Source organism: Panthera tigris, chromosome A1 (genome assembly GCF_018350195.1).
Source record: "Panthera tigris isolate Pti1 chromosome A1, P.tigris_Pti1_mat1.1, whole genome shotgun sequence".
Taxonomy (NCBI): Eukaryota; Metazoa; Chordata; class Mammalia; order Carnivora; family Felidae; genus Panthera; species Panthera tigris.
The window spans coordinates 31,473,234-31,617,412 of NC_056660.1; the positions used below are offsets into that span (position 1 = coordinate 31,473,234).

General features: G+C 34.4%; 1 long non-coding RNA gene and 1 other non-coding gene across 2 annotated transcripts; both read left to right on the plus strand.

Annotated features, from left to right (window-relative positions):
- Nucleotides 1–9,745: 9,745 nt before the first annotated feature.
- On the plus strand, nt 9,746–95,188 carry LOC122236508. Its single transcript, XR_006214564.1, has 4 exons — nt 9,746–9,867; nt 27,577–27,752; nt 61,430–61,509; nt 95,075–95,188. It is a non-coding gene; the product is annotated as an uncharacterized LOC122236508 (long non-coding RNA).
- On the plus strand, nt 33,430–33,536 carry LOC122232312. Its single transcript, XR_006209644.1, has one exon. It is a non-coding gene; the product is annotated as a U6 spliceosomal RNA (small nuclear RNA).
- Nucleotides 95,189–144,179: the final 48,991 nt, after the last annotated feature.

Here is a 144,179-nt window from a genome sequence, read left to right on the forward strand (position 1 = left end):
TTATCTCATTTATCTTCCTGAAGTAAAGCCAATTCAAGACTAGTAGGGTTAGAGATCTATCTTTTATCAATTGTTCCTAGTGATTTTTAAAAGTTCTATATGTTGGTGGGGGGGCACATGGGTGGCTCAGTCGGTTAAGCGTCTGACTCTTGATTTTGGTTGAGGTCATGATGTCACAGTTCATGGGTTTGAGCCCTGCTTCAGGCTCTGTGCTGACAATGTGGAGCTGCTTGGGATTCTCTCTCCCTCTTTCTCTGCCCCTCCCCTGCTCACACATGCTCTCTCTCTCTCTCTCTCTGAAAATAAACATTTTTTAAAGCTTTATATGTTGGAATTAAGTTATAATTATGACTCATTATAATAATACCAAGTATTAAATAGAAATTTTATGTGATATTTATCTGTTAGTTCTTAGAGTTTATTTGATTGTTTTAAGAATCAAAGCAGTTACCCTGTGCAGCAAATGTATTTTTCGCTGTTTGATTTTTAGATTTTTAAAAATTACCTATCTTTCTATCAGCATTAAATCTTTATTTATTTTCTAATAAAACAGAATTTTCTGGTGAACAAAAACTGATTTGATATAGATTGGATATAAGTGTGAATGTGGGTGTCTATGTATGTATGCACACACTCGTTATTTATTTAGCCTTTTCGTATATCTAATTTTCAAATAGATCTATTTACTTTTATTATGTGCATGAATCTTTAATAGTTGCATGTAGAATGACTATGATCGATTTTTCTAACATTAAAATTTACATAAGAATTTGTTATGCTCTTTTTGAAAATCAAATCTGACTGCCACATTTAGAGACCCAGTTGCTAGCGTATAATAAAAATACATTAAAATAAAATTCACAACCTTTAGTGGTCACAATCACTGTACACAAAATTAGAATTTTTGGCAATTTTATTTGTGCAGGAACTAAGAAAATAGTCATTTAGAGACACTTGGTCGGAATGTGTCCATAGGGGCATATTTTTGTTCAGTCTATAGATTCATGTTGCAGAATTTAATCATAAATATCTCTAACCTAATGCATATTTAATCTGTGAAGTACTTGGCATGTGGTTGTACTTTTAAAATTCTAGGAATCTCAAAGTTACAAGAATATCAAAATATCTGTGTGGGAGAGTTTCTTGGTTCTGTATCTAGGCATTGCCTCATTTAGGAGTTTTATCCTCACCAGTAAGAACAGCAGATAACAGTCTATTATGTGATATGATGAAAAGAAAATCTCCTGTCTGTCATGGCACTTATTGCATTTTCTCTATGTTGTGTCCTTTAACCTTTTACAATATTTTTTCCCCCTCAAACCTACCTTGAATTTGGAAAATGTACGTTTGTCAGGGATTATCCCATCTTGAAAACAAATGTATGCTTCCCCCAATAGTTCCTTGACCACTGTACTATTTTCTCCACCATTGTTGAAAACCCAAAATACTTTTTATTCCTTTTTGATTAGTTTATTAATACCAATTTAACATTACATGTTGAGATATATGTCATACATTTATTTTAAAAATCCATTGTATACATGCTGTGTGCCAGTTTCTAAGGCACTGGGTAGTGTATGTTAGCAAATATGTAATTCCCCTGTGGAGTTTGCAGTAAAGTTTAGAAGAGGGCAGGTAAGAAAGCAAATAGGTGAAGTACTGGAGACAAAAAGCAAGAAGAAGCAGTAGGTTATGTTATTTAGACTGGCATCACTGTCTTTGAAGAGAAGATGTTTCAATCAAAACCAGAGAGATCACAGTTATCAGCCTATGCAAAAAGCAAAAGAAATGCAGCTCCAGGCAGAAGGAATAGCATGAGTAAGAAGGTCTTGAAACAGGAAAGAATGCATTTACTATCTGCTTTTTACACTCAAATAAAATCTCAGTATGAGCAAGAACCACAAGGATTCCATGCACCACTGACCTCAGCCTAGTGCCGTTACCTATGAGGCATTCCATAAATATTTGCTGAACGAATTTTAAATAAATTATTAAATACTTTAGGGGCGCCTGGGTGGCTCAGTCGGTTAAGCATCTGACTCTTGGTTTCAGCTCAGGTCATGATCTCATGGTTTCGTGAGTTTGAGCCCCACATCAGACTCTGCTCTGACAGTGAGGAGCCTGTTTGGGATTCTCTGTCTCCTTCTCACTCTCTGCCCCTCCGCCACTTGCACTGTCTCTGTCTCTCTCAAAAGAAATAAATAAACTTAAAAAATTTTAAATGAATTATGAACTACTTAATGCTCATCAGCATAAAAACATTTGGGAAGAATAAACATTTTTAGAATTAGGAAGAAATACTTATATAAGGGCCATTGTTCTTTTTTTAAAAATTTGCACCTTGAATTGAGTAAACTATGTTCTTAACTTCATCATAATTGTCGTATTGGTCTGTAAAATAACCTCTTGCATACCTGTATATTTATGGATGTATACTTACTAATTACATTTTTTACACCATTCTTCTTATAAGCAATCATTTTAATGTGCTGTGTCTCAGTATTACTTATGTTACTGCAAATTGGGTATTATTCTTTTGAAATTAATTTTAATTTTCATGGATAGTGTGCTAATATAGGACTCATTCTGCTCTTTACCAGCTTAGTGTAGATTTTAAACAGATCATTCAAGTATTGTTGATGTATGGTACACTGCTATATATTTGAACTGTACAATTGAATAAGCATATCATTTACCTCCCAAAGTTTTTCCTTATGTGCCACTGTCATCCATTAGTCCCTATTCTGTTCTGCCATTCCTAGGCATTGATCTGCTTTCTGTCACGGAGTAGTTTGCATTTTCTAGAACTTTCTTTAAATGGAATCACACAGTATGATGATTTGTATGATTGTATGAGGCCATTTGTTTCTGACTACTTTCATTCAACAAAATTATTTTGTATACATATCATTGTATGCATCTCTAGCCCATTCCTTCCATTGCTAATAACATTCAATAGGATGGATATACTGCAATTTGTTTATTCATTCCACTATTAGTGATCACTTGAGTTATTTCCAGTTTTTGTTAATACAACTAAGTTTGTGTGTGTACAGATGCTTTTATTTTTCTTCAGTAATTTCTGAAAACAAAATCCTGTTTCTCTTAACAACCTGTAATGTCTCTCTGTCTATACAAGGCCAGCCCATACCCAGAGCAGGTGCACGGCAAGGTAGAAGAGCACTGTCATTCTCTGCTTACCTCTATACAGTTTGCTTTGCTTCTTTTTGTAATTCAGTCCATCAAGATTTCTTTGGATCTAATGTTCTTTCCTAGTTGCATAAAAAACCTATGATTTTTGTTTTGTTGTACTTTTGGTTACAACATGAAAGCAGATGTCTTACACAATTGTAAAAGCATCTGGTCTTGGAGCTTTGAATGCAGTTTTAATTTCTTTAATACCTATTGGTCTATACAAATGTTATATTGTTTCTTGTCCAAATTTTCAAATTGATTAATTTATGCAGGAAGTATCATGTTGAATGCTTCTTATATGTGCAAATTTTATTTACCAGGATTTAGTTATATAACACCAGTTCCCACAGTTCGAATTTCTGTTATGGTATATAATTGGTATATTAACTTCATGCATAAAGCATGAACTTTGCTGCTTGCTCCTCAATTTATATATCATTGCATAAGTAATATGCATAGTACTATTTGTAATCAATCATCACTTTTTCCCCCAAATCTATTAGTGATTGGTACATTTATTCATTTCTCAAACAGACAGCAAAATATGTGGTTGTGTTACCTTCTTGCCTTCCAGTGATAAACCCAAGTGACATTTTACAAAACAGACATTGAACAAAGGAGTTAATACGTATAAGTGCAGTAAAAACATGGAAAATGATAGTGCTAAAAGTGAAATTTAAATTGAATATAAATGGAATCATTCTAAAAGAAATCACTGACCTTGGGGATATTGATAGTGTCACTCTTCCAGAGATTAGAGATGCAGGCACAGGAATTTAATGAAAATTAAATTAATCTACATAAATGAGGAAAGTGATTGTGACAAAAAACATGAAGATGTCTTAGAAGTAGCACCATAGAAAACTTCATATTAGCAGAACTCTCAGAGATATTCCACAACATTGAAAATGCAAAGGATGAAATGTTAGAATCTGATCCAAACTTACAAATGAACATAACAGGGACACCTGGGTGGCTCAGTGGGTTAAGTGTCTGACTTTGACTCAGGTCATGGTCTCGCGGTTCGAGAGTTCCAGCCCATGTTGGGCTCCATGCTGACAGCTCAGAGCCTGGAGCCTGCTTCGGAATCTGTGTCTCTCTCTCTCTGTCTCCCTGCCCCTCCCCCTTTCGTGCTCTGTCTCTGTCTCTCAAAAATAAATAAACATTGAAAACAATTTTTAAAAAAATGAGCATAACAATTTGCCAAAGTAAGGAAAAAATGTTCTCCCACATTGTAAATTATTGAATGAGTATTAGAAGGTAATCAATGATCAAAGTTCCTGTCATAACTTTTTTTTCTGTCATAACTTTTTACAAATAAAATACTTTATATCTCAATGTATTTTAAATTACAGTGAACTAAAATATATTAATTTTTCTATTTAAAAAATTTTCTGCATATTAATAATTGACCATAGAGAATTTTAAATTTTTTAATGATACTTTGAAAGGTCATAGAACTATGGTTAATTTCCCCCTGATTCCTCAGCTTCCTTTGCATGGTTTCAGCTTGCAGTCATTTTTATGGTCCTGCACTGTTATGTAAAGTGAGCACTGTCCCTGTTTGTTCAACACAAAGTTATTTTTTTAAATCTCAGTTGTCTGTAGCTATTTTTTATTTTGTCTGTATTTCATTTCTTGCATCGTTTTATCCGATAATTATTTTCAGATCTCCACCTTTTTCTTTGTAAAGAATCAACTGCTAGTTTTGTTTATATTCTCTATTTTTCTTGTTTTCAATTTCCATTAGTTCGATTTTTTTATCATTTCTTTTTTTCTTTTTCCCCCTATGAGTTTTAACTGTTATCTTTCTGACAATTTTTAGAATTATTCCTATAACTCATTTGCTTTCAGTTTTTATTTTTAATAAAACACCTATCAAAATGACTCTCATCTAGTAGAAGTTTAATGAGTACTTTGTTTGCATATTAATTAAATTATTAAATATTTCCGTGCTTTTTGCCTATTCCTTCTTCTTTTTTAACTAAAGTGAGTGAAACCCCAAAGTTGGGGATCTTTATAAAGTCACAGTGAGTCTTAAGAAAAGTTAGGAAATATGTTTTATTAATGTCTGCGACACTGTGTAATATTAAGACAGTCATATCAATCTTTGGATCTTAGTTTTTTTGCAATTTAATCTAAATGACTTCGTAGTATAATCTCTCTACCTCTGAACTGACATGATTAGCTTTGGGTCAAAAACTGTGCTACATTATTTAACCACAAATAAATTTTTCATAGTTACATAGTAGTATTAATTCCTCTGAAACATACAAATGATTCCTTAGGTTTATTACTCTTTCATTCTTGATGCTAATACATATATCAGCAATCTTTAATATTCTCTTAATGCCTACATATGTTAGGAAAATGATTTAAAAATTAGAAGGACTCTCCATTTACAGGTTTGCGGTCAGGAATTAGTGAAAAAAATAGAAAGCATTTAAGGTATTTTCCATGAAAGGAATTCAATACAGGGGACTTAAAAGTATAAGGATAGACAGAGGAACCATGGTACTATTCACAAGTGAGGATGCTACTTCTGCTGCCGTATTCATAGCAGCAGCTCTGCCTCGAGATGTCCGAAGAGCCTGCAATGCTGAGTCTGGATACTTTTAAATGCTCACTTCTCATGGCCTTGTTACCAGCTGAAACAGCATCAAGATGGCTCCCGCTCCACATCTGCCTTCTGAAAGTCAAAAACGTGAATTCATTTCATTTATTTCTAGAACCTTTGCTGCAACAGAGACTAAGAAATGTAGTTTTTATCTTCTCCATCATCTCTAAATAGCAAAAACTGAAATGATGAGACTTAGTATATCTAGTACATAGTTATTTCTAACAAGGTTGTCAAACAGATGTCTTAGGTGGAGGTTTTATTTCATTATATATTGGCAATTTTTTTTAAAAATCCCAGTGGGCATCTCTTAAAACAACATCAACAACGGCAAAAAATGAAATAGGTCTGAAGGAGACTAAAAGAGGAAAAAACTGCCTCAGTGAATAGATTAACATATCAAATTTAAATATATATATTCATATATATATTCATATATATATATGAATTATACAGATCACTGTGCTTTTCAGGTGATTGACAGCCAGTGATTTTAAGCTCAAGTGTAATACTTCATAGTGTTATGCACAAAACTCTAGTGGCTGGATGCAGCTCAGAATTTAGTACTTAGAGCTTGTATCAATAGAAATGTCACTGAAAGGATTTTTACTGGATCTTACTTTAACTCATCTAATATGATTAGAATTTGAAAGAGAAGATTTGTAATTTTCTCAACTAGATCAGTTATTTATAGTAGCGTATTTTTTTTTTTTAACACACACACAAAGCTTTAAACATAATCTGAATAATCAGTGGGCATTATGTTTTGGGTTTTGGAACTGGGAGCATAGCCAATTGGGGTGGAATTTTAATAACTGCTTTGCTACTTTTACTGTTTACTTTAAGCAAATTTTTTCATAAAAAGAGCTGGATTGACAGTCTCAGAGATCAAAGTCCTCTTTTTATCAACTGAACAGATAGAGCACAGGGAGTAAAAATTTCCCATCTGCCCAAACCACTGCTCTGGAGATTTTACCTATAAAGAATGAGAGGATTTTTCAAGCTCTTTGCTTTGTCTTTCTCTTGAGAGGATTCCTCATTCAGTGGCACTTACACAGGCAAAATGTTTTTTGAATTAACAATGCTACATAGATTTCATTTGCTTTAGGCATTCTTTCCACTACTACTTAACATATTATATTTGGAAATTATTTTAGAATCTACTGTATATTTTAAACTTAATATGTTTACAAGCTTGTATTGCCATTTTACTAATTAATAAATTGAGTCAAGAAAATTAAGTTACTTCTCTAAAATCACAAGACAGATTAATAGCAGTGCTTGAGTAAATATAGATTCTGATCGTATAATGCAACAATAAGCAAGAGAATTGACCATGGATTTGTAGTACCCTTTGCTTATAAACCACATTTAATTTGATCACCTAAACCACTATAATAAGAGCCCCACTGAAGGTGAATCAGAAGAGAAACTTTCAAAAGCTCTAAGGAAACATGTTATATATTTTACATATATTATACTGTATTATTTAACAAACATGTGAAATGTCTGATGTTGTAATTTTTTAGGAAGCACATCTCTGAAATTAGAATCTATCTTACCAACTGTTCCTTTGTCACATTTATTTGTTAGCATCTATTCTTTTTTGATGATAAGTAAAGCATCCCTTGCAACAAATGGTGTTTTAGATTAGATGAAATGAACTACTATCTTTATAGATGAGGGAACTAACAACTACTATCTTTATAGATGAGGGAAATGAAGATTAGAGAAAGGGAAGTTAAGGTTTTTTTCAGCAATTTTTGCAAATTACTAAATCATGTAACCTGAATCTAAATCCAGGCTAATGTAATTCTCAGACCCACCCATTTAGAACTATGATGTTTCAACACAGAGTACTGTAAGTAATAATAAATGCAAAGTAGAACGGGAGAAGCTCCAAAGATGTGTAATTATCTCACTAACATGCTGTAGATGAAGTTGCCTGAGTCCAGGCAAACAGACCAAAATCTTAAATCTGAAATACCAGCAAAGTCTACACAATCATTAAAGGCATATGTGTTTTTGAAGAGATTTTCTCCATTGATCAATGTATACTTGAGTCAGGGGGTTACCATTTAAAACTTCGCACTGATAATTTCAGGGTAAAAGGTTAGACTATGATTTTTCAGCATTTATGATATACATAGTAATTATTATTCTGAAAAACAATTTAGGGATGATGGGTAAATGCTCTGCTAAGTCTTCTGTACTTGGCAGTGTTTCTGTATAATTTCAAAGACACCATACTGAACAAGTCCTAATCATAAAATAAGGGAGGATGGACAATAGTGAGCACAAGAGATGCAAGGCATCCTAAACTCTATACAATGAAAATACAATGAAAATCAAATTTTAAATATGGTTATTTCTACTCTAAGGAATAATACTAAAAGAGGTAATGCATTGAATACAATGATACAAAGACATGAGAAGTCTGAGACTGCACATATTTTATTGTTTGTGAAACTCAGATTCATTCTATCCCTGTCAGAAGAAGGTCGTCATCTCCATGAAGGCAAGGGTAGTGTTATTTTAATTCCCACTGTGACTCTAATTCTCGCTGTAACTCAACCCCCAGCAGAATGCCTGTCACAGTTGTTGTTACTCAGTTTAGTTATCTAATGGAGTAATTTATCTGGAAAGATAATTTTGAAACTCCAATATTATGCATATAAAGTATGCAGGTTATAAAGTAACAGGTAACAAACATTTGCAGCATCCTTTGGAACAAACCCTCTTGATGGCAGACAGTTTTAGGTGTCAGTCCCAGTGGCAATGAAAATACCTGTGGTTTATACCCATCGTTTAAATGTGAAGTTCTGTTGAGACAAAGGCATATCTAAATAAGTTCTTGTTCAACTAATATTCATTGAGCTCCTAATAGGTGACAGGCACATTGCCAGGTTTTGTTAATACAGAACATATACTCTAACGGAGCACACACATGTGCAGACCAAATATAAAATTTACAATCTAATGGAGGGATTAAACACTCTGTCTTTTTTTTTTGTTCTCTCCTGTTTGTGGATTGAATGTCAGGGGACCAAGATGGGGCTGTGCACCTGGTTTTTCTGTTTGTTTTTTTTCAGGCTGTGAGGGGGGTACCTACACTTAGAGTGGTGCAGGACGGGTTAGGCATGGAGTGCAGAGTTAAGGTGTTGGGAGGGAGCTAGGGGGCAGAAGGACATTCAAAGGGAGGGAGGCATAGGACATTGCACAGTGGTCCTGTCTAGAAGGTGATCAGGAATGCTAAGTGGCGCTGAGGCTGGCGCAGACGTGCTCACTCCCTTCCCCTCAAGTTCCCAAGAGCTTGCTCACAGTCAACCATGGTGTGGGTTGGCAATGTCCCAGAGAGGCTGACGCATTGCCACTCCTTGTCTTCCCTAACCCCTGTTGTAGGCCAAGGAGCCCGTACAGACGGGTGGAAGGGGGTGGGGTGGGGGCTATTCTTCCCTCCGTTGGGGCTTAGCCTGTGAACAGAACCTGGCTCAGACAAGGCCTGCAGCGGTGCCATAAATAGTCACATCGTGAGTTCCCAGTGCTTGGCGACTGAGGAACATGGCTGGACCCAGGGCAGCATTGTGCGCGGGGAGCGGGCACAGAGCCTCAGGCTCTGGAGGGAATGTGAGGCTGCTGAGGCCTCCCGCGGGAAGTCCTCCCTGGTCAGGCGGGAGGAAAATAGGAAGGGAGGGGACAGACAGGACCAATGGGGGTAGGCGGGCGGGGCGCCCTCTACTGGAAGCCCCTCCCTTCATCAGCTCCTCTGTTCCCCCTTCCGGCCCCCACCCTCAGCTGCCGTAAAGCTTAAAGCGAGGGGACTGGCCAGGACTTCCCCGGCGTCCCTTGCGCGGTGGCGGCAGCCACGTGACTACCCGCCAGGCCTCCTGGAGCTCCTCGCCGCTTGCTGACTCGCATGCGGCTCCTCGGGAAGACGCCAGGGGTGGGGCTCTGTCGCGCGCCTGTTGCCTCACGTTCGGCTATCAGCTGCCATAGGTCAGGAGGCACAATGAACGTGCTGGAATACGAGGAAATTAACCCTACAAGTTAACCAGGTAATGCTTTTTTGACATAAAATTTTGCCTAGTGATTTTAAAGACAGGCTTCTGTTCCTGAAGCATGCCGAGGGATATTTTCACTGGGTGTAGGATTCTGGGCTGACAATTCTCTGAGCACTTGAAAATTCTTGCGCCACTTCCTTTTGACTTCTATTTTTTCTTATGAATAATAGCCACAGTATTTCTAATGGTTTTCCCCCTATAAGCAAGGTGATGACTTTCACCAGATTTTTTTTCCTTTTCTAGTTTTCTGCCTTGTTAGGCTGTACTCTTCCTTGTTTGTTTTTTTGTTTTTTTTGTTTGTTTTTTGTTTTTGTTTCAACCTAGAGTGAGAGCAGGCCTGTGTTGCTTGTGTGTAGGTCTGTACTCGTTGTCATTTCTGGGTTGTGGCTTCTTCGGCTCCTAGTTTTGCATATGTGACACAGAAAGAAATCCCCCCAAACTCACAATCACATAGCTACTCTGTCTCAGGCTGCCTTGATGGTCTGCTTTATTCTTTCCACTTTCAAGAGTTGTTTTGTTTTGTTTTGTTTTAGTATAATCACTGTTGTTCACAGTTGTATTTAGCAAGAGGGAGTAGTAAAAAGTATATCTACTTTACCATCCTAGAAGTGGTAGGGGTTGTTGTCATTACTGATACTGTTATTGTTTTGGTTTTTATCTCTCAGTGAATGCTTTTTGAATTATTCCCTAATTGATGAACTACTAGTGATGCACTAAGCTGAAACTTTTTTCCTATTTCTTGACTGTATTTTTAACTTAGCACTTTCTTATTTACGGTTGTGTAAACTTTGATGGAATTAATGCACTTCAAAATTAAGTATCAAATGAAGAAAAAAATATCAAAGTCAAAAAGGTGGCTTTATGCCCATTTTTCTAGATTATTTTTTAGCAATTTGATAGGTCAGAATGTGTTTCTACTGTATACCTTCAAAACTTATGTATATGCTAGACAACATTTCTTTCTTTTTTCAGAGATACTTTTAAAACTTTATTTAAAATACTTTATATAACAATTTGGGGTATTAGTTTTCATGGGAATCTCTTACATTTTATTTTCTATTTGTTAATTTAGATACAATATTTATCTGCTGTGTTATATTTATAAGTAATAGAAAGCATGCTATAACAGAAGAAGCACTACCATGAAAGTTAGGAAAATGAGGTCCTGATCCAATTTTACCAGCAGTTCAATACCTGAGTATCTGTCACGAACACAGCTCTACACATTAATGGTTCTTAAGCCTCTTCACTTTTAAAACGATATGTATAAACTGGGTGATCATTAAGATTATGTTCAGATCCAAGATTCTACAGTTTTGTGAATGAATCATTCTAATTTTTTGTGCCATATTTATTTGACCTTGTAAGTATTCTCACTTTTGACAAGAAAACCTTCAGAAGCCATGGCAAAATTGACATCAAGGAAATTTGATCGAAAATGACAGCAAAATTAACAAAGTGTCATTATTTTATTTTTGATTATTATAAAAATTTTAAGTGTTTATTTATTTTGAGAGGGAGCACACAAATGCATGCAACGGGGGAGGGACAGAGAGAGAGGGAGGGAGAGAATCCCAAGCAGGCTCCACACTGTCAGCACACAGCTCAATGCTGGGGCTCTGTCTCATGAACTGTGAGATCATGACCTGAGCTGAGATCAAGAGTGAGTCGCTTAACCGACTGAACCACCCAGGTGCCCCTAAAGTAAAATTCTTTTACAAGCCTGAAAAATTCTGCATTGACTGTATTTCTGAATCATGAAGAAAAATCAGCGATCTATTAACTCCAACTGTTTTTGTAAACTATTTCTGTCTGCCTTTGTCAGGTTTGCAGGCAATTTTCATTGGGAATTTTCCTTTGACTTATATATTTTATATTCTTACTTTAAGTACTTTTATTATTCTGGAAAAGCGTCTAAGCAGTTTTTTTGAAGTGTCATTTTTATGTGACTTTTGATATACAGTGAAGAATTTTTTTCCAGCACATCTTATGTTTCCATCATTGCCAAGTGCAGTGAATTAATGTATTTGAAACCTATTTATTAGAGTACCCCACTTAGGCCTTAGCTATACACAAATGTTTTAATTCTGATTTTCCTTTTCTTCTCAAATATAGAAATACATTTCTAACAGTAGACACTTTCTTATCCAGTTACATTTACTTTGTTGTGTAGAGTATATCTGTTTATCTTTGAAGAGAATGTATCTTACTGTTTATCACAAATTTTTAAAAAAATGAAATCAGATTTAGGAAAAGCAATATGTTTGTGTGATTTCATATAATTAAATCATTAGGCCAATACTTATTGTTCCTTCCTATCTTCTTATAGTGTGCCAAAAAATGCAAAGTAATTTTTAAACTACAGAACAAAATTGATTGACTTTATTTACATATATCCTTTATCTGCAGGTTTTGCATTACTAAACCATTTTGAAATCTGATAAAGAGACTTACAGTGAAAAATTATTTCAATAATTTAACAAATATTTATTTATTATATACCATGTTCCAATCCTAGACTAGATGCCAGGGACACCGTTGATGTAGACAACATAAGTTGTCAAGAATATACAGAGAAGATGGCGTGCCTGGGTGACTCAGTCTGTTAAGTGTCTGACTTGATTTCGGAACAGGTCATGATCTTGTGGTTTGTGAGTTCCAGTCCCATGTGCGGTTCTGTGTTGATGACTCAGAACCTGGATCCTGCTTTGGATTCTGTGTGTGTGTCTCTCTCTCGGCCCTTCCCCTGCTCTCTCTCTCTCTCATAAATACATAAACTTTAAAAGAAAAGAGGAAGAAACAGAGAAGAAGACCTAAATTAGTTGGATGTTTCTGAGGGAGGTAGTGAACAGGGAGCTTTCCAGGGAGAGCCAAAATATGTTAAGACTTGAAGAGTAAATTGGAATTATTCAAATATGGAAAATAGAGTGGAAGGTGGTAAATCCATGCCTGTCACTTTCCTCTTTTGTAGCAAGATGTCATCCTCAAGATCCTGGGTATCAGAAATTTACAGGAGTGACTCTTTTTTCACTGCTTATAACCAAGCCACTGTTCCATTGCTCTTTCCTAATAATTACTCTTTCTGCAAAATAGTTAACATGGGACATGCCAATCTCTCGCCTACCTCACTGTCATTATCCACTTATCTATAAGACACTTCTTCATATGCTCTGGTACATCTAAGTACTATACAGCTGACAATTACATTCTCTATCTCTGTGCTATCATCTTTTTGGAACTTAAGGGTTAGTAAATGTTCTTGTGCTGCCCTTACTAAACTTTATTCTCAGAGTTACTACTCTCCTACTATACTCAACTGTGGCCAGAACCTTTCTCTCTTCAAAGTATAAATCTTAATTTTTTAACTGTTTTATTTATTTTTGAGAGAGAAGACAGAGGGTGAGTGAGGAGGGGTAGAGAGAGAGAGAGAGACAGAATCTGAAGTAGGCTCCAGGCCCCAAACTGTCAGCACAGAGCCCGGCATGGGGCTTGAACTCACAAACTGTGAAATCATGACCTGAGCCTAAGTTGGATGCTTAACCAACTGAGCCACCCAGGTGCCCAAAATATTAATTTTTAAAATTGACTAAATTGTCATTTGACTTCAACAACAATCACAATTATATAACTCTTTTGTAATTAGGATTTCTCTTCACTTGACTTGCTTTCATTCCTATGTTATAAATAATGAACAGTGTTATTATAGGCATCCTTAATGAAGGAATTGTCCCTGTGATAGGTCTATCAGTTCCAGGGATTTAGATCTTTGGTGCTGAAGATAATGCACATTTCTGTTGAAAATAGCAGAGAGAATGTGAAGAATCTTAAGTACAACAGGCAGATCCTTAGAAAGTATGTTTCAGGTGTATATTGAAAAAGTGAAATGTTACCATCAAGTCTAAAGGAAAGGTGCCAGGTAAAAATAAGTGCTACAGCAAGGTGTTAATGTATGAACATACAGTGAACACAGTGGAGGCTATTATCTTAAGAGACATAAGAAGAATTTCAAGCGTTCATGTGAAACCAAACTGAAGTGTCCTTGATTCATTTTTAGTTGATTTCAGTCCAAGATATATAAGAGTATTGGGAAGTCTAAAATTTTAGGTTTGGGTCAAACAGTAGGTTTTCTGAGCATTTGATTTTACCGACTCACCCTCTCAATCTCGTGGATTGATAACCAGGTTTGCTTGGTATTTCTAGAAAAATTGATGAGTGACAATTGAATCCACTCCAAACTCATGTTCTCTAGCTCATACAGTAGTTTTCTTTAAAAATAAATGATCCTAATTTTTCCACTCATTTTACTTCGAGCTTATAATTTCTCAGTCAAAAAAATCACTTACTTCTCATGTATCCAGTATATCTTACATTTTTACCCAGCATTTCTTCATCTCCTCTAACCTTTAAAGATGACATAGAAATTCTTACTTCCATTACATTTACCTCTTCTGCCAAGCCATGATATATAGATATTCCTCAGTCTCCACTTAGCTTTTCTCTTTTCTTTATAATATTCTGTAGCAAATTTATATAAACTGATGGATAGCTGTTCACTTCTAAATATATGTGTAGACTCCTATATTTTAAAATTTGATCCTATTTTGACTTTCAGATTCTCTCTTCCAATATGTTCCTGGCCATCTCCATGTGGATATCACACTATTACCTAAGGCTAAACAATGTATACTACTATTTTTTTAAGTTTTTCTTCCCCAAATTTGTTCTGTCTACTATATGTCCTATGTCAAATTAATAAAATCAGTACCTTCCCAAAAAATAGTTCAGACAATTTAAGATTATCCTCAACGCATCTCTTTTGATTAATCCAATGACTTTCAAACTTGAGTGAGCATCAGAATTATGTGAATGGTGGGCTCTACCTTTAAGAGTGCTGGGCTCCACTTTTAGAGTTTTGATTCAGTAGGTTTGTACCAATGCCCAAGAGTAGGCATTTCCAAAACGTTCCCAAGTGATGCTGATGCCACTGGTCCAGGAACCACAGTTTGAGAATCAGTGCTTTAAACTCTTTTAAGAAGTAGTCATTATGATGTTGTTAAGTTTGCTAATGACATTTTTGTAACTCTCCATTGCCTACAAAATAAAGTTGAAATTACACACACACACACACACACACACACGGTGAAGGGAGTGGATATTAAGTCCTTTGGCAATCAGATTTAATTATATTCTGTTATATTTTGTTGCTCTCAAATATCATATGATCCACCATCCAAAAAACATTTTGATCCTTGAACAGGTGATTGTTTTATACATTTGTTTTGGAGAAATTCTCTAGATCTAACTTAAAACAAACAGAAAACAAAACCATATATGTTAGTGCTTCAACTGTCTTGAATTTTAACTCTCAATTTCCATTTGTATTTTTAGACTTTTCTACCTGGTTGTCGTGTCTGCAGCTCATGCTTAGCAACTTTGCCAAAAGTATCATCTATAATTTGTTCATCCCCCTTTTTTTCCCCCCTCTTACAGTACCTCCTATCTATTTTTTTAACAAATATTTATTATTAATCTTAGGACATCAATTAATGCCTATTGAATTGAAAAAATAATAGGTACTTCTTCCATGCAGCTTTACCACTTTAGCTTTCATTGTAAGTACTGTATATTACAAGGTGTTTCCCTAGATGAATAAAATTGTTACCCTCATTTGGCTAGGGAACTGTTTTTTACCCACTGATAATCATTTAAAATCCTCTCAGAGGAGTAAATGACCCTGCAGTCTTTATAAATCTCTTTTGTAATAAACAACTAGTTAATGTTAATTTTTAATATTCATACTTAAGTAGGAAGGTACTTTCCTACACAAACAGGGGCAAAATGAACTGATACATACATTGTGCTCATTCCACAAGCATAAACTTCTCTAAAGCATGGGACCTTAGGAAACATTCTATTATCAAAGCACATGGTTACACACCAAGAAATCTAAACCATGAATACAAATCGTTTTGATGAAGGAAATCATTGATCTTACACTAATTAGCAATATGTTCTCCAGGAAGGAAATCACTCTTGAGAGGTTTAACAAATGGTAGTATGGATGAGCTATTCACAGGCTGGTTCCACAGAATGGTCCACTTCCAGATACAAACACCCTTGCTTTTTTCCCCCTCCAGCAGATTCTTCTCAAGTTCCTGATATTAAAAGTAGTTTCATCTTCAGTTTTATCCTCTAGAATGGACATGATCTTGCTTTTATTTCCCCTCTCAATTGCCTTTTATTAAACAAATAAAAATAAACATTTTGTGTGCTACTTTTCTACAGGAATGGTTCTTTTGGGTACCTTTCGTACCTCTCCAGTTTTGTTTCTGACTTCTGTTAGTTTCTCTCTAGCTTCCTTTACGTAAGCTGCCTCATATATAGGATCTTATAAATGTCAAGGACATAAACTACTTGAATGTCTTTGAACTCCCTCAGAACCTCCTTTACTATAGTTGCTCCCTGATTGTTAAGCTAACTTTTGATTGATCTGTTTTTCTCTCTCTTTTAAACTGCCTCCTCCTCTGCTAGTCACTACCCCTGTTTACCCACTCAGCTACTTACTCTCTTTTGCTTTAAACTCCTTTTTATTAGGACTCATGCAGACTCTGCCATGCCCTCATGCTGTCTTTCTGTAGCTGGCCTCTCAGAGCTTTAGATTATTGATCATTCTGCAGATGTGAAATTAAGCTGAAATTCCTCTGCTTTACTTCTGGTGTTACTCATGTTAGGTTTGAATTCAGTATTTCTGAACATGTTATACTTTTTAGAAAGTAGTAACTCCCTTAGTTGATGGATTATTTATTAGTAACTAATAAAGACCACACAATTTAAGAACTACAATGGCTCTGAGTGTATGGATGTATCATTTAAAGAGGAGGAAAACTGAGGCTCAGAAACTGTTAAGTGATTTGAAGTGGGTTTAAGTAGTATGTTAGTAAAAAGCTAGGGAGAAAAATCAGGTTTTCTAACTCTTAGAGAGTTTCTAGTTTACCGTAAATAACTTATCCATCTCTATCTATCTGTATCCCTATCTATCTATCTATCCATCTATCCATCTATCCATCTATCCATCTATCCATCTATCCATCTAAAAACCATGAGATCATGACCTGAACTGAAATCAAGAGTTGGAAACTTAACTGACTGAGCCGCCCAGGCACCCCAATAGCCAGTATTATTTGATGGCATAAATACTTAAAGCTTTTATATCTGTACTATTAAACAATCATTGTTTAAATAGAAGAAATAGAAAAATACTTTATTTACTCAGATTTTGGTATTATTTCTCCAATAGTCCTGTGAGATGTTAGGAATTGTATTTTCAATCTCAAGTAGTATCTCAAAAACAGACACTAATAATAGTAGGTTGCCAATATTTGTACAAGGTGCTCTAAATGATTTTTCTTTTAATTTTATCTTTTGGTACCTTTAATCTCTTTGTAAGCCAGAAAAGTCAACTGATAATTTCCCTGAAATAGCACAAATGTTTTGTTTCACATTTATTTTCACAATTCCCCTTCATTGCTTAGAAAAATCTTGATCTAAGCTTCTTGAAATGGAAAATTAGTTCTAGAAATTGTCTAATAGTGAAAGAATAAGTATTTTAAAAACAGATATTGCTGTATAGGGTCCAGTTGGTTTTCAGATCTTGAAGTCCCCATCTTGTAACAGTTGGATTCATTTAGCTTTTACCTTGAAGATCTAAGTCAGGCCCATTTCTAAGGCCAATACTGATTTAAGAGATAAAAAAACAAAATTGGGACTCACAAATAAGTATATTTTCTACTATAACTTTTGATTAAAGGACCATTTTTGCTATTGAGAATTTTCTTTGATTTTAAAACCAATTCCCCTTTGGTTCTCCAGGACTAATAAATGCCTCCCCGTAACTGTGTTCTTTTTTTGATTATTTGCCTTTCCACATCTCTGGGACTGAATCTCTGAATCATTCTAGCTAATTTGTTAAGGATTCAATTCACATCCTCTTGCTTCAGCTACCCCTAAGATTACAATTTTCTAGTTTGTATTTCAGATATTTCTGGGGCACCTGGGTCGCCCAATTGCTTGAGCGTCTGACTCTTGATTTCAGGTTATGATCCCAGGGTTGTGGGGTCAAGCCTTGCTGCGGGCTGAGCATAGAGCCTGCTTAAGATTCTCTCTCTCCCTCTTTCCCTCTCTTCCTCTCTCCCTCTCTCCCTCTCTCCCTCTCTCCCTCTCTCCCTCTCTCCCTCTCTTCCTCTCTTCCTCTCTCTCTCCCCCTCCCTCTCTCCCCCTCCCTCTCTCCCCCTCCCTCTCTCTCTCCCCCTCCCTCTATCTCTCCCTCCCTCTATCTCTCCCTCCATCTCTCCCTCCCTCTCTCTCTCTCCTTCTCCTCTCTCTCTCTCCTTCTCCTCTCTCTCTCTCCCTCCCCCTCTCTCCCTCTCTCCCTCTCCTTCCCTCTCCTCCCTCTGCCCCTCTACCCCACTCACGCTCTCTCTCTAAAATAAATTTTCAAATAATGTTAAAATATTTCTGTGTGAGGAATTCCAAAATCTGTACCTATTGGTGAAACTCTAAGATGGTAGTGGCACGGCTGTTGACATTTACCATGCCCAGAAACAGTGCTTTATGTTGGGATGGACTTCCTACCAGCTTATTTGATTGGAGTAACTCCTTCCAAGTTTGAAAAACTAGCCCTTTTAATTTCCCCATCTCTTTAAACTTAAATGGGATCTAGCAAGAACATATTTGTTATAAAATGTACCATGTAATTTTGAATTATGTTTTTAAATTAGTGCTATTTTTAAAGTCTATTCTGCTTTTTTATGGCCACCCTGCCATTAGATGGATTAAAAATATAATTTAAAAAATTTAGTGCTTTTTTTTTTTTTTTGAAAGTTTATTTATTTATTTTTAGAGAGAGTGAAAGTGGGAGAGGAGCAGAGAGAGAGGGAGAATTCCAAGTAGGCTCCATGTGGTTAGCGCAGGCCAGTCCCCTACACAGGGCTTGAACTCATGAAACTGTGAGATCATGACCTAAGCCCATGACGCTTAACAGACTGAGCCACCCAGGCACCCCAAAAAAGTCAGTGTTTTTAAATGTAAGATATCAAATCTAAAAGTAACTTATGTTTATATAACTACATTTGCATTTATCCATAACATTGTTAGAATATAGTGTTATTTTTATAGGTGTACATTTTCGCTTTCATCGGGTATTAAAGAATTATAGAATCATTACTAATAAATTTGAAACTCACAATTGTAATTTCAATTAAAAATTGTGGTTTGGCATCACTTATTTAATTTAAATAATTGGAAAGGAACAGAATATATTTTATTTTGTTTTAAAAATAGATTGATTTGTACAAAGATGAGAAATAAGAAGTGCCCTCATTTATATTTAACCAGTGAATGTTTGTCAAATTGTAGCCACTCTTCCAGCATAGTCAGCATCATGTAAGAACTTGTTAGAATGCAAGGACCCCAGACCTACTGAATTAGAATTTGGTCCTGGGCCCCAGAAATGTGTCTTAACAAGTCTTCCAGGTGATTATGATGCAGTGCAATTTGAGAACTACATAATAAATGAGTTTTAACAAGAAAAGTTAGCTATTCTCAAATAGTAAGAACCAATGGATAGCTCATTTTGAATGCAAAATTGAGTTTACAGAAAACAAAATAAAAACAAGAGTGAAAAAAGTGAGTTTATCATTATTTTTCATGAAAAATCCTTCAGAAACTCCAAAAATGTGTTTATTTTTTGTGAAGTTTTTAGAATGAACTAATAATTTTAATGAAATTCATGATGGTAATTTGAGTTTTGGATTTCATATGATATTCAGTGCTTACTGACTACCATGACTTCAATCATTGGGTCAGGTTACACATAATTATCAATGGCCAGTTTTACTATTCACATGTAAATGTACAAAATTTAAAAGTCATGGAAATGAGTGTTTAGCAATTGGCTTCTGAATGAAGAATTTGAAATGTGATTTATTTTCTTGGCTTTGTTAGCAATGAATATATTAGCCCTGCTCTAATAAAACTCACGTTTCCCTTCTGTGCTTACTGAATGAGCTTTTCAAAAGGCAGAGATCTAGAGTTTTGCTTAGTAAACAAGAATCAACAGACTTCTAACAGGTGTTATTGCCAGCCTGATATTCGAGTATCATAGGGGAACAATTTAGAAACACATTAGTGAAAGCAAATGAGTGGAAACTATAATTCGAATTTATTATCTTTTGTGGCTAGTTTTCAAGAAATTCATATCTTTTGAGGATAATTTTATAATTTGCCTTCAAACTTGTACATAAGCCTATTTCTCTTAGGTCTGATATTAGTAGGTTCAGTGAAATCCCAATAAAGGACAGATGTTTTTAATTCAATGCCTATCACAATAAATTGTTAAGAGCAGTTATTAGAACTGATCATGAAACTGATCAAAACCTTCATGAGCAATGGAAAAAAATTGCAATGACAGACTCCCTAGTATAGGAATCTCATTTTTACTTAGCAGATACTTATTGGCCATGTTCTAAATGCTAGAACTGTGTTTTCAGTATGCAGTTCCCATAAGGGCAGCATCAGCATCACCTGGAAACTTATTCAAACTGATAAACCCATAGGTACACAACTCTAGACCTGTTGAATGGAAAACTCTGAGGATGGGCCCAGCATTATGTGCTTGTTAAAATTGCCTCCAGATGGTTCTAAAACACATTAAGTTTCAGAACTACTGTCCCAGAGCTAAATATTATATTAGTAACTGAGTATACTTAAATAGAAAGATATGAAAGAAGGGAGGAAGGGAAGGAGGTAGAGAGGGATCAGTGAAAGATAAATGGATAGTTTAACTACTATTCCTACTTGTAATTTATTCATGGTCTAGTAGTGAAAACAGACTGGCAACACATGTAAGTTTATGGGCTTCAAGAAGGACATGTACCCCGTATTCTGAGAACACTGTGGGACTGGTTCATATGTTAGAGCCCGCAGAGAAAGCTATACTTGAATGAAAACTTGGGAAGGGGGGTTGCTAAATAGGTTTTAGGTACCGCCCTGTCTCTGACTTTTTTCACGGTGTGTCTCTCTTCTTCTCTGCCTCAGGTTTAGATTCTTTTTTCCATATTGGATTTGGAAAATAAACTATAATTACTATTTAGTACTGAAAAGAGTGTTGTGAACATTAGAATAGTAATAAATATAATCATTGGCAGTTGGTTGTGGTATTTTTATGTTTCAAAACATAGGCTCTTACATCTTTTAAAGAGAATAATTACAGTTTTGCTTTGCCAAATAAGAACGGCATGGCAAGATTGACTGGTTTCCTCTAGGTTTTAGGGCTAACAAGAGGTGGGACTTAATATCCACTCTTTCACCACGATCCCTAGGGTCTTCCCTTCATCAGTATACTTTGTTTTCTCTGCAAAACTAAAACTAAGCTCAAATTCACTCAAATTTTGACCACCAAGGGGGAGTTTTGTCTCTGTGTTAAAAGAGTTCAACACAAACAAAATATTACACACAAAAATTTTTTAAGTAAGGGTAAAGATAAAAATAAAATAACATCATTAAATATGTATGTAGAGACAAAATAATTTGTACAGCCCAGTATTTCTCTTTATCAAACAGATCAATATAAAATATGTGGAATTTTCAGTCTAATTCTTAGTTGTTGTTTTTTTTAAAGAGTTTATTTTTAAGTGGTCTCTACACACAATGTGGAGCTCGAACCTACAACCCTGAGATGAAGAGTTGAATGCTGACTGAGTCATCCAGGTACCCCTGTAGTTCTAAATAGCTAAGTGATAGGAAGATTATTTATGTCTTTTATAATGCTGAACAACAGGCGCTCCTAGTTAAATCCTGAGTTTTGACCTTATTAAGCCTTTAACCTCTTAGTCTTTGAAATGAAACCTAGCAAGTTAAAAGAAAACCAACATCTGCAAAAGCCTAACAACTGTATTTCCCCATTAGTCCAAAATCAGGCGTTCAAATAATTTTCACATAAAGTACAAAGAAAGCTTATTTTTATATTTTTACTTTAGTATGGAATGGTTACGAAATTAATGATGACAAATATTTCCATGTACTCTTTAATACACTTTGCAATAATACTGATCAATGAATTGATTGCCCTCCTCTTTTCCCAGTATGTATTACATTAGCTACTTATTTTAAACTTTAAATTAGATGGACAGAATAGACAGAATTTGAGGTTCTAACTATGCAGTTTACCTTGAAGTCGTCAACAATGCTATTTTGTCAAAATTAAAGTTTGCTTGCCAGAAAATTGAAACAAATTTTGAAAATTGAATGGTTTTCTCTAATTTCATGAACATCAACATTATGGATACTTATTTAGTATGTGTTTATTTTATAGGTATTGTATATATTGAATAAATACATGGGTTCCATTCAATTCAGCTTAGGATTTTACATTGGTAGTAGCCAATACTGTTACTACTACTACTTTTGATCAGCTACTGAGTCAAAGAAGATGTTAAAACAATAATTTTCAAAACCTCTTTATTTTGCATTATCTAACCGTTTTATTGTTGTAACTCTAAGTTACTGCTATGTTTTGCTGAAATTAAGATATTTTTTAATGACATTTTCACATCTAGAATAAAAATAGAAGTTGAAAATCAGTAAGAATTTTTGAAGAAAAATACTGTCCTCATCAATGTGCGTAAACATGTCACAGATGAATGTACAAGTGTGTGTGTGTGTGTGGGGGGGAGATTGTTATCACCTCTAACACTAGTTAGAAATTAATGAAATCTTGAACATTTTCTAGAAGTTATTGAACTCTAGGAAAACAATGTTATCTCTGACATCTGCAATACTGATATCTGAAGATAAACAATGAAAAGATTGCTGGTTTTCTATGGTAAAATTGAAAATCTTGATAATTGTGCAATTTTTTAGACTTAAAAACACATTGTGTTTTTTTTTATTTCAAGAACCAATCCTTTTAAAGCCTGGACTTGTCCTTTTCTAAATATATTTTGCTTAAGTCTTCCTTTCAAAATGACCATTTCCATGTATTAAATTTACATTATTTCCTATTACAAATGAAACAGTAAGAAACAAACAAAATTTCATAAGCTTAATTTCATTGCTTTCTTATTATAGTGAGTTGAATAATGTCCCCTCAAAATATATGTCAGTCTGGGAGCTTAGAATGTGACCTATTTGCTGTAAGCGTCTTTACAGGTATAATTAAGGTAAGGATCTTGAGAAGAAATCATCCTGAATTTGGGTGGGCCCTTAACAAAACGATGAGTGTCCTTATAAGAGATAGAAAAGGAGTAGACACAGACACACATGGGAGAAGTTCATGTGAATATGAAGGTAGCTAATGGAATGATGCATCTATGAATGGAGGAATGTCAAAGATTGACAATAGTCATCAGACAAGACTCATCAGAGGCATGAATAGATTTTCCCTCAGAGCCTCCAAAAGGATTCAACTCTATAGACACCTTGGGCAGACTTCTGTGAGAGGATATATTTCTGTTGTTTTAAGCTACTGAGTTTGTAGTAGTTTGTTACGGCAGCCCAAGGAAACTAAGCCACTTGTCATGAATGATAGATCAGTACTTCTTTTTAAAATTTCTTTGTCCATCTTCCACTGGCCACAAATACATTTCATTGAATGTAAATTGAAGTCGTGTCACTTGTACATTGGAAAAGCTTACCAGAATCTCTGTTACAAAAATATTGCTGGGGAGTCTTAACCACTACCTTTAGAATCAAGTGGTTCTTCCATTGGATCAGACAAAATTCAGTGGAAAATGGAAACCATATTAGATGTGTTAAGCAGGAAGAGATCTTAACAGGGGCTTTAGATGCTCATAAAACTGTTAGGAGGGTTGAGGCAGTAGGTTCTAGTCTCTAGAACCGCCTTGAATACCTCCTAGTGTAATTCAACAATAATCTACTCAGGGAGCTAATACTCTGAGGCAACCTCTTAGGTTATGACTAAAGCAAAAGCTTCACCATTATAACACTTCCATTTTAATATCAAGGAAGTTGGAGAACGGAGACCCATACTTTTAGTTCAAGGAGCTTATGTCAAATAGCTTCCTAGTAGCCATAGCTAAAAACCTTGGCCTGCTTCTGCCTTTTTAATCAATTATGAATACATCTAGCTGGCAAAACTAACGTCACCTCCAGAATTATAGCTTCCAGAAATTACATAAAATGCATATTTCAGCTTCCAAACCTCCTGACAGTTAGAAGGGCCCCACATTTGGTTCAATATTCTGCTGTTGCCCTCTTGAAATTCTTAATAATGATTTAATAAGGAGCCCATACTTTCATTTTTTGTTACTCCCCCCAAATTATATAGCTGGTTCTGTCAGCCCTGTACAGAGCTCTGACATTTTACCAGGTCCTGATATTACAAGGACATTTGTTAGGGTTTTGCTTTTGTGGCTTGCCTCTCTAAATCCCAATTCCCAGGATTCTATTGTTTGTTCCCTTAGCTCCTTGGTAATGACTCTTGACTGACACACAGTGTGTTGCATCTTCCCAGATTCCTTGACTTGGAGCTTTGCCAGCACCCACTTCTCCTAATATCCCACTTGCTCCCACTTGCTCCTAATATCCCAAGACTTCTACTCTTCGCTTATAGCCACATTCTCCCAATACTGAACATTTCCTGCCCATTCAGATTTTCTCTTCTCTCTTATACTCAGCTTTACTTGAAATTAATCCTGACTTGGCATATAGACAGAAATCTGGTGCATTGACTCATTAGTATGGCCTTTCTACAAGCAAGACTGTCCTGCACTGAAGCCAGCTTTTGTATACAGCTTTCCTTAAATTTATTTTATATCTTAAATAAGGATGCTGTGTGTGTTACAGCTGTGTAACAGGAAGCAGCTTGTAATTTGATATAAAGTATACTGAGTAGGGAACATGGAGACCTTGGTTCATATCCCAGTTCTGGTTAACTACTCATAAGACCTCTGGGTATTTCTTCCTGTCTCTGAACCTATAAATTGGAGGGGCTATACTAAATGGCCTATAAATACCTTTCCAAGGCAGGTTTTTTTTTGTTTTTGTTTTTGTTTTTTATAAATATGCTAATAAGCATAGCTAGCCCCATAGATTTTGTTATAAGAAAAAAAAATACTATTTTTTTCCTAATGGTATATTATAGATGCAGGGCAATGATTACTAGTAGTCAAATGTAGCATGCAGTTTCCATGCTGTATGCAATCATGCTAAGTACAAAAAATAATAATTTTAGCTAAAATGAATACTATGTGCATTTTGCATGAAAGAAAACTAGTGCTAGCTTCTCAGTATTCATGCAGGCAAACTTATATTAATACTTGATCCTGTGCCTTGCTTTGACACTCAGTTTCTTCAAAAAAGAGAGGTACAAGTTGAGGGCAAAAAGGATTAAAATAAAAAGGGGAAAAGAAAGGTAGTAGCATAAGAGTGGTTGAAGATGAGATTGACAGGATTATTCTTTAGATGGTTTACCCCATGCCACTGCAGTTTTTGGGTGTCAAGCAATATCATAAAAAATGTTGCTATAACAACACTAATTAATTATAGTGGGGCTTCACACACAGTACCTTAGACCCAATTCATGATGCTCTTAGGATGCTTCTCTGTGTGATGTCACACAACTGTGGCAAAAATGCTTCTGTTGAGGTGTCTTGAGATATGAGGTGATGTGCAAGGCAGTTCTTTGTGATTATTTTAACCTGTGCTTGGACTGTTCTGCACATAATCTTGTGGTTTTTTTGTAAACATATGGCATGGCTATCAGAGCTAATGAAGCTCGGAGTGTACATGTACCATGGACATTCTTTGAAGTCAAAGGAAAATTGTGATAAAGGACAGATTTGTGGAACCCAGGTTACCACTATTACTGATTTAGAGGGCTGAAAAAAGTCATGGATGTCAATGCACTTATGGAAATTAGTCCCAGGGATTCTAAAATGACAGCAGTAACCATCTGACAGAGAGGTGAAATCCAGTGTAAGCAGTAAAGAATCTGTGATGTATATGTAGTAGGAAGATGTCCAAAACAATAAATAAAATTAGAGTACCCAGATGTCTGAATATTACCAGTGGATGTGCAAAATGTCACTGTTAATGTTTTAGTTACTGAATTCATATTTTCTCTTTTCTCCCTCCAAATACCATGTTTTCCATAGTTTCTTTTTTTTTTTTTTTTTACAGTGGTTGCTACTGCAAAACAATACTGTACTAAAATCCAACTTATTGTTTTGGCAGGATATATTATTATGGAACATCCTACACTATTACTAATTCTAAAGAAAGGTTAAAAAGAACTATTAGCTTAAAATAATTATTAAAAATATTTAGCAGATTTATTTCTGAGAGTGTCTTAAGGTGGAGATAGCTACTGAAATGAGTTCGCAGGTCACTCAGCAATCTGGTAGGCGAGGAGAAATTTGAACTCTCAGCCATGATAGAAACAACAACAGCAGCAACCTGTCTTGTAGTGCAGATTAAAGAAAATCAGACATTTGGAAGGCAAGGTGGATGCTTCCCATTTAGCAATGTCGAACCTGATTCTCATGTCCCTGCATCCGGCTGCCAGCTGTGTAAGGGGCTGCCAGCGACTGTTATTCCCCTGCAGACATAACAGCAGCTGTAACACCACCTGTGTAAGGAGATGAGCCTGAGAGACGAGAGAATTACATTGACCTCAGGCTAGTTTTGTCTTTCTCTAATTTCTGCACCACTGTCAGATTTGAAAAAGAAAATCACCACGTTCTGATATTGTATCATCAGACCCCTCAGTGCTCTCTGTAGGGCACTGGGTAGCAATCATAAGCATATAAATGCAAAACACATCACTACAAAGGACAGGAGCTCTTTGGGTCTTTTAATCTAAATCAGATGGATAAAGGATAGACTCAAGAAAGAAATGTGATAACAAGGAGTAAAAACTAATGGTGGAGTTCATCATCTTTTAACCTTAGGGAATCTGTAGTTATTAGTCAAGAGCTCCCAGTAGAGGTCTGTTATAAGCCAAAAAAGGAAGGACTGCAAGTAATTTGTTTTCTTGATGTGAAATAGAAGATTGCTGTAGGACTATGAGGAATTAGAAAAGAATGTTCAGAAAATAAATAATGTATATACGTATGTAGGAAGGAGTAAAAATAATATTAACTTGATAAGAATAAAAGAAGTAAATGAGATAATGTGATGAAGAAGTAATAGATGGAAGCAATATTGTCATCAGTGTTTTCAAGATCAGCTAATACACTAATAAGATAAAGGAAAATGAAATGAACATAAAAAGGATTATCTTACACAGTCATCATTACAGCCCCACTGGTTTTATTTGGGGCTTTGAACAGAACAAGAAGACAGATGTTTCAGTAGCCTTCTTATAGTCACAACGTTTATTTCACTAGTAATTTTAGAAAAATCTAGAAGATAATAATTGATATATTTTTAAAAACTATGTCATACCTGTATAAAAAAAGACTTTTAAATAATTTATAAAAGGATTCTGTTTCAGAACGGCATGTTTAATAAACTTATTGCATTAGTATGTATCAGTGACTTTTATCAATTAACCAGAAATCTGGGTCTATCAGCAGAATTCATCCATCCATCTTTGCTGTGAAACTGGAAACAGATTTGTTTAAATTATTGGTCTTTTAATTTGCCTCGTTTTGTCTCCTGTCTGAGAAGCCTGTTTATTTTCAGGCAGCTGCATATGTTGGCATGATTGATGAGATCTGCTACAGTCAAGCAAGCAGCCCTGGGTGACCAGTTTACCCTTCCCCGCTAGGGTTCCAGCTGCCAGTTGCCCCCATTCTGTGACAGCTTCTCCTTCTTCTCACCTTGTCATCGAGCCAAGATTGTACACTGTAGGAGAACAGGTAAGCATCTGCCTCCATTATCATTGCCAACAGCTCTCCATTATCAACTGCCAGGGGTGCTTCAAAGCAGTGTGGAGTTCTTTCTCTTGACACTGGGACCAAGTGTGTTTATACCGGAGACAAGCTTTGTCTTTACTGACTGGGGAACCTCACGTGTAAACTGTTTTTTTCAAACGTGCATCACACATCACTACAATATTATAAAGCAGGTCAGATCACTCCCACCCCCTGCAGGTATTCTAGATGAGACTATGCAAAGACCTGTCACTTAAAGATAGGATTTTTTTTTCTGATTATTATATTCCTATATAGCAGAAAAATTAAAGAGCTCCGTCAAACATTTTCACTGCAGCATGGTGTGAATTAAATCTACCTAAAAAGGTGAATTATCTTGCAACATCTGTCCTTCTGTTTGTAGAGCAACATGTGTGTGGATCAGAACCAAAGTAGAGAGAGCATGTTTGTGTATAGCAAGATTAAAGTGAATTCTACTGTTTTGGTTTTTAAATGCATAATACTGAATATTTTAAACGATCTGTTGTGATTTAATATTTATTGAGAGTTCATGCTAACCTAGGAACTATAGGGACTATCAATACAACTTTTGCTTTTAAAAGTAGCTAAATTTCTATAGTAATATATGTTATTAATTATATTTATGCATGTGACTACTGGTATTTAGAGAACATGGTACATAATTTTGACAAATATGTGTTTGTCAGACTAACAATAATGTGCTTCAAAACAGTAAATGTTATACAGTGGTTATTAAGATCAGAGACTTTCAGAGAAATAATTTGGTTCAAATCGTGGGTTGGTACATACTAGCTCTGAGATCTTGGACAAATTATTTAACTTCACAGAACATAAGTTTTCTTATCTCCAAATGGTGATAATGAAACTTACCTTTTGTGGCTGTTCTGAGAATTGAATATGAAAATATATGTAAATAGATGCTAAGCTCTTAGTGCAATGGTTGACATACTGCTATTATTATGTTTAAAGCAGTGAATAAAAAACACAGGATTGTTTACTAATAGGTTCTGAGATAGCCATGAGCCACACTAAGAACCTTGTACCAGTTGAAGTTCGTTAATATACTTGCACATAAAAGATACAGCATATTAATATAGTGGTGGAGTAGAACTGTATTTTTCTGCAAATTCTTGTCCCAAAGTAGAGATACTTAATCAAATTTAGCAAGTCAGAGAAAGTAGTCTGATTTGTTTCTTCTATAAAGGCAGAGGATTCAAAGTCTATTAGGGCCTGTCTTTATTTGGTGGCTCACTTCGGTGAGCTTGATATTTAATTGGCCTCTTTAACTTCTTGGTTTCTTATTGACAAATTATTTAATACATCTAATTCTCACACGCTTGATAAATAACACAATAATGAGTATCAATGAAATAACTTAGAAAACACTTGGCATAGAGCTTGGTTTATTACCTATTTATAATTAATACTATTATTGTTATTATCATTATTTTTCTTATATTTAAGTTTAACTAAAATTAGAAAATTGCCTCCCAATGGTCAGATTAATATGGAAAATTACATTCTAAGTCAATTTGGATTAACACTGTTATTGGTTCCTGGATAATAAATAGGAGCTTGAGGTGAAGAACCATTTTATATTCTGGCTCATGTTTCCCCTAAACCTAAATCCCAGAATATAGGTAGAAAGATAAACTGTATTTGTATAGGTGTTACAAAATTCTCACCACAGGCTATGGTTTTCCCTCATTTATCCACATGTAGCTGTCAGGAAATACCCATTGGGATAAGCATGTGATCATAGCTAACAGCAAAAGCTCTAAGAAAACCATCCTTTTTCTTTTTTTTTTTTTTTCCTTTTCACAAATTATTGTCATGACTGTGACTACTAGTCATGTTGGTTTATAAGTAGTCCATAAGCAATATAAATAGCATAGTAGTCACAATGAATATTTATTTTAATCACATTTTAACTCATTAGGATACTCGGATGTTGGTAGAATATTTACAGAATGAAAGACACAAAAGGAACTTGGAGGGATACAAAACAGCTAGGTCACTTTGCTTGATAACGTCAAGGTGAAGAAGTCTTAGAGTACCCACAGCAGGGAATGGGCGAGTATCTCTCAGCATAACAGACGAGTGTCACGCATGAATCAAGGGCAGAATAGTCTACAGACAGAATTTGTGGGAAGTTTTTATACTACTGGGTAAGCACTGAAGCAGTCCATGTGCCAGGGGTTCTTAGGTGAATACAGAAGAACATGGATAATTTTTTGTAAGTAAAAATGGCTGAGAAGGAGTGAAACATTTGAAGCGATAAAGCATGAAAATAGCAGGTGGAACAAATGGAAGAACTGGCAAGTTTTTACCTTTTATTTTCAATTGACATAGGAAAAAATTACTGATTATTTATCTCATTTTCTCCTAACTTTGGCAAGCCTATTACCTAAAAGACATATATCTGCTTCCCCTTACACTGTGGAATATATTTTCCCTTGGACTTTGAAACAGAGATCATGTAATCTGTAACACATCATATAATATGTAATAGGGTCATGTGATGATTAGTGTCCCTTGGACTTTGAGACAGAGATCATATAATATGTAACACATCATATAACATGTAACACAGTCAGGTGATGATTAGTGTCCATTACCCTGCATGAAAAAAAAAAGGAAACCAATTCACAAAAATAGCTGTTGTCATAAAATAAGTAATACATGTTGGTCAACAATGAATCATCAGATGAAAATTTAATTCTTAACTCATTCATTAGTTTGGGGATCACTTAATTTTTGTGTTCCTCAATTTCTGCAAAAAGTAAATGGTGTTAGATGTACTATCCATCTTCACACTTTATTATGAGTATTTTAATGAGAGCGTTTATTAAATGCAAGCAAATGCCATCAATCTCCATTAAAATATATTTTACTATATTAAATTATCTCAAAGTGGGGGTGCCTGGGTGGCTCAGTTGGTTAAGCATGTGACTCTTGGTTCCAGCTCAGGTCACGATCTCGCGGTTTCATGAGTTCAAGCCCCGTGTCAGCCTCTGTGCTGGCAGCTGAGAACTTACTTGAGATTCTATCTCTCCCTCTCTCTCTGCTCCTCCCCTACTTGTGCTCTCATTGTCTCTCTCAAAATAAATAAGTAAATTAAAAAAAAATTTTAAAAAAATGTCTCCAAATGGAGGTTTTAATTTAGGCATGAAGTGATAATTGGGCTTAATGTTATTTTGTTGAGAATGATGGTATGTGTATCTCAATAGGGTTCAAGGATGGAGAATGTATTGATAAATTGTGTTTCACCAGCAGTGAGGAGTAGAGTAAAATATTGACTACTTCTGAGTCAAATAACCTACTTGTTTTCCTGGCACCATCTTATTCAAACATTTACATCTGTGGAAATTGTTTGCATTTGCTCCTTTTTCAAAAAAATCGATCCTACTCTGTGGCAGTTATCAATTAACTGCCTCTCATCTCATTTCCTGTTTTATTAAACTGGAGCTTAACCCTGTGAACAGGTTGTGCTTAGAAGAAACTGACAACTTGAACCTATAATAACTCTAAGCCTCCCTGTGCCATTTAAGTAACCTGACCACTGGTACCTGAGGAAATGAACCTTCCTTTGCTTAAAACGTCTGTTAATCTTTCTGGGGCAGACACTTTCAAGGGGATACTAATTCTTCTTGCTACTTGACCCATGAATAGAGTCACATCTCAACATGAATGTAAAGAAATGACCCCAGGGAGACAATTCTGTAAATTTCTTCAGAGTGCTACATTATATCTAGCTTCCAAAGCCTTTCTTATTCAAACATCCTCTTTACTTAGAATTAAGTAAGGATTATGGGCAAGCATGAAAATATTCATGAAGAATGTCTTCTGACAATTTATTGTAAAGAACAGCAAGGACTTACTTGGCCCACAGGGACCAAACATCTCATTAATCTTGATCTCCCAAGAAATCAAATAGATGGAGGATACTCGAGTATTGCATGACTAATATAAATACTCGAATATTGCATGACTAATATAAAAGTGAGAGAAAAAAAAAAAGCCTTCTAGATCTGGTGGCCAAAAAAAAAAAAAGACTTGAGTCAGTACAGTGCAAAATCATGGCCTTATACCCAGTGCTAGACTAAAGCCAGGTCACCGACATAGAGCACCTTGATTGAAAGGGAGGGTGGTCCCTCCTGGATATCAGATAACCATGCGGCCCAAGTTTTCCATGTCTGATCCATTTATTTATAAAAAGTTGGACATGGGTAGCAACAATCTATCATCAAGTAGAAATAATATATAAAAAATGAGTTTTGGCAAGGCTGGAATATACAAGTAAGTTGCATAAGCAAATGTCTCAGTCTTTTTTGAAACTGATTTCTTCTTCATTGCCTCCTTTCCATCAGTCCACACCCATTGCCTTGTAACAATTGCATGCAACCAGTTGACTGGAAATAAAACACTGGGGTCTAGTTTACATCTGGGTCTGCAGGATATGCTGGTATTACCTGAAAGTACAATTGCATCGTTACATCCCCACTCAGAATGACTGCTAATATTGAGTACTTACTCTTAATCACAAATAGTTCACATTAAATATCTGGGATTAACTCTACACTGGCACTGTCCAATACTGATGCTTTCTAATATGGTAACACTAACCACATACGACTGTTGAACACTTGAAATGTGGCTAATGCTACTGAGGAACTGAACTTTAAAATTTTCTTAACATTAACTGACATAAATTTAAATGTGTATAGTCATATGAGGCTAGAGGACATGTTATTAGACAGTGTAGTTTGAGACAGATTTTGTTTTATTTACTAGACACATAAAATGGACATTAATATCTGTTATCCCTTTAGTATCTTCAAATCAGCCCTCTCCTTGTTATACTGATGGTTACCTCTTTTAATTCAGTTTTTTCATCTGTATTGTTGCACCATCTTCCTGTATGTTCCCCTGTCATTGTACTCCATCCTAGAGACCCTAAGATATTTGTAAAACATAAAAAACTTAGTTTGTCACTTCTGTGTTTACACTCAGCTCCCCAAAGCCTTCAGTATTTTGGCCCCAGATTTGCTCTCTAGCCTCAGACTCCTGCCACATCATCAAAAACTCACCCGATTCAGGAGGACATATCACCCCTTCTAAAATTCTTTTAAGAAATTGTATATTTTTATGTCTTCATGATTTTGCATGTTCTAATTGCTCTTTCTGGAATGATTCTCCAGCATTTTCACTGATGTTTCTCTAATTCTTCCTTTAAGACTAAGCTCATTTGTAACCCGGTGATCTTTAACTGCTCCTAATTCCCCAGAGAAATCTATGTTAAGGATCTCTCTTCACTGTTTACATAACATACACTTTTACTATCCTGGTAATAACTACTAAATTGACAGCTGACTGTGGTCATAAATAAAAGCTTAGTAGTCCAGGACTCACAATATAAAATGTTTTCTTCAAGGTCGAGTACTCATTTAAAGAGAACCCCTGAATGATGACGAGAAAGAGTTATCTAATATGATGGTTCCGTGGTATATTTGATGGCTTAAATATATTGATAGTTTTGAAATACGTAGGTTGTCAATGAACTTTGTTCAAATAAACTAAACACTTTTCCTCACTTCTGTTCAATATTAAATAATTTTATATTGAAAAATATTTGCACCCAGTGCTCACTTTGGCAGCATGTGCACTAAGATTGGAAAGACGCATAGAAGACCAGCACGGCCCTTGTGCAAGGGTGACCTGCACATTCATGGAAATCTCCCAACCTAGATTTCAATTTGCAGTATATTGGAAAGTATGTAATTCAAGGACAAGAATATTCTTATTTTTTATGTGTTCCAGAACATCGCATGTAACTGAACATGGTGGCAGTATTTATCTTTATTTAAAAAGTTCTTGTGAGGAGGCGACATAGTAGGGGATGATCAAATTATCCAGAAAATGGTTTCTGTGAGACTTTACTTTGATATCAAGTCTTCATAACTTGTTATTTTACCTTTATTAGTAGAGACTTACTTTCACTATAAAAATTCTGATTTTCTTGGGGCGCCTGGGTGGCTTAGTTAAGCGTCCAACTCCTGATTTTAGCTCAGGTCATGATTTCACAGTTCATGAGTTCAAGCCCCAGGTCAGGCTCTGTGCTGACAACGCAGGGCCTGCTTGGGATTCTCGCTCTCCCTCTCCCTTTGCCCCTTCCCTGCTCACACTCTCTTTGTCTCTCTAAACAAACAAACAAACAAACAAACAAACTTAAAAAAAATTCCGATTTTCTTAGTTTCCTGAATAGAACTTACACATCGGATGTAAAAGAGTAATGCTCCCCCCAACCATGATATATAATGTGCCATAAGAAGCAGCTTTGTCACTTATTGTCATTAAGTACCCATTAATACAATATTTTTGTCTGTTTATATCATGAGATGATTGATTTAAAAAATTTATAAATGTATTATGTGTGCACATTTCTTCATCTGATACACTCATTGAGAATCTCATCCTTGATGAACTTTCCATGCATGCTTATTTTACATTTATTTTCCTTGTTATCTCACTGTCTTGAGTCCTAAAAGTATGCATAATGGGAATAATTACTCTTAAGCTTATGTGCCCTTTATTTCACAGTGCATTTAGAAGACCCAATCTATGAAAGAGTGACTTTCTTTTTCTCTAAAATAACTACCAATTCAAGGTGTTTATTGGTGGCAGCACGGTCCATTAACGCAATCCCCTAAGACTTGCACTCTGCTATGATGAACAGATTCTGCTACGGAAGAACATCCCAGGCAATAAAAATATAATCTCTTTTCAGAGTCATTACCCTCAGCAATTAAAGCTTTTAAAAGTAGAAAACTCATATTTTCAAGTTTTTTCACTAGGTGATCAGATTTTTTAAAAAATAGGGTGTAAATAAAGAAGTGATAGTTGGATATTTTACTCTTACAAATTAGTTCCTAAACTGATTTGCACTTTGAAGTTAGTCTAGGCTACTGAAGCAATCTTGCTCTTTTAAGAGTAACTCTGTTACAGAAGTTTTCAGTTTTAAGTACTCGTTTAGTTAAAAACTCATTAGTAACTTCTCTTGCTAATTGTTTATAAAACTAGGTATCTTGGAATAACTGTAGTTTGGAAAAACTAAACTTTGTTATATTAATTGCTGAGAAGTCACAGAAGTAAAGATCAGATAGTGTCTAAAAATGGAAATTAAAGGAGGACTCCTGGGAGAACATGAGCTTCTCCCACAATGGCTGTCTGGGGTACAGTGAACCAAGAGAAAGCCTAGGTTCTGTCCAAGATGGAATCTAACAAAAGATCCTCTTGCTCCCACAACATACATGTGCACACATGCTCAACACTGTGATCAGTTTGGGCCATACAATCAATGTAAATGTGAACAAGAAATAAACTCTCCTGAAAAAAGGGGGCAATAATGAAACCTGACTATCTTGATGTTTTAGTACTCAGGAGAGGGAGGAAATTAGTTTCCCTTATGAATATGTGACATCTAATGGACCTCTTATGATTTTTGTAGTTCAAACCACTTTGGAGCAAAAATATACAAACAAAGAAAAACTCAACAAACCAAAGAAAATTTTAAAAATAACCCATCTCTTCAAAGTGAGAATTTAAATAGTCTTCTAAGTCACTACTATTCTTGAGTAATCAACAGGTATAAAAACAAATACTCTCTGAAAGAATGTAATTTCAGCTCAGTGTCACAGTACTTCTACAAAGTTCCAAGAAAAAAATTACTTGAAATTTAAAAAGAGATATCCTAAACATGTAGAAAATAATGTACCAAAAGTGAAGGTGAGAAAAAAAGGAAGTAGGATGAGACATAACAAATTTTTAGATATTACAATAATTATATACAGAACATAAAACTCATTTTAATATATGTAATGCTAAAAATAGCGTTGGTTAATATTAGTTTTATATTTTAAGCAAGGATGAAAAAACTACACGTGGGTCAAATAATTAAGAAGAATCTGAAGAATTAAAAAAATATATGATTGTTGACTCTACAGCTGGTGGATTAGTTAAAATTAAATCATGAAATTAAATACTAAGTTAAAATAAAAAGATACAAAGGTTAGGTTATATTATACATAGTAAATTGGACAAAATGAATAGTAAACTGGTGGACCACAAGTAGGACTGGGAAAGCAGGGAAATCTGAAGATCTGACTCAATATGTCCCTCAGAGAGGGAAGAAAGAGTTGTCAATATGAATGCTAATGTGAATGATAAGATCCAACAGAAAAGTTAACAAAGTTATGTAAGTATAAAAATGAGAATAAGGAAGCCAAACTGTCTGAAGATATAATGGATAACAATTTTTATAGGATTATTCAAAGGTATCTTTTCTCAGATCAAGAATTTTAGCAAATTCCAACAGAATAAAAAATAGTTAATTGACACATAATCATTGGAAACTAAATAATATGAAGAAATATAAAAAAAATTAAAATTAGGGAAAAATAATCTACAATGAGTTTGCAATTAGAATGAGAACAGATTTTGAACAGCATGATGGAGGCCAGAGACATAAAAATAATGTGTTTGAAGTTCTGAGAGAAAATAGTCTCCAGTTTTTAATTTTATAGATGGTTAAACTATCCTACCTTTTTTTTTTTAATGTTTATTTTTGAGAGAGAGAGAGAGAGAGAGAGAGAGAGAGAGAGACAAAGTGCTAGTGGCAGAGGGGCAGAGAGAGAGGGAAATAGAATCTGAAGCAGGCTCCAGGCTCTGAGCTGTCAGCACAGAGCCTGACATGGTGCTTAAACGCACGAGCCTATGAGATGATGACTTGAACCAAAGTCGGACACTTAACTGACTGAGCTACCCAGGTGCCCCTAAACTATCCTATGTTTAATTAACAAAATTTAAGTAAATGTATTTTCAGATGAAGTAAGGAAAAACATAGAGATTCTTTCTAATATATTTTTAATACAGTAGCTTTTCTCAGATGTACTTCAGATACGAGAAAAGTGATTACAGGTGGAAATTGAGAGTTGAAGGGTTAATACTAAGTGGACACATTGCAAAATAGGTGGATAAGTGGAAATAAACCTTGACTCCATAAAAAAACATACAAATTCTAATATTTGAGGAAAACCGAGATAGAGCTAAAATGCTGGAATACAATGGACATACAATTGGAGAATAAGTTTTCAGAGTTTAAGCATTTTAAGATCCTTGTGTATTTTAGAATGAGGTAAAGATATTGAATAACTAGACAGGATTGAATCTGTGTATTTAAGTAGCTATGCTAATCACTAAAAAGAATCATTATAATGTTTTTTTTTTAATTTTTTTAACGTTTATTAATTTTTGAGACAGAGACAGAGCATGAACAGGGGAGGGGCAGAAAGAGAGGGAGACACAGAATCCGAAACAGGCTCCAGGCTCTGAGCTGTCAGCACAGAGCCCGACGCGGGGCTCGAACTCACGGACCGTGAGATCATGACCTGAGCCGAAGTCGGACGCTCAACCGACCAAGCCACCCAGGCGCCCCATAAAAAGAATCATTATAATGTTTAAAGAGGTTGAAGGGAACAAATGGAATAAGGAAAAGAAGAAAAAAACTTGTTTTAAATCAAACCCAGAATGGAAGATATAAAACATTTAAAGAGAAAGTTGAAAGAAAGCACATGAAGAACAAATTAAACTTTTTATTTGTATTCATTTATTTTAAAAATATTTATTTATTTTGAAAGAGAGTTTAGTGGGGGAGGGACAGAGAGAGAGGGAGAGAGAGAGTCCCAAGTAGGCCCTGTGCCCATCAGCGCAGAGCTTGACATGGTGACATGGGGCTTGACCCCAAGAACCGAACTGTGAGATCATGACCTGAGCTGAAATCAAGAGTCAGATTCTTAGACGACTGAGCCACCCAGGTGCCCCTTGAATTATCTTTTTTAAAATCAATGAAATGTGTAATCTCAGCAAAACACAAAATTAATTATATTCTGCTTCTAAGTCACACACATAAATTTTAAAGACTGATTTATGTTGAAATTATAAAATACAAATTAGAATTACCCTACAAATACAAGCAAATAAAAGTGATATATAATTATACAATTTCAGACAGATTTTAAAGGAAAAACATTCTGAGGTTAAAAAATGTGAGTGAGGCATATGAAAAGTTGCTCAATGTATAAGGGAGCTATAATAGCTCTAAGAATATATGTAACAATAACACTCTCTGGGGTGTGTGGGTGGCTCAGTTGAGCATTTGGCTCAGGTCATGATCTTATGGTTCATGAGTTTGAGCCCTGCATGGTTAGCACAGAACCTGTTTTGGATCCTCTGTCCCTTTCTCCTGCCCTTCCCCCACTTGTGTTCTCTCTTAAAAAAAAAAAAACAAAAAACAATACCCCCAAAGTTGTAAAGCATATTTTATAGGTCTTTTCTTTAAGAAATTGATAAATATACCAACATATAAAGAGAGACTTAAAAATACCTTCATAAGGTATTGATAGATGCTCAAAACAAAAATAGCAAAAAATGTCTGCTGTATATAACATAGAGAATATCACTTACAAACTTTATACCTGGACATATGTCCACTAAAATATATATTTTGAAGTACACATAGGACATTTAAAAAATTGACCTGTATGCTAAGCCATAAAAATGAGCTTAACAAATTTCAAATAACTGATGTTATTGTGTTCATACTCCAATTACATACCATTTACATAAATAAATAAGTAAACAACCCTTAGTCATCTATACTAAACAATATTTTTAACATTCAGCCAAAAATTACAAGTTACACAGAAAGATAAAGAAAAAATAGTCTGAAGAGACAAAGCAAATCTAAAAGTTAGACTCAGATGTGATACTGATGTTGAAAAGATCAGACAAGAAATTTGAGATAACTCTGATAAATATTTTAGAGGTTCTAATGGGAAAAGTAGACAAAATGGAAATTAACAAAAAGAATTTTAAAATGATAGAAACCAGAAAAAACAGTAAAAGAAATAAAGAATGCCTTTGATGTGCTTATCTGTACCGGGGACAGACCTGAGGAATTTTTCTGTGGTTTTGAAGATAGGTCAACAAAAAAATAAAAATTACAGTTTTTACATTTAAAACTTTGAGATAAGCTGGCATAGATCTTTGGCATTTTCGCTCTCTTTGATATCTCCAGTCATAATGTCAATAGTGATTCTAATAAGAAGTCACAAACATTTTCTTGTTGACATATTGTTTTAAATGAAATGAAGTACTATTACTTCTAGGATATGAGCTGAAGCATGTTTGAAAAAAGTAGTTTCCCTGAAGCTCAATTAAATCAGCATATTGTCGACCTTGGCAATGTACAGAGGAATATGTAGTTTAACTTTACTGGGAGTGGATTTCTTGGCTATAAATAATCATTAGGATGCATTTTCATCAAAACTTCTTTAGGGTCTTTTCATAATTATGGCTACCATTTATTACCATCCATTTCTATTATGTGGCTGGACATACAGTCAGGTAGTTTTTATATTATCTCTTATTTTAACTCTCAACAAATATGAAAAATAGATTTTATATCTTCATTTTTCAGAAGAGTACTACAGCTCAGTATCACATAGCTGCAAGTGGCTGGGCTAGGATTTGATAGTCGTCTGAGAGTTTGATAACTGTTTCCCTAACAATCCTGTAAAGCTGCAACAAGATGAAAGTGGTCTAAGTGATGAACTACATTAGGTTAGTTAATTTTATCACTGTTTTTGCCAAAGTTCTAGTCAAGGCATTTGTAACAAATGCATTGGCTGTGTGTCTGTTATGCTGAATCAGCACCATAGATTTGGTTAAAATTAGAATGTGCTAATTGTATTCTATTTCATTAGAAAAGAATATATCATCATGGGAAGGGGATGATGAGGGAAGATTTTTAAGAAATGTGAGCAACAGGCAAAAAGAAAATAAGTGGGACATCTTTAAAGAAAGTAGTTCTGATACTAGAAGGAGTCACTTTAATGATGCAGTAAAGTGTATCATTTGATCCTTTAATGTAAATTGGTAGAAAAAAATTAATTTTCTAAAATATCTAGAAATTCAAGCTAATAACACATTCGTTTATATTTTTAGTGATTCACCTACAAAAATGATGGCCTTGCATTTTGAAAAGAGCGTGGGTTTTAGAATTGAATCTGTGCTCAGTTCCCAACACTTTCATTTATTGTTTAGCTGTATGGTATTAGGCTAATTATTTAAACATTTTTAAAATGGGCATGATATCCTAAGGCAAGGAAAACAAAAGTAAAAATAAACTATTGAAACTACATCAAAATAGAAAGCTTTTGAAGAGTGAATGAAACTATCCACAAAACAAGAAGGCAATCTACTGAATGGGAGAAGATATTTGCAAATTGTAAATCTGATAAGGGATTAGTATCCAAAATACATAAACTATACAACTCAGCACCCAACAAACCAACAATCAGATTAAAATTAGGTGGAAGACCTGAATAGACATTTTCCCAAAGAAGACATACAGGTGGCCAACAGACACATGAAAAGATGTTCAACATTGCTAATTATCAGGGAACTGCAAATCAAAACCACAATGAGATATCACCTTACATCTGTAAGAATGGATAGAATCAAAAAGACAAGAAATAACAAGTGTTGGTGAGGATGTGGAGAAAGAGGAACTATCATGCACTGTTGGTGGAAAACAGTACGGAGTTTTCTCAAAAAATTGAAAATAGGAATACGCTATGATCTAATATCACTACTGGGTATTTACTCAAAGCAAAAAAAAAAAAATACCAATTCAAAAATATATATGCACCTTGTTTGTGCTTGTTGCAGCATTATTTACAATAGCCAGCATATGGAAGGAAACTGAGTGTCCGTGGATGAGTAAATGGATGGACCAGAGGGTATTATGCTAAGTGAAATTAGACTAAGAAAGACAAATATATGATTTCACTCATATGTGGAATCTAAAAACAAAGCAAAGGAATAAACAAAATGCAGAATCAGGCCTGTAAATACAGAGAACAAACCGATGATTGCCAGAGGGAAAGGGATTGGAGGGATGGGCAAGATAGGTGCAGGGGAGTGGGAGATACATGCTTGCAGTTATGGAATGAATAAGGCACGGAAATAAAGGTACAGCATAAGGAATATAGTCAATGTATTGTAACGGCGTATGATAACAGATGGTGCCTGCACTTGTGGTGAATATAGCATAACATATAGAGATGTTGAATCCCTATTTTGTATACCTTAAACTTATGTAACATTGTGTGTCACTTGTACTCAAATAAAAACTTTTTTTTTTTTTTTTTTTTTTTTTTTTTTAAAGGCATACTATCATCCCCATCCCAACCACTGTAGGTTTGCTGTCAGGTTAAATGGGATGCATGTAAATCACCTAATCCAGACTTGTTTCTTCTTAGTCAATTGTTATAACCTTATGACTTAAGAGAAATTGTATGGTGGACTCTTAAAAGTTTTTATGACCAGAGACTTTATATCTTAAATGTTTATTTATTTGTTTTTGAGAGAGAGAGAGAGAGAGAGATATCACACGAGATATAATCGAAATTATTGTCTCCAAAATATGTCATCAGACCTGTGCATACATTTTCATACATCTGACAAGGCAAATGTACTGATCACTACTAATTTATAGGACTTATTCATATAATTTAGGGAAAAAAATCTTTTTCTGTTCCAAAAGAGCAAACATATACTATTTTTCTTTAAAGCATGGGGGATAGTCTAAGAATTAAACTCATTACAAGAAGTATATATATTTTTAATTACATTTATAACATATGCATATATATATATTTTTTTTTTTTTATTTCCTGAACTCCAAGTCCATGTATAATGAAATACACCAAGTAGACTATATCATGATGTTTGAGGTGAGAGCTATCACTTTAAACATCTATTTTGAAAGTATATATCAAACGTACTTTAGGTTGACTTTTTTATAATTACTAATTATTACTCTAATTCACCTATAATTACTGTAATTACCTTATTCATAATTAGGGCACCAAAGGCCCAATTAAGGTCCCAATTAAAGGCTAAGACTGTATGGCTCCTAACATTTGAACTGAGACAGAAGAAAGTGGTTAAGAGGAGCAGTCTCAAAATGGCTGCTAAGATTGCAAGGGCTTCCTTCAGGTTACAGTAAGGAAAGATCTGAACAAATTTGACGATAATTCAAGCAGAAACACACTGCCATCATATTTACCATCTTTGTATTATTGCACAGATATTTTAAAATTAACTCTCTTCTGTTTTCCCTTTGTCCTGTTCTGTTACTTGGAAAATATTTAACCAAGTGATATTTACTGATTTTGATTGCTAATACTGTCATTTTCAGATCTACTTACTGACCTGGCCTTTATAATTCTTTTAATTTTTCTTTTCAATCATACTTTTAGTGGCTTATTGCTGTTGCTGCTATTGTATTATTGTTTTTGTCATCATCATCCATATCAAATATGATTCATTTCAAGAAGGTAGAAGTCCAAATAACAGAATCCATTTATCTCAGTTTTACTGTTTTTGTAAATTTACTCCAAGCTTTATGTATATTTTCTGTAGTGTAATAGATAACAAGGGCCACTGAATTTTTAAAAATATTAGGCCAAAAAAATATCTTTCTTTGCCTGTTTTTAGTAGTCCTCAGCAACAAAATTAAAGTGAAGAATGAACGTGGGGTGCCTGGGTGGCTCAGTCAGTTAAGCATCCAACTTTGACTCAGGTCATGATCTCATAGTCTGTGAGTTTGAGCCCCACGTTGGGCTCTGTGCTCAGAGCACAGAGCCTGGAGCTGCTTTGATTCTGTGTCTCCCTCTCTCGCTACCCCTCCCCTGCTTATGCTGCGTCTCTGTTTCTCAAAAATAAATAAATGTTTAAAAAAGTTTAAAAAAATGAAGGATAAATATAAAATAGGTATTTACTACACCACATTCTTTGCTGGAAGCTGTTGCCAGTGGCCTTATTTTCAAAAACACCTAAAACTAAGCAGCATCAAACTGTAGAAGACACATATTGCATAGCCCAGGATGTGATGATGAAGAAAGATCCATATCACCACTGATTTTTAAAAGCTGTTATCAAAACTCATTTTGTGAATAAAGAATGTCATAAAACTGAGCACAAATAGGCCACTAATCAAATACCTATATCTTTTCAAGGAATCCAAATATAATAAATTGAATCAAACTAGATTTCATTTCATCACCCTAAGTAGAAATTACACATGAGCTTCTTAACAGGATTTTACTTGGATCAAAGTATTCATCTAAAATGAAGATTGATCTGAGCAACTGTGATCTTTGTGTCTTTCTGACAGTCATGTTTCAGTTTTATAAGCCAAGAAGATCTGCATACAATATATAGAGAGAGCATACACACACACACACACACACACACACACACACACACACACACAAACATATGTGTATATATGTTTCACTGAGTTCAAGGCTAATTAAATGCAATATCAGAGCCATTAGTTGAAGAAGAAAGAGTAATACAGGCAAAAATAATGTCTTCATTATTTCAAATTGTATAATATTATTCATTGTGTATTTATTATGTTTAAGCAACTTACTCAGAAATACCTTCAAAACTTATGTGGCCAAAACTTCTTAAAGGCATCTAAGAACCTAGAGTTAATGCATATCTTTAAGATATAAGTTAATTGAAGCACAGGGACATATCCTGTTTTATGAAAACAAAATGTCATGCATTCTTACTTGGAAACCAAGTTAATTGCCCAAGGAGGACTAACATTTTAAAGGTAGTTTGTGAAAGCTACATCGTATAAGTTTGAAAGTGAGTTTTGAATACATAGTCACCTTGAACTTAAATATTAAAAATATAAGATCGATGCCCATCATTATGTTTTAGCTTGAGGATATAAAATGCATTGATTTAACCATGGATCATTTAAGACCCTTAATTCATTGTAACTAAAGGTACTCATCTTATTCAAAAAGAGAATTTTGAGTGGTATGTAAAAGAATATAACGTTTGAGATCTTGGCTACTGAATTCAGACTCCCTTGTTTTGAAGTTCGTTAAAGGTTATGGGAAATTAGAAAGCTATTTAATCACTCTGTCCTACCAACTCTGCAAATAAGAGTATAATTAGTACCCAGTTCATTCATGTCTTAGGGATTAAATGGTCTACATGTAGAAAACACAGCTGCCTTCTATGTAGTACATTAAATATCTAATTACTATTATTATTATTACTATTATAAATTACTATAATTAATGTTACATATTGATAAGTCTACTCCAGATTGATTTGAATATCTATTGCCAGGAATGTGGTAGATGGAAGAAAAGATAGTTGATCTAATAATAATAAATGGTGAAGCACACGAACACAACAAAACTTGGTATCTAATACCACACAATCACTCTATTCTAAGATTAAGACTGAGGGAGGGGTGGCACCTGGGTGGCTCAGTCAGTTGAGTATCCAACTTCGGCTCAGGTTATGATCTCGTGGTTCGTGGTTTCGAGCCTCGTGTCAGGCTCTGTGCTGACAGCTCAGAGCCTGGAGCCTGCCTCAGATTCTATGGCTCCCTCTCTCTCTGCCCCTCCTCTGCTCACACTCTCTCTGTGTCTCAAAAATAAATAAACTTAAAAAAAATTAAATAATTAGGACTAGGAGGTATGTATTTTGTGTCAGCAAAAAACTTTAAGGAAAAATGTGAGCAAAGCACACAAGTGAAAATTTCTGAGCATAACTATTACAAAGTTAGAAGTGAAACAGAGTTAGGGCGCCTGGGTGGATTAGTCAGTTGAGCATATGACTCGATTTTGGCTCAGGTCATGATCCCAGGGTCATGGGATTGAGCTCCACATTGGGCTCCCTGCTGAGTGTAGAGCCTGCTTGGGATATTCTCTCTCTCTCTCTCTCTCTCTCTCTCTCTCTCTCTGTCTTTCTCTCTGTCTCTGTCTCTCTCTGCTCTTGCTCTCTTGCTCTCTCCAAAAAAAAAAAATAAATAAAAAAAAATAAGTGAAACAGTTGAATTCTAGGCAAGTAAGAATGAGTTGTGAACAGGAATATTAATAGCACACAACTAAGAATGATTTCAGAGGGCTCAGATTGAAGGATTTAAACCAAAGAATTACATTTCCGGTCTTTACACGATCTTAGGTCAATAAAGCTAAAATTTTTTTTAAATGTCTAATAATATATTATGCTAATATATGCAGATAATATTCTGTATGAATTCCCCAGTATGTATATTGTAATGAACCTTTAACTTACGGTAAAGAAAATATGTATAAATACAGAATTCATAAATGATAATAGCCAATTTTTGTCAAGTATATATTTTTTTAGAGCTATAACAAGCATGTTATAGGAATCTTTTCATTTGTCTGCAAAATCCTGTAAAGAAGTACATTATCAGAACTATTCTTGAACTAACTTTATAGACACAATTTACATATAGTAAAATTCACTATTTTTAAGTGCACAGGTCACTGAGTTATGAAAAGTATGTATTTATGGGTAAACAACACCACTGTTAATGATACATTACTTCTACTAGAAATAAAAGATGAAATTAAAATTTAAAAATACATAACAATATCCAAAGCATGAAATATTTGGTGGTAAATACAATTAAATATGCACAAGACCTGTACACTGAAAAGTACAAAATATTGCCTGTAAAAACAAAAGTAAGACTAAATAAATAATGATATATACTATGCTCATGGATTGGTGGAATCCAAATTGTTGTACTCTTTTGCTTGAATCTGACAAAGTAATGTCACTTTGGTCATAAACAGAAATGAATATTTGAGAAGAAATTATTACTCTGTAGGTGGAATCAGTTCTTTTGCCTACATGGCCCTATTGATTGTTCAATACTTTAATGCTGTTTCAAGCAGTTTTAACATAATTCCCCTAGTACTGTGTTGTCCAGTATTTTAGCCTTCTTGAGTGACAGTGTTTTTTCAATGCCCTAGGCACTTCATGGCAAATGTCACTTTGAAGAGCTCACTTAGCCCTTCAGGCCAGTAGTGCAAGTCATTTGTATTCCTGCTGCAGGTCTGAGTGATACCACACCTCTTCAAGCGAGCCCCAAAGAGAACATATCTCACGTGGTATGCCTGCTAAACTACAAGGGCAGATGGCTGCTTTATTATTGGTTCCTGGTGAAATACGAAATTGCTGAGCAAGCTTTTAAGATTTCTTTTTTGCAGTGGTGTAAAGTGTGATTTTTTTTAATAAAGTTTTAATCTAATATTAAAATTTATTTTGTGTATAGACCTAGAACAGAACTGACAAGGTTCCTTTTATGTGCAGCAAAAATGTCTACATGTTATACTCACAGTTTTTTGTATTGTAGGAAATGCATGAAAAATTCTTAGTGGTAGGGGAACGGCCTCTAGGACCTTAGACATCAGTTTTAAAAGATAGATTGTTATACCTATAAATTTGTCTCTCCTGGAGCTGACATCCAAGGTCCCAGGATCTTTTTTCCATTCACTGAAGATTTTTTATGCAATTCCTACAGCACACTGTATTCTATTCTTTGCAAGGAATGTTCAACCATTAATATTACAGAGACAGCAAGACACCTTGCCTACTGCCAGAAATAAAAGGGAGAAATTAAAAGTGGGGGCACAATGTACCATACCTATCAACATTTTAAAGAAAAACAAAGGTTTCATTACCAAGACAGTTACTAGTTATGTTAATTACACTCAAGTACAAGAACATGCTGTGTATATTTAGAAAAGATAAAGAATGCAGTGATGTACAATGATATTTTTTGGTAAAATCATTTGAGCTAGTTTTTTTTAAATAATTAAAAAAAATAAACTGATTTTTTTCTCAATGAGTTTGTGATGAGAATCTTTGAAGTTCAAATATAAAAGAAAAAGATACAATCATAGGCCTCCATCCTAATGGAACAGAATTGATTTTTATTTTATGATAATTGTCACATTGAAAATTGGTCAGCCAATTTAACACTGGAAGTCCTATGTCCATAAGAAGAACTTGGCTAAAAGTTTAAGGAAGTTTTTGATTTGGAGGATGCAAGTAGCCTCGAATACCATATTCATTCACAGTAGTAAAATCTGCTTCATTTTTTCATTGCCCATATATCTGTGATTTCGTATAATATCTGGAATATCTTAAAATTATTTTTCTTATTTAAATATAGTAATAATGGGTTACTGCCAATAGTCACACTATATATTCTTTACTAGATATAGCCTAATTTTTTTATTATTAAAAAAAAACAAATTTCAGAACACCAACAAAGAGACTAACATCATGTGAAAAAAGTACAAACCGTATTTAGATATTACTTTGGTGGCTTTAGCCCTCTGATTATTTCAGTTTTATGCTTGTAAAGAAAATTCTTTTTCTTCTCTATGTGTTCAAGCAAAACAGGAAACCTGACATTTCAGAGTGTAGATTCAAAGAATTTGATCCAGCGAAAATTGTCTCTGATGACTTCCAATCATATTTATTGTTTCATATGAGATGGATTTGATAGGAAAGTCTTCTGTTTTCCAATAGGGTAATTAAATAGTAATAGAGATTTAAGACAGGAAACTATTACCCATTATAATTTCGAGTGTTACAGTGATGAGGAAAAAAAAAACCTTAGATACAGAGAACAGCTTGGTGGTTGCCAGAGGCAGGGACTGGTGGGTGGGCAAAGTGGTTGTGAAGGTGGTCAAAATGTACAACATTGCAGCTACAAAATAAATAAGTCATGGGGATGTAATGTGCAGTATGGTGACTATAGTTAATAATACTATAACGTGTACTTAGAAGTTTCTAAAAGAGTAAATCTTAAAAGTTCTCATTATAAGAAAGAAGTTTTTATAACTATATATGGTGATGGATCTTAGCTGGATTTATCATGATGATCATATCACAGTATATGCAAATACTGAATCATTATGTTGTACACTTCAAACTAATATGTCAGTTATACCTTATTAAAAATGAATAACAAGAAAATGAAACTCAATTTAAACAAACAGGCAAAAGATGTGCAACATCATTAGTCATATGATTAGTCTATTAGATTGCTAAAATAAAAAAGAGTGACAACTTTAAGTGCTGGAGAGGATATGGAGCAACTATAAACCTCACATGTTATTAGTTGAAATGTAAAATATGATTACAAATTTGTTTTTTGGTAGTTTCTTTAAAATATAAAACTGCTGCTACCAATTCACTCTGCTCCAGGATTCTCTCCAGGACAACGCACTACCCTTAATTGCCATTTCTCACTAGACTCCTTTGGGCCATGACCGTTTTCTGGATTTACTTTGTTTTTGAAGACTTGAGAGATTTGAAGCGTAAGGTGTTTGTAGAATATGAATTGATTGGTATTTGTGGTTTTTCTTATGATTAGACTAGGGCTATGATGTTTTGGGAGGAAGGATACAAAGGTAGAATTCCATTTTTATCACATAATGCCAAAGGTACATACTATAAATAGGACTTATCATGGTTGATGTTAACCTTGATCTGGCTAAGGTAGTGTTTGTCAGATGTCTCCACTATACAGTGGGTCTTCCCCCACTCTCCCTTGTCATAATGTATACTTCAGAGAAAATGACTTTTTTCAGCTTACACTGTATTTCTGTTACTGAATTCTAAATTTAATTTATTATGACCTGAGAACATGCTTTCTGTGATTTCCATTCAATTTGTTCAGATGTGCTTTATGCCTTGAAATTTGGTCTATTTTGGTAAATGTTTGTCAAATCTTGAATGTGTAGTCTCTTAGTAGATGGAGTATTCTATAGATATTAGATTATGTTTGTTAGTGCTGATCACACTAACCTTTTCTTTATTGATTTTTTTTTTTAATGTTCTTATTCTATCAATTACTGGCGGATAGGTGTGAAGTCTCCTACTATTAATGGTTTTGTCTATTTTTTCTTCTCAGTTCTCAGTTTTTGTCTCAGATTTTGATGGTCTGTTGTTAGGTGCATAAACATTTGAAATCGTTACCTATTCTGTGAGAACTGACTTTATCATTTTGTAATTCTCCTCTTTATCTCTAGTAGTTTTCCTTGTTTGGATATCTTCTTTGTCTTAAACTAGTGTATTTGTTTTTATTTGGCATCTTTAATGATTTCTTTTGGTGATTTCCTTATTTTTAAGGCTTTTTTTTAGAGCAGTTTTAGGTTTACAACAAAGTTAAGAGGGAGATACAGAGATTTTCTGTATACTTCTTGCCCTCACACATGCATATCCTTCACCATTATCAGCATCACTCACCTGAATGGTGAGTTTTTACCAAAATGAACCTATGTTGACATATCATAATTACCCAAAGTCCATAGTTTATCTTAGGGTTCATTTTTGGTAATCATTCTATGGATTTGGACAAATGTATAATGACATGTATCATTACAATATCATACAAAGTACTTTCATTGCCCTACAAGTCCTCTGTGCTATCTTTGTATTTCTGTCTCCAAATTTAGAGGCCATGGTTTGCCCCGTATCTTCTCCTTACTTGAGGATCTAAGAAGTGTGTTTATTTTTCAGTCTACTAAGCATTTTACTTACGTTAGTATAAAATGGCAACCTCCAAGCTTATTATGTATGGAATTTGAAACTGGAGGTTTAAAGATTTCCTCTTAATTTAGTTTCCTCCAACTTGAGTTCCATGTCTAGGTGTAATTTTTTGATATTTACCCTGCTTGGTGTTCTATGAGCTTTCTGGATCAATGGTTTGGTGTCTTGCCTTGATAAAGTTCTTAGTTACTGTTATATCAGTTATTTCTTTTGTTCTGTTCTCTCTTTCTTTACTCCTGGTATTCCAGTAAAAGTCCTACTATACTTTTTGGAATTGTGTAACATTTATTGAGTATTGTATTCCTTTTTTCTTAATTTTTAAATAAATTATTTTAATTCATCTGGAGTAAGATTTATTAAAAATATATAAATCTAATTAATATGGTTATGTAATATATTAAACATACTATATATTTTATATATGTGTTTTATACATTTACTATTATATATTACATTGTACATATGTTAAAAGTAATGGTGAAATAAAGACTTTTCTTCTGTGTAACTAACCACTAATCATTATCTGAAAATAACCTCCATATTCACTCTGGCAGGCAGACTTTAAAATGAACCCTAACAATTCCTATGTTTTGGTATTCGTTCCTTATATAGTCTCTTTCTTATGTGAGCCGAGCTGAGGACTTCCTTCTAACCAAAGAAATGTAACAAGGGTAATGGGATGTCACTACCATGATTAGACTCTGTAAGACTATGGCTTACATCATCGCAGACTCTCTCACTTACTGGATTTGACGAAGAAAACTTCATCATGTTGGAGAGGTCCGCAAGCAAGAAACTGAGAATGGCCTCTGACCAACAAGGGACTGAGGCCCACAGTCCCAACAACCTGTGAGGAACTGAAATGTGCCAGCAACCATGTGAACATGGAAGCATTTCTTTCCCCAGTGGAACCTTCAAATGAAGCCTCAGTCCTGCTTGGTTCCTTAAATTCTGACTTGTGAGAGACCCAGAAGCAGAGGACCCAGTTAAGCCATGCCGGAATTCCTGACCCATAGAAACTGAGAGAGAGTAAAGGTGTGTTGTTTGAAACCACCATATTTGTTATAATTTGTTATGTACCAATATATATTTAATAAACCTATCAAACAGAGATTGCTAAATACCAAAATACCTATCTAATGGAATACTAGTGAAAAACAAAGATAAATAAACTTGTGATACATGCAAAATCATGGTTCAGTTGCTGAGACATTATGCTGAGTTAAAGAAGCAGTACATAAATATGCACTAACTCTTGGGACCCTTTTCAAATATGGAGTCTAAAAATCACAAAAGTATATAAAGATAATTCAAAAAAGTCAGAATAAAAGGAAAGGACTGATTAGAAAGATAAATGAGGGAACTCTATAGAAATTTGTCATTTTTTTAGAGGTGTGCATTGCATGGTTGAACACACTGGTCAAAACTCGTTGAGCTTTACACTTTACATATGTGCATCTCACTGTTGGCCAAAAACAAAGTGAACAAATAAAAAAAAAAAAAAGACTAAAATTCTATAAAATGTCAGTTATTTGTTGCATAGCAATGGAAAGAACAGGGATAGTCCTTGCCTTTAATGAATTTATAGAAGAGAATCATTTAACAATAATTGAAAGCATTATATTTCTTATAAAAGGAGAATTAGAGGATGATATGACCATATAAAAACTTGTGTCTACCCTACTTTTTCTAGCTGTAGAATACCTGCATTTTTTCTGCCAGTTATTACTGTATCTTGTTAATATCTTGCTATTTAGTTATAACTACTGATCTGACTATGAATTGTCACCTGCTGGGTTTATTTTTTAGCATGAAGTAAAGTTCGATATTACCTAGCCTAACCTTTCTGTTTTACAGTTTAGAAAAACTTTTATGTCTCTAGACTTGGCTAGGATTCTAGGCTTATATTCATCCTTGGCTGCGATGTGAATAGGGGAATCAGTGATTATTTTCATTAGGTTTCATCATCTGAAAGCATAGTGACAGTCATTTCCTTGGCAATGAGAATGTTTTAATGTAAATTTATCCTTAAAAAGGAGTCACTTATTCACTAAAGAGTTGGTTGTAACAATTGCTGCAGTTACATAGTGAACAGCAAGTCTATTTTACTAGTGTATAGCTGCATTCGTGTCATTTACTAAGGAAAAACAAGACAAAACAACTACAAGAACAACTCATGGTGCTGTAGTTAACACTTTTGTTTGTACTCTGAAGTTGTCTCCATTTGAAACTTTCTGACTAATTTGTACTCTGAAGTTGTCTCCATTTGAAACTTTCTGACTAAAAGGCACATTGGTAATGAACCGATTATTGTATAGATCTCCTAGTTCCATAAATTCCCATTTACTAATTCATTGCCTAATGTGCAGTTATATCAGGTGACGAAGTTTTGGTTTGTAAACTTTGTTTCTTTTTTTCCTTGTTAACATAAAAAAATAGAACCTCTTCCATTTACTAATATATTTCCTTCTCTTAAAGCATTCTTTTTTCCTTCTTCATATTATGGTTACTTGAGATCTTATATTAAGTCCCTCTGCTTCATCCACTGCTTATTGTGCCAGTTTAATTTGATCTTAAAGGGTTTGAGGTAGGCCAGAGGTTAAAACTCTACACTTTTCCTCATTTCCGTTTTACTTACTTTAGAAGTGCCTGTCATCACTTACTCTTTAAAACGTTTTTTTGTTTAATTCATTCATGATCATATGTTCGTATTATTCTTACTAAATCAGTTAAACTACTTCCTTTCTGGACAAAATGGATTCTCCAGTGCAGGAAAGCTATAGTCTCTTAAAAAGTATTAGCAGACACTTTGACACAATATTCTCAAAGGATGTGCCATGCTCTCTTTGATACCATTATATGCATCAATATCTGCATCACAAATTATTTAAGTTCTTTGACGTTTAATTTCTTTTTAATGTTTATTTATTTTTGAAAGAGAGAGTGAGAGCGACAGAGCATGAGTGGGGTAGGGAGAGAGAGACACACACACAGAAATCCAAAACAGGCTCCAGGCTCTGAGCTGTCAGTCAGCACAGAGCCTGATGCAGGGCTTGAACTCATGAGCCATGAGGTCACAACCTGAGCCAAAGTTGGACGCTTAACCGACTGAACCACCCAGGCACCCCTAAGTTCTTTGACTTTTAAATACAGCTCCTTTCATTGTATTATAACTGGTAGTTTGATAATTATGATACTGCAAATTTTTTATTGTTGAATCTAGTGAATATGTATTACCAATACTTTGTCTTTCCACTCATATGTGGTCAGTTTATTCCCTACCTCCATTCCCATTCTCACTCACTCTGATCAAATGAAATTTATTTGAAGTTCCTCTCTTGTTTCATTTGTTTGGTAAGATCATCACAACGGGGATGAGGCACATTGAGCATTTGGCACAGCGACAATCAACAATTTTTCATCTTTAAGCATTTTACCAACGTTGACTTTGGAAGTGTGTCTTACTAAGGTTATTTATTCATAGATACCTGAATATAAAACATAGTAAGTGACATAGTCTCTGTTGGAAAATTGCTAAAGAGACTACTCACTAGGTTTAAAAAGCTGTAACGGTTAGTTTCACACAGTGGAGAACAGAAAAAATATAAAGAGACATTGAGCATTTTTGAAACATTCATTTTGTAGTGTCTAAAATTATAGGAACTTTATCAAATTGGGGTGTACCTATTATAATTTAAATGCATACCAACTCATGCTAATCAAGAGGAAAAGAATCCTGAGTAAAATAAAAGGACGTATAAATCTGTAATATTTTAGCTTGTTTTGGCTATTGGGAATAGTTCTCCTTGGATCTCTTTGATTTATGCCTGACACTGTTAATTTTGTTCTGGACTATTTTCCCCAGGATGTTTGTATAGCAAACAGCCTCAGATGATAGAGTTAGAATCTCTTTCCGGGGAAGATAGCAAATTTATTTTCTAAAGAAGAAACCAATGGTAATGTTTGCCACTGATGCAAAGTTTGCCATCAACCTCTCCCTTGTAAGATTGGGTTTTCCTAAGCTTCTGGTTCCTCTGCTATGACACACATCACTGTGTGTGCAGAATTATTTAGACCTCTATGTATCAGGTCTTGGACAATAAGGAGAACTGATGTGATCTTGAAGCTCATGTCGCCTGCTGTGCCAGGAGTAATACGTTCCTTTGCCTCTGACGCAGGAATCTTGTAGCTTCTATTAATATCTGTGAAACAGCGGCAGGCTAAATTGTTAGCTTGAGTGTAGGGTAAAATCTCAGACCCTTCACAGTTCCTGACAACTATAAACAGATGTATTCCCAGGATCTCCTCTACTACACCAAAATATATGTCTTCTCATGACTTCTTTTTCTAGAAGTAAAACTAAGTTTTGAATAGAAATATGCTAGATTTTTTTTTTTTTTTGCTAAAAGAACAAAGAAAAGAAAAGAAAAAAAGAGGAAAGAGAGAATAGAAAAAAACTAAAAAATGACTTTTCATTTGTTATTTAATCATTCAAATCCAAAAAGTGTCTCCTTCATACTATGGACTCTTCAAGAAAATAGAGAACAGAGTGGGCATGGTACCACATTTATGGAGTGACTTTCTAGTTATACATTAAAAAAATTACAGGTGAGCATCTGGGTGGCTCAGTCGGTTAAGCGTCCGACTCTTGATTTTGGATCAGGTCATGATCTCGTGGTTTGTGAGATCGACCCCCTTTTGGGATCTGTGCTGACAGTGCAGAGTCTGCTTGGGATTTTCTCTCTCTTCTCTCTCTGTCCCTCCCCCTCCCTCTTGCAAAATAAACAAACTTAAAAAAAAAAATTACAGGTGATGATATGTACCATGAAGGAAATGAAGATGATTGGAGAGAATGTGATTAAAAGAGGGCTCCCTTAGTGATTTAAAAAAAAAATCTCTTCTTAACTCTTAGAGACTTAATCTGGGAGCATGGTTTATAAAAGAAAGCCCTGGATTCTGGAAATGGAGCTGATATTTATTAAATGTGAGATCTCTGCAAGGACATAAACACTGTCATGTTGACTGATAGCTTCTCTAATTATAGTACTGACATACTGTAAACATATTTTTAAAACTGTAGAGGACACAAAAAATGTTTGATATTATTAGTAATACTTAAACTACCAGAATTCTGTTCACTTCTATTTTTCAACTAAACTTAGGAGTTGATATGACCATCCTTTGTTTTTGCCTTTATGACTTGGGAATTGTTTACAAGTATTAGTAAGCTTTCCTCCATCATAGAGTATTGTGGTCAAAGTCGAGCTGTCTTTAATAAATAAGCTCGTAATGTACCTCTGGATCATTGTACTTTATACATACTATCTTAGAGTCATTTTGCAGATATGAGTGTAGGAGTTGGCTTTGAATGAACACTGTCTCGAACAAATTAAGGAAGCCTAATAGCCTTACCTCTTTTAGCTTACGCATTGTTTTCTTTGATGTTTCTATCACCCTTGTAAAAAAAAAAAAAAAAAAAAAAAAGCAGAGGGTGGGGGTATATAACTGCATTTCACTAAGCGGAATCTGGGCAATTCAGAAACAGTGTCTGTACTATATGATTTACAACTTTTGAAGTAAGTATTTTTAATTAATAATTCAAAGAATTTCTCTTATCATCACTTTGAATCTCCTCAGATCACAAGACCATGAATGCATAAACCTTATGGTCTCAATGTTGAAATCCAGAGACCTATTTTTTTATAAATTAGATACAATTTGAATTATCAATCTTTGTCATATAGAGGATGATGAGAGAAAAAAGGTATGCTTAATTTTGGATTTAATAAATGATGTGATATTATACATTGATTAAAATTGTGATGTTATAGACATTAAAATTCAGAGTTTTAAATTTAAATTCAATTTAAATTCAGATTTACTTTCATATTTAAATTCAGTTTTAATTTAAATTCAATTTAATTCAATTTACTTTCATATTACAGGTAAAGAGAATATAGTAAGAATAAATCAATAAAGGTTTTTCTCATCAATAATCAAAAAAGGATCTGTCATGATCACAAGAGTAGTGAAGTTAAAGTAAGATCTGTAAGTTGGGCTTTCTCTTTCCTTGTCAAGGGCCCTTCTAACTATTCCATATTTCACATATGTGATACTTGCATGATATACATCAGAGTCATCTCTGGTACTTGTTGAAAATTCAGATTTCTAGGCCCCCAAAGAAACATGCTGACTCTGAATTTGGGCAATGAAGCTTATAAACACGCATTATGATAAGCTTTTTTCAGGACTTAATGTGTGCTTAGAATGTATACAACCAGCAAATTAATTAACACATGAAAACAAAATGACTGGTCTACTGGAGTTATTGAGCACTTCAATTAGTATAAGTGAAAAAAGTACATAAACAATCGTATTTTCTTTAGAATTCTTTGATAAACTTAATTTTATCTTTCAATGAAATTTCGTTTTTAATAATTTAAAAATATGTACAAAATTCCCCAAATGTATATACATACACACACACACACACACACACACACACACACACACACGTATCCTTAAAGAACTCAGATGATATGATTCTATGTAATAATATATGAAAAGTTATAAATGATAAATCATTATATAAAGGGAAGTAATTGAGAATCATTTATTTTAAAAGTATACTCCTGCTTATCAATTATTATATTTTATTTTATTAGCTTAATTTAATCAGTTTCTTAAACTTCTTTTGGAACTCAAAACCATAAGTTTGAGTCTTGGTTCTTTTCTAGTTTCTTTTTATGCTCTTCTCTAGGGTAATGTCCCTCAGCTTGTTCTTTTTAACTGACCTTTAATTTCTATGTAGTGAATTGCAAAAAAAAAAAAAACAAAAAAACAAAAAAAAACCGTACATTTATAGTTGGATAAACTAGTTTCAATGGTAAAAATGCAGCTAAAGTTATTGAGAAGGAAAATATATTAGATAATATTTTAAAACAATATCCTGGCTCACAAGGAACACGCATGGCTCTGTGCAGTTAAATGATTACATTCCTGATAGGTTTAATTGTAAAGTCGGAGAAAAAGGAAAGATATTGTCATGATGTGAAGCTGAACACAGAAAACAAAAGAACAATGCAAGAGTAGTCGACATAGGGAACTGGATAACAACAACAGCTACAAAGACTAGTTTTGAATAGGCAGCTAAGAGAAGAGTTTTCTGCATCTTAGGCTGTTTAATCTAAGTTAATTGTAGTCCTTCAAATTGGGGTAATTTCATAATATTCAAATGTTAATTAAGCATATGTATTCGATACTATCCTATGTGATAAGTATATACTAAAGGAAAAAATGATGGATATAAAATCTTTAGAAATCCCTGGCATATAGAAAGTATTTAGTAAATCATGTTAATTAAGATTATACAAATGACAAATGAAAATTAAATATGCACAAAGTAATACAGGGCTCCCTAGAGGTGGTTCATAGCTACACAAGGATTTACAGTGCAAGGTAAGGGGACAGGGACGTTTAAATGAAATGGGGTTCTGATAAATAAGTTATTTCATACATGGATCCATAACAATATGTGCAGAGTAGAATGGGGAGAAAAATAAGAGCAAGAAGATCTAGCACTTCTTAATGGTTCTAATTAAAATTGTCATGCCCTAACATGTGTCTCTGTTTGTGTCTGCACGCATGAGTGTGTCAGGATGGGCAAAGGATGTGAGGCAGCGCAGGGTTCAAAAAGAGGTTGGAATATGGAAGATGGGATAACGCAGGTAACTAGTCAGTCCATGGAGGTGGGATCAGGGCAGAAAGCTAAATCTGAAGGAAAAAATTACACTGACAATTGTGTGTCCTGTGACTCAAGAAACTCCCAGGAGCCCAAGAATCATTTCTGAGATCTTCATTCCTGATCTCAGTTTTGATCAGCCGATGTTGGAGGACGTCTAGAGGATGTGACCACTGGTTGGCTCATGAGCTGGCCTCACCCCTTTGGAGGCTCCTCACCTCTTTCCCTGTCCTTGGAATGTACATTTTACCCACTGTCCCCATACTTGAAACTACTTTAAGGACACAGCTTTGAGAGAGTAAGATGTTATTGAGCCCATATGACTGAACCAAGTTAAGGCTTCTATGTAAACTGTTAAGATTCTGGGGACAGTGCAGAGAACTACTACTCATCTTGTGGCTGCTCAAGACAAGTCTAGTATGTAAGTTCCATTGTGTGTGAAAACTGCCACCAACCAATCTGGTCTGCCTCATTCTTTCACTCCATGTCTGGGGGCCAGTTTCAGGTTTCACCCGGAGAACTCCCTAGTTTGTGACCCAGTGACAGGACATCTTAATCCGAACTCTGGAGATTAGAGGGACTGAATGAGCTTCCACTGTAAGTGATGTTTCAAGGACTGAGGCAGATTTGGATTGGGATGATTCCCTCAGTAGACTCAATGTAAGGCCTAGAAAAACTACAGGAGATCCTAAAATTTTGCCAATTTCTTATTTAAGGATTCAGTTATTATATATTTATTGACACTCTCTGATACTACTCCATGAAGATGGCTTTTCTTTTATTCCATTTGCAGAGGGGATTGGGATGTTGGATAGAAGGGACCATAGGACACGTTATTCCCTGATACATGAGGTTTCCTGGGGGAAAGGGGATGGTTACAGAGGTCTGAATGTTGTCTGTACTATTATTCCTACATGTCATAGATTTGCGATTAACGTGGCTTCACACTTTGTAGAAAAATACACAATTTAATAATTGTGTATTAAACATCTAGCTAATATAAAAAAATGTTTTGAGAAAACATTGGGAGAAAAATATTTTAGAGAAACAAGCAGAATGTGACAGAAGGAAGAATATAGGCTTTTAGTATGATTTGAACCAGGTTCAAACAGATGGAAGAGTAATTTAAGAAGTAAAGTTGCATCATTCCTTTGCTTGTCCAGGCATCCCTCCAACCCTCCTCTCTTCCATAATCTAAGTTAGACTAAGTGCTCATAAAGCACCCTGAAATTCAAAGGTAGCATTTAGGTATCTGCATTCTAGAAAAATCGATCATAGCAGGAAATGTTTCATTTTTTTGTTGTATCCCTTGAATCTCGGTACCCAGACAAGAACCTTGAAACTGCAAAAGAGCTCAGTGGATGATTTGTTTATTGTTAAAATAATCTCATCTCAACTTAGTTTAAAATAGGTAATTTTTATTCTTTTCAGTTTGTCACTTGTTTATTTGATTTGTGCCTCTTCCCTCTTGAGAGGGAAGTAGGAAGGAAATAAGACAAGTTATGGGATATGTGTAGTCACTTTTCTCTGTTAGAGGTTCTGAATCAAATTTGAATCTCACACCCCTTTTCTAGGAATGTTACTTGTCCTATCTTCTACATGAACACAAGATTCTGCTAGTAGTTCTATGATGGTGATGTAATGTTTAAATATAGCTTCCAGGTGAAATACCACCTCATCAGCGTGGTACATTTTCATGTTGAGAAGGTTTCCTCTTTTCCTGGGATTTCTAGAATCCATTCCCAAATGTGTTTGTCAAACACTATTTAACTGGAATATTCTATAGAAGTTTCTCTAGCTTTAAAGTTTTTATTAAAGCTAATAACCTTTTCAAAACTGAATATCAAAGTACATTTTATCTGTGGGAGAGGAATTTTTCACATATTCTTGCACACTCTAAAAATATAAATTTAAGCTTTGGTATAATAATTATGTGTACTATATCACTTTATGTATTACTATTCTGGGATATGTGCACATTTGCCTGAGGGTATGTATAAGATGGTTAGTGTAAAAACATAAACAAAGTGGGAGGGTGATACCAAAGCATAAATGAAGAAACATTTAATGGAATGTTCTGCACTTGGTATTCTACTTTGAACAATCTATTTAGTGACAATTACAGACTTGAAATCGAGATAGAAAGATATTTCACTGTAGGCAAATTCTAGAAGTAATTGTGTGGGCCGCTTAGAACTGCTGCTGGATCCCCTTCTTGATTAACCACTGATGAGAAATTGTTGGTACCTTGTTCTCTCCAGGGGGCCATTTCCTTTGAATTTCATAAGTTCAAAGAAATTCCTATGATTTGATCCACTTTTGAATATGAATAAAGCTCCTTATAAGCTTAGTGAGAGATTCATATTAAGTCAGACCTCTCTATAAGAAAAAAAAACCCACAGAATTGTCTTACAAGATCTAAACCTTAAAGCCCAGTTTCTTACTGAATTCTTGATACCTTGGTTGATGTGATCATCACAAATATTTTTTAAGTACTTGAAAAGGTGAACAAAATTTAAAATCTTTTATTTATGATTTGTCTTAGATGCTGCTGGGAAAGCTCTAATTATGAAAACTAACAATTTTCTATATTAGGAAACAAAAATATGTTTGGTAAAGTGATATTTGTAATTGAAAAAAAAATGCTCATTTGTTGCTGTGTACGGACTATTTTCAGTTCCATTTACATGAAATCTATAACTCTTAGAACTTTCAGAACCTGAAACCTACAACTTTTAGAACTTTTAGAACTTTTAGGACATTGGAAAATAGCTAAATAATTATACTAAAGGCCTAGAAGGAACTAGTTAAGTTTGATAATTTTGGAGTTTGAAAGTGATGTGTTATAATTTGTTATCAAGAATGGAAAGGTTGGTGCTTCTTTGCTGATAGTTTCGTTATCACAGTATTATTGAAAGAGCAGTGATAATGCCTAAAACCTAGTGCCCACACACAAATTTTAGGCCTAACTGATTGGCAGTGGGGAATCAATTCTTCAATCTCTGATGGGAATACCAGGATAAACAAAACCTTTTCTCCCCTGTTTGATACTTAAGAACTAGGAATTTTAAGATCTTTATTGGGCTCAGGACACAGAACTGGTTGAAGATTCTGGTAATGTCTCCACTGTAGAATCTCAATAAAGAAGCTAGAATATTTTACCTTAAAACTTATTTTAAAGGGGTAAATTAAGAGAAACTGTTAAATGCTAAAAGTTTTGAAGCAGTCTTTCAAAAGTGGCTTTCCTTTTTATTATCGAGCCAAAGATGATTCCTATAACCATCAAATCTAAACATACAGTCCTAAAGGTAGCAAAACAACAGGGATTCTTTAAGCACTATATGTGCATTTTATCACTTACTGATTTGAACCGTAATAACTGTAATACTTATATGCATACAGTTTCACATAGCCCTTTCACATCATTAGTCAGTGTAATAAAAAGATATTAAGTTCCAGGGAAAAAAAGGATTAGTAAAATAAATTCCCAAATTTCAAAGAGTTAAGAGTTTAACCTGAGATATATGCTAAATATACAAATACAGCTTGGTAAATGTCATGATAGTGTTACATGAGTATGGGTGGAGAGAAAACTTAATTATTTCTGGGGAATATTATTTATTTTATGTGATCCTCCTACTAATATGATAAAGGTTCCCTAAAGTTTATTCAAGGCTTTTCTCCCCATATTATCTGCTTTTTCCCTCATGATTTTAAACCTTGACTAGAAACCGATTCCCTCACATCATCACTAAAGCATGGTTAAGTGTCTCCCTTCCTAAAATACACATAAAAGTGACTCAGACTCAAGTTCTTGTTCAACTACTTTGGCACCTCTCTCCTTTCATGACCACCTACTGTTCTTTTTATTGCTAACTACACTGTCTCCCTCCCGTTTTTCACATTACTTATTCACTCATCACACCCCTCACTGTGGTTTCTGCTGCCCAACATTTTAGGAAGCTAATGCCTACACCAAAAACAATTTTTTAAAAAAGGAGCTCTGATATGAGAAGCAGTTTGTCCAAAGTCAAATAAATAGCAGAAGGTAAGCGAGATCTCTGGATTCCAATGTTGCTTCAGAAAATAATTTATGTGTGAAATAAAAAAGGTACATATTATAATGCAGATCTGTTGAAATTAAATAAATTGAAAATCATTTGCTTATTTTCAACACATAGCTCTTTGCTCCTGCTCACTGACATATAAACGTATCCATGTAGAAAACATCATGTACATTTAAATTTTAACAATACTGATAATTTAAAACATGTCAATAAGAATCAAGCCCATAATCATGTATAAAGCTGTCAACGACTTTTTACTATGCTTAAATTCAGGTCTTTGTTGTTTACAGTGACCTAGGTGACTATGTTTGTTCACCTTTGCCTTCATCTCTGACCTCAACTCAGTCCACAAGAGGAGAAGAAATACAGGGTGAGTTCCATGTGGAACCAGAACTGACTCCATGTGGCAGCCATTTCTGACCCACTGTGATGGTATAAAAAGTCACTTAGGAAACAAACTCAGATGACAAATGGTAAAAAGATAAATTGACTCTTGGATATTAGGATTTTAAGAAACTCTCTATATGCCACAGCATAATATGCTGTTTTGATAGATTAGTGAGCTTGTAACAGCAATTTTCCCAACTCAGTGCATATGATCCAGGATAGTGATGGCAAGCAGTGAGGCTATACCTTATACCCATTCAGGAGAGGTCAATTTCTAACATAGCAAATATCCAACAAATACTTGTTGAAAATGAATTAAAAAGTGAATTAATAAAAATTATTTGGTATCCTTGAAATAAGTACAGTTGATTTGGGTGATCACAAAATTAAGGTTAGCATAAGAAATTTAAATTATATTTAACTGTATTTCACTAGACAAGACCCAGTTTTAGATTTTGTTTGTCCTAGACAGAATTATCATGTGTTCCTTTGGGATTCACCATTAAGTAAAGAATGCTGCTGAGACTACTCTAAAAATTGCAGCAAATTATCACAATTAAAGGAGGTACTTTACAAAATAATCCGTAAAGTTTATAATCTACCCTTCAGAATTAAAAAAATATTTTTAATAGTAGGTCGTTTTTAAAGCAAAGAGTTATTTAAAGTTAAGTATATTCAGCTTGAGTTTCTTTTGTGACCTTTCTTTGAGAGCACATCATTTTAGTTTTGGGTGAGGTTTAAAAAAAAAAAAAAAAAGGAAATTGGGATTAGAGATATTATCATGTATGCAGAGACACCATCGGTAGTCATCTCACAGGTAGGATTGACAGCTGGAAAGAAGGGTGAATAAATGGCAGTTTTTCATCTGAAACTGTCTACTTCTCTCAAACTATTCATCAAGAACAAGATAAAACATTTTAGGATATTTTTATTTAAGGAGAAATACTTTCTGTGATCTGTGTTCATTACTAAAATGATTGTCAAATATAGTAACAAAAATAGAAGGTACTACTGAATCAATGTATATGAATCTGGTTTGGAAAGGTAAGAAAAGGGGTAGAAAATGATAAACAGGGTATCTAAGAAAGATGGATTCAAGAGTTAGAGCAACTGGTTTGGGAATAGCAGTGTCAATGAGAATTTTTTTTGTGTTTTTGTTAAGCTTTGAAAATATCTATGCAATACATTAGAATACCCTTAGATTAATCTTATATAGAAAATTATAATTCCTCAGTTATTATAGAAGTATATTTTAATTTTTATATGTTTCAGACTTATTTTAAAATCTTATGTAGTTAAAATTATCTGGTTATACTTTGTCATCTTAAGCAGCATTGTGAAATACTGCTATTATTTAAAAATATTCGTTCATTAAGAAGTCATATTTTACTCATTTTGATTCTAGTTGAAACAAAAAGTTATAGTGAGATAATGTAGGCACTAGATATTTACTCCATGGTTCAATTTACAGGGTACTCTTCATGTATATATGCTTTTTTTACTCTATAATAACTTTGTGAACTTGAGCTTCATTTTGCAGAAAAGAAAACTGAATGGCATAAGTAATAAGAAAAGGAACTAGATATAGAATTGAGAGCTTCTGGCTTGGTAGGTCAAGGATATTCAAATATAGCAAGTTGCAAGGAGTCCTTAATACATGACCTTGATGGTCAGTAAAGCGGAGTTTATAGTTCTGCCATGAATTAACTGTAAACCCTTAAATATTCTAATTAACCTCCTTAGACAGTGGATTCTTCACTTGTAAAATAAGAAGATTGGTTTAAACATTAGTTCTAATTCCTACTGTCTCTAGAATTATTCTGTGTGGCTGGGACCCTACCATCTTCATGTACATCTAGTGGGTGTGAGGGCATCCAATATAGTGACACATTTCCCCACTTACGTTCTGAAACAACTCAACCAGGTAGGTAAGTAAAGAGCAACACGTCATACTTATTATGTGTGAAGTTTTTAAAAGAGAATATGGTTTATATTTGTGGGAAAACAGACCCAAGTGAACACCCTAAGATGGATTATCCACCAATAACTACATTGAATTGGGTCAGCCATTCCCCATTTTCAGAAACAGAATTTGCCTCTTATATTATTTCTGCCATAGATGATGGATAGTGAAAACGAAGTCTTCTCTTTTCACGTCCCAGTTAATAAGGGGGAAATGGAGTAGGGAGTAAAGCCTTAGATGACTGGAAACTTACTTTCTCATTCTCAGCAATTGGATAAATGCTCTCCACCTTTATTGTGTAAAAATGAATGGTAAGAGAAAAGCCAGAGAGAGATCCTATGTTAACTTGTGTTCTTCCTCTTGAAATGTCGAGTGAAGTATTTTCTTCTTAATATTTTGCTTAGATTGGACCTTAAGTTTTATATATATATATCTCAAACCTAAACAAGTCTATACTTAAATTCATAGAAGAAAGAGTAAAAATCATTGAGTTTAAAAAAAAATCAGACTAAATGTACTTGTTTATCCTATTTCCTTCTTATGGTTTGGTTTTTTTCTATAACAATTTCAATTAAATGTGATGATAGTCAAGGGCCTTCTTCCTTTGAAATTCATTTTTCTGTTTATCATAATTAGCTAATCTCTCCACATTCACTAAAAATAGTCAATTTTATTACATGTGTGGTATCTAAATGTTTTCTTGTGTGTTAACCAGATTTTAAAGATTTACTTGATTTACTAGGTTTTAAAAATTGGTTTTTATAGGGGTGCCTGGATGGCTTAGTTAAGCATCCGATTTTGGCTCAGCTCATGATCTCATGGTTTGTTAGTTTGAGCCCCGTGTTGGGCTCTGTGCTGACAGTTCAGAGCCTGGAACCTGCTTCAGATTCTGTGTCCCTCTCTCGCTCTATCCCTCCCTCACTCATGCTCTGTCTCTCTCTCTCGATAATAAATATTAAAAAATTTTAAAAATAGGTTCCTATAGATTTTTTTCCTTGTGTATGTTAAATTCTTCAGTTTTGCGTACGGATCTTATTACAGGTTTGAAGGAAAAATATAAGTTCTATTTTTTTGATCAATGCTTATTCATTTCTTAAGCTATGGAAGATAATCTTGTATCTTATTCATAGCTTATTATTAATTGGTCTTTTCATAGATCAAAATCTAAGAATTAGGTCATTGCCTTTTTGCTTAGCACGTTAGAGTACAATTCACAATACAAAGCTTGGAACTGAAATAATATCTTTCACATTTGTTATTCTCTGATATTGACTTTTAAAATCTCATAGTCTTCTTGCTTATATGAGACAACAGAAAGTTATTTCCTCCAGAAATTTCTGGTTACTAAAAGAATGAAAATAATATATGAGTGGTAGAGCAAATAAGGAAAAGGAGAATTAAGACGACCAAGAAAGTAACTAGGGGTTTTAGGAAAATAAATATATTTCTATAGACACATTTTCTATTTGAGAGTAGAGAATGAAAAATATTTATAAATTACACATAAGTATGTAATATTGCTAGGAATATAAATATTTCCCCTAATAAAAATATTTATTGAACATAAATAATCTTTTAACCACTGTGTTCAGGCATTGCATTCAGTATAGTATGGTCTTGTAATTCAAGGTGGAGGGATAGACACTTGAGATAACAATTTAATATATTGAACTGAACTTTCTAACAGAGGAATACTCAGAATGCTGTTGGGCTCAGGAGATAGATACCTATTCTACCTGAAGTATTAAGTTATGAAAGAGTGGAAGAAATTCAATAAACACTTGCTGTAATAGATTCTTAAAATGAGACTCAAAGAAAACTAAAAAATGTTGTCTAGACTTGCTGACTAGATAGAGATTAATATATATATATATATATATTATAGTACATAGTATATAGTATACTATAAAAGTATACTTTTACTATAGTATATAGTAAAAGTATACTTATACTATAGTATATAGTAAAAGTATACTTATACTATAGTATATAGTACAACACATAGCTAATGGTACAGCTCAGCTAAATAAGAGTATTTTATACATCAGGCATTAAAAATAAAGTCTATTTATTGAACACTGGGCTTAACAAAAGGAAAGATGGACATGACATCAGTTGTAATTTGGCCTCTTATTTCTCCATGCTACTGAGCCATTCTATTTCATTACAGTATGGCTACTAATGGATTTGATATTAATGATCATTCTTGGACTATCATTTAGTAGTTCCAAATCTTATTTTCGAGTCATTTGATTGTTGTTAAGAAGGAGGGAGCCTGGGATTATTGAGTCTACTCTAGAGCACAGAGATTTTCTCCTATGTTTTCTTCTAGAAATTGTAAAGTTTTAGCCTTTAAATTTGGATATATTTAGAGATTTAAAGTTAATAGTTGTATAATGATGTGAAGTAAGTGTTAATGTTCTCTCCCTCTCCCTGGATGTTCAGTATCATTTCTTTTTTTTTTTTTTTAATGTTTATTTTTGAAGAAGAGGGAGAGAGAGAGAGACAGTGTGAGCTGAGGAGGGCAGAGAAAGAGGGAAACAGAATCTGAAGCAGGCTCCAGGCTCTGCGCAGAGCAGGCTGTCAGAGCAGAGCCTGATGCGGGACTTGAACCCAGGAACCATGACATCATGACCTGAGCCGAAGTCAGACACTCAGTTGACTGAGCCACCCCGGTCCCCCATTTTTAATTTTTTTAAATTTATTTTTGTTTTATTTTATTTTATTTTATTTTATTTTATTTTATTTTACTTTATTTTATTCTATTTTATTTCAGTATCGTTTCTTGAAATGATTTCCCTTTTTCAATTTAATTTCTTTAGTATTTTTCTGGAAAATCCTGAAAACATATAATTGGGTCTTTTTCTGGACTCTATTTTGTTCCTTTTGCTAGTGTCTATCCTTTTGCCAATACCATGTTGGCTTGATCAGTGTAGCTTTGTAATAATAACTCTTGAAATCACATTATATAAATCTTTTACATCTCATTTTTCTTCAGACGTTCTTTGTCTATTCTAGGTTATGTACATTTCTATAGAAATTTCTATTTAGTTTGTCAATTTCTACATTGAAAAAATGTCTGCCAGAATTTTTATTGTGATTAAATTGAATCTGTAGATCAATTTGGGGAGAATCAATTTCTTAACCACATTTGTGTCAAATTTGTTAAATATGGCATGCCCCTCCATTTATTTAGATTTTCATTATTTTTCTCAGCAGTATCTGTAGTTTTAGTATACTGGACTCAACATCGTTTTTAGTTAACTCCAGGTATTTTGCGCTGAAAATTCAATACTTAAACTATTATATCATCACAAACTTAACAATACTTTTATTACAGACTCATACTGATTTATCAGATTTTAACAATGCAAATTCCAACCAGAAGTCCTGAAATTGCATTAATGTATTTGGTATGAATAGAGTACAATAGAGTTTTTAAATAAGCCCTTTTTTTTCTAACAAAATGTATCAATAAATTTAGATAGAAACATCTAAATGTTTCTAAGAATCCATAAATTGACCAAAATAAATAACGAGAGGACATTGTTGAAAGAATAATGGCATCAAGTAATTTGTTCCTTTGCCTTATAGTTTTTAACAAGATTTATCTGTAAAAATAAACTATCTCAACTGAAAAAGCAATTGAAATAAATACAACTCAGTAGTAAAATATTTTCTCTTTTCCTTTTAAAAGTGTTGAACTGTTTGATGATATTTCACTTGCTTCCTTTGGTTTCCATTTATAGTGTTTCAGGAGTTTTAAACTGGATGTATTTGCATTTCTAAGCTTCCAAACTTCACATAAAGCAGTTGTCATTTTAAAATCAATTATTGTACTTCTATCGTTCACATATACTTGTTTGTTATTTTCTTACTGAGTTAAATTTAGGAGTACGTGCTTTCAAGACTGTTTGAATCAAAAACACTAACCTTTTTCTCTTGGCTTTCTTTATTTTTCCCTTTTATTTCAGACAGGCAATTGAAAAGCATTGTAGTTAGAAGAGGGGAAATTTCACATTCTCACATGGTTCATTAAGTAGCTAACATTTTAGCTTTATGTATGAAACAGAAGGTTTTTGAAATAACTTAATTGTGTAGACTAGATAAAATTTATACAATATAATAACCATAAAGGCAAATTTTACACATACAGATAACAGTGCGCGTGCGCGCGCGCGCACACACACACACACACACACACACACACACACACACACACACACAGATCACCACCACAACCAAACCACCGTTTTTTGGTAAATGTAATGCTCTTCAGTATTCTAGATATTTAATCATTTCAAAAGATAAGGTTACCCCAAATTGGATTTAATTCTGCTTATCTTAGAATGCAAGTTTTGAAGAAATGAAATAAGCCAAAGTTAGCAGCCTGCCACTGTTTCATCTCTTAACCAGACTGTGGACTTAGCTCTACATGTCTGACCTTTTGTCTCATATGTTACATCTGCAATTAACGTGGTTCAGTGCACCTCTTGTCAGTGGCTGTTAATGAGATTTAAAGCCGTCTTTAAAGCCAGCTTAAAAAGCATTCGTGTTATTTGATGGCATTTTTTTTTCTCTCTGCTTCAGTATTATGAGTATTAAAGGAACACACAAATTGATGTTTGGCACAGATGTCAATCAAGCATCTGATATATTACTCCTGTTAAGTATTAGTATATTCCTTATATTACTTGTGGCTGGTGAAGTTTCCTTAGACTAGGGATATTCTCTTTATAACTGCTATTTGTTTTTTGATGTTTGCCTCAGCCTTATTCATAACATTTAGAGATAGATTGGCCTATATTGAGTGTCAAGATCATTTTGAATTATTCCTATGTCAAAAAGGTAGTAAATCCCAAACTAGATACTCTCTGGCAAATACTTTGAATTTTCAGTATCCTTAATGTATTAACATATTTGTAATTTATGAAAATCAGTATTATATTGTACAACTTATAAAATATGGTGCATATGTAATTTGTAGAAAATATAAATCCCCTTTGACTATGTAAAAACTCTTACAAGAAAAGAAAAAGTATTTATTCAATATATATATTTCAGAAATTAGGTAAATACAAAAGTTTTATACAGTTTTTCTCATCATATTGCCAAAGAGGGTGCAAAGGAAAAATTCTCTCATCCAATTTTAATGGGAAAATAATTTGTTATAAAGATTTTAGGATTGAATTTTTTAAATATGTATGAGGAAACTAGAAGGTTTTAATAATCTCTCAATCATATACTCCTCTTCACGGATACATGCTAAATAAGTAATCAAGTTGAAACAAAAGGCTTATGTATGTGTAATATATTGCAGTGTTATTTTACATAACAAAATATTAGAAATTACCTTATTCAAAAGTAAAGTCATAGTTACAGAAGACCGTACATAACTAATACCAGGAACTATTCCATAGATAGGAAAATATGGTTCATATTTAAAAAATAATGAGGACAAATGCTTAAATATTAGAAAGCAAGAAGAAACCAATTCAAAACTATAAATTTAGTAAACAAGTATACTTGGAGAGATGTTAGATAGCTGGACAGACAAGCAACAAATAGGTAAACCCTATCTATTAACTGTGGCTAATTATCACTGTTGGATTTATGGGCGACTTCCAGTTTTTATACAGTTTATGTGTATACATTTTCTCTATTTTATATACATGTATAAATATATATATAAATATATAAAAATATATATGTATATATTACGTATAAATGTTCAATAATCAGGAAAATAATATATGTTAGATTAAAATTAAACCAAATTAATGCAAAACCTCCTACACAACTCTCCCATTTCTAGGGCCAGTTCTAATGAAGTCTTTTGTTCAAAATAGTGTTATTTTCACTGCTGTGTTTTTTTTCTGGCTACAATAGATGTGACTGCTCAATAACAATAAGATGAATTTTTTTAAGTTTATTTATTTTGAGAGAGAGAGAGAGTGTGTGTGAGCAAGGGAGAGGGAGAGACAGAGAGAGAGAGAGAGAGAGGGAGAGACAGAGAGGGAGAGAATCCTAAGCAGGTTCTGCACTGTTAGCACAGTGACTGACACTGGGCAAGATCCCATGAGCCATGAGATCGTGGCCTGAGCCAAAATCAAGAGTCGGATGCTTAACTGACTGAGCCACCCTGGAACCCCAGGAGATTGAGTTTTTAAATACCTTGAATAAAATGAGTCCTTTGTTTGGCACATTAATTTCAAACTATTCACTGTCCCTTAACATCTCAACGTATCATGGAAAGTCCTCTTGAAGACACATCCAATGGCCATTATTTTTGAGCCCCACATGACTAATATTATTGATTTTGCATGTTTATTCTATACACCAATTTTTTTACAAACACTGGTTTCAGAAAATAGTTATAACTATCTATTTTCAGAGATTTAGTACACTTTTCCAGGAACCTTAAAAGCCAAACTCAACTATAATTAGTGCAACATAACAAATACTGATAGAAATACCTGGATATGTAAGTATATACAAAAGGATCAGTGTTAATTTATTATCTGCACTCAAAATCATCATAAGACTTAGAGAATTTGACCATTTTCCTTCCAGCAGCAATGTGTGTGTGTTTGCCATAAACGTTATCTGTATCCAAATCCTAATACAAATCAAAATGAGCATTTTCTTATTGGCTGATGAAACTATTAACATGGAATGTCAGTGTGACCGAAAAGCCATTGTTATCTGAGAGAAATTTGATGTTTTATAGATTGCTGTCCATATTTATTTTGCAAGTTATTTTATATTTTAGAAAACATTTTCATATTAATTTTTCTATGGTAAACTTACCATAACATCAAAAAAAAATCTCGCCTTTGCTCTAAATTTAATGGTATTTTTCCAAACAAAATAATTATGTAATTGTATTAAAATGTTCATTAGAAATATTTTTTAACAATTTCCTTGTGAAGAAACCAGGATATAGCTGCATCTATTCAACATTGCTAATCCTTATGTTTAATTGATGGAAATTCATGTGGTTCTACTACTTGAATTCTGAAAAAAAACAGATAAGATATCAATGCTTTCTTAGATTAAGAAATTGAACATTTTATTACTACTTAATTTGAATATTCTTACAGAATTTAAAATTAAATATATATTTCAGTTCTCTACCAAATGTTGTAAAATTTTGAATGCAATGCTTACTCTGTTGAAAGGGTTTTCTTCATATCCCTGAACTTTTAAAACCTGATTGTTCCCTTCCAATAATTGTTTCATTCAGTAAATACTGTAAGGACTAGCTTGTTAAATAGCACTTTATGGTGCTATGTTTCTCTCAGTTTCTGTGGGTTTGCCCAGGAATTTTGGTATCACCAATGCCTGTATTCAGGGAATTATACTGCTGAAGATGTGGCTAAATAGTTTGTGACAGATCCCTGTCCTATATCCACATCTTTCTATATAATTGCTAGTATCCATGAAGTCACCTAATCAAAAGAAGGTTGCTTTGTGATCCATGCTGTTCATATTATTGTAATATAAATAAATTACTTAAAACAGATCTGTTATAGGTTCCTGGGAGCCTCACAATGAGGCATCATAAACCTATTACATCATACCAATTGGACATAATTTTCAAAGACATGATGTTTTATTAGCAGTCAAGACTCCAAAAGAAATATGTGCTTTGATATATTGATAATTCAAAAAGTAATTGTAACGTATCTTTTCCTGGGAAAATAGAATAGACATAGTTTTCCTTATTCTCCCTGCTAAGTACAGCAGAAACCCCCTGAAATGATATATAAGAAGACTCTGAAATACAGAGAGAAGGTAGGCCAACCAGGGACCTTGGGACACGTTGAAGGACACAGTAGCAAGTTCTCTGGGTTTTCTTTTTGTCTTCACATATGCTAGACTGAGTGCTAGAAAAGTCAGCAAGTCAGCAGTATAGAAACATTAAATTGGGCACCGTAAAAAAAAAAAAAAAAAAAAAAAAAAAAAAAAAAAAAAAAAAAAAAAAGGAAAGAAAGAAAAGGAAAGGAAAGAAAGAAAAACAGAAAAAAGTTCCATGAGAAGTATGTTCTCTCTGGCCCAAGAACCAGGAATGTGCAACTTAGCAACACAGAAAACTTTTTGACTGTAACTGCCAAACAACAGAGCAAAACATTGCAGTCCCAGCTAGTTAGCAAAGGGTGAGAGGAAAACTAGATTTCCACCCTAGCAATGCTGGAGAAATGTGAGTTGGGAACCAAGATCTTCTCTTGGCAATAAGGAGCCCACTGTGTCCTGGTGTCAGACCACATGGGGAGACGGGAACTTTGTCTCTACCAGTGATAACAAGGCAGGTGTCCCCATTTCTGCTTGGGTAATGGGTAACGTTAGAGAAGATTAGAGATCACCCAGCATTAAGTAACAAGGCCACTTTGTATTAGAGAATAAAAGTAAGAAAATTTAAAAGGAAATTATATGTTTATTTCTTTAAACACAAAAAAAATAACCGTTACATGATAAAATAAAAATATATTTTAAAAATAAGTCTGTTTCAATAATTAAAACAAATGTCAGGACTCCAGCAGTCTTTGAGTGAGTGAGAAGAGTGGCGTTGTTAACATTTTTTTCAGAACCTCCTTAACATCTCACAACTGCTTCTGCTTTTAGTCGCTGTGATACATGATTTTGAATGAAGTGCCTAAAAATCTGACTCTCCTTCCCCTCTGTATATGTACATCAGCCAAACTGATACTGTATTCATTTTTTTAATTTATTTTTTTTTTAATTTAATTTTTTTTTAATGTTTATTTTTGAGACAGAGAGAGACAGAGCATGAATGGGGGAGGGTCAGAGAGAGGGAGACACAGAATCTGAAATGGGCTCTAGGCTCTGAGCTGTCAGCACAGAGCCTGACGCGGGGCTCGAACTCACGGACCGTGAGATCATGACCTGAGCCAAAGTCGGCCGCTCAACTGACTGAGCCACCCAGGCGCCCCTGTATTCATTTTTTTTTAAATGTGTGTGTATATATAAAGAAAAAAAAAAAAGAGAATTTTTAATAAATTTTCTAGAGAACTGTGGCTTTGATGCTACACCAAAACTTGACAAATGGTAAGGTAAGGTTACTTGCAAATGTGGAATCAAAATGATTTAACTGAACTTTTCATTTTCTGTTGCATTAAAATCCATTAGTCTTCCTTGATTTTTTAATGCAGACTTGGAGTCATGGGCAATTTGTGTAGTTACCAATGGCAAGGATCTCATCGTCAAGATCTAGAAGAAAATTTCCTTAAGTACCTCAGAATGCGAAATATCCCATTTGTCTGCCATACTCTGATAACACACTCCAGTTAAAGAACCAGCCTTCATCATGTGACCTGCCCCCAAATCAGGGATTTTATATAAGATCGCATTTGTAGAAAAGAAGCAGACAAGTCTGTAGTATTAATTCATGATGCCTCAAAAAAGTGCCATCATATGACTGCGTCACCCCATGTTGTGATCCTATAATACCTCACTGCTTCTTTTCCCATTGTTTTCCTTGATAGTAATGGGCAGAAGTCCTGGTCATCTTGGATTCCAAGTCAAATATATCCATGTACTCTCATCTATATAAAAATAGAGATGAAGTGGACTCAAAAGACAATGTTCTTGTTTGCCAGAGCAGACAGTAGACATCTTTCATCCCAAGTATGAAAGATACTAAAATTAATCAAGGATATTAATTTTAATGTGGTGGAAAACGAGAGTTCATAAAAAAAGAGACTGAACGGTTTGTCAAAACCAAGATGTTGGGAACAGATACTAGAAGCCAGATTAAGAGCCAGATACTTTTATTTCTACTGGGGCATGGTTTGTGACAGGGATAGGCCTCACAAGGGCAGATACCTTGAGTGAAAATGAAAGAATGCGCATTCCTAGACCCAGTGTTCTAGATGTGGTAACAGTGGTGAATACAAAGAGAACTGCGGTCAGTTTTTTAGATACCACTTTTATTCAGCCACACTGATACGGTATTCATTTTTTAAAACAGTTGCATCACTCAGTACTCCTCAAAAACATGTCATTTCTGTCTCTCTCAAATAACATTAGGTGTTTTTCAAAGTAGTATTTTTGACCTAGGTCGTTTATTCTTAACTGTTTTCTTTTATGTTCTGGTCATTGGCTATGATGCTACATTTTTGTGACTTATTCTAGTAATGACAGCAGTTTTAAAAGTGAAACAACATCTTGTTCCCTTTGATGAAATAATGTAGTTTGGAGGATTTTGCAGAAACTACAGAGTTTTCCTCCAGATTTTCTGTCACAAGTTTGAAATCTACCTCTTCAGGAAGAGACAGTATTGCCCTTGATCCTGGAAGCTGTTTCAGTACTTTGACAAAGAAATAAAGGAGATAGATGATAGATAGATAGATAGATAGATAGATAGATAGATAGATGACATTAGATAGTTGTAGATACATGATTGACAAGATAGAAAGAGAGATTTGAAAATAAAAGATATATACATACAGATATGTGTATCTAGTTAGGCATTAATGAACTGAGGTAATTTTACTGCAGCTGTGGCCATGATACATGATACTTTTCCTGTGCTGTATTCTTCACTGGCAACTAGCAGGGCTAAGTTACAGCTATCCATAGTGGCAATGTGTTTGGTAAAGCATCCTTTACCGATTGGTGTTCCTTTCCTGTTTTACGTTCCACTCCTCAACTGGTGTTCTCTGAAGCTCTTCCCAAATATACTACTTGCACTCCAATACCCTGCTTTAAAGTCTGTGTCTGGGGGATTAAGAACTATAACTGCTGCCTTTTTCGCTTTTTTTGTTTATAGGTACTCATATAAGAGCACTAGGTACTTTATTATCATGGGAGAGTCTCATGGGCCTCATCATGGGAGAGTCTTCAGTTAGAACATTGTAAAAATCATTAAAATCCTAAAGCTGGTCAGTGTTCACAGCAAACAGATGCCAAGAGGAAGGAGTATTTTCAAGGACACGTGGAAAATTCTAAGAGAGGAGGGACATACATCTAATTCAGATGCACAAATCATGCCCACATACAGTATACCTGAGCCAAGAAACTAGCCTTAACCTGACATCATGATTCATTAGTGTAAATAATAGAATAAAAGAGAAAACTCAGCATCATATTGTGAAAAACTCTCCTCTCTCAAATATAGTGTGGCTCTTACCCTGTAGAGACTTATTAGAATCCATTACCAACCTTTGAAAGCCCTAATGTAGATTAAATGTATTACCAAGTGGACCCTGTGTAACCCCAGCCCTACCTAACATCTGCTTGAGGGGGGCCTGGGTATGGAGTGAGTCACGACTGGTCTCTCATATGGCTCTGTATCCTTGCTAAACACCAGGCATTCATAGGCTCCATCTCTCCTAGAAAGAGGGCAGTGAATTTTATGAGGAGAACAACAGACACCCAAATTAGCACCTTCATAAATATATACCTGTCTAGCTTTCATTTCAGTACAAGTTTACACGCATACATGATATATGTGCATACATACATAATATGAATATGACTATGAATATACACATATACATATATATTTTCTTCTGCAAAAACTTGAGATTTTTTCCACTTGCCAAAACTAATTCTGAGTACTATTCAAAGCTGCCTTTCCTATTAAATTCTGACATAAAAAATACTTGTTTCCTTGCAGATGTTCCATGGTAGTTATTAGTTACCAAAATCACACTCACACAGATCAAAATATTACAGCTGAAGGAAGCAAAAATGTGGCTTAAAGTCTAACCTACTACTGCCCTCACTGCATTTCACATCCTCTCAGGATTTTTATCTGTATTTCTAAATCTCGTTACTCACATAAATTTCCTAAATATGGTTCACCCAACAAGGAGGTTTATAGATTTCTAACTTAACCTCAACATCCATTAAAGCAAAATAAATTTCTACAATAGTTTAAGCTTGTTAAAGTACCAAAAAAAAGTGTCCTGAAAAGATGTACTAATTAGTGTGAGTATACTCAAAGAGCCCTGAGAATTATTCTGTACGATGAGTGTTATTCTACAAAAGACAAACAAGAACATGTTGGAACTTTAGCAATCAGAAAGACAAAACAACTAAAGAAATGTTGACTTTTTATTTTTTCACTGTCATTTAGATTTTTGTAGAACCAGCCATCTGTTTACTTTTGCCTTTCTTATTTCAAATCAAATAAATACTTTTCTAGTCCGATCCCATATTATTTCCATCCAGAGTTTCATAGAAACTTTAATCTGAGCTGAACGTGGCCTTTGAAGAAACCACATATCTAGTGAAATGCTCCAGCCCTTTTCGGAAATAGTCTTAGAGTCTTTGTAAATGTCAAAGGAGAGCCACAAATCTCAAACAGTTGCCAAAACCAGAATATCTCTGAATGTCACAGTGATGCTTGGTACAAGCCTACCATACGTGGCTTTTGTGTGAGTGTCAAATTCTGTCAGGTTCATCTTAAAGAAGCAAAGCATTTTAGGAGAGGATTCAAGAGGTTTCGGGTGAAATAATATTCATGTTTTGCCTGGGTCATCAGTTACTGCAGTTGGCCATCATCAGGTTGAATAGAGGCATGTTGCTGCATTTCAATTACGGGCAAGTTCTTAAATGATTTTATCTTTTTCCCCCCCACAAAGCTGTGATTAAACACATTTTGATGCTCTATACTTAAGTAACCATCTATTTCCATTTTATTTGAAATCACTGGTGATTTTCTGACATTTTATTTAGTGACATGGGTTAATTTCAAATTCATCAAGAGAGTTTCACAACTGGGACACATTAGGTTACTATATCAGCAAGTTAGTATTTCTGATAAGTTCTAGGGACCCTGCTGTTATTCTGTAGCATGATATGACAGATTTAATCTCTGGCAATGTTTTATCACTTGGATATATAGAATTTCACAGAGAAACATGGGTATCTGCTCTAATAGCTTGTTATTTGAATTAAGTACCGGAAAACATATGTTCTGGGAACTGCTTTTATTTATTTATTTTTTATTATGGCATTATTTTGGCCATAAAAATTTTCTCTTTCTTGCAGGTTTTCTTTAATTGGGTTGTGTTTGTTTTTCCTTTATTTGTTAAAATATACGTGGTTCTTGGAAAGGCCATATTTTAAATGGGTGGTATTTTGATTATTACTTTTTATTTTTTTAGTACTAGTTACTATAGAACATCCCAAATTTATATTCTGGCTTTCAGTACTCTATTTCTTTTATATATCTACTTTCTAAATTTTCAGCTGAATCCTTACTAAAATATAACTGCATTGCATATAATTTTAGAATGGAAATTTGTATTTTCCCACATTCTACTCATCCTAACAAGAATGGCTTTCAATGCTTCACATTCCTACTTCCATCTATATAAATCCTTGTCTTCCTCTAAGACTCCTAAAACTTACTTGATCCTTCAGGTTCCATATGACCTTCTTTCTTTGAAATAAATGTCTATACTTTATAAGAGCTCCCTATCATTCATCACTTACAGTTAAATCTGATCCTCTCATTTCTGTGGGTCAGAAACCAATTCTTAAGTATTTTTATATTCCACCATAATGTAGTACCCAATACAGTGTCCTGCACAGAGGTTAGCATAAAATAGATGAACACTGTAATTTTGAAAGAATGACTGATTGCTGTTTTCTTTATGAGTTATGACTGCTCATGTGTAGACTACATTTCTGTCTTCCCTTGCTGTTACCATGTGACTAGCTTACTTCCAATGGAGTTCAAGCAGAATTGCTATGGTATTTCATATCTACTTTCTTAAAAGGAAAGCCTTTGCCCTGGATAATCTCATCCTTCCAGGACAGAGAACTAAAATCTCTTAGAGGATAATGGAACAACTACTTTTTTAGAAGCAATCCTGTGTAACAGAGAAATGGAGCTGCTTTCTGTACTTAAAATGCACATTTCAGGACTATTGTTTGAAAGAGAAACAACAGTAACAAAGCCTTTGTTGTTGTTGTTGTTGTTGTTTTAAGTTTATTTATTCATTTTGAGAGGGGAGGAGAAAGGGCAGAGAGAAAGAGAGGGAGAGATGGAGAATGCCAAGCAGGCTGTACACTCTGAACACAGAGCTGGGCGTGGGGCTCGAACTTAAAAACCAGGAGATCATGACCTGAGCCAAAATCAAGAGTCTGACCCTTAACCAACTGCACCACCCAGGCGCCCCAAGCCTTTTTTATTCTTTAACCTCCTGTTTTATTGGGTCTCTCTCTCTCTCTTCTTTTCTTTTCTTTTTGATTTTACAGTAGCCTAGCTTTAACCTAATTAATTTTAATTAATAAAGTAAATGAATTGACTTGAAGTATTTGAGAAAAGTATTTTATATTTATTTAACATCCATATACACCGACTTCATTGTTCTAATTCATATATATATGAATATATATATGAACTTTATGTGTGTGTGTGTGTGTGTGTGTGTGTGTGTGTGTGTGTGGCAGATTGATTTAAATATCTGTAAAAAAGCCGGCCTATTGAATATTAGGAAAATACAAATATAGACTATTTTGTACCACCTTGCTGGCATTAAACAACATGATCTGGGGCCAATTTAAAGTTCAGGAATGAACCTGTAGTCTTACTATATAGCAATTTTTCCCTTGGATGGATACATGATCAGTATTATTTCATAAATTTGGCTTAGCTTGAAACATTGAATCGCTATGCATATTACATTATTGAAGATAACATTTTGTATAGTATTTTCCAAAAGGAACTTTGTGTATATCTCATAGTACCTATTCATTTAGGACATTAGTATTGCAAAGCACTCTGACATGCTACATTGGCCTGTGACAGGGAGAGGGAACTGAAAGAAAAACCGCACACACATTATACTATTATGTCTCTCATGTAGAAGAGTTCAGCAGATAGAGATGAAATTTATTTTAACAAGGAGATTCATAAAATTTGATAAGTACTACATTTGCTTTTCCAATAAGTTCAGTACTGAATCTTTTTCACCACAGTTTTAGGACTTGGGACGGGATTCAATATTTCAACTCTTAAATTTAGATTGTGTATTATTTATATTAAAATTAGAGTACCATTTTCTTAGAATTTATCCTTATTGTCTATGCATGTCTCAGTCTTTGCCTTAAATGGTGTGTTAAATCTGAAATATGAAGGAAAAATGTGAGGATTTTTTTTTTTTAACGTTTATTTATTTTTGGGACCGAGAGAGACAGAGCATGAACGGGGGAGGGGCAGAGAGAGAGGAAGACACAGAATCGGAGGCAGGCTCCAGGCTCTGAGCCATCAGCCCAGAGCCTGACGCGGGGCTCGAACTCACGGACCACGAGATCGTGACCTGAGCTGAAGTCGGACGCTTAACTGACTGAGCCACCCAGGCGCCCCAAAAATGTGAGGATTTTTAAGAATCTTCACATTTTTGAGAGAGAGAACATGCATGTAAGTGGAGGAGGGGCAGAAAAAGAGGGAGAGAGAGAATCCCAAGCAGGCTTGGTGCTGTGAGATCGGAGCCTGATGTGGGGCTTCATCTCAAGAACTGTAAGATCATGACCTGAGCTGAAATGAAGAGTCAGACACTTAACCAACTGAGTCATCCAGGTGCTCGAAAATGTGAGGATTTTTAAACTTATTTTTATTTACTTATAAATACCAGGAAATGATTGATGACATTTATTTATAATGCACAGTATGTAATAGCTCAATCCTTAAATGTGTTCTACTGTCATTGTTTCAATCTTCTTCTTATTTTAAGCTTATCTACCAAATCTAATTTCCTAATTGCTTCATGAGGAAGTGAAGACATTGGTGCCAGTAAGGGTGGTATGGAGGAAAAGAAAAACATAGTTAAAGAAGAGATTCCGTGCCAAGTTTAGGCTTTTTTGCTACCTCCTATCTCCCCTTGTGCTTTTTTGACTGACTTCAATTTTGTGCAGTATAAAGAAGCTAGAGAGAAGAATAAGTATTCTTAGATAAGAATAAAGAACTTTTATCTTTGTCTGTATGCATGCACAGATGGGGGGGTAATTGAAACTTGTTTTAAAACATACTGACTGACCCAATGAACATTGACCTCAAATGGGGCGTCTGTTCTTCCCAACTATCATATTTTAATTCCAATTTCCTTTCAGTCTCTCTGCTTTCCTAGAAAATGATTCCACAGTCTACTCTTCCTTTTACTCTTTACCATCTCCTCCCTATTGTCATGCTTAGTTGAATTAGTATCCTACCTCAGGAAAGGAGCTGGCATGGACTCCCTCTGTCAACTCTCTCTATTCGTATACACTGCCACTTTGCTTTTTCTAAGAAACTGTACATTCTCCAGTCAAATGCAATCCCTCGACGTGCACAAGAGACTGGGGACATCCCAACATTTTGTTTTCAGAAAGAGAGGAGACAAAATTAGAAAAGAAGGTGGAAAAGGAGGGGCCTGTGGAATAGAAGGAATAAGCAGAATAGTGTATTTCCTAAGAAACACAGTGAAGAAAGAATTTCTATAAGTACAGAAATTTTTACATAGAAAGTATCAAATGTTCTTGAGAGTTTGAATTAATAACTAAAAAGTAGATATTAAATTTGACAATATTAGGTATCTCTGATAAGACAGTGAGATATGAATATTTGGAGTGGATTAAAAAGGGGATAGGAAATGAGAAAATGAGGACAATTTAAGTGGACTTTTTAGAAAACTTTGGTATAAAACTTAATAGAAATGAGGATGAAGGAAATACAAAACGGAAACTAGATGGAAGGAGACATAGTGTGTAATAAGAACTTGTTTTTGAAGAAGAAAAATATCACAGCATGTTACATGGAAATGGACAACCTGTACCAATGGGGGGAAATAATAATGCTGAAGAGTGAAGATGTGATGAGGGAACAGAACACCTGAAAATAATAAAGTAGATGAAATCAAGTGCACAAGTTACTAATTTTTGTCTTGTCATCTATTGCTGCGTAAAAAATCACTCTGAATTTATTGGCTTAAAACAGGATACCGTGTATTATATTGTACAGTTTTGCGAATCAGAAATTGGTGCAGGCCTGAGCTGAGTGGTTCTCTTACTTTAGGAGATGTTGACTAGATCCCCTAGTGTTAATTATCTGGCCAGTAGGCTCATCTGGAGGACTAAACTGACTTCTCTCTCAGATTTGGTGCCTTGGCAGGGATGACTTACAAGACAGGGTTTAGCTGGGACTGTTGACCAAAATGCCTTCATATCGCCTATTTAACAGAATAGCCTTACAGCTGCCACAATCTTACACGTGGCTTGAGGACCTGAAAGAAACAGGACCAAGAGAGTCTCGGCAAAAGCTGCATAGTATCTAATGACCTAGCTAAAAATGCACAGAACTTCTCTCTGTTACAATCTATCAGGCAAATTCCTACATTCAGTAAGATTCAAGGGAAGGGAAATAAGAGTTCACTTGTTAATGGGAGGCATAGCAAACGCATGTACAGTTATTTTTAGTCCACCAGAATCTTATATAGAGGAAGAGAGAGTTCATCCGTTTGCTGTTGAGGATAAGTAAAGCATGTAGATACCAATACCAGTGGAATGGTAGCTTGCTGGTTGGAAAATGAGACAGTGTTTTCCTGAGAAGTTCTGTTTTTTTCCATGAAAAAAGTTAAATGTTAGAAAGTTTTAATCTGTTCAAGGATTTAAATTTGTTCTACTTATTTTAAATGTTTAAATATTTATTTACTTAGATTTTCTATGAAACAGTGCCATTAAACATTGTTATCAAAATTGCTTTGTGTCTTAGGTCTGGTCGTTTTATTGATGTTTTCTTTTGAAACCAATACATTTTGATTCTTATATTAAATATTGAATTAATTGTTAAATTATATTTTATTTGATACATATTAGGTTTTAGCTTGTTGTAGCTTTTGGCAAACCTTTTTTTTTTTTTCCAAATTAGCATGCATTTATGAAGTACTCCAAAATTAACACACACAAAAATATAATACAAAGGTTACATTCAAACTACATATGGATCATCCTCCACTAATCAAACATTAGTCTCATTGTTTTTAATAAAGTCCATTTTAACTTCCACAATGTGTGTGAGCGTGCACCTGTGTTAAGTTGGTGAAAGAGAAAGTAAGCATATCTGTGTAAGTTGGTGAAAGAGGAAAGTAACCGTGGAAGTAAAGAAAGACGAGTGGTCAAGAAAACTTGAAATTCTGGAGAGAAAGTAGTACTGAGTAACATGTACAGCTGGCCAATGTCATCAAGAAAAGACTAAAAGAAGTGGAGGAACGGGAGTGAAAGGAAAATCCCAAGATACAGTAACACTGTTACTATCACAATTTGTCACATATTTTCCATTGCTAAGATAATTCTTTATCCTTCTGAAATAATTAATATTCCAGATGGAAATTGGCATGTATGGAGGAGTAAAAATGGTTGACAGAACTACAACAAAGTTAGGTAGTCTGATGAGGTATATTTTCATATGAAAGATAGGCTAAATAGTCTACTCTTACCATTATCCCAATTTGGAATTAATAAAATGGTTTGATGGCAATTAAATAAACCCAGTGTCTTATGTCCAGTCAAGTAAAATCAAGGAACATTATTTGCTTTAAGATTAAAGGCATTGAAATTATAAAAATTATCACTTCAAATTGCTAAGTTGGATCTAAAAAATGATAGATTATTAAACTGGGGTTTTGAAAATCAAGATGATTTTGTAGCCATAAATATTCAAAAAGAAGTTCTGATGCCAATCTAAGAAAACACTGTATATGACTTCGTCACCAAACTACAGATTAGCTTTCCTGTTGCTGTTTCTGTCCATCTGTGAACAATGTGAGGAAATACAGCTGCTACCAAATTAAATACTTTTCTTTCTGATTTACATCTTTATTTCATCAGAAAAATGATAAATTAAAAATATAAAGCAGGTATCATTAAGAATGACCAACTTCTATAACCGAAGTTAGTAGTTTGTAAATTTAGTTTAAAGAATCAGAATAGTGTATCCTTCTTTGAATCACTAAATGAATATATATAAAAAATACAAGTATATTAAAAATATAAATCATATATATATAATATATATATAAAATTTATAACACACATACACACCCCCAGAACTATTTCCTTCCAAATGCATGTGTGTATATGTATGTGTTGTCTTCCAAAGTGTAAATATAAATATGCCAAATGCAGACTGTGCTCTCTAAAAATTTAGTAGATAAAACAAACTGATAAAATAAAGCCAATATTGACCTTTCTTCTACTATTTTATCTACCTCATAGGAATTCCAATGAAAATATGTCTGTTCATCTCTCTTTCTCAAAAAGCAACTTTCTTGCTCAAATATATTTAGGAATTCCATGTTAAAACACATTCTGTAGCCCAGTTCTTTAACATGGTATAAAAGCCTACTGATAGGAAGTGCCAACATATTGTCTCATTTCCTACCACTTCACCCTATTACTTACCCACGATACCCTCTCAGTTTTTCTTACGTCATTTTTTTGTGCTCCAATGCTCTTCTCCTGTTGTTTCCTTTCAAACTATTCATCATTCAAAGGTCAGCTCAAATGCCACATTTGTGTACATTCTTCTAATTTTTTACATCTTAACAAAATTCACATTTTTACTCTGATATTTGCAACCTTGTTTTGCTTGCTCCTTAAAACACTTAGATAATTTATATTATATTATTAATAATTCTGATTATCTAATCTACATAGTAAAAATAAGTCCAAATTAAAAAAAAATCTGTGCCCCTGTATCCCATAAAATTGCTCATATACAAAGGCAGTCAATATATATTTAATGCATCAAATATATGTATTCATAAGGAATAATTGTTACCTGTATGAACATGATTTGTTTAATAGCAGAAGCAGGAGCTAGTTAATAAATTGAAGATGGTAGAAATATTACTAAATTTACCCTAACTAAATTTAGAAAGTAGGACATTTTACAACCAATCTTTGCATCTAGGGATATTTTTTGACACTATGTGTTTTTTCTTAAGAATTTTTCCTTAATTCTTTTATTTCATGATTTCAGACTATTACAAATTTTATTGCCAATTAGATTTTTCTAATAAGAAAAATAAGCAATATGCTTTTAAGTCCCCTTGATATTATTTTCAACTTGCTTTTAATATCTAACTGAATGACCAACTTTTAAGTGTAAAATTTCTAATAAACTAATATTGTGATCTATAGAATGTGCCAAACATTCAATAAATAAAAGCATCCCTAATGAAGTAGAAAGCTTTTGATTCTAAATATTTATTTAAGTTTTGCTCTCATTTCTAAAGCAACCAACTTTGGAAAACTAGCTTTAAAAATGGGGGTAAAGCCTCTGTCATATTGTCTTGTTAAAGCTTTAATAGTGAATAATTTTTATCCACAAGGTCATATTTTATTAAAAATATATAGTGGAAATTACATAAAGCCAAAGTCTAGGGACTAAGTTAGCATTCCAGGTAAGTAACATGGATATTAATCCAAAAAGAGATGTTTCTAAAAAGTATTGGGAGAGATTCTTTTTTTTTTTTTTTTACAAGTTTATTTATTTTGAGAGAGAGAGTGAGTGTGCAGGAGTGGGGGAGAGGCAGAGACAGAGGGAGAGATTGAGAATCCCAAGCAGGCAACACACTGACATCACAGAGCTCAATTCAGGGCTTGCCCTCATGACTATGAGATCATGAATGACCTGAGCTAAAACTAAGAGTCGGTTGCTTAACCAACTGAGCCATGTAGGTGTCCCAAATATTGAAAGAACTTATATGACTTTTTACATTAGCTTGAAGTACAATTTTTTTAAAAAAAGTTTTTATTTTTGAGAGAGTGCAAGCGGGGGAGGGGCAGAGAGAGAGAGAGAGAGAGGATCTGAAGCGGACTCTGTAGTGATAGCAGTGAACCCTATGTGGGAACTCATGAAACAGGAGATCATGACCTGAGCCGAAATCTAATGCTCAACTAACTGTGCCACCCAGGTACCCCTGGGGTAAATTTAAGGCAGATTTCCAAAATGTTTAAAAATATGGTACCTTTATTGAGAGAACTGCATAGATTATTTGAAAGACAATGGAAGAGCCTATATGCTTTGTCCTATGAAACATTTCTGGAATGTTTTTCATGGTATGCACATTTAATTTGCTTACATATTTGTTTCTCCAACTTGCAACTACACTTAATATTGTGTTTGATACACAGTGATATGTAGAACACTTTGGAAAATGATTTTTTAAAGCTTTCTTAGGAAAATAAGGAACATTAGGAATATTTCTTTCCTTTGAGTTACTTTCAATAATGGTACTTCTGGAATTGCTAAGCATTTCCAATTTTGGTATTCTACAACTGGTAATATAGTTTGGTAGAACACCAATTATTAAATCTTCAGGTTTATGTTGCATTTCTGTTTTGAGAAATACCTGAAGGCAATGACTGAGGGTTTTATTGGCTAAAGATATTAATGATTAAAAAGAGCTTCTGTGAAAGCTTTCCTAATATGTTAAAAATAGTAATTAATAGTGTTTTATGATTTTATTAACATATACTAATCTTCATAATAAAGCAAATAATAAACATGACACATTTATCAATTTCTTATTTTTATTTCAGAAAAGCAGTCTTAAATTTAAAAAAGAACCTATATAATTTCAAACATTGTAAAATAAGAGGATTTTCACTACACCGAAAGTAAATTAGAAACCCAGCTAATCTAAATGGCCATATGCTTCGCAAACACTACACTCAAAAATACCATCTATCATTTATTGCTCCCCACCTGGCCACTTTTCCAGGATGTAACCTGAAGCTTGATTCCTGTATTTGAAACTGTATACTTCACTCATCATTCTTATAAGTTGTACTAACCACTTCATTAATTTTTTGGCAGAGGAAAAGTGGCTAAGAGGACATATTGTAATTTTTTTCTTTCTAACTTTTTACAAAATGTCACTTTTCCAATAAAATATTTTTTAAAAATGTGAATTTGCATGAAATAATTATTTACATGTAATAACATGTAGACATAAGTTAAATTTTATATGAAATGCGTTTCTATTTGGGATCTCATTATTGAAATGCCAGGCTTGTAAGATTTCATTGCTTTAGGGGCGCCTGGGTGGCTCAGTCGGTTAAGCGGCCGACTTCGGCTCAGGTCATGATCTCGCGGTCCGTGAGTTCGAGCCCCGCGTCTGGCTCTGTGCTGACAGCTCAGAGCCTGAAGCCTGTTTCAGATTCTGTGTCTCCCTCTCTCTGACCCTCCCCCGTTCATGCTCTGTCTCTCTCTGTCTCAAAAATAAATAAACGTTAAAAAAAAAAATTTCATTGCTTAATTATACTTGATTCTGGTTCATTGTTACTGAGGTGAATTGAGATACTTTAAATCTTGAACAATGAAAAAATATTCAGGATGAAACCTGCTTCCTCCATTTTCCCTATTTAATATATAGAAGAAAATTTACTATATTTTGTTCGAGTTGAGTATTATCCAGGTTTATAATAGTTAAGAACATTCAGCCATTTAACACAATATTGTCATAAATAAACAACATGCAAGATATTATACCAAGGATTGCATAGGACACAAAATGAAAACCATGTGGCTGCTCCTCTCAAAAAGCATAAGTTCCAGTAAAGTGTACCAGTCACGGAAGCACTGAAATAACTTGTAAATTTGGCAGTTACTACAGAGTGGGGGAGAACGTGGGAGGTAGAAAACAGCTGTGATATGGGGATCACAAAATGTCTCGAAAAGAGTGGCATCAAAGAGAGAATCAGGTTTCTATAGGTAGAGAAAGAGATGAATGAAAGTTTTGACTGAACAGTTTAAAAAATCAGACACACACACACAAATTTATAGCTAAATATTAGAATTTAAAATGTGATATCCGGCGGGGGGGGGGGGGTGAGGGGCACCAGGGAGGCTCAGTTGGTTGAGCATCTGACTCTTGACTTTAGTGCAGCTGATGATCTCATGGTTCCTGGGTTCCAACCCCTGTGTCCAGCTCCACGCTGACAGGGTGGAGCTTGCCTGGGATTTTCTCCCTTTCCGTTTCTCTCTGCACCTCTCCCACTAGTGCTCTGTCTTTCAAAATAAGTAAATAGACCTTAAAAAAAAGGTTTTTTGTTGTGTTTTTTTTTTAAAGAAGGATCATACTCAGTTGTTAGAAAGCTATCATGATTAGGTACACATTATAGAAATTGTAGAAAATTTTATTTGGAAATTAGAAAGAAAAGTAACAAGTAAAGAATGAAATAACCTTATGCCAAAACTTACTTATCTTCCCAGAGCTTATGTTTGAGATGTAGGATGAAAGGAATGGATTAGAGTTCGATAAAAAATAAAAGAACTGTCTCACTGCATGCCTCTGTGGAGAGCCACAAATGCAGTGTGAATGCTGGCCATTGAACCTTGTGTTCTCATTAGTCTGGATTTCTCCAGCAACAATGATGCCAGCAGTTTCAGTAGAAGTTAAACAGGAAAAGCTAGATACCAATTTCAGCAATTCAGGTCTAAAAAGTTAACAACCTTATCATGAAGCAAACAAGCAGAATTGGTTATTTACTGATCCATTTAACTCATTTGCTTAGCATTATTCTATTTAACTTTTTTTTTTTAAATGAGAACTATATGCTTAAGGAACTGTGTGCTAAGTATAGGGAATCCTACAGTCAAGAAGACAGAGATGCCTGTTGCTGTCATGAACAGTTAGAGTTCAGTGGCAGAAACAACATGTTACAATAAATCACAATAGGAGGATGGGAGTTAAGATAGTGGAGAGACTATGACAGTGAAGCAAGTAAAACTCACCTTGGCTTAGAAAGCTTAGTGCAGTCCTGAAGCAGAAGTTGACACCTTCAGGATGAGGTGCGTTTTGCCAGGCAGCGAGAATGGGGATGCACATTAGACATAGCTCACTCGTGGAGAGGAAGCACGTGTGCATACCCCTCAGGATGGTTTATAAAGGGTGAAGGGAGAATCTTCTGAAGGGATCTGTGGAGGCTTCTAGAGAAGAGATCCTGTATTCTCTTGTAAATAAAGGAATCACCAAAAGGTTGTAAGTATTGGACCAAAATAATTTGCTGTTTATTTTTTAAAATTTGAAAAGCTTTAATAGAAGTTTAAGGGCTTGGGAACGCCTGGGTTCTTGGGCCAGAATTCTCAAGCTGGGGCTATCAATAAGTTCTAGGCTCTGGTTAAGGTTATAGGAATGCAGGCAAAGCTAAGAAACTCCCTCTACTTTAAAGTCTCTTTTTCCTTGTTGAAGATAAATGGAGACAATTTTGTTCTCAGTCTGAAGTCTGAGGCAGGATAGGGAAACACTGAAGCAGGGAGGAAAGGAAGGTGCCAGATGCATCCTTCCTTTTCTTGTTTTCAAGATCCCAGGTAGGGCTCAAAGACAAACTCTCAGTTAAAAGTAACAATACAGGTAACTTCAGATGAATTCAACCTTAAACTGCTGAAGCTTTCTGTGGAAATTTTGGCTACCCCTCAGCCTAGAGATTAGAGAACTGAGCTATTGCCAGGCCGAAGTTTCAGGGACTGTGCTAAAACCAACCTCGGCTTTGGGGGCTTCTGGACAGCTAGAACAGAACAGCTATGAATCTGTATGGTAAAGATGCTGTCTCTCCAGAATCTAGAGAATAGAGTCTGAATAAGGAACAGATACCTCATCATTAGTGGAAGGAGCTCAGAAAATAATACCTTGGCCCTTCCTTCCCTCCACCTAGCTTGATACGTGTTTCCTGCTATACTTGTTTCTCTAGATCTCACTGGAGACTAGCTAAGTTCTATTTAGGCATCCTTTGCTGAAGCAAGGGAGTGGAGGTGGATTTGATCATGGAAAATCAGAGAGGAATCTGAGAGTTTACATTCCTAGGGCCTCTGCTAGCTAAGCTATGCTCTAAACCATCCTCCTAATCTTGTGTATCTTGTTCCACTTTGAGGAATTCCAACATAGACAATTAGAGAAAGGTTTCAGAAGTGTGCACCTTCTGAAATCATTGTGGCTTCTATCTGCATTCAGAAAGAAGGAGGAAGATGTATTAAAAAGTAATCGTTGGATGTATTATAGGAAATGGCTTGAGAAGAAAAAAAAATCTGTATCCAAGAAAATAATTTAGGAAACTATTTTAAATAGTGTATACAGAGCTTAGTGTTTATTACCTGGACTAGAATAATGTCAGAGGAACAGACAGAATTCTTTGTGATTTTAACTTCCCTGTTGATGATCCATTGAAACCTGATTCTCAGTTCTTTGATTATATCTCTCAAAATAATGTGCTGAATTCTGTCCTCTTTAGTTATAGCCTGACCAGTAATTGCAAACTCTACATATTTTCAGTTTCAAGGATCTCATTCTGCTAATAACACAAGCCATCTTTCCAGCTTGCTCACACTTTGTATTTTTTTATAATTTTTTTTTTTTACATTTTATTTATTTTTGAGAGAGAGAGAGAAACAGAGCCCAAATGGGGGAGAGGCAGAGAGAGGGAGATACAGAATCTGAAGCAGGCTCCAGGCTCTGAGCCGTCAGCACAGAGCCCAATGTGGGGCTCGAACTCACAAACTGTGAGATCATGACCTGAGCCGAAGTCAGACATTTACTTAACCGACTGAGCCACCCAGGCGCCCCTCATTCTTTATATTTTTTTCCTGACTTCAGTGGTCCTCCAATCCCACCAAAACTTGCAATCCTGGAGGGAGAAATCCAGACTAATGAGAACACAAGGCTCAATGGCCAGCATTCACACTGCATTTGTCGGGTCCCCTCACTCTCATACACATATACATAATTATGTCACACTTTCTTCTCTCTCCTCAAACTTCCAACATCTCACTCCTGTCCTCAACCTCAGTCTATAATATTGTTTCCTATTTGCTTGAGAAGGTAGAAACAATAACCAGAAAATTTCCATGACTGCCTTTCTCCCAATCTATCTCCCTGCATCTGTGACCATTTCCCCTGCCTTTTCTATTACTTTGGAAGAACTCTCTGGTACCCAACTAGGCCAGCTTTCCATTTGTGTACAGATCCTAGCTTCTCTCATCTCCATAGAGTGATTACTTCAGCAAACTGTCTGTTCCTCTCCTCTGTCAATATTTTTTCTTCTTACTGTATCACAGCCTTATTAAAATACAAATATCTTACATTCTCATTTTAAGAAAACTATCTTTTGACATCACATCCCTCTCCAGCTATAACCTCTCTTCTTCTTTACTGTAAAATTTCTAATGTTGACTATGGTAATTGTTTCCAATTCCTTTTTTTAATTCTCTTTTGGAACCAATCCAATAGAACTTTTGTCTTCTTCTGCTATTTTATCAAAAATGCCTTTGCTAAATTATTAATAATCACCCTTTATTAAATATAATAATCATTTCTCATTCTTGAAAAGCAATCTTCACTTCATTTGAAGGGCATCATGCTCTCCTGCTTTTCCTTCTACTTACTGGCCTCATTGTCAGTTTTCTGATACATTCCTGTATCCTTGTCTTACCAACACTTTGTGCTTTGATACTCTCCATTCTCTAGAAATACTTACTTCGCTGAAGTGAGGAACATAGAGAATATATCTGCCATCCACACAACAGAATTTCTTATTGCATCACTGTTATGTACTTACATTTTTGGTACACATACATATACTGCATCTTTTTGGACACAAAATATACCAAAGGTAGTCTTGTTCATGGACTACCAAAGAGATCATGGATTTATACTAGTGTCTACTAAAAGTTATTATAATTAGTGTGTCTTTGAATCAGTAGCAGCAATAGTAGCAGAACCTCTAGAAAATTTCAACAGAATTGTGCAGGTTTTAAGATCATCAGCATCATGATACAATTAACAGAGAGCTGACTCAGCAGAGGAAGTCAGTGGAAGAGCAAGTGGCATGTAGAGCGAACATTGGTGATGAAAGAGGAGACACCTAGAGTTTTAGCGAGCCAATAGGGACACATGTGATATGAACAGGAATTCTTCCTAGTACCACATAGTTTATATAAAATTTTGTGTGGGTGTCCAGAAATGTATCTCCTGGAAATTTGTGGACTAGATTTTAAGTGTTAAAACTTAAGGATAGCAAGTTAAAATGAATTTCTGATAATCAGTGTAATCTCTTGATCAGCCTACTTGGCGTTAACTAAAGGTGGCTATGTGCAAGGTTCTGCAATGTTGATTTCTTGATCTAATGTCTTCCAAATGCTAATAAAAATGGAGTATTCGTGGAGAACGTTTGCAGATTAACTAGGACTGGCTGTGGATGCCTACCATCTGGTGTTACAAAGCATGGATGGATTAGTTATAACAGTGGAGAGAATGAAATGCTTTACACAATCAGATGGTAAAATGGCAATAATGATCTGTGCACATAATCGAAGTACAGTGTGGGGTAGACAGAATTCTGGCAGCCAGAAAGCAAAGAAAGAGCTAGAGTAATTCTACCTTTGGAAAGCTTCCAAATTAATATTGTTGGTACATTACAGTGTCCAACTGGGAACAGCATGTACTATATTCCATTGGAAAGTTAGAATTTAGAGATGTGGTTGTTCCTTTCATTTTCAACTAACTGTGAGATTTGCTGGCATGTCAAATATTAACCTAGAATTAAAAAAAAATAATAATAAAACAAATTTATTGTTCTCTGCCTGCAAACATAAGAGAGCATAACTTAATAGGAGATGCAAAAAGAGAAATGTACATGGAAGATCCATGGATGGATTTAAGGAACCTAGCCATTTTGAGAAAACTAGCATTTGGTGGCATAGTCAAAAAGAAAGAAACAGAATTGGCAATAGAGGCAGATGAAGGAAGTCATCTTTTGTATTTCTAAGAGAAGTAGACATAGAAAAATATTTAAACCAATCATTAAAGATTAAAGAGATTCCTAAGAAAATGAAGACAATTTACCTAAACCCACACATAACACATATACACACACATGTACAGAAAAGATAATTTTAAAGTTGAAGGTACTTATAGAAATTAAATTTCTTTTATCCTCTAAATACATCAATAAATTATACATAGATTTGTACTTATATGTCAGACATATCCATAAAATTACTAAGAAGCATAAATATATAGAGATACTGAACTAAAAGAATACGTTATTAAAGATGTATGTCAGACACACACACACACACACACACACACACACACACACACACAAAATGAAAGGGAGAAATAAAATCACCATGAGAGTATTTGAGTGAGTTAGTTATAACCCTAGGAAACAGAAACAATGAATAATTGGCTATGAAATGTGGTCATTGAAAGGTACTTGTGATCATAGGCACAAGAAAAAATTAGCTATTCTTTCTGATAGCAGCTTCAAATAACCAAGTCACTTCAAATAACATGATGTGTAATGAATCAAGAAAAAAGAGAAAAAATGTCTTTATGTTTCACTGTTAAAAGAATGTAAGCATTAGCTACATCAATTTGTTAAGCAACATCTTAAGGGAATTATCTTAAGGGAAATACAAATTAAATAAATTCAAGTAGTTAAGATAGTTAAACTTGTGTCCAAAAGCTATATACATTCTCCTGACAAATTGAAAAATGTTCAGAATTTAAAATGTCTTTTTTTTTTTTAACTTTTAAAGAACTAAGATGTTTAAGGTGTCAGGAAACAGGATTCGACAGTTGGTCCTGAAGGGCTGGAACAAAGAACCCTTGAAGCATTTCATGTCTACAACACATAAAAGGAACTGGGACATTGGTGCCCAAGTCATAGTGGAGTAAATATTCAAAATAGTTCTTTATAAATAGAAGTGACTTAGGTAAAATTTGGAATATAGACGCAAGCATGAATATAGAGGCAAGTATGTTTCCAGGGCTAGGAAGACAAGATATAGAAGAAATAGGGAAGCATAAGATGTGAAGCACAAAGCAGTCTGGAAGATTTCCAATGGTGATGGCCAATATCCATCATGGGATTTTCATGGACCCTACCAGGTTTATAGAGGGTCTCAGTCTGTTTATTGGATCATGATCATACAGATGTCACCACTTGTGCAAACGTTACCTAGTTGGGCAAAGTTGTGCCTTGTCTTTAAATATACTCTATTTACCGCAGTAGTTTCCTAAATAATTTTAGGAGTGTAAACTTATACTTTCATCCTTATCCCAGCACATACACTCAATTTTTTACTTGAAACCCAGGACCTGAATTACCCTAGGTGAAGGATGGGAAGTAATCTCCTTTACTTAAAGTTAACTGATGGTAAAAATGTTAATCACATTTAGAAATGCTTTCACAGCAACATTTATACTAGTGTTTGACTAGATAATGGGCACTGTAATCTAAACAAGTATGACCTTCCATTATAGAGGGATTTCTTTTATCTTTTGTCTTAGGACCCTATTGAAGTATTGATGTACTTTGTTGAGAAGACTCAGCAAATTAAAACAGTACAGTTAAAAGAAGTCTAGAACATCCAAGGCAAACATGGAAACATGTATTATGTGCCAGGGAAGTTAGGGTTCCTATATATGAGATTTTGTACTTCTTTTGTGTTATGTGCTGAACAATAAAAGACACAAATGCTCTTCTCAAGAAAATGGCTCCTTAAGGGGACAACAGAGATTAACCTCCTTCCCCGAGAAATTATTTGAGTAAGATATTTTCAGCCGGCCGGTCACAAGTAGAGGTAGATAAGACAGGCCAAATATCATAAGCTATATGGAGATGTCTAAACACATCAGCACTGAATAAAATCAAAGACTTATCTGTAGAATAGTGATCATGAGTGGGGGAGTAAGCAGAAGAACATAATAGTTCCAATTCGGATCTTAGATAAGACCCAAATACAATGATGGCAGCATAATGCCCTATATCCATATCTGATTCAAATTGATATCCAATCTGCCATAATCATCTTGTAGGACTAAAGAATTTGTTATAAAAGTGGGATTTTTCATGCCCTGCCTTGATACTACAACCACTGGCGCCTAGTTCATCAAAGGTACCTTCTTACTGTAGCTCATTTGCCTTTGTAAAGAGGACAAGTTGACTTAATTCACTCGTTTTAAACACATTCTAGATACTGTACCACCCTTAGAGGCATTACATGGGAGCTCATTTTTCCCTTTGTGTGTAGTTTTTTGTGTTGATTCTGTATTAAACTTTGTGAAGCCCTGACATTTGTACATAGGTACTATAGAAGTTTTTTTTTTTTTTTTTCTGTTACAGCCATTGTATAATTATTGCTACATGATAAAGAATACCAAAGTAAAAGACAGTCTATAATTTCTATTCAAGTTTGTGATTTTCAACACTTTTTCACCAATCAGTGAGATACACTGAAATATTTTCCACCTAGATTTTAGCACTTATGAGATTGCAGTGGTTTACTCTAATCCCATTATAGCAAAGCTCTTAGTACTATTATCTGGAGTTTGCTGCTTTCTTGTCTTCATTCTACTTATTTTTGTCACTTTCATCTGTCACAAGCATGCAACATAGATATTGAAAATAAGTTATCTTCTTCTGTTTCACTCTCTTTTCCATTTAGTGTGATCAAATAATGTATCTACAGAGACATTCTCTCTATTACCACAGCTCACCTATGCTACTAGATTTAGTTACTTTAATCATAGGATCAGTGAATAGCCCATTCAGCCCTTTATAGTTTACTTCCAGGGAAATAAAAATTTTCCCTAATGTCTGAAAGGTATGTATTAGCTCTCAAGATTAGTTCTGTCTTTGTTCCCAAATTCAAAACATTTGCCAAACAAGCTTCTTAGTATCTCCTTTGAGACCATGAGTGGGGCTTTATTCCAAAAGATATATTTTCTCTTTTTTATTCTTTTGGTGACTTTTTATTCTTGTGATGACTTTGATAGAAAAGATGAAATAAAAAGTTTTTATTCAAAAACTATATTTCACATATTTATTTGTTTACTTATGTATTGTCTATCTTTTTATATAGACTACAAATTCCTTAAGGTTGGAATTTTGTTTTATTTCTTGCTCTGCATCTGGCAACTAACAATATGTTTTCTATAATTGAGGCATCCAGTGAGTAATTATTAAAAGGTTAAAATAGGGGCGTCTATGTGGCTCAGTCAGTTAAGCATCCAACCCTTGATTTTGGTTCGAGTCATGATCTCACAGTTGTGAGACTGAACCCCATGTTAGTCTCTGCTCTGGGCGTGGAGCCTGCTTACAATTCTTCCTCTCACTCCCCCCCCCCCAACACCTCAAAAAAAGTACATGTGGAATTGATATTATATCACTTAAATGATTTTATTATATATTTACTCAATAGATATAAGAATACAATTGAACAGTTTACCTTATGGATTATACCAAATTTGTCTATTATTTTTAAGTCTTGAGAGTTCTAAATTATAATTAATTATAAAATCAAATAAATTTTGATTACTATAAAAACATACATATAAGTAATAGGAACTTGGAAATGAGCTAAAAACTTTATGAAACAGTGGGATTTACATTATTTTTTATTATGTTGTGTGGATCTAATATTCTCCTTAATTGTCCTTTCTCAAGTGATTGGTATGTACCTAGCATTGTTTTTATCATGCTGAAAACAACTTTTAAGGGTGAATTTTAGTTTCTTTAAGGAAATGTCAGCAAGATAGGTTTTCAGCCTTCATTTCTCCCACAGAAAAACCAATTTTGACAACCCATGGATGAGAGTATGTGTGTGGGAGTCCAGAAATCCAGCAGAGAGGTCCCAACACCGCACTGGGATAAAAATACCCAAGAATAGACACAATTGAACAGGGTAAGAAGGACAATGTCATTTTTTCTGCTTTATTCTAACCCCCAAGGCAGCACAGCTCAATAAGCACAGTGCCAATAAAAACCCCTCAGCCCTTGATTTTCCCACGGGAAGGTGAAAATGTATGAACTCCCAGCTTTGCCATCTGTTTGGGATGTAACAACACATTCATGAACAACCAATGGATCAAAAAAGGAATCAGAAGAATAGGGTGAGATCAGGTATATTGAGAGTAGTATGGCCATGGGAAAAAAAAATGAGAGAGAAATAAAAAATAATATATTGAGACATACAGAAATGGAAACACAGCACATCATGGGATGTAGTGTGTTGTGTTTGGATGTGTATAAGATGGCGTAAAAGCAGTTCTAAGAGGGAAGTTTATAGTGATAAATGCCAAATTTAGAAAAAAATAAATATCTCAAATAAACAACCTAATTTTATACCTCAATAAACTAGGAAAAAACAATCTAAGTTCAAAGTTAGCAGCAGAAAGGAAGTAATGAAAATTATTAAAAACATGGCATAGAAAATAGAAAAACAATAGGAAAAAAATCAACAAAGCTAAAAGATTTTTTTTTTTTTTGGAAAAGGAATTAACAAAACTTCAGCTATAAATAAAAAAAAGAATACTCAAACAAAATTATAAATGAAAGAGGAGACATTATGACCAATAGTCCAGAAATATAAAGGATCATAACAGGCTACTATGGAACAACTATGCCAACAAATTGGATAACCTAGTTGAAATGGATAAATTTCTGGAAACATACAACCTATAAATATTGAATAATGAAGAAAAGAATATCTAAACAGACCAACAACAAGTATGCAGATTGAATTAGTAATCAAAAATCACCCAACAAAGTAAACACAAGGACCAGATGATTTCACGGGTGAATTCTACCAAACATTTAAGGGAGCATTAACCTCAGTCTTTCTCAGACTCTTAAAAAATGTAAAATAGGAGGTAAAAATTCCAATCTAATTTTATGAGGCCAACATTACTCTGATATCAAGGACACAAGAAGAAATTACCGGCCAATATCTGTGATGAGCACAGATGTAAAAATCCTAATTGAAATATTAGTAAATGGAATTTGACAGGATATTAAGAGGATCATATATGATCAAGTGGGATTTATCCCTGGGTGCAGGGATGGTCCATAAATGCAAATCAATAAATGTGACCTACCAAATTAACAGAATGAAGGATAAAAATGATAGAATCATCTCAATACATGCAGAAAAAGCTATTGAAAAAATTCATTGTCTTTTCATGTAAAGATTCTCAACAAATTAAGTATAGAATTAAGTACTTATTTAAGTAAGTATTAAGTATACAAATTAAGTATGTAAGTAAAGATTCTCAACAAATATAGAAATTACTTCTCAAAAGTATAGAAATTAAGTATAGAAATTAGGTATTATGTTAAGTACCTCAACATAATAAAATTCCTATATGATAAACTCACAGCTAACATCATATTCAATGGTGAAAAGCTGAATACTTTCCTCTAAGATCAGGAACAAGATGAGGATCCCTATTCTCACTACTTCTGTTCAACATAGTCCTGGAAATCCTAGTTACAGCAATATGGCAAGAAAAAAATATAAAAGGCATCCAAATTGAAAAGGAAGATGTAAAATTATCTAAGTTTGCAGATCATATGATATTCTATGCAGAAAACTTGAAAGATTCTGTCAAACTGTTAAAACTAATAAGCAAATTCAGTAAATTTGCAGGATATAAAATGAATGTACAAACCTCAGTGGTGTTCAATCTGCTAAAAACATACTATATGAAAGAAAAATTAAGAAAAAAATTCCTTTGACTTCTAAAACTCAACACCCAAGAAACAAATAATCCAATTAAAATGGGCAGAAGATAAAAATAGATATTTTTCCAAAGAAGACATACAGACAACCAACAGCACATGAAAAGAAGCTCAACATCACTCATTCTCAGGGAAATACGAGTCAAAACTACAATGAGTTATCACCTCACACATGTTAGAATGGCTAAAATCAACAACACAAGAAACAACAGCTGTTGGAGAGGATGTGGAGCAAGGGGAACCCTGCTGCACTGTTGGCGGGAATGCAAACTGCTGCAGCTGCTCTGGGAAACAGTGGGGGGAGGTTCCTCAACAAATTAAAAATAGAACTACCCTATGACCCAGCAATTGTGCTACTAGATATTTTTGCAAAGAATACAAAAATACTAAGTCAAAGAGATGTACCCATATGTTTATAGCAGTTTTATCTACAATAGCCTAATTACTGAAGAAGCCCAAAAGTCTATTAACTGATGATTGGATAAAGAAGAGGTGATACACACACAAACACACATACACACACAGGAATATTACTAAGCCATAGAAGGAATGAAATCTTACTATTTGCAATGACACTGATGGAGTTATAGAGTATTATGCTAAATGACATAAGTCAGAGAAAGGCAAACACCATATGATTTCACTCACATGTGGAATTTGAGAAACAAAACAAATGAGCAAAGGGAAAAAAGAAAGAGAAAGGCAAACCAAGAAAAAGATTCTTAACTTTAGAGAACAGACTGATAGTTACCAGAGGGGAGTTGAGTGGGAGGATGGGTGGTTAAATAAGTGATGGAGATTAAGAAGGGCACTTGTGATGATCACTAGGTATTGTACATAAGTGTTTGAATCACTAAATTGTACATCTGACACTGATATTACACTGAAAGTTAACTCACTGGAATTTAAATAAGAACTTTTTAAAAAGTTCATTTACAATAGCATCAAAAACAACAAAATAACTTAGGAACAAATTTAACCAAGGAAATTGAAGATCTGTACAGTGGAAACTATTTAATGTTTATTTTTGAGACAGAGAGAGACAGAGCATGAACGGGAGAGGGTCAGAGAGAGGGAGGCACAGAATTGGAAGCAGACTACAGGGTCTGAGCTGTCAGCACAGAGCCCGATGCGGGGCTCGAACTCACAGACAGTGAGATCATGACCTGAGCCGAAGTCAGACATATAACCGACTGAGCCACCCAGGCGCCCCAGCCCTTGAAACTATTTTTAAAAAATGATGAAAAAATTGAAGACACAAAGGGGAAAATATTCTGTGTTTATGGATTAGAAGAATAAGTATGGTTAAAATGTCCATGCTTCCTAAAGTGATCTGCAGATTCAATGCAATCTCTATCAAAATTGCGGTGATGTTTTTCACAGAAATAGAAAAAAATCCTCACATTCATATGGAACTATACAAGAACCCAAATAATAAAAGCAATCTTGAGAAAGAACCATGCTGGGGGCATCATGCTGCTTGATTTCAAAATATACCACAAAGCTGTAGTTACACAAACAGCATAGTAGTGGCACAAAACAGACACATGGAACAATTGGGCAAAATAGAGAGCCCTAACATAAACCCACATACTTTGATCAATTTATCTTCTCTAAGGGTGCCAAGAATATGCAACATGATGAAGAAAGTCTCTTCAGCAAATGGTACTGGAAGAACTGTATATCCACATGCAGAAGAATGAAATTGAATAATTCACACCATATACAAAAATGAACTCAAAATGAATTAAAGTCTTAAACTTAAGACTTATAACTATAAAACTACTGGAAGAAAACATAGAAAAAAAGTCTTCTTGACAGTGGTTTGGGCATGATTGTTTGGATATGACCACAAAACCACAGGCAACAAAAGTAAATATAGACAAATTAGTCTGCTTCAGAACAAAAGCTTCTGCACAGGAAAGAAGCAATCAACAGAGTGAAGATTCAGTTTATGAAATGGGTAAAAATATTTGCAACCATACATTTGATAATGGGTTAATATCCATAATATATAAGGAATTTAACTTAATAGCAAAAAACAAACAAACAAATAATCTGTTTAAAAATGGGGAAAGAACTGAAATGGGCATTTTTTCATAAGAAGATATACGTATGGCCAACAGGTATATGGTAAGTTGGTCTCTATTAATTCTCAACTAATTCTCAGGGGAATACAAATCAAAATCACAATGAGGTATCATCTAACCCTGTCAAAATGTATATTATTAAACAACAAAACACAAATATTGGTGCAGATGTGGAGGAAAGGAACTGTTGTACACTCTTAATGGGAATGTAAATTGGTACAACCATCATGCAAAGTAATATGGGGGTTTCTAAAAAATTAAAAAATAAAACTATATGATCCAGCAATCTTACTTATAGGCATATATCCAAAAGAAAGGAATCTATATCTCAGAGAGATATCTGCACTCCATGTTCATTGTAGTATTGACAATAGTCAACACATGTACACATCCTACAAGTCCACAGGCAGATAGATAAATGGGTAGATAAAATGTGATATGCACCTATCTATCCAATAGAATATTATTGAGCCTGAAAAAAGAAGGTAATTCTGCTCTTTGAGACAACGTGGATGAACCTAGAAGATATATTAAGTGAAATAAGTCAAACATAAAACAAAAAACTCTGCCTCAATTAGAATGGTGGTTACCAGGGGCTGTGGGATGGGAGAAATGGGGAAATACTGGATGAAGGGTACAACAGTTTCAGTTATGCAGCATGAATAAATTCTGGAGATATAATGTACAGACCAGTAACTATAGTTAATAATGCTGTATTGTATACTTGAAATTTTCTAAAAGAGTAGATCTTAATGGTTCTCACACACACACACACAAAAGTAACTGTGAGGTGATGGATATGTTAATTAGCTCGATTGTAATTATTTCACAATGTATATCAACACCTTACTTGTATGCCTTAAATATATGCCATTCTTATTTGTCAGTTATTCCTCAATAAATCTAGGAATAAAATAAAGTTAATTGAGTGACTGGCTTGACGATGCTTGCAAACAAGTGGTTCATTTGTCATAATGACATGAGAGAACAATAGCAGTTAAACATTTTTTTAAAGATTTTCTTTTTTTAAGTAATCTCTACACCCAGTGTGGGGCTTGAACTTACCATCCTGAAATCAGGAGTTGCATGCTGTACTGACTAAGCCAGCCAGGCACATTTTTAAAGGAAACAAATTTTGATTATAGACCTAAAGCATATGAAATTTGAGTGGTTTAAAGAGCAAAGCATTCTAGCAACTAAATACCCTGTGTGGACTGTTCTTCAGATAAAGTGAAACACATAATTTTCCTGTTTTAACTTTAAAATTTTTCCTCTTATAGGACGAGACCTTAGGCAAATTGTAAAATAAATGAAGCTTCCATTTATTACCCTCACTGGTTGTAACTCATGGCTGACATAATTCCCCATGGTATTGTGGGAGCTTCCAGTGTGGATCATTTTCCTGGATGGCCTACCTAAACATATGTGAATCTTCTGGCATTTATTAGCCCTTCATCCAGGGCAAATACAGTTGTTGTTATAGTCTGTTCCCCAAGAGTTGATGAGGGTCTAGACTTTTCAGAACAAATCTCATAGAATATTTCTACCATTTATTTACTTAATTGATTTAACTCTTTTTTCCCCACTGTGTGAATAAACAAAGTGTCAAGTGTGAATTGCTCCCCCCCCCCAATTTCTTATGTTAAAGTAGTAGCCCCTACTACTTCAGAGTGTCTATATTTGCAGATAGGATTTTTAAAGAGGTTAATTTAAAACAAGACCATCAGGGTGGGTCTAATCCAATCTGACTATAAGAAATAAAAACGAAGACACACAAAGAGACACTAGGCATGCATGAGCACAGAGGAAAGACTTACGGAAACATGAGGATAAGAGAGAGAAGGCTGTCCACCAGCCAAGGAGAGTGGCTTCAGAATGAAATCCACCCTGCCAATACTTTGATCTTTGACTTCCAGCTTCAACAACCGGTAAGAAAATTAGTATTTGTTGTTGAAGCCACCCCGTCTGTGGGATTTTGTTGTGCCAGCCTTAGTAAATTAGCACACCAAGTAATTGCCTAGCTCTACAATTGTTCTTGTATTTTTACACTTTGAGTGTTCCAGTGTGTGCTCTGATTTCTTATGTGCTATGCGTGTCAAGATTCTCTTGCAGAAGAAAGAATAGAAATGGTAAAACTTTAGTTATCACTCTTTTACTATCTGTGTGACCTTTTGCAATTCTCTTACCCTCTCTGGTGTTTTCAAGTCCTAATCTGTCATATGGGAAAAACAATGTTGGGTCGGTCTCTTTTTATTACTGCTGTATTTTTTTTGTGACATTTGATTGTAGTTGTTAAGTTTCTTGGTAAAAGTTTTGGCCAAAGTATAAAAATAAAATTCAAATGGATATACCTTGTCTGCAATGCCCTCTTACCTCTCCAATCAAATACTATTTTCAAAAACCCATTTTAAATCTTACCTCATGTTTTATAACTTTTCCAAAGGCCCAAAAGTAAATTGATGGTCTCATATTATTTTCTTCTCCTTTGAAAGCATTTTGTTGTTTACTGTCCTTTAACACTTAACTCTGTTGCATTATAATTTATCTCAGCTGACTGTAGCATAGCAGGAATAACACCACACAATATAATTATCAGTGAATTCCTAGTACACTAGCACTGTGTCTGGGATATATTAGATGTTCAATTAAAAAAATGCATAGGTGAATAAATGAAAGTGGATTAATCATATACAACTCTATGTTTTAAAATTGGAATTTATGGGGTGCCTGGGTGGCTCAATTGGTTAAGTGTCCGACTTCAGCTCAGGTCATGATCTCACGGTTCATGACTTCGAGCCCCATGTTGGGCTCTGTGCTGACAGCTCAGATCCTTTAGATTCTATGCTTCCCTCTCTCTCTCTGCCTCTCCCCCATTCCTGCGCTCTCTCTCTCTCTCAAAAATAAATAAACATTAAAAAAATTTTAAATAAAAAAAATAAAGTTGGGATTTATAAGAAGCCATTCAAAAAGACAATGGATATTCATCAGTATGTGGCATTTAACACATGCATATTGTTTCAAGATTTTTTCAAAGATTTTTAAAAAAATAATATTAAGACTCTCATACAGATATAAAAATGAACGCATATTCAAAACTTTATGTAGCTCATTAATCAATGAGGGAGACATGCAGATATTAAAACCATTTAAAAAACAAATTTTAAGAACAGAAATATTTATAGACCAGGAATATCGAAATGAATGTGCAAATGCAGGCAATATCATTTTTTTCCACAAGGAGGGATTATTATGCCTCCACAAGACAGAATTCATTTGCATATTTGTATGCTATAATTATTTTGCATCTCTATCAGCCATCTACAACTTCCAGAATTATAAAACAGCTTCCATATAATCCATGTATGGTTTTCCATTTAGCCACTAATTCTTCCCTACAAAATCAAAGCCACAAAACTTTCAAAGTCTAGCTGAAATTTTCTCTCCTTGATAGCAAAAGATTGGTGGATGTTAGCTGGAGGAAAATTAAACATCCCTGGCTTTGTTGACAGACAGCTTTTCTATGTATAAGGCATTGGAATAATGATTTGAGGAAAATTTGTATGAGGGGATTTTGCAGGTAATGCCAGCAAGGTCAGTGTCAGTTTAGATTAACTATGGCTTGGTATCTGTCAGCCAAATTAGTGCTGCCTAGAAGGGAAGTTTAACCTGAGCACTCAACTCTTCAGGAAGGTTTTCCTTCATGAATCAGCAATTCTTTCCACCCTCCTTTCTTCTCTGCAAGGTCAAAAGGGTTATACTATCCCTATAGGCCTACTTTACTTGCCAATTGGTTTATCCCTTCTGTAGCTGACAAGTAACTTGTTGCCCACTGTATTTGACAGACTACTGATGAATTATAATTCAGTGGAATTTATAAGGAAGCATAACTTTATAGCTGTGTGTGTGTGTGTGTGTGTGTGTGTGTGTGTACATATTAAGTAAAATTTCAGCATATGTAGGACACAGGTCCTTTTTGAATATACCATTTTTATCATACCGAAATGTGTAATGTTTTATTAAAAGAGAATTTAGAATGGATCTCAGTTGAATTATAACCTGATCACAGAGCCCATACCTGAAGGATATTATACAGTTGAAAGGAGAAACCTAAGCAGATGAGTGTTTGCATAGTTCTGACGGTCTCTCCTTCGATGTTGAGCAAAAGAAGGACATTTAAGAACATCTTTAAAAATTCTGTGTTTTAAAGTGTTCGATAAAACCGAAAGCCTTGGATATTGTCTGTAAGTAACAGTATGGGAGGGACTACTGAATAAGAATGACCTGAATACCACTTGTAATTTTTGGCTTCTTTCTATACATAAGTGGCAATCATGAAGGTACATCTCATTTCAAGAGAGAACTTTTTGCAGGGAGTGTGGTAGCTGAGAAGCTCTAGCTGAAGTGCCTTCAGGATCCACTGCAGCGTTATTATAGCTGAGGCTTTGCTCTTTAAGGTCAACATCTTTGTGTTGCTCTCCTTGGCCTGGCCACCTCCTTCCAACGTGAGACTCCTCTAATGGGGAATGTTGCATTGCATCTCCCCTTTCTGCTCTCTCAGATGTGCTTAAGAGCTGAACAGTTTGAGGTCCTTCCTACCCAATCCACCTTCCTTCTGCCTCTCCTTTTATATGTGTCAGCTTTGAATAGCAGTCCTTAGGTTTCTGTGCCTAATGCCTGCTCCCTCTCATCTAGATTTTACTGAATAAATATTTTATACTTCCAATTTAGTCTTTCCATCTGCTTCCTAGAGGACCCAAGACTATAGAGGAGACTATCTATGAATATAAGGTAGTACTCATATCATTACTAAACGCGCATACACACACACACACACACACACACACACACACAAATCTATATTTTTCTACATTTTCATTTAAACTTTTATAAATTGACAAGATATAGGTGTGACTATCTTCATTATATAGATTGAAATATTTTAGGCTCAGTGATAACATGAATAACTGTGTATGTTTTTAAGGCACAGAATATATGACTACATATTTAATATCCTTAATGTAGTCCTTAATATGCTACATGTTTTGGAAAATTATAATAGGTTTTATTCAACACAAAGTTTCTTTGCATTTTAACTGAAAAGGGGAATGTGATTAAATTATGAGTATCATTTTCCATCTGCTTCTCAATAACAACACATACGTGGTTACTGAGCCAGGAGTGGATGAGGGCAAAAGCAAACAGAGAGGAGCCAGACACTTGCACTTGTTTTATGTAAGAAAGAGCTAAGCCACAGAATGAACAAAGGGAGAGTACAGCCCTTCACAGTCTGGAGGTTATGGATATATAAAGACTTGAATTGTCCTTTCAATTACTCTTTGTGGTTAGACTTATTTTATTTGACCGTTAGCTAGAGCAGAAACTAGAACATAAGGAGTTATCTTGAGAGGATGCTGTTTTAGCCCTTTCCTCTTCCACATTCATACCCTTCCACTGAACACGGGAATATGGAAAGTGGAGAAAGTGACCGAAGCATTCACATCCATGCTCAGAAAGATTCTGTAGTAATTTGTATGTTTACTATTTACTACTTCTAGAGTATTTAATAGCTTAGAAGCTCTATGAACTGATTATTTTACCTCCTTTTTTTTTTTTTTTTTTTTTTGGCCTTGACCTGCATGACTTAAATTCTCTTTGCATGTGGCATGTTGAATGAAGACCACTGTATTCTAATTTAAGTGAGAGAAGATTGCCAAATGAATTTTAAAAAAGTCTTATGAAAGAATTGGCTTGTAAGGTGTCAACTTTTAATAAAAATATGAAGGAGGAAGTGGCTTTTCATCAGTTCTCATTCTCCTTTTCCACATCTGTCTTCTTCAGGATTTTAGGATTTTATTAATTCTTCCCAACCTAATTCACCTGCTGCTATTCTTGTTACCCACAAAGAAGCTTTTCTTTTTGCCTAGAATGTTCTTCCATGTTTTCTCTACCTAATGAATTTCTACTTATCCTTAGAGACTTATCTTCATGCCCCTCCCTAACACCTCCTTTCTCCTATGGCAGTTTACTTTTATTTTTGCATATGATTGTCTTTTCTGTTAAACTGAAAATATTCAAGGGCATGCCTTTTTCATCTTGTTTCCCCAATACCTGACATGTAGTAGTCAGCAAATGCTCACGTTGGCATTTAATTACTTTATAGACTGTCACTATTCTAAATTTCCAACCTAACCATTCAATTATCTGTCATGCAGACTCTGATTCATTCAGACTAGGCCATTTACCATGCAAAGTGTATCTGAATATAATTATTTAAATACATAGCCTAGTTCAAAATAATCGATTAACCAAACTGCTTATACTCCTCTCGCTAAGACTACTCTTTTTCTTCCTTTCCCACCTTTTCATATGCTACTGATTTTTTCAATGCTAAAGGGAAGTTTCACCTTCTCCATAAACTTCAGCTTCCTATTCCAGATCATAATGATTATGTTTTAATTTTGACCTCACAGTCTTTGTTGTTTATATCATTCATTGGCACTAGGGCTTATTTTTACCATGCTTTGTATTTGTCTTGTGGTGGTGTTGGTCTTAATAATAACATATTTTTGATTTGTGTGTTTGTGTGTGCATGTATGATGTAACTAAATTGTATACTGCAAACCAGGAAGATGCATAAAAAAATTGTGTTCAAGTATGCTGACTTAATACAAGGGTAGATGGTTGTTAGGGGATCTATAAGAGAAGGACAGTTGTTCTTTGTGAGGAAACTCACCAGGCCAACTAACAGTGGAGGGAGAAGCATGAAGAGGAAATTTGGGCTTTAGTGGGGCAGAATGGCTAGCCAAGGGGGCATGAGGGAGCAAAACCCAAGCCAGTAGCATGAGTTCTTTTGCCATTGAAAATGTTTCTTTTGTGGAAAGTTGACATGGGTGGCCAACAATAGCACTGATGGTAAGAGAGATGTGTTCTGCCTTGCCACTTGGATTCTGCAGGTAGCAGGCCAGCATGCAACTGCAATTAATAATTTTTTTAACCAATACAGTGGCAAGGACACCAATTAAGTTTAGTGCAACCCAGGCAACTCTACAATGATGAAGTGCTAAGTCATATGAGAACATGGAGGACATGGCATTATGGGTCCAATCACAAGAAGTAATTTTTGTTTGAATATCTTGTGCATACGCAGACTAATATCACCTAAGAAAATGCTTGAAAATATTTCAAAACATTTGAAAGACTTATCTAACTTAAATTTATTTTCTATTAAGGATATAAGCATTCCCTGACTATATCATAAGCTATATTGTTGTTTGTTGTTGTTCTTGTTTTGGTGAATATATAGTGGAGAAGTAAAGACCAGAGATTTTTGGGGGTTTGTTGTTGTGGTTTGCCCCAGCTCTATTGCTATCTAATGATGTGGCTTTGGATAATTAAAAAACCAAAGTGATTATAAATGCTGTCTGTATCTCTTTGGAATATTTTGAGTATAATGAGATTATACTCAAATACATTAATACAGAATACTTTGAAACACATACAAATTATAAGGATCCTAAAACTTTCTGTTTCTTACAAGAATTAGTATGGTCTCATTCATATAATAGGTGCTGAGGCAAAGATTGTTGAATAATGGGCAAGAGAACGGAAAAAGTTATAACCAAACGATACATAATTGACTACTTGAGGTAACTAGGAATGGTCATCATTAGTATGGAGTCCAGAGTCTAGATACAGGTTTTGAGATACTGAAATGGTATTATATTACTTCCCTACGTAGCTAACCACCTAAGAACTGGATCACTGTAACTAAACTCAGATGAAATACCCAAATCGCAATTGATTAATAGATCAGCCAAAATGCAAATATATTTGCCTGAGACATTATCCTAGTAGATAACCAAATAAACATACTTGAAGACCAACTCACTCCTTTGCAAGTGTAATTGGGGAGAGGAGAGTTAGATGATCAAAGTGAAACTAGTTTTATTTCATGAACTTCTTCTCTCCACAAATAAAGAAAATTTAGACTAGTTCATTGATACTGAGCATTTTATATGTACAAACTCATTCTCTGGTTAGATTCATACTTTTTAAAACTCTTCCTAATGAGTTACTATAGAGCATCGGTTGATATTTGATGTAATAGTGCCGCTGAATACGCTTTGATATTTTTTGTTGCTTTGTATCATCCACAATACCTATCAAGTCTAATGGCAGCATATCTCAGCTTGATTTCAAGTAGCGGTTGGCCTCTTCAGCAGTATGTGCAATGCTATTCATCCTTCTAGGAAAGGCTATGATATTGATGGTCAATCACATTGAATGGTAAAATATATCAGTTTTATTAATAGAGAATGGCATTTCCTGATCTCATTCTAAAATTCTGAAGTACTTTGGAATTATGGGACCTGTGGCTTCTGAGGTTGTGAGAACTGCATGAGCTAAGGGATAAAATGTACCATATTTTCAAAAAGTGTGTAATTTGTTGACTGACCATATGTTTTGTCAACATTTCTAGATTGCTGTTTGTCACTCAGATATTTGACTCTCTGAACTGATTTGTTTTATAGAAAATTATGATTTCATATTTTCTTCTGCTGCTGCCAAATATATAAAATCAGTGATGCAAGATTATTAAAAATCCACATCTTATTTTACCACCAAGTTTCATCCTAAGTTACTGACATATCTTGATAATGGATAAGCATATGCAGTCATCCACTGAGCACATAACAAAGCATGAGCTAGATGAGATGTGGCAGGTTACTTTCCACTCTTAAAATCATATATGACTTTACTAATAGTATTTACCACAGTCTAGATAAATTAGAATTCCCAAGGAAGGGGAAAAAAACAGAGAAAGAAAGAAATTGCTTTGATAATGCAAGATAAGGTTACTTGTGGTGGCAGGATTAGACATATCTAGCAAAAGAAACCTAATTATTCCTCCCTGGATCTTTAACTCTGAAGACATGACCACAATCCATTCAAATGGATTTTCAGCCAGGAACCCCAACACATTATTGAAGTAAAATGAATTTGAATGAAGTTTGCTCTTACCTATATTGGATTTTTTTCATTTCTTTCTTTCTTTCCTTTTTTTTTTTTTTCCTTGCCACTACTGTTTTAAAACACAGTTTATTTAGTGTTTCATATAAGGTGTGGTCAGATATTTAACTTTCTTTTCAGTTCTGTCTATTAGTAAAAAGTCTTAACAGTGTCAAAAAATAGCAGTTTGAATAGATGTATATGACATATCATATACAGAGTAGAAATTCCAACTTCTTAAGATGGTAACTCTTTCCATTAAATAGAGAAGACAGGCAAAAATAAAGAACATATGCTTCAATAAGAATAAATAAACCATTTGGTTAGTGAGTGTGGTTACTAAATGAGAAACCATTCAAATCATTAAACTGTTTCATGCTGCTATTGGAAATTATCCTTGCTTAGATTTTAAAAGAAGATAAAGCATGGGTTAAATGTTTCATTATGTTCCCTGGCACTCCTCTGGAATTTGCATCAGGTGCAGTTTCATGAAAAATAAAAGTGTCAACCTACTAGATTTATTCTATATGCAAAGATGTGTCTATATTTTGATTTTGTAAATGTCTCAAGAATTCATCATAAGATCTCAGTTCTCAAAAATAAAATAAGTCAGTGTTACTGTCTATTAAATTACAGGAAACTTTATGTATGCTATCTTAAGTAATAGTTACCAAATTAAGGTTAGTATACTATTTCAACATATGACAATACTAATCGCATTTCAAAAAAGTGCCCTGGGACTCAAAAAAGAGTAGGCATTTCATCCAAAGTCATGCATCTTGTGGTTGGCAGAGAAAAATATAGAAACATTTATTCCGGTTATATTTATATATTTAAATATATATTTAAATATATATATTTATATATTTAAAATAATGTTTTATAGTACATATTGACCGCCTCAGACACCCTTGTTCCAACTTATATCTATCCCTTTCTCTCCCACACTCCTTTCTCCCCTCCCTGTTTTGACCATCCCTTTATCTCTGGCCAGGTCTGATTTATTCCTGGTTCTCATCTTTGGATGTCAGACTTTTGCCACTTCAATATTAACTACCCTATTGATATGGGCACTTCTGATCTTCAGGAGCAATGCTATTTTTAGTGTGTTTCTTTTTTTTAATTTCAAGTGTAATTGACATATAGTGTATATTAGTTTCAGGTGTACAATATAATGATTCAACACTTCTATGTGTTTCTCAGTTTTTATCAAGATAAGTCTGGTTTTAACCCCCTTATCTATTTCACGCAGCCCCCTCACTTCTCTGGGAAGTGGCAGTTTGTTCTCTGTATTTTGGAGTTTGGGTTTTTTGTTTTTTGGGTTTCATTAATCTTTTTTTTTTTTTTAATTTTTTTTTTTTTAACATTTATTTTTGAGAGACAGAGAGAGACAGCACGAGCAGGGGAGGGGCAGAGAGAGAGGGAGACACAGAATCTGAAGCAGGGTCCAGGCTCCGAGCTGTTGCACAGAGCCCAACACGGGGCTTGGACTCACAAACCGGGAGATCATGACCTGAGCCGAAGTTGGACGCTTAACCGACTGAGCCACCCAGGTGCCCCATTGATCTTTTTTTTTAACTTTGTTTTGTTTCTTAAATTCCACATATGAGCGAAATAATATGGTATTTGTCTTTCTCTGATTGACTTTTTTTACTTAGCATTATACCCTCTAGGTCCGTGCATGTTGTCCCAAATGGTATTTTTTATGGCTAATATTCCATCTTCTTTACTCAATAATTTATTGATGGACACTTGTTTTGTTTCCATATCTTGGCTATTGTAAAAAATGCTGCAATAAATATTAGGCTGCATATACTTTTTTAAATTATTTTTTTTCATTTTCCTTAGGTAAATATCTAGTAGTAAAATTAGTGGATCATATGGTAATTCTCTTTTCAATTTTTTGAGGAACTTCCATACATTTTCTCATAGTGGCTGTACCAATTTGCATTGCTACCAACAGTCTGTGGAGGCTTCTTTTTTTCTACGTCCTCACCAGAACTTATTTCTTTTTTTTTTTTGTATTTTATTTTATTTTATTTTATTCATTTTATTTTAACCATTCTGACAGGTGTAAAGTGATACCTAATTGTGGTTTTGATTTTCATTTCCCATATGACTAGTGATATTGACCATCTTTTCCTGTGTCTGTTGGCTAACTATATGTCCTCTTTAGAAAAAATGTCTATTCAGCTTCCCTGTCCATTTTTAATTGGATTATTTGGGCTTTTTTGATGTTGAGTTGTAGAAGTTCTTTACATAGTTTGGATATTAACATCTTATCAGACATATCATTTGCAAATATCTTCTCCCATTCACTAGTTTGCCTTTTTGCTTTGTTAATGATTTCCTTCACTGTGAAGAAGCTTTTTATTTTGGTATAGTCCCAATAGTTTAATTTTGCATTCATATCCTTTGCCAGAGGGGACATATCTAGAAAGATGTTTCTAAAGCCAATGTCAAAGAAATTACTGCCTATCTTTTCTTCTAGGAATTTCATGGTTTCACATCTCACATTAAGTCTTTAATTCATTTTGAGTTTATTTTTGTGTATGGTATAAAAAAGTGGTCTAGTTTTATTCTTTTGCATGTAGCTGTCCAGCTTTCCCAACACCATTTGTTAAACAGACTGTCCTTTTCCCATTAGATTTTCTTTCCTGCTTTGTCATAGATTAATTAACCATAAAAACATGGATTTATTTCTGGACTCTATTCTGTTCCGTTGAACTATTTGTGTTTGTGCTACTACCATAACTGTTTTCATTACTGCAGCTTCAGAGCATATTTTGAAATTTGAGATTGTGATACCTCCAGCTTTGTTCTTCTTTTTCAGATTGCTTTGGGTATTCAGGGTCTTTTGTGGTTCCATACAAATTTTAGGATTTTTTGTTCTGGTACTGTGAAAAATGTTTTTGGTATTTTGATAGAGATTGTATTAAATCTGGAGATTGTTTTGGGTAATATGGACATTTTAACAATATTGGTTCTCTCTAGGAGCAATGGTTAAACCCTTGCTTCTGAAATCCCAGATCCCTCACCTGATGCTCTTTGCTTTGGGGGATTCTACTTGGATGGAGGCTTTGGGTGTACGTGTTATATCGTAACTACTTGATGCCCTGTGACTCGGTTCTGGACACTTAAATTAACAAAAGTTCACTAATGGAGATTAGAGAAACCTGTTGTTCTCTTAATTAAAAGTTAAAGTTCTTAATAGACATTGACTTTTGATATTTATTAATTTTTCCCTCCTGCCTGGGTCATGCAAGTTATGCCTGTGGTTCAACAACCATACTGTGAGCTTGAGGGTAAAAGCTACAGCTTGAGGATGGCAAAGTGAAAAGAAAGAAAGTAACCGCATCCCCTTTGTGAAACCATTGTATTAGTCTTGGACTACCTACTCAGGCTTCATATTTTTATGGGAAAAAAGAAATCTCTACGTAACCAGTCCGCTCTAGTGGTGGTTCTATAAATATGTATCCTAACTTACACACTTAAGGTCCTTCTAAAGCCCTGACTCTGCTAATGCATAAAAAGGTGAACCATCACTTCCCAGGTTGTACTCTGGACAATAAGCATCAGTAAAAATTGAACTGAGCACCCACTTTTTTGAGTGGTGTGCTGAGACTAGTGGAAGGAAGAGTTACAGGGTTATGAGTTAAGCACTGTTGCAGATCCTGACTTCAGGATTCCAGAGCATTTTTATCAAGACCTCTAAAAGCAAGGGAGTATTTCCTTTTCCCCTAAAGGACATCAAACACAGCGCATCAAAGCTTTCTTGAAAAAAAAAATGGAGTTGGAACAGCTTTATATTTATTTCCTCTTAGATTCTTTTGCAACTTAAAAGATAAATCTAACCTCAGACTGTGAGAGTTTTGCTAATACATAAGTTCTCTTGCTCTCATGCAAAATAGCTTTCCCTATGTGGGAAACTTTCATTCATGCCACAAATGTTCATTAAATGCACAGTAGCAGTCCTTTGTCCTGTGAATGTAAGGAAGGTCAAGAATGATTCTGTTCATTCATAAAGTTTACAGGATAATAGAGACAAAAACTGGAGAAAAAAACCTTTTACCTCTTGTATCAACTTCCTTCTATTATAAAGCAAGCAAACTCGTTACCTCTTTGTAAGGAATAATAATGATTCTTAGCATTATAGGTATGTGTTGGTGTTTATGTTTTAATAAGTAGAAAATTTTAAATTTGTTAATTAGTTCAGACCCAGGTAATAAAGTCTGAAGTGTACCTATGTCTACATATAGCTGTGTGACTGACGTAAAATAAACTGGTCATCAAAATACAATCCCAGCATTCACAGGAGAAATCATCATTATAATAAAATGTCAATAGAACTGTTTTGGATATTTTCAGAGAAAAAATATACCTTAGAATCTTTATACACAGTGATGACTTTTTTAAACTATAAAGCCCTCTTGATAAAATGATGAACATATAATGAAATACATATACTATTAATAATAATAGTCATTATTTTTATCCAGACGTGTTTTCTCACCATCTGGAAACACGATACCTTCAGTGCATCCAAGAACCAGAGATAGAGCTTTAGTTAAAGCACATGGACTGAAAATAGTGTTCCCCTGAAGAATTTTCAAAGAAAACACAAAGATAGCACATTCCTTAACACAATACACACATCTTTTTATAATGGCCCAATCACTTCTGCTCTCCATGGTTCTATTCTGTTAAAATATAATTCTGAACTGGCTGAATCCAACAGGAAATCAAATGTCAGAGTCAGGTCACTAATGGTTAGAAACACTAATAGAAACCCTAATTAGAGCTAAGCATTTAATTATCTTTTTGTTCCTCTCATTTCTAGTATTACCACATTTCTCAAATGACTTACTTTTTTTGAAATGACTGAAAATAGCTGTCCATAAAAGATGAGTTTGGCCCCAAATCTCTGGATTCTGGAATAGATATATTGTAATGGTTCGTTTTATAGGAGAGAGACCATCTTTATAAATAAGTGATACCCTGTGCTCTCCACTGTAACTGCATTGGAAATGTACTAATCTAAAAGAAACTCACTGGGTTGAAAACCAGTTTACATTGATTTTTCAGATGTACTGAATTCTGTGAAACGGCCTCCAGAAACCACTATGAACTTCCCATATTCTAGCCATAGAAAATATGTAATAATACACTTAAAAAGATCCTCCTTGGACTTCTCTGGTATTTACATTTTAGAAGATTATATTATTTCCTAGCCCAGTGTGGTTTTTTGTGTTGTTGTTTTTGCTTCCCCCTCCACAACATGTAACATTATCATATATAAAAAAATCAATGTGTATGCCTTTTTCATTTATTTTACTGGTTAGTTTGGACTAGCTACATACTTTATTTAGTACAGGCTGCTTTTCTCAAATAGCTTTTGAGGTGAACATGTGTTATTTAGCTCTAAGTTTGAAAGAAACACAGAGACAATCAGGTTTCTTCAGGTGATAGGGTATTATTGTAAAGATGCCCAGAAAAGCAAGAAAGCACAGGAAATTGGCACAGTCAGTTGCAAAATCAGGATAGAGTAAAATTACTTTTGTTCAGGCTGCAATAAAAGTCCTAAATATCCAATAACAGTTCTAGTTGTCTGCTATTCTTCTGACTCAGCTTCTCTTATCTCTGCCCCTCTGCTTATTTCTTCTGTTGCTTCATATTAAGTCAGCCATTCTGCTTGGTGCAGTTTTTATGGTGTGTATTTTCGTCCATGCCATTCCTACTGGCTTTGTTGTTGTTGGTGTATCTCACTCTGAAACCCCCCATGTGTGAAAAATGGATTGGATATTTTTGTTACTTTAGAGCATCTTTATTAATTCAAGGACAGGCATCTGACCACCTCAGAAAGCACTACTCCAGCCAACAGTTTGCCTTTGCATCAGGTGAATGTCTTTTCTCCATTGTTGGGGAAAATTATAATGGTTTTGGCAAAACTATGATGAGATATATATATATAAATGAGAAGCCTCACTCAGCAGATTCACTTACAAAGAGCAATGTAGTTGATAGACATCCTGGGCTTCCTCCTGATACTTATTTTAGAGGGAATTTCTCTTACATTTTTAAGGTATTGTTTATTTGTATGGATGTTGTTGTGGAATGGATAATCCAAGACACTGTTGGTGAGATTTCAGGTTTTTCTGTGGTATCTTTACACTCTGAAGATCTATTAGTAGCAACGTTGTTGATTCATATGCCATCTGAAATTCCCTAAGTATTTCATGGGGAGGATCATTCACTGGAGTTAATTGTTAAAATGTTTCCAGTGAATGTGTGCCATTTAATTCTCAGATACATATTGACTCAAAATAAATGCTGAGCAAGATTGAACTGTGGAAACATATTCATTGTAGAATATAGGTCGAAAACTCCATTTTGTTAACCTAATCTTTTACTGTTTCATAGAATTTCATTGAATTTCTAATCCATGTTATATTTAGAGAGTCTGATAATTATATGGATATTAAAGTGAGTAATTTAAATTTGTTAATAGGAATATATTATGTATTATACAATTCAACAGAAAGATACATTGATACATTTTATTAAATAAAATTGAGCTGATAGGCTGATTGAAGAGCAATTATGTTCACTAAGATAATAAAAACGGAAAACTTGATTATGTTAAATAATCTGTATTTTTAATGGCAAGACAAAGCCAATGTGAGAAGTTTTATTTCAACCAAAGCAAGTGTGATGGTATCAGTTTTTTAAATGTACTTTAAACCATGACAAGTCAGAAAAATGAAGATTTAAGTTTAAACCTTACTGATATTTATTTCAGAAACTTTCCCATATTGCAATGCTAAGTAGATATTTTCAAGGAGAAATATGTTTGGGGAAGGTATATTTACTTTTAAGAAAATTGAACTCTATAAGCACACATATTACAGTGTAATAATACAATCTAGACAGAAATTCAAATATTTAATGGGACTGTGGATGAATATGGTAACAACAAAGAAAACTGGATACATTTTATAATACCTCTTGATCAATAAAAAGTGAAATCACTCTTTAAGCATCTTTGGGGTATTTTTGTACCTTCCTCTCGTAGAAAATTATTACATTTGGGGCTCCTGGGTGACTCAGTCGATTTAGCGTCCGACTTCAGCTCAGGTCATGATCTCGCAGTTCGTGAGTTGGAGCCCTGTATCGGGCTCTCTGTTGACAGCTCAGAGCCTGGAGCCTACATCAGATTCTGTGTCTCTGCCCAATCCTTGCTTGCATTCTGTCTTTCTCTCACAAATAAATAAACATTAAAATGATTTTAAAAATTAGTGAATTTTTCTGCAGTTTAAAAATATTAACTATAAGTTATAGGAAACTAAAGAATTTTATAGAAAAGAAAAAATATAGTTATATCCTCATTATTTTACATAAAAAAGGTATACTTTTGGTAAATAAAAGTATTTGATGGATTTTAATAAGAATATTCTTTCTCTTCCCACACCATATGCACTATTCTTGAGGACCCCAACATTCATAACATATACCTCACAGTGAATAGCACAAATAAATAAATGGGTGAACAAATATGTAATCAAAAAAAGTAAATTCACATTGACAGTGATATTTCATTTATATCCATGAGCCACTTAAGATCGATAAGAAAATCTAATTCATGTTCGTGTCCCCAGAGACCTGCACAGACCTGGCAAATTGTAGATATTTAATATGTATTTAAAATAATAAAGAAATAGGTAAAAGAACTTAATCTCTATGCTATTAATATTTTTCTCTCAATAAAATTAAAATTTGAAATGAAGTAGGTTATGGAAAAAGTTAATCATATCAAGTGTTTTTTTGAACTCATTTACTGTTGCACTAGCATTAAATTTAAAAATGTAATTAGGTTTACAATGGGATTAAGCAGGAAATGCTGGTTTTAATTTACTGAAAAGTTAGTATCTTTCACATTGCAGATGAGAATAACTGTCTTTCAGCTTAATTGAATATGGCTGATTGTTCAAGTTAAATCACTTCTTTCTGAATGATGTCATTATTTTTGTAGGACAAGACAGATAATAATCCGCCCTGTTGCAGTCAGTGGATGATGGCTATGCTGGCAAAGGTCCACTTACCCATACCTTTAAAAGAGACAGGTGGGGTTTTTCTTGCTACTAGGATGAGAAAAGACAAATGGGGCACTGGGTCAGTTGGTTCAGCGTCTGACTTCGGCTCAGGTTATGATCTCACAGCTTGTGGGTTTGAGCCCCACGTCGGGCTCTGTGCTGACAGCTCAGAGCCTGGAGCCTGCTTCAGATTCTGTGTCTCCCTCTCTCTTTCTGCCTCTCTCCTGCTCGTGCTCTGTCTCTCTCTCTCTCTCTCTCTCTCTCTCAAAAATAAACATTAAAAAAAATTTTTAAAGAAAATCTTTGGTTCTAAGTATGTTGTCATTTTAAGAAGTAAATTGATACTATTAGTATTTCCAACTAAAATAAAACGTGAAAAACATAACTATTTCATAAAATTTTTATTTAGTTTATGTTTTGTTCGAAAGTTTGAGCAAAGCTTTAAATAATGTATATTTTTCACAAACATGAATTGGACTTAACTAGCCTACTAAAGACTTAATAAAAATACTTTTTTTACAAAAGTGAAATAGTTTTGTTGTTTCCACTTTTCCTTCAAATTTTGAAATATATATGCCACTTATCAACATTAATATTTTGACATATTTTTCTCTGTTCAATACAGACATGCACACATCTTATCTGTTATTATTTGCTCAACAATTTTAAGTAAACTATATACTACAGTTCTGCACCTCTATATCTCATAAGATTCATGAAGAATTTCAACATTGATACAATACTCTTATTTAATATACAGTTCATAGTTGAATGTTGTCACTTGTCACAATAATGTATTTTGTATCAGTTTTGTCAGTTTTTACCAGTAGTGTGCACTATATTTAATTTTTATTTAATAAAATATTCTGCCTAAAGAAAGACTGAATTCTGTGAATTCCAAAGTAGCTTCTGAGCTTTGGAATAGAGCAATATACATATTCTATTCAATGGTGCCCTACATTACACTAAACCCAATTCAGTTTCCAATGGCTTAGGGCGTCATTATGCTTAAGTATGCTTGCCTTCTGTGCTTATAGCCTGGAAGTACTTGTCCTGGGAAAAGTGGATCCAATGTGGGTGGAAGCTTATTGATTTGGAGTGGGGGTGTTGGGGTGCAGTTTCACCGCTAGTGGAAATCAAGAAGGCTTATTTTAGTGCCCGTGTGTTTTGTAAGTAATAAAGAAAATCATTCTTTAAACTCCTTTGGGGTATCTTTGTATCTTCCTCTCATGGAAAATTATGTTTGTGAATTTTTCTAAAAGTTTCAAAATAAGCAGTATAGCATACATTTTGAGATTTTTATGCTTTCCATATTCATTAGTATTTGGGAATAAGAGGAATATGGCACACTGCTGATAGTACCCAGAATACATCTTCATCAGAGAGAAAAAATGAAGGTATTGTGAAATTCTTTTACAATCTCAAAAAGTTCAAAATCATACCACAAACATTCAACAGTATGTTAATGTTTTCATGGTATTTTTATTCTTCATTTTTTCCATCCATTTTGACTTTTATTTCTCCCATTTTTCTGATAACCTGAAGTTTTAATTGGCTTAAAAAAAACATAACTCTTCTGGGATGCCTGGGTGCTCAGTCAGTGGAGGGTCCAACTGGATATTGATTGGCTCAGGTGGTGGCCTCACGGTCGTGATCTCATGGTCGTGAGATCCAGCCCCCGCCATGAGGTTCCACAATGAGCATGGAGCCTGCTAAAGATTTTTTTTTTCTCTCTCTCCCTTTGCTCCTCTCCCCCACTAGCATGAGTTCTCTCTCTCTCTCAAAATAAACATTTAAAAATGACTACTCTTACATACTAAAAGTACATTGCAACTATTTATAGTGGAATTACCAATGTGTAATATATGCTTTAGCTACGTATAATATCTAATTCACAGTAGGTTTTAATAGTTAATGGTTTTAGACAATTTGCTCTTTATTTGGAAGTATATTTCATTTTCAAAATGTGGCATGTTTGAATGTAAAAGCAGATTCATTTAGATTAATAATGTGTATTTCTGTTATTTAATTGTGTTGGCTTTTGCAAAACTGAAAGAAAAAATAGTTTGTTATTCAGGTTTAAGAAAAAGAGTTTTCTCTTTTAATGCTAAACAACACAGGTAAAAAATAGAAATGATGTTTTAGCAGGTACTAGCTACATCTAATATGATTTTCTGTCAACACAGAAACTATGAGTTGTATGTTTTAAAGATTACAGTCAAATTGTTTTCTTCAGTAAATAGAGGCTGGATTCCTGGTGTGTCAAAATGATGCTCTTTGAGAAACAATGAAATTTTGCATCAAAACAACATAAAAATTGCCAGCCATTATATACATTCCTATAGCTCACTTCAAATTCCAATAAGCAACATTGAAATGCAGGTTATAAGCCTATGGGCTGTACATTATGGAGTGTTATATGGCTCTTGTAGGAAGACAGGCTTGAATCAGGACATGACTTTTACCTAAGGGTTAGTCAGAGTTATTCTGCATTGTTACAGATGGCATAATCAAAATATATTAAAATAATGAAACTTGTAAAATACTATTTTAGTAACACACATAAAGCTCTGGCTCTCAGATGAAAAAAACAGATTGGTGGTTACCAGAGGTGGGGGATAAGGAATGGGTGAAATAGGTAAAAATAGTCAAAATGTACAAAATGCCAGTTATAAGACAAGTCCTAGGGATCCAATTTACAGCATGGACACTATAGTTAATAATACTGTACTGTATATTTGAAAATTGCTGACAGAATAGATCTTAAAAGTTCTGATCACAAGAAAAAAAACAAAACCGTGTAACTGTGTGGTGATCATTTCACAATTTAGACATATACCGAATCATTGTGTTGTATACCTGAAACTAATTGCTGTATGTCAAAAAGAAAATAAAGCTCAGGCTCTCAGGTCCTATTTAATTAAATAATACTTGAGAATGATAACTAGGACGAGATTTAAATTGCTCATATTGATCTGGATTTCATAAGAGAAATAGAAGACCTGGAAACCTGTTCCAAATTTGATCAACTATTTTCTTAGGGAAACTAAATGCAGAAAATGCTTTTGAAAACTATTCTCAGTAAGGTCAATGATTTGAACTTATTCTGACAATCTGTCTTTGACCTTCTTAGGCATATTATGCTTACCATGCATGCCCTTTAAAGATGTGTTTAAATGAATGAATTCACAAATTCCTCTGAGAAATGCTATTGATTTCTCCAAAAACAAAACAAACAAACAAAAAATAATTAACATTCACCAGTAATTAAATCTAGAGTGTGTGCTTTTGATACATCTGTATCCCTTCTGAATAAAAATTCACCTAAAGAAATTTTGGAATTGTCCTCAAGTATAGTCCTCTTAGAAAGAATAGCAAAATATAATTACATTCCTATTTAGAATGCTTTAGGATTGCACATTACATTTAGCCTAGATTTTCAAGTTGCTTTCCCAGCTAAATGATATCACTTATCTCTAGTTACTCTTAAAACATTTATAGAAATGGGACTATTACAGAAGCTGTGAGATATTGCATACAAAAGAAGATACGTGTAATGGCACTTTTAACAAAGCAATACAAACATGGATGTGTGGGTTTGTATGAGCTTCATTTGGTTGTTTCTCTTGGACTTTAGCTTGCTTTATTAGAAAGTATTTTTCTCTTCAGGTAATCATTCTTCTCAAGCATTTTTATATTTCTGCCAATGCCAGTCCTATCTACTTTCTCACAACCCCTAATTTCTAGATTATCAGTGAAGTGACCATAAGGTTCATGTGGATACCTTTGTCTGAGTGCCTATTTTATGATAGATGAGCAGATCAGAGAGATAAAGTAAATGTTCTAAAGTCCCATAGCTATGTAGTGGTAGAGGCTGGAGTGAGGTACCTATTTCTGACTCTTGAGTTCCCATAACCTGTAACCCTTGGGGAGGTGTTTGATAGCAACTCTCCCTCATTTCAGTGGTTACTTTATTTTTTCTATTTACCTCTCTTTTTTTTTTTTTTTTTTTTTCATTCCTCCACAATGGGTTCTTCAGTTGCCTTTGGCTAGACTGGCACTTATATTTTCCATTACATCTGTATTTTCAGTCATGAAACTTTATTTTTTGTGCTATTAAATTTACTTGTTTAAAGTTAAGCTTTTAGAGAAAGCTATAGTTAAAAAAGTACCTTGGTATAGTTAAAAGAATTGAGTTCACTTTTCTAACTTGCAAAATTTCTATTCAGCAGTGCATGTGAGATAGGTAGGTGCCTCACTCATTACCCTGACAACATATTGTTTTGCCAGATGGTATTTAAATACTCATGTTTATCTGGACGCTGCACTAAACATTGTCACATTTTTTTTTTTTTGGTCTGATCTCATTTATGTGACGAATAAAGAATCTCAATACAGTAAATAAAATATTTGAGTACTTATTATATGCAAAGTACTATGCACCATTTGATGATAAATTATAATAGGAAAATTATCTCTCTCTTAAACTCCCAAAGTATTTTGTACCACTTTTGTAATATAGTCCATCTGGTCTGGGCTGTGAGTGTCTGTCTCCTAAACTAAATGAGGAACTTAGGAATTATTTCTTTATATCTGGTGCAGTACCAGACATAGTCCTAGGCATATTGTCGATTCTCAATTAACATGGTTTAGTTGTGCTCAATTGATTAGAAGATATGGTTTCGATGTCTTTAAAAATTACTCCTTGAAAATTCTTTAATTGGGGCATAAACGACATCATTATTTTTGTTCCTTTTGTCTCAGGGATGAATGTGTGTGTCAGTCTTAATAAGTCATAGTATTTCATTTCCCTGGCCCCAGTGATTTGGTGAAGGGACATCAGGAGACAGAAAGGGACACAATGCAGACTTGCCCAGGCTGTTAGAAAAAATGATTTTGGTTATTTTATACTGCACATGAAGACTGAGTGGTTTTAGGGCCTGGAGGTAGTGCTACTTGATGTGACCTTAGAAGAACAAAGCTAAGCATGGACATACATGAAGCTCTAATGGTATCATTGAGTTATGAAATTCAACCATGCCTGAAGAAAGTCCTACCCATGGACTTTTCATTTACATGATCCAACGCATGCATTGTAGGTTTTTTGTTTTGCTTTTTTAAATTTTATTTATATTTATTTTTTATTTTTTTCCTATGGGGAGCCTTGTTTTTTTGTCATTTGCTACTGAATCATCATAATGTTTATAGTATTTAACCTGTACAAATACTCATTCCCAATTCCAAGGTTTCTGGCTTTCAAACTAAATGAGAAGTTCAAGAAACAAGGGTTCTACAGATGCTGTACAGTGTATGGAAAAATGCTCTGTGGACTGGAGCTGCCTGGTCTGCCTGACTTGAATTATATGGATTTAAGGCACACCATTTGTTCTAGAAGAATTTAGGAACACAGAAATAAGGCTGGTTCACATATACACACAAAAATGTTCTCTCTCTCTCTCTCTCTCTCTCTCTCTCTCTCACACACACACACACACACACACACAGGAAATAAGTAGGGTTTCAGCTGAGTCTTTATGTCTCTCCATTCAGCATGTATCATAATATGATACTCCTTATTGCAATCATAGTCTTCCTTCTTTTTTATTTAAAAAAATCTTTTTAAGTGTTTTTATTTATTTTTGAGACAGAGACAGAGAATGAGCAGGGGAGGGGCAGAGAGAGGGAGACACAGAATCTGAGCTGTCAGCATAGAGCCCAACGCAGGACTCGAACTCACAGACTTTGAGATCATGACCTGAGCTGAAGTTGGACGCTTAACCCACTGAGCCACCCAGGCACCCCTTTTTTATTTTAATGGAACTGATTTGTAAATGATGATATTCCAGAGTGTTACACCTTAGGAGATTTCACATTAATAAAATTTAAAACAATTGTGATCTTTAACCTCATTTAACAAAATGCTAATACTTCATGACATGTAAAATAGCATAACATTTGCCCATGTAAGATGTAAAATCTTTACCAAAAAATAGACTCTTACCAATAGAAAGACATTTAAATGTTGCTAATTTATAGAACACTGATTTTTAGGGAAGTGTTAGGAAACAGAATTGTTACATTCTAATCAGTCAGCAGGTACTGTCTCTTTGAGTAATAGCTGCCTTTAATATGCTATGTATAGTTAGGAGAAATAAAATAGTAAGAAGACACAAATAAATGCTTTATGTATATAGAGACAAATTCCTAAATTACAAGTTGAATTCTAGCCACTTATTAGCAAAGGGCAACAAATTAGTTGTTTTTTGATATAACACTTTACTGACCTCAAATATTATTATTTAATCAGCAATTATGGGTGGCTTTACATATTACAGTGTGCTAGAAAAGGGCTCAGTTTAGCAACACAACACTGATTAAAGGAGTTACCTTAGAGAATAAAGCCATTTAACCACAGATCATTTTTAGAACTGATTTCTTTTTTTTTTTTTTTTAAGTTTACTTATTTAATTTGAAAGGAAGAGAGCATGAGTGGGGGAGGAGCAGAGAGGAAGAATCTGAAACAGGCTCCACATTCTGAGCACAGTACCCAATGCAGGTCTCGAACTCACACATCATGAGATTGTGACCTGAGTTGAAGTGGGATGCTCAACCAGCTGAGCCAGCCACACACCCCAGAACTGGTTCCTGATTTCTACATAAGAAATACCAATTATCGGGGTGCAGCTCAGAGCCTCGAGCCGGCTTTTTGGATTCTGTGTCTCCCTCTCTGCTCCTCCCCCACTTGTGCTCTCTCTGTCTCTCGAAAATGAATAAATGTTAAAAAAAAAGTTAAAAAAAAGAAATACCAATATTCAAGTGACAAAGTGTGAGTCAAATGATCCATCACTCAAATCATCCTCTACCCTACTTCTAGAGTATAAAATAATGATTTTTATCATTTAATAACAATACATAACTTAATTATTGACCCCAGAAAACAAGTCAAGTAAAATAAACTAATATCAGAAACAGGATTAGAATTTGCCTGTTGTCTTAGTTAATGGATAACTGACAATGATGTGATATCTGATGACATATAATTTCTGATCTCTTCTCTTCTTTCACAGTATCTATGTTAAAAAATCACAAAAATCATCAATGATTTTGTCAAATGTAAAATAATTCAAGGGGTTTTGATAAAATGTAGGTTTTAATTAGAGGCAGAGGATCCCAAATGGAAAACACAGGAGCTGAAATAATTGCTATTTTATATTCCAACTTCCATTCTTGCCAAAGGTCTGTTCTAGGAAGTTCAATATTTTAGTGAAACGTTTTCCATTGTGAAACTGGTTTACCACACAGTTTAATATTTCTGGTCTAACCAATAGGGTTAAGACACATCTGTCCTGTTGTGCTTATCTACTGAGGTGGAAGGGTCAATGAGAATACTGGCAGTATTTAGTGTACTACTGCATCTAGACTTAATGCCTGTTAGGCATTGGACACTAGTATATTAGAGCACTGTGTGATTTTCAAGTTGCTTAGGATCTCTGTACTTCAGTTCTCTTACCTATTAAAAAGAAAAAAAAAAAAAAAAAGGCCATATGAGGTAGTGGTTAAGGGCGCAGGCACTCAAACTAAAGTCTGGATTTTACTTCCCCCAGCCTGTCATTCACAAATTGCAGAATCTTAGGTAATGTGTTATCTTTTCAAGTCCTAATTTTCTAGATGAAGTAATTATGAGGATTAAAGGAGTCAATGCTCGTAAAGCACTTAGGATACTTCCTGTCTCATAGTAAGCACTCAGTTAAAGTATAGAATCAACATTATCATCAGAATCAACCGAAGCTTCTGGTGTAAACTTAATTGCAGTAAGTGTAGGGTTTTGCTCTTCTGTTTTCCTGCCTTGTAATTTTACTGCACTTAAGAATAGTACTATTCTCCACTTCATTTTGACAGATAATGAAAGCAGGGAACAAAATTATGGAATCAAATTGGTCTCCGTGACTTATTATATCACTTTCTTTAACTGAAAATGGAAAAAATAATTGTAATTAAATTTTTTATGAGCATTAAATATGCTGATTCATTTAAAGCTTTTAGCTAAAAGCTCAGCATCATTCAGAACTCAATAAATGTTAACTGTTATTATTATTGGTATTATTACATTACTCATATTATGCACTGACATTTTTAGAAAGGCATGAATATATGGTAAATTCTTAGTGAAAAAAAAAAAACCAGATAAATAGTCTAGAAAATGGTACCAAATAATGCGCGTGCATATACACATACAATTTTTTACTTCGGGTCACCTGTCAGTCCAACCTTTCTCTGAATCTACTCTTATTATAACAGCCTAACAGCTGAGGATTCCTTCTAGGATTCTTTCAGATGCTCCATAGTGAAATATGCATGAGAAAAAGAAAGATTTGTTCTGATAATTTTGCTTTCTTTTCACTGTGTAATTTTGATGTAGGTATGATAATCTGAGTTAGGGAGACAAAGGGGAGAAGGGAACAGAGAACTCTGTTCTGCTGCATTATGGATATTATTTCTAATATTAGTATTATTATCACTATCATCATATGGCATCATCTTAATTATTTCATTGGTTTTTCTAAATCAGCTCAATATTGAGCTTACACCTATGACTTTTTTTCCCTGTCTAGTTTCTCCTAGTCAGTGACCTCATTCCGTCTCTTGGATATAAATATCACCTCTATGTCAATGAATCCAAAACTGGAACTTTTTCCTAGACATTTTAAGTAAGTGCCAGAATGGAATATTATATCTATTAAGGATCTGCATGCTTAGCAACAGAAACTCATCATTTGAAAAGCAAGTATGCTTTGGATGACTCTTCTCTTGCCAGTCTGATAGCCATCTGAAATTCTCAAGTATAATATGCTCAAAACAGAACTCTGAATTTTCACTCCATCACTAACACTTTCCTTACTTGGTTTTATATCCATCCAAGTGTTAAAATAATAAATCTAAGAATGATTCTTGATTCTAGTCTTTATTTCACTCTTCACATTGCCATCATTTTAGCACCATGAATGAACTTTGGGTCAAAGCTTATGATGAACTGTTTCTTACCACTTTTCTTTACAATTACTGCTACCTTTGTAGTACAAGCTATCATCATGTTTTCTGCACTAATACACAGAATTCCTAACTTGTCTTCCTGTTTATTTGTCTTCTTTCCAATAGCAGCCACAGTAATTTTTTTTTTTTTGTAAAACAGGTCAGTCTATGTCAGTCTTCTGCTTAATTTCCTCCAATTCTTTTCTATCTCATTTAGAATAAAATGCAAATATTTACCAAAATATACAAGATCTTAACTAATCTGGATTTTGAATATATCCACCATTCTTTCTTTCACTCCCTGTGTTCAACTACATCAAAGTTGTGTATACTACTGCTTCAGAGCCATTGCATTTGCTGTTCCCGCTGCCTAAAACAATCTTCCCCAGTCTCCCTGTAGAGTGAAAGCTCTGTGAGGGAAGTGGATTTCTCTATTTTGCTAACTTCTATAAAACCAGTGCCTACATTAGTTGTTGAAACACTATACATTCTTAGTAAGTACTTTTAATGTTTATTTTTGAGAGAGAGAGAGAGCATGAGCGGGGGAGAGGCAGAGAGAGGAGGCAGACAGAGGATCTGAAGTGGGCTCTGTGCTGACAGCAGAGAGCCTGATGCGGGGCTTGAACTCATGAACTGTGAGATCACGACCTGAGCTGAATGTGGGACACTCAACCAACTGAGCTACCCAGACACCCCAAAAAGTATTTTTAATGTATAAAATTAGTTAAACTCTGCCATTTTCACCTTGTCAACTAACAATGTTAAAGTTTACTGAAGCTCTACGATCCTGGGAAACAGGGAAGGTAAAGAAATCCTCTCACCTTTTTGTGTTCTGTGAAACAGCTGGTACAAAGAACCATCCTTACCCATATGACATATAGGACTCATGGGTGCCTTTTATTCACCTATGACAAGACCAAGACACAGACCCTTCAAATTCCCTTTCTTTACCTCATAACTGATTATTAGCTGAACTGTTTGTCCCCAGTAATCAATTGGAATAAAATGCCCACTGTCGAAACGATCAAACTTGAGTTAAGCTTCCATCTTTCCCCAGATTCTTAAACCTTGACGCATACTCATCTGAGCCACACTAGATGTCCTTACAACCCATTAGCAAACAACTCCTCCTCATTAGCCTCTTCAAGGAATAGACTGGCATTAGGTAAAACATTCTCTGATTTACTGTCCAATCACATCACCTCTACTCTTTCATCCCATTTCCCCATACCCCATTCTGTTTCCTCACAAAGAGTTCTCTTTACCATGTTTAATCTTCCCTGTAAAATAAAATCCCTTTTCTGCCTGATGTTTGTGGCCCTTGCAGATATCATTGTCAGGATAATCCTTTTGAATAAAGTCTTTTCTTACTGAACCAGGATGTGTTTTTTATTTGGCACAGCATGCCATCACACTCTGCTCTTGCCTTTCTAGAATCCATTTTACGTACGGCAACAGGAGTGTTTTTAAAATTAACATAAAATAAATCTCATAATTCACCTGTTAAAGCCTCCCAGTGACTTCCATTGAAGGCAGAATCCTTAGGATGTGATACAAAGTTCTAAGTCACCTACTTCCCTCTGTCTCTCTAATACCAGCAGTCCTACACTCTCTTCTTTCCCGTCCTCCTGCCTTAATGGTTTCTTAATTTTTGTGGATTTATTTGAATACATAACCACATTATTATTTACATTTTTTTTTCCTATTTCAGTGGATATTGGGATTGGGAGATGAATTACTCACAGATTCTCAATTTATTATATTCAAAGGTTGGTACAATGTTAGATTGAATACTTAATAAGGTAAACATCTGTTTTAAAAATCCTTTACGCAATTAAGTATTTATAAAATGTGAGTGAATATTTAAAACTATAATAATAGTTGTACATTCACTGGCTATCAGATATTGTGCTAATTACTTTTTATATTTTTAAAATTTATTTATCATAACAACTATGTTCTAGATAGTATTGCTTTCATCATTTAAGGGGAAAGAGCAAGGCTCAAGAAGATTAAGTAGGCTAAACATGGGCTTCAGCAAGTGATAGGGAATTTAATGGATACACTTTAGGCTTCAGAAAATTATGTTTTTCCCAATACATCATAGAAACTATTAAAAATTTAAGAAAATTAAAAGCATGGTAGTAATTATTACAAAGTTACTATAATTTTGTAATAATTTTATAGCAATTATTTGAAGATGTTACATTCATCTGGACATTTGAGCAGGTAGGATAGCTATCATGGCTCTTATTTCATTGAATTCTTTAAGATTTTTTTGAGATGAAAGTAAAATTATGAGTATTATTCCTCAGGGCCATTAATTTTGCAGTGTTTTGAGATGTTTTGTCAGTAAAAACAATGAATTTTCATGTGATGACTCGCAAGGCTTCTGGCAATATTTGTTTCTAATAGCACTTTGAAGTCAAGTAAACAAACATATAATAAAATTTAATTCTATAGAACTATAGTTATAAAATAGTAATTTAAAAATTTTTTAATGTTTTATTTATTCTTGAGAGAGAGAGACAGACAGAGTGTGAGCGGGGGAGGGGCAGAGAGCAAGGGAGACACTGAATCCAAAAGCAGGCTCTAGGCTCTGAGCTGTCAGCACAGAGCCTGACATGGGGCTGGAACTCAAAAACCGTGAGACCATGACCTGAGCCACAAAGTCGGATGCTTAGCCGACTGAGCCACCCAGGCATCCCATGAAGTGGTGATTTTTAAGAGAAGTTTTAATTGTCACAGTAATCTTATTAAAACAGTAGAATATAATAGTTTTATAGTGATATTCCAATAGATTACAAATTAGATGAAAAAAATTTTAAATGCAAACTATCAGAAATAACTGTTTTTCAGAACTTGTAATTAGAGTTATAAGAATTTCGACATTATAAAGTAAGTAGGTGCAAATGTTTTAAGTATGAAAAAAAAACTTTATGACTTTAATTACTTATAATATGTGCATTAAAATGTAAATCTACAAATGTTCATTAGAAAATGTAATATAATATTGAAAATCAGCATCAAAGTGTTCAAATATGTATTAAATCAATTAAAAATCAAATATTAAGAATATTTTTGGCTATTGGGAAGAATAGTTTAGTGCCAATATTATCGGCACTGGAAATACCTTTCCTAAATATTCTCAAGGGAAAGAAAGAAATTGATGTACAGTGACCATATTTGTGTTACACATACCTTACATGTAATGTCCATAATTGTGTTATATATGAAATTTAATGAATAATTATGATTGTATTCTTATTATAATAAATAGCAGTCTTCTCTGTTGAGAACATAGTTACATGTACTTTATGTCATTAGCTCATCCACACTCATATTTTCTACAATGATCATAAATTATGTATACAATACAGACTATAGAGTTCATAAAAATACTTAAATGAATTATACTAAGCAATAAATTTTATCACTAAGAGAGGAATAGTTGTAATTGAACAATGGGGAATGATTACTTTTTCTCTAACATTTATTAATGCAACTAATGATATATATATTAAGTCAGAACTCTGTTTAAAAAGGTAAGTTTTCTAAGAAAATAACAATCAAAACCCTTTTCAGACCTATGTTTTTATTATTATTATTATTATTATTATTATTATTACTGTTATTATCTTATAAGAGCCAGAAGTGCAGCTTATTGTTCAGAGCCTTAATGAGGACCATAGTTGTGTGTGCTCCTTGCTGCCATTATAATGACTACTTATCCTATATCAAAATCCTGGGATCCGGCCTTGTTTTAGGCAACATTTTGCACAATTTTTTGTTCTGGTTTTAATTTTTTATTATTATTGACAACAAACAAAAAAACTAAACATTTATCAGAAACACACATTCACTCATCACTAATTCTGTAAAATCGTACCATGTAGTTAATTAATTTAAAAAATACTCAATTACTGCAATTGTTGAAATTTTTTCTTCTATAATCCTACAATCCTAAAATATTTTTTTTGTTTTTTTTAAGTTAAAAATCGAAAGTTTAGTCATCTCCCCCCAAAACACCAATGCTCAGTCGAAAATAGCAGCTGCCGAATTGCCTCGTGTATACCATGCTAACTAGAGGATGCATTATCGTTCTCTTGATTGGTCTGTGTAATCGAGTAAAGTTACATTTTTCTGATTCAGAATTGAGAACTAAAATAATCCTGTGAGAAAACAAAAGGGAAGATTTGTGTACCAGATGTGTTGACCACTGCAGCCTATTTTACAAAGGATTGTACTGTATCATGTGAAGAATTGAATCGTGCCAACAAAAAATGATCACTTTAGCTCTTAGGTACTCTAATTTGAAAATAGAACTCGAAATTGTCTTCTTATTTCTTTGAAGATTTTAATGAAACCACAGAAAGCGTAAAACAAGAAATTGTTGGTATTTTGTCGAACATTGCTTTTGCTCCATTCTCTCTTTGCTTCTTTTGTGGGACTCCAGCCCAGTTTATGCCAGACTCTAACCAAGTTTAACATTTCTAATGTGCTTTTTTATGTTATATTTTTTTTGCATTAATTTTTAAATTTTAAATTTTAATTTGTGTATTTTTTCCTTTTTCAAAAAACTTTGGTGATTTATATTTGTCTAGAAAACTATTCTTTTTTTCTCTTCCTTCCCAGTAACTCCCACCCCACTTTCTCCTACTGTAGCAGCAATTTTTGAAGTAAAGTTGTTATTTTAGCTTAATTTTTTAAAATATTTATTTATTTTTGAGAGAGAGACAGAGTGCGAGTAGGAGAGGGGCAGAGAGGGAGGGAGACACAGAATCCAAAGCAGGCTCCAGGTTCTGAACTGTCACAACAGAGCCCGATGTGGGGCTCAAACTCACGAACACTGAGATCATCACCTGAGCCAAAGTCGGATGCTTAACCAACTGAGCCACCCAGGCGCCTCTATTTTAACTTTTTTAAAGCTGCATTTTTGTGTATTGATTCTATTAATTATTTGGGTTTTTGTTTGTTTGTTTTCTATTATAATAATTTATGGTATTTCTGTGTTATATGCTTTCTTCTACTTTAGTAATGTTCCTCTGATGTTCTTTTTTGAGCTTACACTTTTGAGCTTATACAATCATAGAACAATAGGATTTGGAGGATATAAATTTATCTTTCAGTTCTCTTAATGGACCCCTTAGGTTTTTATTTTCATTGTTTTCTAAATATTTTGTCATTTGTGCTATCCTTGTGTTAATTAGAATCAGGTTGTACATTTAAAAACTAAATTTTTATAAACTACTTTAAATTAATACTATGTTGTAATTTATTATCAGTTTGGAATATTTTGAGATGCCCTATGGGATTTATTTGCAGTCCATTCAGAAACTATATATATAATCTGGTATTTTCTTTTCCACTAAATTTTAAGATCTTTTTTTGGAAAGTAGTACATGATGTGTTTGAAATGCAAAAGTATATAGTGTATACAAGATAGAAAATCTTGTTTCTATCCCATCTATGCCATCTCTTTGCCCTTTCTGTGTTGTTCTTCCTATTTTTGTGAATAATTTTCTATTATATTTTTTTTTTTATTTTTTTATTTTATTTTTTAAATTTTATTATTATTTTTTTTAATTTTAGAGACAGAATGTGAGTGGGGAAGAGGGCTGAGGGGTAGAAAGAATCTTAAGTAGGCTCCACGCTCAGCATGGAGCCTGATGCGGAACTTGATCCCATGATTCTGGAATCTTAGGATCATGACCTGAGTCAAAATCAAGAGTTGGATGCTTAACCATCTGAGCCACCAGTCACCCCTTATATTTTTCTTTTATTTTTTTTTTAATTTTTTTTTTAAACGTTTATTTATTTTTGAGACAGAGAGAGACACAGCATGAGCAGGGGAGGGGCAGAGAGAGAGGGAGACACAGAATCGGAAGCAGGCTGCAGGCTCTGAGCCATCAGCCCAGAGCCCGACGCGGGGCTCGAACTCACGGACTGCGAGATCGTGACCTGAGCCGAAGTCGGCCGCTCAACCGACTGAGCCACCCAGGCGCCCCCCTTATATTTTTCTTAAAAAGAATTACTATAGTATATTTTACAGGCAGAATTATTTTTTTCTTGTGTTATTTTTACACAGTAAAGCATCACATTTTCCTTTTCTTGCTTCTTGGTTTTTATTCATAATTAGAATGCTTCTGTCTTCTTCCAATTTTAAGGGAGTTTGTTCTTTTAGTGTATGTATTGTTCATTTTGTACATTTAGTTTGATAATGTTTTGCAGTTTATCCTGATAGATGTCATGAGGAATTATCCTAATTTGCCTTTTATTTTTTTATCAAACAGGTAATACATAGTCTTTCCTTATTTATTAAATAGTTCATAATTACCTCTATTATTTTGAGGAGCCAACATATGCTAAAATTCTTAAAGTTGTTTAGATTTATTTCTGTCCTTATGTTCTGTGCTATTGGTCTATCTCCCTCTATATATAAACCAATTCCATATGTCTTAATATGTTTTAGTTTTTAATGGTAATTTTTATAATTACAAGAGTAATTATCCCCTCATTTTCTAACTTTTTAAACTTTATTTTGCTATTATTACTTGTTTGTGGTATATGTGTGTTTAGCTGGTTGTTTTCACATAAACTTTAGAATAAGAATGATTAAAGAAAGCAATTCACAGAGTTACAACCCTGACTATATTCAGGAAATGAGGAAGACCTATCCCCAAGTGCTGGCATTAGGATCATGTCAGGTCAACCATGTTACCGGATCAAGAAATAGAATGAACTTTGGCTCCAGGAATAAACACCATGTTTTTCTGTTAAAGCCAGAGGTTTTTCTATTCAGCCACCACCTGAACTCAGTCCAGAACAACACTGCACCTGCTACAGTCCCACATTATCAAAAGCATTATCAAGCACACTTCCTGTGCTGCCTCTGTGACTCAGTCCACACTCAAGTCTGTGCCAATGCATCTGATTAACAAAACCTACTCCTCCTCTGTAACTTTAACCACAAAGTGATCTAGGTAATATTTAAACTTCTTTTACCTCTGAAATATAGGAAGGTCACTTGCAGGAGGGTAAGATTGCCAAAATATTAAATCCACTATATTGCACAACCTTATGTGTACATTCTTCTCTTTGAGCATCCTAAACATGATCTTCAAAGTTATTGTTACATTCATAAAGACAACTTTGTTCTAATGGATGGATACTAGTTCTGACTATTCACTTGGTTATCTTTCTTGACATTAGCTTTTTAAAAATTTTTCATTTTTTTTTTTCTAGTTTTGTTAGCAGGACAATTTTGAGTGATTATTTTGGTTTTTATCAGTTTTCCTTTTCCTTTCTCCCATGGCATTTTTTAATGTTCTCCATATCTACTCTTAGTTTCCAAAAACGTATAGGATGGTTCCAGATTCTATGTGTTTCTGTTGAGCTGTTACCCCAGGTGTAGTTCCGCTGGAAGGAACACTGGCTGGGTGCCTCTCCATTTTTTTCTGTCTTCTCGCCCACAGCTTTCCAAGAACCTATGTCTGGCAGTAGGTTGTCAGTGATACTCCAGGTTCTTTCATGATTCCCAACTACTGGCTTCAAGAAGTGAGTGTTGGAGCCCCATATGACTTAGAAAATTTTATTTTCTGTGAATACATTTGAGCTCCTATTCACCATTTTCTCTGTAGCCTAAGAGCTCAGCAGACCCAGAGTGAGCAAAACTCACTGCTTTGTGTTGCTGTGAGCTTTCTGGTAGTCAGAAAAATTCATAAAGGACATTTATGGATTTTTTTGTTGTCTCTATGTTTTATCTATTATTGCTGTTTGTTTAGAGCAGAGAATCACATGTGCGGAGATATACACTTAGTATACCACTATAGTCCAAAGAGTTAGATTTGACATAAAAATATTTCAATGCAAGGCAAACCTTTAATACTGCCTTTTTTTTTTTTTTTTTTATCCCACCCATTGAACCCACTTGGTTTTATAGTTCTTTGAAATCTTATTTGGTGCTCTACTGATTTTATGAAAGATTTTTATTTTTTGTCTAGAAAGATTACTATACAATAACTTTTGAAACCGGTCCCAGTTCTGTAAATAATCTGAACAAGAAATAAAGTTGATGTCATCTATTCTTTTCTAGCACATTTTGTAGTTCTGGTAATGTTGATGGATACTGCTATTTAAAATAGTTATTTGTCGTGTTTTTGTATATCACATAGCATCATAGCATTACAAGCTGAGATGTTGATCTGATGATAACAGAGAAAAACTGCAGAGTTTGCAGGACATGGCTGAAATGAATAAGACACTCAAAAACAGAAGTCATAACTGAACCCTCTGGAAAACACACATGCATGTGCACGCACACACACACAAACAGGCCAGTAATTTCTGACTGATTCTAATCTTCATTTTAGTCATGATAAGGAAGTACCTCTTTCCTTATTAACCAAATTGAACTTATTATCATTATTATTTTTTACTTTTTTCCTTTATAGAGTAGGCCTTGAGAGCTCTAGTAAGCAGGGGTAGGAAATCTGCTAAATAAATAGAGCAGCTCTCCCCATTCTAGGAACACCCAGGGATTTGACTTGTTCAAGCTCAAATGATAAAACAAATAGTTACCAAATCAAACAAGAACCTTGTGTTGTAATAGACTTTCCCCTAAAGTATTCATGCTACAAAGCTAAATAGCTTATATTTCATGGAACTTTTCTTATTAACTTTTCCCCCTGACAATTCTCCATGTAACTATAGATACCTCAACAATTCTGATACTTATATGTATTTAGATCTTCATAGACTTATGATCAGATTATGCGCCAATAAACCCATTATAAACTGAAAATATTAGAAGTCAGAAATGCATTTAATACACCACCTAGCCCACCAAACATCATAGCTTAGCCTAGCCTACCTTAAACTTGCTCAGAACACTTAACGTTACCTGCTGTTGGGCAAAATCATCTAAAAATCATCTAAATCTGATTTGATAATAAAGTATTGAATGTATCATGTAACTTACTGAATACCATACTCAAAGTGAAAACCGGAATGTCTGTATTGGTACAGAATGGTAGTCAGTGTATTAGTTGTTTACCCTGGTGATTGCATGGCTGGCTAGGAGCTGCGGCTTAACTCTCGCTAACCAGCATTTGGGCACTTGATCAAAATTCAAAAGGAAAAAGAACAAAACTCAAAATTCAAACTATGGTTTCTACTGAATGTGTATCATTTTTGCACCGTTGTAAAATTTAAAAAAAAAAATTGTAGATTGAACCATTATAGGTCAGGGACTGTGTGCAATTATTTTATCTATTACATTGCTTTTGTGGGAACAAAAGTGAAATTTTTTTATACACAGTTCTATTTATGGCTTTGCAAGAAATTAAAAACATGAAAAATTATGCCATCACTGTGATTTTTTTAAGTTTATTTATTTTGAGAGACAAAACGGGAGAGGGAGGGAGGGAGGGAGGGAGGGAGGGGGAAAGAGAGAGAGAGAGAGAGAGAGAGAGAGAGAGAGAGAGAGAGAGAGAGAACCTAAGCAGCCTCCATGCTGTCAGCACAGAGCCCAACAGGAGACTTAAACTCATGAATTGTGAGATCATGACCTGAGCGAAACCAAGAGTCAGACACTTAACTGACTGAGCCACCCAAGTGCCCCAATCACTGTGATATTTAAAATATAACTATTATCTTGAATGAGTTATAGATCAACATAAGATTATTTTGAAGACTGCAGGCCTTGGCATCAGAGTTAGTACTTGATTGGGATTCCTGCTCCAACACTGACTTAGACTTTGTATGAATCATTAATCTCTAGGGTTTAATAGTCTCATTTATCTAATGGGGATAATAATAAGATATTCATAAAGTTGTGAAATTTATGCAAAACATCTAAACTGGTTTATAGCTAGGCTGACCATATGTCCCAATTTTCTCTGGAAAATCTGGGGTAACACTTAAATGTTAACTCAAAATGTCATTTGGGCATTAAATTATAATATCAACATGTATTAGTTTCTTGAATATTAATAATGGCCTTTTAAATAACTGGTACATCTCTGTGAGAAATTATTCATTGAATTTGCTTGACTATAAAATAATTCATTTTCATCTTTAAATGTTTGTTTCTCTGGACAAAGGTCATAATTGTGAAAACTGAAAAGATAATGCTCTTGACACAAAGGATCATTAATTTAAATAATTCAGACCAAAGAGAGAGATTTTGTTTTTTTATTTCTTTTATATTATGTTTTTATATTTTGAGAATAAGAAATTAAATCCTTATTAGTCTTGGTGATATGTTTGTGGATCTGACTCCAAAACAGGGGAAACAAAATAAAAAAATAAGCAAATGGGACTACATCAAACTAAAAACCTTCTGTGCAATGAAGGAATTTATCATCCAAATGAAAAGACAACTTACTAAATGGAAGAAGATATTTTCAAATATACCTAATAAGGCGTTAATATTCAAAATATGTAAAGAACTCATACAGTCCAACAATTAAAAAAATATCCAGTCAAAACTGGGCAGATGATCTGAACATTTTTCTTTTCTTTTTTTTAATGTTCATTTATTTATTTTGAGAGAGAGAGAGCACAGGTTAAGGAGAGGCAGAGAGAGATTCCTAAGCAAGTTCAGTGCTGTCAGCGCAGAGCCCAAGGTGGGGCTTGATCTCGTGAACTGAGATCATGACCTGAGCGAAAATTAGGAGTCAGACTGGGCCAGCCAGGTGCCCCTGAGAAGACATTTTTTCAAAGAAACAAAAGATGGCCAACAGGCTCATGAAAAGATGTTCAACATCACTAATTATTAGGGAGATAATGAATCAAAACCATAATGAGAGTATCAGCTCATACCTTTTAGAAATGCTGTTATCAAAAAGACAAGAAGTAACAAGTGTTGAAGAGGACGTGGAGAAAAGGGAATGCTTGTACACTATTAGTGGGAATGTCAATTGATGTAGCCAATATTGATGATAGTAAGGAGAAATTAAGAATATATCTAGCAATTACCCAGCTATTACCCTTCTCAGTATTTATCCAAAGAATATGAAAAGAGTAATTCAAGAACATATATGCACCCCTATGTTTATTGCAGCATTATCTATAATATATTGCCAAGATATGAAAACAACCTAAGTGTCCATTGATAGATGAATAGATGAAGAGGATGTAGAATATATGTAATATATATATACTATATATATTTATAAAACAAAACACTATTCACTTATAGACAAAGAATGAACTCTTGTAATTTATGACAACTCTGTACCTTGAGGGTGTTATGTTAAGTGAAGTAAGCCACAGGGGGATATCAAATACTTCATGATTTCACTCATGTGGAATTAAAAAAAAAACAAACAAAACATAACAAAAACAAACACATAGATACAGAGAACAAATTGATGGTTACCATAAGGAAAGGGAATTGGAGGATGGGCAAAAAAAGGTGAAGGGGTCAAAAGGTGCAGCTATGGTGATAGTAACTAGAATTTTGGTGGGGATCACTTTGCAGTGCATACAGATGCCCAATTATAATGTTGTACATCTGAAACATATAATATTATATACCGATTTTACCTCAATTAAAAAATATTACCCAACATAGTTCACTGCAGAATGAAAATTTGGGGATAGATGGTACCTAAATGAAAACTAGAATTCTGGTGTTACTCTTGTTACCATGGTTTCCTGGATTCAAATTAGAGGAATACACAGGAGGGAAGTTTCATGGCTGAAGTATCAGTAGTACCTGATTAACTTTTTGTGTTGGTCAAGATGGAATGAGTGTTGTAACATTGTTTTCATAACTTTTTGAACAGCTTTGAATTCACATTCATGCAAACAGAATTTCAGTTGCTACTCATGTACTGCATTGCTGCAAATATCAGCAAGACTTTACATTTGTGGAGTCTTAACTAATTATTCCATATTCTTAAGACATCAGTTACTTATAGAAGTGTTATGAGTTTGGGGTCTGATGTTTTTTTGAAAATACCTAGCCATTGCCTTTATACTTGAATAGCACGTTAGCTTAGTTTTAAAACTTTGATCACATTCTATTGCCTAAAAGTCCTGTTGATGTTTACTCTGGTTGTCCTCTTTTGGAGAATGTATCTCTGAACAAGTTAGAACTAAGCCTTATTTATACTACTTGTAGTTGACTAGAAGATTCACTTGGCTGCCTTTGGGATTCTTTAACTTTCAAGTCTGCCCACCTTGTATGTCAGTATTGCTTGAATTGGATCATTTTTTCCCGTGAACTTTTAAACCAAAGATTTATTTTTGTCCATTTTAGGTACATCATATTGAATTGTATATTTGACTGGTTTGTTTCATTTTGTATCTTTTTGGGAGAGATGTTAAAATTCATATTTTGGGTCATTTTTGTATCTATACATTTCTTTCTAATATTTTAAGAAACCTGTTTTAAAAATTTTGCTTAGTTTCTTCATACCTGTTCTATATGTAACAATTTTTTTTGTTAAATATGTGTCTATTTTTCTTTCACATTCTTCTAATACGACCTTAATTTCTGTTCCTTGTTTTGTGCTTGCTCAGTTATTATCTCCTTTTTTTGAGCTACCATTTCTAGGAAGAAAGCTTTTTATTTCTATAGTTTTATAACATCAAAGACATCTTTATGTTAGTATATTTAACTTTCTATAATAATATTTTTTTTACTTCTTCTCTGCCATAATATTTCTAAACGCCCATGTACATGCACACATATGTGGTTTTTATTTGTTTTTGTGTATTTCAGTTGTTCAGCATTTCCCTCCTGCTTACCCTTTTTTAATACTGTGTATGATTATATTACTTTTTTCCTGTTTGTTTGTTTAGTTTAAATAAAAGGAAATCTTCTTGGATATTTAATAAATGAGGAAGAACCTGGGTGAATGAGTGAAGGTAACAGTAATCTTAAATAGTTGCTAGGTTGAGTTTTATGCAGAATTCTATGGCGTATTTCTTAGCAGCAGTCTATCCTAGGAGTATAACTGTTCTAGGCGTCTATGGCCTTACTAGAGCACACAGAACAATCTTATATAGGTTTATGTTTGTGTATGTGTGTGTGTGTATGTGTAGATCATCTCATACACTTCTCTCAAACTGTCAGGCATCAACAATTGACTGCCTTTCATGCACAGCATCTCCTCTACTTCAGCATATCCAGAGCATGAATTTTCTGTAACTATATCTACTTGATTTGTCTCAACTTAGTTAAACCTCTTCTGCCCTTTATTATGTCAACTTAGGTATCAAGATACTTCCTATAATCTCCATGTATTATTAATTTGTTCCAAAGTAGAGATTGTTTTGTTTGTGTGTGAGTGTGCATGTGTGTGTGTTGCCATGCAATAAATTATTAACTCAGAAAGCTAGAAATGTTCAAACCCTGTACCTTCCAATGAGAAGATAGCTCCTTGACCCACTTCTAGGAGACAGATTTAAGAACTTATAATATCCTTAAAATATTCTGCCTGATAAGAGTGTCTTTGCATACCTGTGGCCCTGGACCATGCCAGAAATTCATGATAGCAATGTGATTTATGGCAGGAGCCTTGGGTCGCAGTGTACCATTTTGATCTCTGGAGGGGCTGGAGGGTGGAGACTGAGTAACTAAAGTTAGTCACACAGGCATTACATACTTATAAGACCAAATCTCAGCAAAAACCCTGAAAATCAAGGCTCAGGTTAGATTCCCTAGGTGGCAACATTGTTATTACCCACCATTTTTGGAAGGATTAAGCACAGTTCATATACTCCCATGGGAGAGGGTGAATGGAAGCTTGCGTCTGTTCTCTCCTTGACTCTATCCCATGTATCTTTTACCTTGCCTAAGTTTAATGTTTCTTTAGACTGTAATAAACTCTAACGGTGAGTTATAAGAGTACTTCATGAAATATTGATCCTGAGGATGGTCTTGGGGACCTATGACACACCTGCTGTGCATGCCCATCATTTTGACACATGTACTCTCTGCCAGGTCACCTGGAGACAGCAGAATCCCTTCCCTACTGACATGATTTGGTTATTTTAGTGGCCTTTCTTCAGATAATGTTGTTCAGATGTGGTCTGTTAAATTGTTACAGATAAGGTGCTGTAGATCTTTGTGTGTTGTATTTGGATGATGCTAGCGAGGCAAGGTTTACAGAGGAATCTTTACAGTTGAAAAGTAGCAACTGCCTCAGGTGTACAAATCTAGAATTCTTAAAAACCTGGCATTTATTATATAAATATGAAAAATATTTTTCAGTCAGTCAGAAATTTTAGTACTGGATTAATGATCCATCATCCCTTTTATAATTCTTTAAAAATATGACACAGTTGCTCAAATTTATACAGAAGTCCACTGAAATGCAAGTTGCTATTAATAACATCGGTATTTCAACATAGTTACTAAGAGTGTTGTCTCTGAAGTCAAACTGCCCCATTTAAAATCTTGGTTGTGCCAATGATACCTCTGTCATATTGGAGAAGAACTTAACTTCTCTAGGCTTCGGTTTCATTTTCTGTGAAATTGGGATAAAATAGTACCCAGCTCAGAGGTATTTTGATTTTTTTTTTTTGTCTATTGAATCTAAATGAAATGATATATGTAAAAGTACTTAAAAGAGATACTGGAATAAGATAAGTTCTTAGGAAATTAATAATAAAATGAATGAAGCTTTTCATTAATGAGAGTCTTAAATCAACAGTAAGCTATTTATGAAACTGTCTAATCCAAATATTATTTTCTTTTAAAGGAGACATATTTCTATAATTATGGAACATAAATATTTGGTGAAAATTGTTTTGCAGTAGTAATTTAAAATGTATTGAAATAATTCATTAATACATTATGATGCAGCTTATAAAATTAATTTATTTATATTTTTTTAATTTTTTTAATGTTTATTTATTTTTTGAGAGAAGAGGCAGAGTGTGAACGGGGGAGGGGAAGAGAGAGAGAGGGAGACACAGAATCTGAAGCAGGCTCCAGGCTCTGAGCTGTCAGCACAGAGCCTGATGTGGGGCTCGAACTCACAAGCTGTGAGATCATGACCTGAGCCGAAGTCAGATGTTTAACTGACTGAGCCACCCAGGCGCCCCTAAAATTAATTTTTGAAGCATACAGTTCAATTAGTCATAATGCCAGGACATTCGGTCATTAGGGAGATGAAAGGAAAGGAAAATTTTAAAAGCTTAGAACAAGGTACAAGAGTCAGTTAGTGAACTACAAATGGTCATCTTTTCTGAAAGTTCACGTGCCTTCCACAGCTGTTACTTCATTATGATCATAATAACTATAATGCTGACACCTGAGGGGTTTAATTTAATAAATAAGATGCTACAACTACCTCTGATTCCTAAAGAAACGACAATGATTTCTAGTCAAATTTAAACAGTGTCATTGAAATAAGTTGCATCTTCAGAATGATGGCCAGTGTGTTAAAGAACTAAATATTTAAAGACCGAATTATTTTAGTAGTTTGGTTTTGTGCCCAATACACACTATACATATATAACCACTGTATATTGCACTTAGTTTTTTTATTTTAACTAATCGGTGGTATGATGGCCACAGTTCCCAAAGCAAACAAACAAACAAATAAACAAACAAAACCCAGTTAAATCAGCAAACATGTCCATAAATTCCATGTTCCTTGAATATGCAGGTGCTTATTAAATGTAGTAGTATTAGATGTTAATGATAATGATCACAATTCTCTCAAGGATTCACAGTCAGTGGGAATGCATGATCACAATGGACAAGTCCATTTAGGTTTTTTCACAACTCGGAATTTAGGAACTCAGAATAAAATCATTCACATTGAATATTGTGAATCAAAATATATTTTACATTAACATGGAGAATATAAATACAAATTCAAGGGGATTTGTATTATATTGAAAAAAAAAAACCTTCACTGACCTCATTTAGTTGAGTAGAATTGATACGCTGAATATATCTGCCAGCCTTTTGGCACTGATGAGAGTTCTATCTCAAGGATATAATAGCTAATATCTCACATGACAGTAGGGCATGTTCTGTCTAAATCGCTTCCACGTAGATCATTTGAACTGCATCCTCACTTTCCTCCTACCTGTGAACCCCTCCAGGACCAAACCTGCTCCTGTCTAGTCTTTACTAAATCATCTAAAGTTGTCATTGTTGTCCCAGCCTCTGGCTGTCATCTTTAATCTGGGCCAATTCCAGAGAGCCTCCTCAATTGTTGCTCTTCTTCCACACTCCAGATAGCAACCCAAGTGTGCATTGAAAAATATAAATCACATCAGTCCCTTTTTGCTTAAGACTTGCCAAAGGATTTCTGATAAAACAGGAATACAGTTCAAATGTTTTCTTCAGTATTACCTCAATTCTCCTCATTCTTCAAGCTTCTCTCTTCTCTCTCACTCTCAATCTTGCCCCACATGGTCCCTCTATTGTGGCTCTTGTGGGTGCTTTCCCTGATCCTGATACCCTTTCCCCTAGATGTTCATGAAACATCTCTTATGTTTTAGGGCTTTCATCAGATGTTACTAAAGGAGTGGACTTTCAGACAATGTATCGAAAATATCCAGTGAGATGTGTCTTACTTTGGTCTCTAAGAAATTACTTAGCTTTATTTTTTCCCTAGAATTTATCACTTTTGGAATTCTTAATTTGGATTAATTTATCTTCTTATTATTTGTTTTCCTGAATTTGACTGACTTATTTTCCCATTTTTCTTATTGGATAAGACAACCAATAAAGATTTATTGAATTGATACACAATTGAATAAATGGTACATTATGCGAAATTGTATAAAAACTGGTAAATATTGCCTTTTTTCCAATTATGTTACCCTAGTATGATAAAGGAACCCTAATAACTAACTGCTGTGAATTAGCCCATATAATCTTATTCTTTGGTTGTTTTCTATTAGGAAAAAGAGAGATTCTGAGCTCTTTCAGAATCTTTACATACACACTCATGTACACAGTTTGGTCCATCTACAGTTTAGACAAAGTGTTCCTATACTGCATATTGTATGCTGATTTAACATTACAGTTTTAAATGTATTAATGATCAAGAGTTAACATGTATTCATAATTTTTGTATTATAATAATATATTTTATATATCTTCATCATCACAAAATTATTGCTAATGTAAGGAGGGAGGGAATTGAGTTACTAACTCATAAAAATACTTTTGATATAGGTATATAACAAATTACTTTATTGAGATATGTCTGTGTCCCTGGGGAAAATATTGAACTTGAAGATAGTTGGTTTGATAGTGAATTCTCTAATGCCTACCAGTCAAATGCTGGTTAACTGCACACTTATTAATGACCTTGAATAAGTAGTTTTTATTTTTTTGCTTCCTCCTCTCTACAAATATGAGTGAGAGCATCTGACACAGTAGAAATGCTCAGTATGTGTTCTTTGTTTGTTTTTGTTAGTAGCTCAGAATAAAATCATTTGAGCTGAACATTGTGAATCAAAGGATATTTGACATTAGCATGCAGAATATAAATACAAATTAAAAGGGAGCTTGTGTTATATTTTAAAAATAAGAGTGCCTGGGAGGCTCACTAGGCTAACTGTCCAACTTTTAATCTCAGCTCAGGTTACAATCTCACAGCTCCTGTGTTCAAGCCCCGCGTCTGTCTCTGTGCTGACAGCACAGATGCTGGGAGAATCTGGGATTCTGTTTTTCCCTTTCTCTGCCCCTCCCCTGCTCTGTCTCTTGCTTTCTCTCTCAAAATAAATAAATAAACTTTAAAAAGTAGTTTCTCTGACCTCTATCTAGTTGTACAGAATTGATACACTGAACATATCTGCCAAACTTCAATCATATCTCACCAAGATTACAGCAGCACTTTCCCACCTGATTTGTCCACTCTCTTCTTCTCTTGCTTGTCAGTAATTCACTTGCACCCCCAAATCAGGGTGATTATTTTTTTAATTTATTTATGTTGAGAGAGGTGGGGGTGAAGGGCAGAGAGAGAGAGAGCGAGCGAGAGAGAATCCTAAGCCGCTCCACAACAGCAGTACAGAGCCCAAGGCAGGTCTTGACCTTAAGAACGATGAGATCATGACCTGAATGGAAACCAACTGGTGGAAGCATAACTGACAGAGCCACCCTGGCACCCCAGGATGATTATTTTAAAGAACAAATTTTGATTATGTTACTCTCTTAGTGGTGTGCAATTCACCTTACATTAAATTTATATTACTTGCCCTAGCCTAAAGGTTCCTACCTATTTCTCCAACTTTATTTTCTTTTACTCTAGAAATTATGCTCTATCAACCGTGTTTTACATGATATTCCTTAAATACAGCAAGCCTTTTTCCAACCTTACATCTTTTGCTTCTGGTATATTTTCTTCTTAGAAAGACCTTCCCACAAATCTTCAAAGCTGCTTCATTTTGTTCCTCCAGATCTGATTGTAAATGTTACCTTCTTAAAGGATTCGATCTCATGAATATTTGCCATCCTTTCTGGCTGCTCAGCATCTTTTGAACACATTTCCTGTTTGGAGAATTCCTTACTTATGATTTCCACTTCCCCAGTGTGGAAACCAAAATACACATTCTCCTCGGCTCCCTTGAGAGTGAGTCACAGACATACGACTCAATCCCACCAGTTAAACATGTCTATATCAGACTTCTTATGCCTGAGATTGCTAATGCTTTCCCCTGATTATCCTCACCCCTTCTTCTGTAGTAACAGGGGTTACCTGGGCACGTGGTACAGCATATCTGTTCATGCTGTCCAAGTTCCCTTGTGGTGATGTTTAGGGACTAGGTTCTAGCAAATGGCAGGTGAGCAAGAGTGCCTTTGAAAGGAAAGGAAGATATCCTCCTCCCATGCCTTCATATCTCTTTGAACTGGTAGACATAATAATAGAGCCCTATATTGAGAAGAGCAGCATGCAAGATTAAGGAATTTGGTCTCCTAAAATACAGCTGTCATGTCAGCTCAAGC